Source organism: Carassius auratus, unplaced genomic scaffold (assembly GCF_003368295.1).
Source record: "Carassius auratus strain Wakin unplaced genomic scaffold, ASM336829v1 scaf_tig00007488, whole genome shotgun sequence".
Lineage (NCBI taxonomy): Eukaryota > Metazoa > Chordata > Actinopteri > Cypriniformes > Cyprinidae > Carassius > Carassius auratus.
Genome location: NW_020523855.1, coordinates 1 through 102,079, shown reverse-complemented (window position 1 = coordinate 102,079; position 102,079 = coordinate 1). Strand labels below are relative to the sequence as shown.

Genomic DNA, 102,079 nt, shown 5'->3' with positions numbered 1-102,079 from the left:
TTAAGTATGTGATCCCCTACCAACCAGCAAGAAATCTGGATCCCACAGATTGGTTATGTGGACATCCTGCCACTTTAAGAAGTTACTCCTATTATCAGCTTGTCAGGTGTATAAGACACCTGTCCACACTATCTGTATCTTCCATTCCAACCTCCCTCTAGCTTTTTCATTATTGTAAAATAAACATGTTGGGGAGGGAGAGATTTTGAAAATACATATCGGTCGACCACTAGTACGAAGTCATGTTTGCTTGGGGATCAAATACTTATTTCACTCAAATTTCTAACCTTTATATAAAATATTTTTTTCGGGATATTTTGGTTGGTATTCTGTCTCTATAGTTTAAAATAAACCTACCAGACCCTTGTTTTTTGGTAATTGGGCAAATTTACAAAATCTGCAGGGGATCAGATAAATACTTTCCCCCACTGTAGCTCTTTTTAATCAACTAAAGAAAAGCTACTGACTAACTCTAACTGATAATCCAGCAAAAATCACATTCTCACACACCGCTTCAAAAGAATCTCCTCCAGTGAGTCTCGAACACTTCGCCTGATTTGCCCAGTGGACGGTTTCTTTGAGGTCACATGTGATATTTTCACTTTCTTCATCTCATGTTTCACACTTGGTCCTGCAAAAATTTTAACTCTAAATTATGAATGTATATAATTTTGTATTTATTTAAAATGAATGCACAAAATCATTTTATTAATAAGAAAACATTTTAATAATAAACTGACAATTTAAAATATTTATATATTAAAATATTTATATATGTAACTAATACAATTGTGTAAATGGTGTATAAAATAACTGATGGAAGTATGTATACCCTTTGATGCGGAATCTTCTGATGGTCGTCGTTCTCCAACATCCTATGTAAAAAATTAAAAATGTAAAAAAAGAAAAACTACAATATAGCAGTGAAAACTGCAATCTGAGCCAACCAAATTCAAGTGACCATATCATTGGTAGTTGGAGAATGTAACACAACCTATCCATGTGAACACAGCAACACCCCTGTGAGGAACCGTCCACATACACTGTGTGTTTTACACCCATGTGTTAATAATATAGAAAAGCAGATATGTACAAACCCTTTTAAAGTAAGCTGGTGGCTACCACACAAATCAAAAGCTAAATCAGAAAGGGCAGAATAAAATATATGTAATTCTGCCATAAGCAAATCATCAAATACTTTAATGCTTCAAAGACAAACTAATTTTGTTTTGGCACTAAGTTGATATAAGACAAATCAGATCCCATGTTCTTTCCAATTAAAAGGGTCATATTGTACATTTGTATTATTTTCCCCCTTGAAGTCCAAATGTAATATTTGAAGTTTTTTGTATCAAATAGAGTTTCCATTAGTACAAAACTCTTACTTCCTTTTAAAACCCTTTGATTAATCTGATTTGAGGCAATGCCACGCTAATATTAATTTGGCAGCCTCTGGTTTTCACAACAATTTCAGGCACATTTCACATGATTAAAGTGATGTTGCGCAACGTCTATACTTTCATGCATGTCAGTTAAACAAAATAATTAAAACAACTTAAATACTTCCTTTCACTCTTGATTTTTTTCAACTATGCATGTGATCACATTATTTTGCAGTCTACTACAGGATGAATTGTTTGCTTACTTTTCGGAAGGGTCGTATTCCACCTGCGGTGACCGACTGCTGGGGTCTCGGTTTTTGCTTAGCAGATAACTTATCATCGGACTGCTCTGTGGCTTGAGCACCGGTTTTCCCATCCTCTTCCGCACAGCACTTCAAGCACACATACTCCTGGTCCTCCTTTTCCATCTGCTGAACTTTAGCCAGATCCAGACCCACACAATCCCCATGAAACCAGTCATCACAGCGGCCGCAGCCCCACCATAAACCTACTCAACAAAGCAGACAACAGCACAGGTCGGTCTTCAGCCCATCGCTTTGAGCAAATCCATTCAGATCTAACATGAGGCTTTTCTTACTACCAATTTATTAGGGTTTCTGCAGGTTTAATGTAAATGACTTAAGACAAAATAAAGAACATTTAAGCAATAAATTGAAGGTACCAATAAGTCAATTTGGTATCTAAACATAAATGTCTAAGCACCACACAAAGAGTTGTATTAGCAACACTTCAAAGTTGCAACAGATCAATGTTTAAATGTTCAGTTTGTATCTCAAGTAAATGCATCTTGATTTAAAAGTGACTGTAAAAAAGGTTTTAATTTATAAATCTCTAGACTGATGTTTTAGTGCACTTCCTGCAGTATGTTATTATAAAGATCTGAAAAAGATTTTTTGTACACATCATATTTAAGGTGTCTAGTATTAATATATAAATTCACATATATTCAGTTTGTTGAGTGTGGTCATGAGTAAACATCTTGATGGTCACAACAGTGATCAATGGGATAACCATAAACTTAAGTATACAATATAAATCCATTTGCAGTTGTTAGTGAAAATTACACTAAAATGTTGCAATGACGGTGTTGGTGTTGAAATACTGGTAGCATTAATATAAACATTTGATGATGTCTTTTGCAAGAATGTAACAATTTTGAAAAACGTAGCTTGTATTTCTTTCGTTTTTTTATCTCAGTATTCCTGTCAATGTTGTATAAGGGTTTTAATGCATAATAGTTACCCTAGAATGTGATCAAACAATAGCTGGCCTAAGAAATATAACCAATTTTATCACACATTATCCCACTGACAACCATAAAAAACTATTTCACACATTTTTACAAAAAAAACGGTTAGGGTTACTAATGACACATCTGTATATTTTCATATCTTAGAAAAAATTGTGATTAAACGGATGTATTGACCTATGTACAAAAATGTATTGACCTATGACCACTGGAATAAATGTAGAGATAAAAGTTGACATACCGGTTGTTGTGAGGTTTCTTGCATGATCCGCAGTGCTTGCTGGGATCCCACACAGTCTCGCTTTCAGGAGGAGGCTCGCCCTCGGCTTCCTTCTTCACCACAGGGGCATTGTCAGGGATAAAGAGCTGCGGCTCCTCTATCGAGATGCTCCTTGAGTTTCTACTCTTGTGTCTTTGCTGGATCTTCTCTGGCTTCTTGATCCTGACCTTCTCCTGCTCCTCTTCTCCTTGGCTGTTTGTCACAGGTGGGTTTGTTTTGTTTACAGGAGTGGGAGGATGCTGTGGCTTTTTCGAAGGGTGAGGAGACTGGACTGACTTGACACCCGGACCAGAATCAGATGACAGTTTCCTGCTGACAGTCGGGGACACCGGGACAGGTGGGTTCACCGTTTGGTTTGCATGATGTCCGTCTCGAATCTTTTGTATTTTTGAGGGTGATTTAGGAGTGACTGGCCCACCTGGACGTTTCAAGCCAACCTTGACAGGCTTTCCTTTGAGACTTTCTAGGCGGCCAGTATGTATCTTTTTGTCTCTGGGATGTCTAGAGACTTTCTGCAAGAGCCCTGGCCTGGTGAGATGAGATGGTTTATTTTTGGCAGCTGACAGAGCCTGTTTGTGTTTCAGAAGCTTTTTGACTGCAGGTTGAACTGCCGTGCCGTTCTTGTTCCCTGTTTTTTGTGCGCTTAGCTTCCGGGTCTTGATTTGGTCATTCTTTTTGGTGTCTGTTGGTGTGGTGTTTTCCACGCTGGGCTTGAGTGACTCGGTGCTGCTGTTAGTGTCTTGTACTTCATTAGGGTTCACATACGGCCCAAAATCCATAGGCATGTCGTCACTAGTTGACTGGCCGACGCTCACTTCCCCGACAACCTCTTGTTCGGAATTAACAACTTCCTGTGTGCCATCATCTTGAGTTTGTTCCAAATTGAGTGCAAGGCCATCAGCAGCAACACTGTCATCCTGGAAGCCCAGAGACTGGAGAGCGCTAGTGCTAAACGATCCAAACGCTTGCGACGGGCCAGGAAGCAGTTCGATTTTGAAGCCCCCGACAGTAACAGTTAATCGACGTAACACAACTACTGGATTCATAGAGGAGTCGACCTCATGGACTCCAAAACGACGGCTGAGCAGGGCTTCTCTTTTTGCATCAAGGCTTTTATCTCCACCTGGGTTTGTGCTGCATGTTGCCTCTTGCTTGTTACTCCCAGCTGCTTTTCGCACAGGACCTGGCCGTCTGCCTTTAACACGACCGCGGCTTGCTGAAAGAGAAAAATGGTTTCAATACTCTCAAAGTGGCAAAACAGAACAGATGAGCAGTCATACACAGCAAATGGGCAAAAATATTGGTTTAATAAGACTTTAAACCAAATCATCATTATACTTTATTAATATCCCAATACAGACATTTAAACAATATCAAAGGAGATCAAAAGGAGGGTGAACTGGGAAAAACTGTCAATTAATTTTTATTTTTTGTTCAAACAGTGCAAAAAACTACCCGTCTCAACAACATAAAGACCCTTTGTGATTTCCTACAGCATTTTTGTGACTCAGTGCAATATTTATTCTACATGCATCACTGTTTAGACAAAAAACAAATCTTGAATAAATGTCTTAATAGTTTTAAACTACTTTTTTTTGACAAGTTTACATAATTTACATTTTATCTTTTTTATTGTAAGAATTAAATGTAACTAATAAATTGCATTTAAAAAAATAAAAGCTTCACCAAAAAAAAAAAAAAAGACAGCTGCAAACAATCAGTGAACTTATTAGGGTTACTCCTGAACCTTTATTGCAAGCTGATTCATGTGTCCATGTTGTTATGTGCACCTGTTTGTCTCCTCTGTAAATGTCTTCTGCCCTGTGAGAAATTGGACTGACTGTGTTCTCCTTCGGATGGACTCTGACTAACACCTGCTGTTGTCATGTCATGATCTGCAGCTGCAAAACACAAAGTAGTTCAATGACAGACCTTCTCCTAAATTAACGCACAAGCAGACTTCAAAAGCAACTACTGTACCTGTTGAGCTCCCAAGCTTAAAACTGACATCTTCATTTTCTAAGAGATGAAACTGGGCGCTAGCAGACCCAAACATGGGATCTTTGTCACTGAGCATGTTCTTCAGTGAATCTTCGGGTTGGCCGTGACCCGCTTCAAACTCCTCACTAGCTTCACATTCCAGGTTCTGTCCGAGCAGTAAGGAATCATCCAACTGGTCACTGGGAACCAGATGATTGAATGGGCCACCAACTATATCCATGAATGCCTGCACTGTATGGTTTGCTCTGGGAGAGTAAAACAGGTAATTGTTATAAATGTATCTTGAACACTGCATTATCTTCTAATGTTGGGTATTTTGACATAAGTTGGATTGATGACATTAACTCCACGTTGTTGTTGTTGTTGTTTTGGAGCCATGACTTTAAGGTATGTTCTTAAACAAATTAAGCTTTAGAGAGTTTTAACGCATTCCGGTAACACTTCATTTTAAGGTCTCATTGTTACAGTGTAATTATACAAATAAGTACTGGGTGATATATTAATTAACTACATGTACTTACTATATGGTTATAGTTTGGATTAGGGTTACTTGCATGTAATTGATTGTGCTGCGCATTATGTATTGTTATAATAGTAGTTGTAACAAGAACACCGTGAAACCTGAAATTAACTATTTAAAGTTCCATAAAAAAGAACAACTTAAAATCAACATCAAGTTGTGTGCCTACAACAAACGCACCGCGTAATAGGGGGGAGAAAAAAAACTTTATTGGTTTCAAGTGTTAAGAGTAGACTGGTGTTTTTATTTTGGCTCCAGATCGCTTCGCGTGCACAGACAGCTAGAGCACGCGGCCCCCAGCAGCTCACACATCCATTGACTCTCCCTGAGCAGAAAATGTAGCATTTTAAAAACGGCGTTAGTGTTTGCAAAAAATGCATTCGCCGTTTAAGCAAAGCACGGCATTAAAACCGCCTCACAAAACAAACACGCCACCAAACGCTTCCGCGGGCCTTAACCAACCAGTCTGCGTGCATCTCACCCGCTCACCAGACCGAGTAAAACTCACTCGTATCAACCCCAAGCGTTCGACACCGCCTTCCAAATGTGCATATACAGTTAGCGGCACATTCGACGCGGTTTTTGCACAAACTCGACTCACGTCGCGTGCACCGCTGGAAGGCCTCGCGTTAAACGAATTGAGCGTGCACGCCCACTCCGGGCTAGATAAAACACTCACCGCGTTTGTCACTGTGATCGAAGAGCCAGTGCATAATGGAATAAGGACTTGTATTATCGCTTACGTTGTTGGGATGCCATTCGGGTTATCGTTGTCGTCAATGCCACAACCTTTTCCGCTTGGGTACTGTGGTGGGACAAGTAGTACTTCCTGTTGACCCTCCGAGCCAGTAAACGTGTGACGCGCTGGATCTGTCGACAGGGGGCAGCGTGATCTAGCACTCGTCATTGCTTTACCGGGAGAAGCGTGTGGCCAAGCATGTGCAGGATAGTATTTCAACAAATAATAATAAAATTATAGCACGTGTAATAGAAAGCTAAGCAAACAAACAACTGTATGTTTAAATAAATAATTGCATTCATTTATTTTTAAGTAATAACAATTAGGTCACAAATTTAAGCACACGTTTATGGCGTTGTCACATGGTGCTTGTTACTTTACTCAGCGCTTCTCCGTACCGCCAGTTACGCTCGAATGTGATTACTAAATAAACCATTATTGTAAGTAACTTTCTACTTATTTCTGCTTTTATAGTTGATATAAAATATTTTAAATAATGAATGTAAAAGATGAAAAGAAATTTGTGAGCATGTTTCTCCAAATAACGCCCTCAGATTTGAAGGGTTTCTGATCAGCCAAGCGCCCCCTGGTGGAATACAACTGCTCTTGCAGTGAACCGTTACTTTCCAAAAATTAATAGAACAAAGTATAATTACATTGAGAATGGGACGCACGGGATTAAATAAAATATTACATCTTAACATCCAACTGTCTTGTGATCATTGTCAGAGGAAGAATCAGTGGACCACAATATGTCGACTGCCAAAAATAGCTACATCACAGAAAGAACAAAAATTAAAGTAGTAAGTTAGGTGAAGCATATGAAAGAGAAATAATGCGATTAATAGAATAATTAAGTTTAGTAAGACTATCTCTGGAAGAAGTAGTTGCTTGCCAACAATAACAGCGATTCTAGGAAACCGAAGCGTCCTAGTTTCGTTTTGTACGTCACTGGGGCGTGGTGAAGTCTAAACGTGTCCAAGTCACGAGTCTAAAAAAATACTGAAGTGTGTGCCGTCGATGGCCGTTCTCACGTTGTGTAGTTTAATGTAAACTCTTCGAAAGCATGCCATGTGAGTACCAATTATTATTATTATTATTATTATTATTATTATAAACGACACAAAGCAAATATATCCATGTTTCTCTCGTTGTTTTTATTTAAAATATTTTATATTTCAACTTCAGCTCTATTCACCGTCATCGGTATTACAGCTGGGGCAGGTAAGTAGTAAGACCAAATGTTTTTCAAAAACAAATACCCTAATGGTTAATCCCAAAATTAAAATTTGTTGAAAATCTAAACTTACTTGCCTTTAGGACGTCCATAATGTAGATAAGTTTTATTAAACGAACAGATTTGGAGAAATTTAGTAGTAGTTCTACATTTTTTTTCTCTCTGTCTCTTTTAAGATAGTCAAAATAAGAGTTTAAACATCTCATAAAAACATCACAATAACTCATAAGTAAACAGTAAGTAATCAATTAAGATGTTTTTAACTTCTCTGAAAAAATGATCAGATCAGCAAAGTTTACAAGCTAAAACCGTTCTAAACAAATATGAATTATGGACTGGTATTTTGGCCAGAAGTTTCTTTTTCCTTTCAAACGTCACAAAGTGTATGCTAACAGATTGACTGGATGCATGTGAATTATTTTTGGATTATTGTTACATTTTTATCACTGATTTGGTCTCCTGATCTGACGGCACCCATTCACTGCAGTTAAACCATTGGTGAGCAAGTCCTGTTTCTCCAAATCTTTTCTAATGAAGCAAAACTCATGGCCAGAGAATTATTTTCATAATATTATTTTACAATTTTTTACTGAAAAATGTTATATTTGGGTGAACTATTCCATTTAAGGGTAAAATGCTAGTTATTAATTTAATAATTTAAAAGACAAGTTTTCACAGAAATATTTTGATCTATTTGTTCATTTTCATGTTGATTAGCTGGTGCTGTACTTCTGACCCCGGTGGCACTCGGGATCGCTGGTTTTACGGGCGCCGGTATCGCAGCAGGCTCTACGGCAGCTGGCATGATGTCATCAGCAGCCATTGCCAATGGGGGCGGTGTGGCTGCGGGAAGTTTGGTTGCAATCCTCCAGTCAGCAGGTATTTACCAGTTCTTTAGGAGTATAAACGAGCAAAACAATCAAACATTAATTAGCCTTATAAGCTAGAAGTGTAACTGATTTTTTAAGAATCATTAGTACCTGATTAATATGGAACGGTTTGCATTCTGTCCTTTTTTTCAGGTGCTGCTGGTTTGTCTGGAGCAGCAACAGCTGGTGTGGCATCTGTGGGTGGTGCCACAGGAGCTCTAGTAGGTGGAGCAGTTGATTTGTTCAAGCGAAAATGAGAAACGCACTGGAGTCCAAAGAGCTTCTGATCACAGCCAGCTACTATGAAAAGAGTTTAGCACCAGCTTCTCTGTGTTTAAAGTAATTGCTTGTAGCTTGATTTTAAACTTTCATTACATTTTGAAAATAAGAATGTAACCATCCGAAACACATATAGAAAAATCTGTGATTCGCCACCTTTCTTAACAAAATTACGGGGTCGTTCTAAAGCTCCAAGTCACATTAAAATGTGGTGGTAAAATGTAGATTAATGTTCTAACAGAAATTTTACATTGTATTTACATCCTGTTCATTATTATTATTCACTGTTTTGCAAAGATTCTGAAAAATAACTATTTTAAATGAATCCATGTGGTGATCTTGTGACCAGTTACATTTATAGACACTTTGCAATTCACAGTTACTTGCAAATGATGAACAGCACAAACACATGTATTTAATCAAGGAGAGAATAAAGTTTCAATACGGAGTTTTGAAGCTGACCAGAAGGGTACAATACACGCAAATATTATCTTAAAAATAAAGGTTCTTTATTGGCATCTGTGGTTCCATGAAAAAATTTGTAACATCCTAATGCACAAAAGGTTCTTTATAGTGGGAAAAAGTTTCTTACAACAATTCAATTGTTCGTCATATAATAACAATAAGGGCTTTTTAGAAACTCATTGAAAGGTTCTTTGGGGAACCAAAATCAGTTATTCCACGGCTTTGCTGCAAAAACCCACATCAGGAATCTAAATGGCTTCCAAAATTTGAATGTATTTTTTTGAATAGCTTCTAGAAAAACTTTGCTCTCAAGTGTTCTTTGATGTCATTAAAGTATTGTCTACATAGAAACTTGATGGTTGCTTCAGTACAATTAAAAAGGAACATGATATATTCAATACATTTGATACGATTGATCCTGGTAGAGTCTGGTTTTTATCTGAGCTGAATGTCTGCATTAAAAACAAAACCAGTTCACACTACCAGAACAAACACTTGTTACAGGGTTTGATAGATATATATATACAGAGGTGGGTAGAGTACCCAAAAACTTTACTCAAGTAAAAGTAAAAGTAATTCTAGAAATATTTACTCAAGTAAAAGTAAAAGTACTAGTCTTGAATAGTTACTTGAGTAAGAGTAAAAGAGTATCGGATAAAAAATCTACTCAAGTAGTTAGTTACTAGTTACTTTGGGTCATATATACTGAGCCTATTTTTATATAGATATATAGACAAAAAATGTATGTAATGTATGTGTGTGTGTATAAATGTATATATTTCATCAGCCTTTAATCCAATTTATGTAATTTATTATAAAACCCTGTCTGTTTATTTAAGTAACAAATATAGGTATCATGCCATAACATATTTTTAATACGACTGACTTTATTTTAAATGTGAATTTAACATTGAAAATTAATGTGATATAAATATTGCTACTAATCTTTCATTGTTCAGAAAGAGAGCAAATAACATTTACATTATTAAACATAATTTTCACTGACAGTCTAGATTTCATTCACTCTCAGAAACTACCATTAAAATCACTGAAACTGTTAACACTGTGAAATCAATATCTTAATTATAGATTCGTACACACATCTGCACTTTGTTGTTTCTGACGAGAGAATTCGGCAGAAAGAGGTATTCAGTCAGTGAGCGAGTGAAGGAAGCACCGGCATTTCAGCGATGACTCATCGGAACACCTCTGATTGGCCTGATTGCATTCAAAAGCTCAACAGAACCGTGTGTGATTGGTTAATGCGCAGCGCTGTAAAAACGCGTCTGTCTCTGGCTCAGCGCCAGCAAGCGATCACAGATCTGAATTTAGCAGCTGATGATATGACTTGCTGAACGTACTCGCACTGGTGTGATTGTATTAAAATTAATAAAATCTTAATCGGCTATTCTTTGTCTTTTGGAAGCTGCATTCAACCTGTTATAAGCCACACACGTACAACAAACTAATGTCACAGTGGTATCGTGTACTGTAATCGAATGTAGCCCAAGTTATTACCTGTTAAACAGTAGACAGCACACGCGTTCATCTAATAAGGATCTCCATCGCAAGCAAATAATAGCCTTTGCAGATTAGCTTTCAATTCAGTGCAGTTCCATAGCCCCGTTTTCAACGCTGCTAATATTCTTAAACGTTACAACTCTGAGTGAACCGCTTCAGAGCTCAGCGCGTGCAGCATGGAACTGAACGACTCAATCAAACTGATTCATGAACCAATTCACTCGTTTGCCAATTGGTTTGATCAAGCCTTTGAACAGAGTTGACTCAAAAGAATGAATCATTCGCGAATGGGCATCGCTCATTGTCCAGAGAAAAGTAGACGGCGCGTTTGGAATAAACTGAAGCATTTATTGCATTAAGATAAAGTAACGAGAGGGGCGTCGCCCACAGTAACGAAGTAAAAGTACAGATTTTTCCCAAAAAATGTACTCAAGTAAGAGTATAAAGTACCCATCTTTAAATATACTCCGAAAAGTATTCGTTACCCCCGAAAAATTACTCAAGTAAATGTAACGAAGTAAATGTAACTCGTTACTACCCACCTCTGTATATATATATATATATATATATATATATATATATATATATATATATATATATATATATATATATATATATAGCCCTCCGCTATACATACATATTTAATTTTTTTTTTCTACCGTACCAAACATACATACAGTGTGCTGCACTTAAATTCGTAAGGGGAAAAATGTAAACAATAAACCAACTCTGATTTCCGGCAACGGTTGAGTTTCGGTTTTGTTACGTCATTATTCTACTTGTGCACACTGCCCATTAGTGATGGGAAGTTCGGATCATTTTACCGACTCAGACTTTTGAGTAGGTGTGTTCGACATCGGCTGCGGCTGGATGCAACCGATCGGCGAGAGTAGCCGCGTGCAGGTGGGGAGGAGCTGCAAACGTATGGAAGGCCAAAAGGGTCAAATTCACGTGAATTTTAACGCGTCAACAACACGTTAAATACGTGTATTTCACGCGTAAACAACACGTATTTAACGCGTTAAGTACGTGTTGTTTACGTGTTAAAAATCAGCGCGTACTTAACGTGTATTTAACGTGTATTTCACGTGTTAAATACACGTGAAGTACACGTGAAGTACGCGTTAAAAATCAGTTTGAACGGGTCAATGTCATTGGCTGCTGAGGACTTGGGTCAAACCACTTCTGTGAGCTTAGAGGGGTGTACCATTCACAGAAAGGCAACCATCATTTAACATGCTATAGATCAGCTTATTCAGCCTTATTATTTTGTCTTTTTTTGTATAGACTATAGAAATAATATAATTTAATTGCAGTTTTATGAAATATTTATTTTTTAATAAATATTAATTAACATTTTGTGGTGATAGTATAATGTTTATAAAAGTTAAATTTTTTGTAATGAAACAGGACTTTTTGTTTAGCTCTTGACTCGCCAAAATATACTATTTAAATACTGTTGCTTTCTGAGTGCCATACACAAAAATACCAACTCATAACTCCACGAATATAGCAAGGAGAGTCAAAAGATATAGTCTGAATCTACTGTGACGATCCAAGGGGATGTAGTATTTTATTTTGCCCAGCAGGTGTCATGGGGTAACACTTTTTGTGTCTTTAGGTTAAGTGCTGTGATGCAGGTGTGGAAAATTGATTGTGATTAACCATGCTGCCTATAAGATGCTGGCTTTCTTACCCTTTGGAGGGAAGGAGATTGGGGCTTGGTCTTTGCTGGTCGGTGGTCAGGCGGACTTTCTCACGCTCTCCAGTCCAAGGCTTGATGTTTTGTTTTTGTATCTTTATATTTTTTTTATGTTTTACCTCAATGTGGTTATGGCTGTTTTCTGATTAAAACACATATTTGTGCAAATTTGATTATGTTGTATGGACTCTCTATTCATGTTGCTACTCCTTGATCCAAGGGGGTGTAACACTACGTTCTGTCAAATGTTTAATAGAGCTCTCCAACTGATTCATGGGTTTAGGTATTATTTACATATGAAAGATAGTAATGGATTGTTTTGATTTTGGACTCATTTCAATCTGGAGAATCGGCTGTAAATAATGATATGCCATTTTCACAATCAGAGCAAGTTTCATGAAGTTATAAAGGTAAAACCATGAGAATATTGTAGCATGTGCGCATTTGGAGTTTTTTTCTTGTTTTGTTATAATTCGATGACGGATATCTTCAAATCTGAATGACAGATTATTGTATAAATGGGCTCATTTTAATCGAGAGAATTTTAAATGTTCCAATATTATTAAAATAACTAAATTACTAGTAACTACTTACTGCTCAACTCTGACTTTCAGTAAATAAAAATAGATATTTGCACATTCTCCTGCTGAGAAATAACTGACAAAATGTAAGAAAAAAATATAGTGTTCAAGATAATTTATATCCATCTTATTTGATATTCAATATCTCAGGACATACATAAGTTTAGTTGAAGTATCTGTTTCAAAAGTTTTGTGATAGTATAAGACTTAAGTTAGTATCGAGCATTAACATTTGTGTGGGGAAAATAGTTACAATGGAGGTAAGCAATCAATTCAGGTTTAAGATATACAAACCATTGAAATCAATATCTGTCTTTAGAAAACAATCATCTCAGGAATCAACAGCTTTTATTGTGCTTACATTTACAGCTATCGCCAAGCAGGTGGCACTTATTGAAACCTCTTTTTTTGTTCAGCAATTCTGCACTTTTTGTTCAGCGATTATGCACTCATCAGACAATCAGTAATTAAGTACACAGGTGATGTTATAAGACATAAGCATTTAAGACTTTCAGGATTAGAATGAGAGCTTGTACTAGGGTCAGGACAACAGAAGTATTATACTGCTACCACCGTCAACCCCCCCCCCACGCATCAATATTACTAATCATATTTTTCAAACTGCTGAATTAAAATCAATAAAAAATAGAAATCATTTGAAAGCTTAGAGTCTGAGCATTACAATGCATATAGCATGTTGATCAACTCCAAAATAGTGCTGAGAAAAAAAAAATAATCATCATTTTGGATACACTCTCGGATACACATATGTCATCTGAAAGGTCTCATGAAGTAGAATAAAACAACAGGGCTCTAGGCTCATTTTTTGCACTTGTTACACTAGTGCGCCTAACTTTTTTCTTACAAGTCCACTTTTTTTTTTTTTTAAATCGCTGTCCATATAAACAATATTGACTTGTAGCCTAAAAGATTAACTAACAATCTGGTTAACATAATGTATTTGAAGTACATTTCTACATTTCTACAAGAAAGGTAACTTACTGAAAAAGTGTTGGTGCTTAAAGTGTTTCACTGAGGTGAAATTTAAACCTAAAACATCTCAAGATATATGAAATAAAAAGAACAGGTGAACAGTCCCTAAACAGCTTACACTTATTGTATCAGCTATTAAAATAGTTCAGTTTTATATGTAATAGAAAAGTGATTATATTTTGTTAATATAATATATTTTATTAAGTTAAGTTAGAAAAGCGTTTGGAGCATTTTATGTTTGTTAAATAGTTTTTTTTAAGTAACGACCAAGCTGCCAGCGGCAGACAGTGAGCCTATATGTTTGATGAATTTAGCCTTCTCAAATCATCACGACTTGCCTAAAATAAAATCTATAGATATAAAACAGTTGAAGCATATGACATTGTTTGTTAGACCCAGATAAATGGAAGCTATCCAATCATTTGTGAGGAGATGCTTCAGGACAGGGAGACGGCAGCATGATCACTTGCAATTTTTTCCTTGGATATGCCATCATTTTTGCTTATAAAAGGTAAAAGTAATACATTATTCGTAACTGTACACACAATATCAACAAAACAGTTGCTCGTTCTGCCGTGTTGTCTTTAATAGGAGTACAAAAATTAACCGAAACTCAGTGAAAACATATACATATATATACATACATACATAAATATAGCTTTAAATAACTACTTAACAAAATAAAAAAAATAAAAAACAAAATTTCATTATAATTATAACCCATAAAGATGTACTTATCTCTAAAAGCGCTTCTAATGAGGAGATGACGAGTCGGGATTGCAACTGTCATGATCCCAGTTCGGTCTCCATCTGCTGGTTCTTTCTTTTCCTTTGCGCTCACTTATCTCTACTCTCATCATCTTCAGCTGTTCCTCGTTCTCTTCCGCTCACCTGCTCTCTATCTCCTATCATTAGGCTCTCTATTTCTAGCTCTGTCTCTTTCCATTCCCTGTTAGATTATTACTAACCACTTTGGATGTTTCTGACGTTTTTGTGCTTTTTCTACAGACCATTAGTCTAGTCTAGTCTAGTCTAGTCCTGTCCTGTCCTGTCCTGTCCTGTCTAGTCAAGTCGTTTGGAGAGTTTTGTATGGACTGTTTGTTGCTTGTCTTGTTCTCCCCCAGTTATCTGCCGTGAGGAGTAACGAGGGGTCCCCTGCCTCACCTGTACCCTGTCTCGCTGATCACAGGCTTCCCAGACCAGCCACTTTAGGCTCCATTGTTTTGACCAGGAATTATCCCTGTACTCTGCCTTTGTTTTTTGGCCGTTGCGGCTTTGCCTTATTTCTACTAAAAGAGCATTAACTTGCCATTCGCCTCCTGGGTTCTCTCTCTCTCTGTTCCGTGACAGCAACTTCATTCTTGTGATACAGATTCAGAAAATGCTAGTTTATTAGTAAATTAAAATCTTCTTCTTAAGCCTATTATTTGAACGCAGAACTGTTCAGCAGTGCTGCTGCGGGACACAAAACACTGTCGAGCCACTCTTTACAGTCGTGGCATCAAGGTCTCCTGTTGTTTCCAATAGGGCAGCAAGTTTTTTTTTGACGAATGTCTAAAATATAAAAGTAAGAACCCCGGCTCGAGGGGTTCCCCTTAAATGGCTCGTTGCACCGGTGCGACCTCAGAGTTTTTTTTAGTCGCACCATTGAGAAATTGTTTGAGGCTTTGAATAAACTAGAGCGAGTTTTGTACAAGAAGTCAACCCCAGACCCATATAATAATAATAATAGCCCTATTGATGTCACCATTTTACTTGTAACTTCAAAAAACAAGATTTCAGTGTAAAATTATGCACCAGCATTTAGAGTATATTCTCCTGATTAAAAGAGCCCAAAACTATCTGTCATTTATATCTAAGGATTTTCCTCATAAATTTATAACGCACATAAAACTGCACAGAGAGCATGTAGTTTAGCCAAAAATCTATGGTAGCTGTCATGTATGCTTTCCACTGATAACTTCATGAAAAAAGCATAGGCTATATCATAAAAAAGACAGGTCACTATTTGCAGATTAAACACAGTCGAAACTCACCATAAAACATCATTTAGATCTAAATATATATTTCATAAAGATATAACACATAGAAAAAAACGTAGGTAATATATCTTACAAAAAAAAAGAAAAAAAAAATTCAGTCCCGTGCCTCTTAACTTCACCAAACATGCATAGATCCTATGATCAGATCGAAAGATTTCGTTCATAGAGCTGTGACACATGAAAGCAGACTGGCGCACTGAGGCTGCAAAGAAAAACAGCTCGATACTTCACGTTTCGTTTTCATTCATAGCTTCAAGAATCATGCATAGATCATTATTTTCAGAAAATTATCCCAATTAAAATGAGCCCAGAGATACTGTAATCCATAGATGAGATCCAAATATATTGCTATAACACATAAAACCCAACAGGCACAGCACAACAAATAACTTTAGTTTCCCTTTGCACTTTTATTAATAACTTCATGAAACATTAGATCATGCAAAATCATATGTCATTTTTTACAAAATTCTACAGATTAAAAGGAGCTCAAATTCATCATAATTTGTTCACTTGATCTAAATATATTACTTACGATATTATCACATACATGAAATCATTCAACTGAGAAAATAACATGGGTTACGTTTCCATTCATAACTTCATGAAACATGCATAGCTCGTGGAAAGAGTTAAATTATCTCGATTAAAATGAGCCCAATTATCTGTCATTCAGATTTGAAGATATTCGTAATCGAATTATAACAAAACAAAAACTTTTTTTTTAAAAGATTTTACCTTTATAACTTCATGAAACATGCTCTGATTGTGAAAATGGCATATCATTATTTACAGCCGATTCTCCAGATTGAAATGAGTCCAAAATCAAAACAATCCATTACTATCTTTCATATGTAAATAATACCTAAACCCATGAATCAGTTGGAGAGCTCTATTAAACATTTGACAGAACGTAGTGTTACACCCCCTTGGATCAAGGAGTAGCAACATGAATAGAGAGTCCATACAACATAATCAAATTTGCACAAATATGTGTTTTAATCAGAAAACAGCCATAACCACATTGAGGTAAAACATAAAAAAAATATAAAGATACAAAAACACAACATCAAGCCTTGGACTGGAGAGCGTGAGAAAGTCCGCAAGACCAGCAAAGACCAAGCCCCAATCTCCTTCCCTCCAAAGGGTAAGAAAGCCAGCATCTTATAGGCAGCATGGTTAATCACAATCAATTTTCCACACCTGCATCACAGCACTTAACCTAAAGACACAAAAAGTGTTACCCCATGACACCTGCTGGGCAAAATAAAATACTACATCCCCTTGGATCGTCACAGTAGATTCAGACTATAACTTTTGACTCTCCTTGCTATATTCGTGGAGTTATGAGTTGGTATTTTTGTGTATGGCACTCAGAAAGCAACAGTATTTAAATAGCATATTTTGGCGAGTCAAGAGCTAAACAAAAAGTCCTGTTTCATTACAAAATACTGTAACTTTTATAAACATTATACTATCACCACAAAATGTTAATTAATATTTATTAAAAAATAAATATTTCATAAAACTGCAATTAAATTATATTATTTCTATAGTCTATACAAAAAAAGACAAAATAATAAGGCTGAATAAGCTGATCTATAGCATGTTAAATGATTGTTGCCTGTCTGTGAATGGTACACCCCTCTAAGCTCACAGAAGTGGTTTGACCCAAGTCCTCAGCAGCCAATGACATTGACCCGTTCAAACTGATTTTTAACGCGTACTTCACGTGTACTTCACGTGTATTTAACACGTGAAATACACGTTAAATACACGTTAAGTACGCGCTGATTTTTAACACGTAAACAACACGTATTTAACGCGTTAAATACGTGTTGTTTACGCGTGAAATACACGTATTTAACGTGTTGTTGACGCGTTAAAATTCACGTGAATTTGACCCTTTTGGCCTTCCATACAAACGGAGATATGAAGCCGGACACGTTGTGGCTCCCGTTTGCTGCAATTACGTCAGTCATGGCAAATCACGTGGCGTTTGCTTACTTGATCGCGTTTAAGATGCGTGTATAAGTGGTGTTTTGGAAGGGTGTCTTCCAAAACAAGATAACATATTGAATATATACTTTAGCAGTATCACATGGGTGTTTCTGCTCATACAAAATGATAAAAGTAACCTAAAAAAAATCCCTGGTGGGTATGTGTTTTTTAAGAAGGTTTCAGCAACAAGATTTACAGTACACTCCAGCTGAGCTCTTTTTAACATTTTAAACATAACACCACTGATTTTCATATACAGAAAAGGACAATTCTGTTGGATTTATATTGTGATTTAGACCAACTATTTGAAAGTGAACAGAATGTTAAGTTGAAGTTACAGCAAGTTGTTAGCAGTTTGCTAACCACATGCAGGTGAAGTGTAAACACAGCAAAATAAACTAAAGAATATGAAGAAACCAAACAAATGGAGGAACATAATGTATTATGTATCATTTGTATAGGAGCATACATTTATGACCACATTAGATTTTATGCTTTTAAGATTAACATTTTAGTTCTTAAAAATGCTCATTTGAATAGGTTATGCTGCTGAATACTGTAAAAGGTCTGTATAAAAAAGAAAGTCATGCAAAATAAACATACACAAACTTTATATTAACAATAAAGTAAATACAGTAAAACAATATTTAAAAAATATGATTTATAAGATGAAGACGACATAAAAACGTATTGAACTGTTTTAAAAATCCATATGAGAATTTCTGAAACTGAAGCCGACTGGCAATAAACTTGAAACGCACGTCATCGGTGTAATCAGTGAATCCAGCCAATTGTGGATCAGTTGTGTCGTCATCAGAACCTGTGCAGCCGCTCTTCAGAAGCTGCGCTGGCTGAGTTCTCCGGCTACTCTCGAATCGCTCTCGTGGTACTTTGACGGCACACGTCACAGTCACGTGGCGTCAGCGCTGTATCAAGTCGGACAAAATTTCTAACCGGCATGCACTGCTTCAAGTCAGCCGACGATCGGTTTGCGCAAAACTGCATGAAGTCGAACAAGCCTAGTCTCGTTCAGCAAAATGAACGAATCTTTTTTCGAGTCATTTCGTTCATTTCGTTCATTTTAGCAAAATGTTATTAAAATATTAAGTGCTACCTCCCCAACACATCTAGTACTTACGCAAACGTTGATCACACTACAAACAATACAAAAATAAAATGCTATGAGATAAAGAAAAAAATACTCATTCTTTACCTGGGTCTTCCCAGCCGGCACATGACCGACCTTCAACGTTGAAATATGGTTGAAATAAGGTCAGTTGTGGTTTCAACGTTGAAACAACGTTGATTCAACGTTTAAAGCTGAATGGTTGAAAAACATCCAGCACATGACCAACTTTCAATGTTGAAATATGTTTGAAATAAGGTCAGTTGTGGTTTCAACGTTGAAACAACGTTGATTCAACGTTTAAAGCTGAATGGTTGAAAAACATCCAGCACATGACCAACTTTCAATGTTGAAATATGGTTGAAATAAGGTCAGTTGTTTTAATGAAACAACGTTAAAAATGTTTAATGCTAAATGGTAGAAAAAGGTTAACAAGCTTTTAAATTATTTATATTAAATTATTTAAATTAATTATTTTAATAGCATTTTAAAATATTTTAGTCATGATACCTATTCTAAAATCTAAAGGTATATGTTAAATATTATCATCATTAACAACAATAAAACTATATACATTTCGCTACTTTATCACACTGAAACAACTCCCATTGGTAGTTTTATTTTATTACTTCTATCATGATTGGTTAATCTGGCTGTCATTCAGGAAACTGGACAATGAATCGGTTCGCGCCTTTCTACATTTAAAAATATGACCGTTATTGTCGTCTTTCTGTTAGTGATGGGAAGTTCGATTCTTTTCCGCGAACCGGTTCTTTCGGACGGTTCGATTCAATAAACCGGTTGAAAAAACCGATTCATCGGTTCTTTCACGCTCGACGTAATGACGTCATTGGCGATGACGTAATGGCGTCACGTCTATCAAACATTCAAATATATAAAGTCAGTAATCATAACTTTAGTCAGTTAAAACCTCATAATCATGAAAAGTTTACATTTGAGTTTTGCAACAACACCTAAATACAGTAACAGCAATAATGTGCATATGAGGATTTAAGTCTTGAAGATAAAGTAAATAAATTAGGTGTCATCAGCGCAGAAACCATGATCCACTTACTAAACATAATCCATTGCAATGTATTTGTTATTAAATGAACTTACGTTTCGCCAGATTGCCCTTCATCCAAGCCCTCGAAATACCTGCGCTCATAACATTACTAGTACAGAATCAGAATCAATCACCAAAAGAATCAGTTGGCTTCAATCTGAATCGCGCATGCGCAGTATCATCAGTTCATCGGTTCTCAATTCGGACACGTCCAACAGAAACGATTCTCGGTTGAGTGTACTGATGATCCGAAAACCGATGCAACCGGTTCTTGACTCGAGAACGAAAATCGCTCTAACCGGCACTCTACTCGTGTTCATGTTCTGTTTACTACAAACTCAATTTGTGAATGTCATCATTAACTATAAATACAGTACAGATATCTCATAAATCATCCCTTATTCCTATTAAACATAAGAGTCTTTAGAGTCTTAATTATTGTCCAACTTCCCTGAAAACCCGTTTGGCCTATACATTATATACAATATACAGATTGGAAACATTAATCTAAAAAAAATAATAATAAAAAAATAAAAATAAAATATAGTAATTTTATCACACTTTCCGATGTTTAACAAAATACTTACAAAATTACACGCATGCGCAATATCATCAGTTCATCGGTTCTCAATTCGGACGCGTCCGACAGAAACGATTCTCGGTTGAGTGTACTGGTGATCCGAAAACCGAAGCAACCGGTTCTTGACTCGAGAACGAGAACTGCTCCAGCAGTGGGCGTGTTTGTTCATTATCTGGCTCGGCTCGGTGTTCATCTTCAGTTCGGTCTTCACAGCATTTCATTCAGTGTACTGTTTGAGTAAATGGATTACCCCGGGATATTGGTTTATTCTGACTCAGAGGGAGTGTCAATCACGTTAAAAAAGTTAACAGCTTAAGTAATTTGTGGATTTATGCTTATTGGAGACGTGAACCGTTTCAAACGATTCAGTTCGATTTGGTGAACTGGTTCAACCGGTTCACTAAGAAGAACCGGTTAAATTGAACGATTCGTTCACGAATCGGCCATCACTACTTTCTGTGAGTGAGGCGGCTAACTGTGAGCTGCTGCTCGTTATAACTGACTGCTCTATCGGTCCCGAATTATTTCATATTTGCCTGTACATTTTTTATTTATTTTGAGCGAATTTGAGTCGTGACATGTCAATGGAGAACAAAAACTGTGAACACAAGAAGGGTCAGGTGTTCTGCGAGGTCCTGAAAACATCCTGTCAAAATGAGGTAAGAAAATCGCTAACGTTATCTTTATTATCTTTTGAAAATAGTAAAGTATTACCAGAGTTTACAAATGGGTAGTTTAAAGGACATGTAACCTGCAGATAAATAAATACCCGTGTGTCTATTTTTGCATTGCTTTATCACAGCTGATCAAGTTAGGTGCTCACCTAATGTGTTGCTGGTAAGAGAGATTTAGAGATGGTTTAGAGATTTTCCCATATTTTCCTGATATGTATCCCATGCATTAGGTGTGTTATATATGTTTGTATTCTTATAATAGTTTCAAAGTGTTTTCTGAAACATATAAGTGCAAATGTCGGTATTTAAATAATATAATTTTAATGAATTAATGAAAATGAATAAATAAATAAAAGGATTGTTTAAAGCCATGGTTCTCAAAGTGTCAGCCCCCCTCTAGTTGTTATGCAGGTGAATCACTAAATTAAACTAATTAATGTTAATACATTTTAACTTAATCTTTGAGTAAGTTTTTTTTTTTTTGCACATTTAAGTATGTTAGAGTTAAAGTACAGTAAAGTTTTGTGACTTTTGTTAGATAATTACATTTAAAATTACATTTTAATTTAAACTTTTTTTTATTTACCTGTGTATGTAAGCACAGTTGTAGTGTTAATGTTCAAACATGGTAAAGTGTCTGACAACAATAAATATTCTTATTAGAATAAAACTGCCTAATTTTTTAACTGTAGACCTGTAGCTGAATAGTTTGGTCTACTACGCTGCTGAAATGTAATGTTGGTCATTATGGTGCAACTTAATATTTAATAACAAATATTTTCTGAAGTGGTACTTGGTATAAAAAGTTTGAGAACCAGTGGTTTAAAGAAATGGTATAATATGAAATCCTGCTTTTAAAGAACTTTTCAGTAAACCATTTCTTCTTTCCCCTTGTAGAGTCATCGAGGATCCAGCTTGTTCTTGAAACATTGGTAAGAAATTGTTCATCTGCTACATTGCACTGTCACTTCTGCTAGAGATGCTTTGACCTTTTGTGATAGGTTTTGATTGTACTTAGTTTATTAAAAATTTACTGAATTAGATTTTATTTGTTTTACTACACTGTATTACTAGTGTTTTGATTAAAACAGTGTAACTGGGGGCTCTGAAAACACTGCTTGTGAATAATTTGTTAATATTGTAAATTTGCATCTGAATACATTAAATAAGTGTTTAATGAATAGTGTTGTCCACTTTGTTTCCAACCTCACTGTTACTGAACTGTAAAGTGAAAATATTGTGTGATTTATTTTGCATTCAGTTTTCAGTTAAATATATTTCACAATATCAAAGTTATTGTCAAACATTGTGAACATACCTAAACTCACTGGTTAAATCTTATGTGCCCTCCAGAAGTTTGCCCTCTGCAAGTGAACGACGCCTTGTGGTGCCATCCCAAAGAAGTTCACAATCACTCTCACGGACCTTTTCCTGGACTGTGCCCAGCTGGTGGAATCACCTCCCAATCTCAATCCGAACTGCTGAGTCTTGACTCATTTTCAAGAAACATCTTAAGACTCATCTTTTTCACCGGAACTTAACCAACTAATGCTAGCACTTTTCCTTCTTTTCTTGTCTTTCATATAAAAAAAAAATAAAAAAAACCTGGCTATGCGTTCTGTACTAGACTAACTGAGACTTGTCATGGCACTTCTATACTGTTGTTGTTCGCTTGTACACCTGACTGCTTCTGTTCTTCTCATTCGTAAGTCGCTTTGGATAAATTCGTCTGTTAAATGATTAAATGTAAATGTTTATACAGGACGGTACAGAAAGTGCACAAGTGGGAGAGAGTGGAGGGGACGGCGTCAGAAAGGACCTAGCGCTGGGACACTTTCAAGGATCACCCGAAGCACAAGCACACTGTATACACGAGGCTGCTGGTTCTAACATTTTAGAGTGCCCTGCGGTAGAAATCTCATTCTGCATTCCCCACGGTAAAGAAGACACAGTCCGGGGGGGTTCCCATTATAAATCAACTGGTTGAAGGTTCCCTTCTCGAACTGTTCAACACATTTTCACTGCACAAATGTACACAACTCTTGTAATGAGACACATTACTAAAACATGTTTTTGACAGAAACTAGTTTTCCACCAAAATAAAAGATCCACTGGTTTCAGTCATAAAGGTACAAGGGTTTGTCTTGTAAGTGCTGAAAAAAATATGCATTTTTGTGCCGAATTATTTTACAAAAACCTTTAAATATTATTGTATTTGGATTGTTCTACTACATGTTTTTAGCATTACCTTCATGCATACTCTGCATAATAAAGTGTGGGATTATTTTCATCTGTTTTATACAGTATGTTTCCAAAATTTAACTGCTGTTTGACAATTTTGAGCATGTGGTAGTTTATTGAAGTTGTTTGTAAAGCCATTGCTGCCAGTCATTAGATTTTTAGCCTTGCATGTACATTGTTGATCTAAATGCCAACTAGGATCTAGGTGTATTTATACACGGTGCAAGGTACGACGGGAAAACAACGTCGTGTTATCAACGCTGATTAACTTTTCAAAATCAACACCTCATTCAGCTTTCATCCCAGGTCTGCAGCACGACCCTAATTCACCCATAATGCAGGTAAGACGGTGAAACAGCGTCGCGATTTCAACGGTGAATCCACGTCGTGATTTCAACGTTGATCCAATTTGCAAAATCGAAAGGTTATTCAACGTTGATTCAATGTCGGGATTTCAACAGTGAATCAGCGTTGTGATTTCAACCGTACATCAACGTCACGATTTCAACGGTGAATCAACGTCGTGATTTCAACGTTGATCCAATTTGCAAAATCGAAAGGTTTTTCAACGTTGATTCAACCATGGTACCTGACGTTGTTTCAACGTTGAATCAACGTTGAAATGCCGGCTGGGTTCAGTCTGTGATTAGCTCATCTCACCTCTTATCTGACAAGAAGTCTTCGGGTTTAAGTCATTCCTTAATCAAGTGACAGCCCCATACGCAAAACTAACGCGGTCTTGAGCCGGAAAGAGAATTGATTAGTTCTTCTCATGAGTCTTTCGGGTCGAGTTTGACTCGTTCCTTAATCACGTGACAGCCCCATGCGCTATTTCTGACATTTCTGTCACCGTGTTTTTGTTACTGTTTGTTGAGGATCTGTGGTTTGTTATTATTTTATAAATAAATAAAACCCTGTGATAAATAAAATTTTGATTAATTTGTCTTCTTGACTGTCTATCGGTAAATAAACACTAGGCTATATAATAATATAATAATCCAAGCTTACAATAAAAAGTATTTATAGACTAGTTCGTTCATTTTTAGTCCAATTTTGAGTTTGCTGGTATAATAATTGCTTTTCCTAGGCAGACTTGACATATTGGTGTAATATATGTATAAGAAGATTGCTCAAAAAAGGACATAATGACATACATTAAAAGCAAATAACATTTTGAATTTGAATTATTAATGTTAAAGACAAATGTTAAAGACGTTAAGGTTATGATAACTTCAGCTTTAACAGTTTTAACCCAGCTCAGAGTGAGGAGTTTCAGATCCTGGTTCACTGCCAGTGCAGGGGCCATGTTTTGGGAAGACTTTGACGAGAGGGTAGCAAGCTTGAGGCCTTCTGCTACCTCTTCTAAGACCTCAGATGCTATGATGGCCAACCTTGCAGAGCCACTCTTACCCCGCACATCAGACCCTCTGGCCTGGTGGAGGAGATGTTCACCAGTATACACAAGCCTTTCTGAAGTCACAAAGACAAGACTTTGCATTGTGGCCACATCCGTGCCATCTGAATTTTTTTTTTCTAAAACTGGGCAGATTATCTCAGACAGAAGAACTCACAGACTCAGCCCATCCAAGGTCAGGGAGCTTGCTTTTTTTTATTTTTATAATGCAAACATGCCTTAAAGCAAGTCCTAAAAATATAGCCACAGTGTGTTATTTATTTTAAAGCTTATTTATTTTTATTTATTTAGAAAAAGACTAGCTTGTTGTGCAATATTTTTGTTGTTGTGATTTTAAAAGGTAATTTGTTATTGTTATAAGGCTCCATAGCTTTAGTATCTCTTAATTTTCATTTATTTTTTATTCAAATGGTTTAAAATTATTTTGGGAATAGCTTGTTGTGCAATATTTAGTTTTTCTTTTTTTTGTATTGTACTTTCAAAGTTCATTTGTTAAGGTTATTAGACCCTGTGGCTTTATTATCTTTTAATTTTAATTTCATTTTTAATTATTTACATTTTTATTATTTTAATTTATTTTGGAATAGTTGTCCTCTTTGTTACAAAGCTTTTCTGTAATAAACAATAAACAACTATTCAAAAGTATGTACAGTGTTTTTAATGTTTATAAAGTGTCATATGTTACAAAAGTATGGTTTACACAGACAATCTGATTTAATAACTGCACAACTAAACAAAAACAGACAAACAGACAGAAAAAAAGATCAACATTTTAAGCATAACCAACTCTTTATTTCCACATTCAGTGTTATGGAAAAGTACCACCATGACAGAAATTAAAAACAACAATTTGAAACCAGAAATGCATCACGTTACTGTAAGAGTAAATAATACTAATAATAAATAAGTACTACGCACCCATTTTGTAAGGAAAGTTGTAAATGAACTAATTACTCTAGCCAATGTTGTCACACAGTACAAAATAACGAAAAACCCGAAGACCCGAAAGATGAACTATTCAATTATCTGCATTCTTTTACTGTCATTAGGTGTGTTCGACATCGGCTGCGGCTGGATGCAACCGATCGGCGAGAGTAGCCGCGTGCAGGTGGGGAGGAGCTGCAAACGGAGATATGAAGCCGGACACGTTGTGGCTCCCGTAGTTTGCTGCAATTACGTCAGTCATGGCAGATCACGTGGCGATTGCTTACTTGATCGCGTTTAAATGTGTGTATAAGTGGTGTTTTGAAAAAAAAAAAAAAAACATTGGTGTTTTGGAAGGGTGCCTTCCAAAACAAGATACCATATTGGATATATACTTTATCAGTATGACATGGGTGTTTCTGCTTATACAAAATGATAAAAGTAACCTATAAAAAAATTCCCTGGTGGGTATGTGTTTTTTAAGAAGGTTTCAGCAACAAGATTTACAGTGCCCTCCTGCTGAGCTTTTTAACATTTTAAACATAACACCACTGATTTTCATATACAGAAAAGCACAATTCTGTTGGATTTATATTGTGATTTAGACCAACTATTTGAAAGTGAACAGAATGTTGTCAAGTTGTTAAGTTGAAGTTACAGCAAGTTGTTAGCAGTTTGCTGACCACATGCAGGTGAAGTATAAACACAGCTAAATAAACTAGAGAATATGAAGAAACCAAACAAATGGAGGAACATAATGTATTATGTATCATTTGTATAGGAGCATACATTTATGACCACATTAGATTGTATGCTTTTTAGATTAACATTTTAGTTCTTAAAAATGCTCATTTGAATAGGTTATGCTGCTGAATACTGTAAAAGGTCTGTATAAAAAAGAAAGTCATGCAAAATAAACATACACAAACTTTATATTAACAATAAAGTAAATACAGTAAAACAATATTTAATAAATATGATTTATAAGATGAAGACGACATAAAAACGTATTGAACTGTTTTAAAAGTCCATATGAGAATTTCTGAAACTGAAGCCGACTCGCAATAAACTTGAAACGCACGTCATCGGTGTCATCAGTGAATCCAGCCAATCGTGGATCAGTTGTGTCGTCATCAGAACCTGTGCAGCCGCTCTTCAGAAGCTGCGCTGGCTGAGTTCTCCGGCTACTCTCGAATCGCTCTCGTGGTACTTTGACGGCACACGTCACAGTCACGTGGCGTCAGCGCTGTATCAAGTCGGACAAAATTTCTAACCGGCATGCACTGCTTCAAGTCAGCCGACGATCGGTTTGCGCAAAACTGCATGAAGTCGAACAAGCCTAAGGTGTGTTCGACATCGGCTGCGGCTGAATGCAACCGATCGGCGAGAGTAGCCGCGTGCAGGTGGGGAGGAGCTGAAAACGGAGATATGATGCCGGACACGTTAGGTGTGTTCGACATCGGCTGCGGCTGGATGCAACCGATCGGCGAGAGTAGCCGCGTGCAGGTGGGGAGGAGCTGAAAACGGAGATATGAAGCCGGACACGTTGTGGCTCCCGTAGTTTGCTGCAATTACGTCAGTCATGGCAGATCACGTGGCGATTGCTTACTTGATCGCGTTTAATGTGTGTATAAGTGGTGTTTTGGAAGGGTCTTGAATGTTGTTAAGTTGAAGTTACAGCAAGTTGTTAGCAGTTTGCTAACCACATGCAGGTGAAGTATAAACACAGCAAAATAAACTGGTGAATATGAAGAAACCAAACAAATGGAGGAACATAATGTATTATGTAGCCTATCATTTGTATAGGAGCATACATTTATGACCACATTAGATTGTATGCTTTTAAGATTAACATTTTAGTTCTTAAAAATGCTCATTTGAATAGGTTATGCTGCTGAATACTGTAAAAGGTCTGTATAAAAAAGAAAGTCATGCAAAATAAACATACACAAACTTTATATTAACAATAAAGTAAATACAGTAAAACAATATTTAATAAATATGATTTATAAGATGAAGACGACATAAAAACGTATTGAACTGTTTTAAAAGTCCATATGAGAATTTCTGAAACTGAAGCCGACTCGCAATAAACTTGAAACGCACGTCATCGATGTCATCAGTGAATCCAGCCAATCGTGGATCAGTTGTGTCGTCATCAGAATCTGTGCAGCCGCTCTTCAGAAGCTGCGCTGGCTGAGTTCTCAGGCTACTCTCGAATCGCTCTCGCGGTACTTTGATGGCACACGTCACAGTCACGTGGCGTCAGCGCTGTATCAAGTCGGACAAAATTTCTAACCGGCATGCACTGCTTCAAGTCAGCCGACGATCGGTTTGCGCAAAACTTCATGAAGTCGAACAAGCCTGTTGTGGCTCCCGTAGTTTGCTGCAATTACGTCAGTCATGGCAGATCACGTGGCGATTGCTTACTTGATCGCGTTTAATGTGTGTATAAGTGGTGTTTTGGAAGGGTCTTGAATGTTAAGTTGAAGTTACAGCAAGTTGTTAGCAGTTTGCTAACCACATGCAGGTGAAGTATAAACACAGCAAAATAAACTAAAGAATATGAAGAAACCAAACAAATGGAGGAACATAATGTATTATGTATCATTTGTATAGGAGCATACATTTATGACCACATTAGATTGTATGCTTTTAAGATTAACATTTTAGTTCTTAAAAATGCTCATTTGAATAGGTTATGCTGCTGAATACTGTAAAAGGTCTGTATAAAAAAGAAAGTCATGCAAAATAAACACACACAAACTTTATATTAACAATAAAGAAAATACAGTAAAACAATATTTAATAAATATGATTTATAAGATGAAGACGACATAAAAACGTATTGAACTGTTTTAAAAGTCCATATGAGAATTTCTGAAACTGAAGCCGACTCGCGATAAACTTGAAACGCACGTCATCTGTGTCATCAGTGAATCCAGCCAATCGTGGATCAGTTGTGTCGTCATCAGAATCTGTGCAGCCGCTCTTCAGAAGCTGCGCTGGCTGAGTTCTCCGGCTACTCTCGAATCGCTCTCGTGGTACTTTGACGGCACACGTCACAGTCACGTGGCGTCAGCGCTGTATCAAGTCGGACAAAATTTCTAACCGGCATGCACTGCTTCAAGTCAGCCGACGATCGGTTTGCGCAAAACTGCATGAAGTCGAACAAGCCTCTAGTGTCTATGGTTTTAGCGTATGGGTCTGTCACGTGATTAAGGAATGACTCGACCCGAAGACTCATGAGATGAACTAATCAATTCTCTTTCCGGCTCATATTGCATTGGGTTTAACGTATTGGGCTGTCACGTGATTGAGGAACGAGTCAAAAACCCGATAGACTCGAACTATGAACTAATCAATTCTCTTTCCGGCTCATGCTGCATTGGGTTTAATGTATTGGGCTGTCACGTGATTGAGGAACGAGTCAAAAACCATAGACAGTAAAAGAAATGGACACAGCGACCCCATTGGAACTCAATTGAGACAAATGAAGCCCAGTTTTAGCGTTTTTTAGCACTTCCGTTTCTGACGCGCAGACTCAAACGAAGCTTGACGACGTCAGCAACCTGTCTGACAGATGTAAATCTTCTAAGTGGCTGTGCGTGCAAACTACCATCGTTAATCTTGCAGAGACGGCGAGCTTGAGCGGGGAGTTCTTTGTCGTGAATGAGCAGAAGTAAGTATTCTGATTAATTATCTTGTATAGTATTTTAAAATGTAACGCCAGTACGCCATATTAAGTTAATTGCCTGCGAGCTTCTCCTCCTGTCTGTACGGTAATGCGACAGAGAGCCGAGTGGTTGTGACGCAATCATTAGCCTATTTTTTACAAAAACTGTTTATACGGGGCCATAATGTAACATAGAAGGTAATGGAGCCCTTTATACATTGTCGTGTATCTTTAGAAATAAATAATGGACAAACAGAGTCTTTAAACGCCTCAGATGTAAAGTTATTCGCTGTCAAAGTGACGCCAAAATGAATGGGAGTCAATGGGAATGCTAACGCAAGTGAAGTTCTGCTAAAAGATGGCAGCCCCCACCCGACTTCAACTTCCGGTCGAGCTCCTTGCCCCTTGTCAAAAACCCGATAGACTCGAACTATGAACTAATCAATTCTCTTTCCGGCTCATGCTGCATTGGGTTTAACGTATTGGGCTGTCACGTGATTGAGGAACGAGTCAAAAACCCGATAGACTCGAACTATGAACTAATCAATTCTCTAAGCTGTGTCCAAATTCAGGGTCTGCATCCTCCTTAGGATCCTTCCTACCCGGTTGAAGGAGGATGGGTCCTCCGACGACCGCAAAAACCGGAAGTCGGTGTTTGTGAATTTGGACAGCCTACCCTTCTTTCAGTTCCCTCCCTTAACCGTTGCTCATATCCTGTCTCCTAGCAACCGTGACAGCGCCAAGCAAGACGCCGGTGAAGAGCTCATCGTTCTCTCCCCGGAGCTTTATAAACACTTCTGTCTGCTCTTTCGTCATTAGAAGCGTTAAAACAGCTTCAATCACTAACAAATAAACTGTGTGTAAGGGGATATTCACACAGGCAGTAAGGAAGAAGCTAGTTTACGAAAGTAAACGTTTTTATTTTACATATACACGTACACATGTAAAAAAAATGCTTAATGCTAAAACAAAATGCCTAACTAGAAAACCACTGAAAATATATCTTTTTGAAAAGCCAGTTTTTAAAAAACATCGAAAATAATACTCCTCCCCCACTCCGCTACCGCTCGCTTCGTCCTGCCGAAAAGAATTATGGGATAGGTAGGACGCGAAAGGATCCATCACACCCATCCTTCGAATTCGGGGAAAAGGAGGACGCATTTGTGGGCCGCATTGATTTCCGGAGCCAAGATGGCGTCCGAGGCAGACGGAGTATTTTGCTGTTAGACTTTATATTCGTTTTTCACACCCACTGAACGACGTTATAAATATTGATTTGATGTGTTGAGTGAGGCATTGAACAACAGTGTAACAAATGTGTAATCGGTAACCTTTAGCCTTTATAATAATCTACAAAGTGACGGCCGAAAGCTACATACAGGTGGAAACTTTTCCCTCAGTTGTTTGATTTAATGGCGGAAAGGAGACGAGGGAGAAATACGGACAAAGGAAAATCTGTTTCTGGAAAAGATCGTTCTACTGACCGCACTGATAATCAAAAAATGGAAGTTATGGAGGTGCATTCATATGCTCGCTGCAGTAGTCCAGAGCTAACTCCAGTCCCGGATTCGGAGCCATGCACGCCAGATCCCAAGAAAAGTAAACCGGAGCCAACGCTTTCTGAGGTACAAAATAACATTGTGCAAATATTGGCAGAGAAAATGAATCAAAATACTGAAACCCTACATCAAGAGATCAAACAAAACCGAGAATGCATAAACTCTTTAAAAGAAGCCACTGAATATCTCTTCAAAGAGATGCATGATGTTAAGAAAGACATTGTGACGCTTAAGGAGTCGAACGAAGAACACCAGAAGAGAATATCAGAATTGGAAGAAAGAGTTAATGAAGCTGAGAGGTACCAAAGAAGGTGGAATTTAAGGCTGTACGGTTTAATAGAGCAGGAAGGAGAGAATGTCAAGCAACGGGTGATCGACATATGCCGCGCCGTGGTCCCGGAGTCTGGAGATAACTTTGCTCATCACATTGATGTTGTTCATCGCGTCGGAAGGAAAAGCGCAGAGAAAGTTCGACCGATCATCTTGAGGTTTACAGCGAGATCAGCCAAGGAGCTACTGTGGAAGAGCTCGAAGGGATCAGAATATCTCCAGTCCAGAAAGTTAAGATTCGGAGAAGACCTAACAACGAAAGACAAAGACACACGCAACAGACTTTGGCCTCAAATTGAAGCTGCACGCAAACAAGGGAAGAAGGCTTTTTTTGTCGGTGCCAAAGCTATAATCGATGGCAAAGAAATCCGTGGATAGATTATGTCTTATGTAAGCTGATATTTCAGTTTTTTGAGGTTAAGGGCAAAGGTTATCCTTTCTAAGAGACTTGAAAGTAAAATGTAACATTATACATTTGTCTACGAGTTATACGAGTTATAATATAACTTAAGCCTTATGTTGCTTTGAGTAACCTATCTTTATTTTGGTTTGTATATTAGGACTAAGCTAATTATCAAATTACTATTTTATTATTATTATTTATTTATATTATTATTATTATTATTATTATTATTACTTTCAATTGAAAAAGATAGGTAGACTTGGCATTATTTATGTCACATAATAAGGTGATTTACACAACTGTTCTTGGGTGATTGGAAAACACTTGACTTGTTTTTTTACACTATGTCTTTATGTTTATATTCGTTCAATGTTAAGGGCATTCGTGATTTGTTAAAGAGAAAAGCTATCTTTTTATTTCTTAAAAGATTTAAGGCGGACTTTTATTTTTTGCAGGAAACTCATGCAGTAACTTCTGATTTAGTTTTTTTGGAAAAATCAATGGGGTAGTGATATCTGGTTGGCTTATGGGAGTAATAAGTCAGCAGGGGTCGCAGTCTTGAAAGGAAATTATAAAGGAAAAATTCTCAAAAGTAAAGCTCATTCTTGCGGAAGATGGTTAATTTTGGTTGTGGAAGAAGAAAATATTTTAATTTTGGGGAATATTTATGGTGATAATTATATTCTAAAAAACAGGGTGTTATTACAAAATTTTAGAGAAGAAATTCTGGATTTCTTTAGAATATACCCAAATGCCAAGTTGATTATAGGTGGTGATTGGAATACTATTAATGATCCTTATGTGGATTGCTTTCCTCCCCGTGTTAATAGACAGTCCCAATATACTGATATATTTAATTTATGTTCCCAATTAAATTGTCGAGATGAATGGAGGCATAGGAATATTGATAAGATGGACTTTACATGGAGTAATAGGGATAGTTCTCTACAATCTAGAATTGACTTTTGGTTAACATCTGAGGAACTTGGAAATCAAGTTCAGGAGACTGACATTGTGCCTTCAGTTTTCAGCGATCATAAAATGATCCATATAGTTATTTGCCTTGGTGATACAAGAACTCGAGGATCCAAATTTAACTATTGGAAATTAAACAATTCACTTATTGAAGATATTCAGTAGATATTCAGTTTAAGGATAAGGTTAAAATTGTAATAAAGAGATGTTATAATAATGCTAGAATTTCAGGTTTATATGGAACAAATTGGGAAATTATGAAATATGAAATTAGAAAATTTGCTGTCTCGAGAAGTAAGGAAATAGCCAATGCAAAAAAAAATAGAGAAAATGTTTTAATTCAAAACATAATGGATATATATGACAAACAAGTGGAAAATGAACAAGATAAAAGTATTTTAATAAAATTACAAATGGAATTAGAACAAATTTATGAACACAAAGCTAAGGGTGCTTTTATAAGGTCAAGGAGAATATGGTTAGAAAAAGGTGAATCGAATTCTAAGTATTTTTTCAATCTTGAAAGGCAAAATGGTGATTTTTCCTCTTTAAAGAAACTTCGAATTAATGATTCTCTTACAGTGGACCCAAAAGTAATATCTAATTTTGTTGCGAAGTTTTATGAAAAATTATACTCTCAAACTAATAATATAACAGTGCTCTTTTTCTGGACTCCCTTAAAAATAATGTGAAAGTTATAGATGAGCATTCTAAATGCATATGTGATCAAGACATAACTCTAGAAGAAATTCATAAAGGTATTGAAAAGCTTAAAAATAATAAAGCACCAGGGAACGATGGGCTGACCTGTGAATTTTACAAAGAATTCAAAGAAGATATTTCAGAGTTTCTTTTATGTGTCTTTAAGGAAATATTGCAAAATGAAGTAATGTTGCCAACTATGTTACAGGGATTGATTACACTGATTCCTAAGCCAGGTAAAGACCTATTAAATATAGAAAATTGGAGACCTATAACTCTTATCAATAATGATAGTAAATTACTTTCACACATATTTGCTAGTCGTCTAAAGTTAGTTTTAAATGAAATTATAGACGATTGTCAGTCTGGCTTCTTAAGTGGTAGATATATTGGTAATAACATTAGATTAATATTAGATTTAATTGACTATAATTTTCTTTTAAATGATGATAGTTATATTTTCTTTATAGATTATTATAAAGCATTTGATACTGTAAACCACAATTTTTTATTTAAAGTTCTTGATTTCTATAATTTTGGCAAAAACTTTATCCGTGCAATTCGAACATTATATAATAATTGCAATAGTTCTGTTAAACTGCCCTTCGGAACCACTCCTAGATTTAATATAGCTAGAGGTGTTAAACAAGGAGATCCATTATCTCCTCTGTTATTTTTATTGATAATGCAAGTATTGTATCTTCATATTAAAATCAATCCATTTCAAGGTATCCAGTTGGACAGTAATGTGATTAAATGTTCCCAGTTAGCAGATGATACAGCAATTTTTCTAAAAGACATAAAAGAATTAAAAATAGCTCTTGGGTGTCTTAATGAATTCTATTTAGTATCAGGGTTAGCTATAAATCTTAAAAAGTGTGAATTATTTGCTTTAAAAGAAAGACCCAGTAACTTAACTGAATGTTGTGGGATTCCAATAAAAGACCATATTACTTATTTAGGAATTAAGATATGCAAAGACCAAAAAGAAAGAATAAATCTTAATTACATTCCATTAATTAATAAAGTTCAAAAGAAATTCAACATTTGGCTAATGAGAGACCTATCTCTAAATGGAAGAGTTTTATTATCCAAATCTGAAGGTTTATCTAGACTAGTATACATTGCAATGGCTATAGACATTCCAAAACGTATTATTAATGCAATAAATAAATCTATATATAATTTTATTTGGAAAAATAAACTTCATTATTTGAATAAAAAAACACTTTGTAATCCAATTAACCAAGGTGGGCTAAATGTACTTGATTTTGAATTGTCTAACACTATTTTTAAAATCAAGTGGATACAAAATTATATTCGTTCAAAAAATAAACTATGGTATTACATCCCTAATATTATTTTTAAAAATGTAGGTGGCATTGAATTTCTTCTTAATTGTAATTTTAATATTAGTAAGCTCCCCATAAAACTTTCCAATTTTCACAAGCAGGCATTGTTGTCATGGATGATTATATACAAACACAATTTTTCCCCTCACAAATGCTTAATTTGGAACAATAAATATATTACACACCAAAATAAATCTCTCTTTTTAGTTAATTGGTTTAGAAACGATATTTTGTTGGTTTCACAACTTTTAAATAGTAATGGTCAGGTTCTTACCTATTTAGAATTTCTAGAAAAATTTTGCTTCTATATACCTATCAAAGAGTACAAGATGGTAATAAATTCTATTTCCTCAGAGCTTAGGAAATTATTAGAAAATGATGTAGATCACAAACCAAATTTAGATTTTAGTCTTAAATTGGAAGGTAAAAATATAAAAGAAAAAAAATGTAATAATAATTTTCTTAGAATGATCTGTCGAATTTCCTGTGTCCCTTTAGCCATTGGTTTTTGGAGATCACAATTTCAAGATATTAATTGGAACGAGACTTTTAAGATCTCAAGACGGTTTTGTATAACAAATAAAGTTAGAGAGGTATCATTTAAAATTGTTCATCGTATTTATCCTGTAAAAGAGGTAATTGCAAAATTTTGTAAAGACATTGACTTGAAATGTGCTTTCTGTGATGAGAAAAATGAGAGTATTGAACATTTATTTTATGATTGTATCTATACAAAATTATTTTGGTGTGATCTGGTTTTTTTTGTTAAGCAAAGCACGAACATAGAATTAGAACTCAAACAAAAGGATGTTTTATTTTTTTATGAGTATGCTGTTGATTTCAAAATTTGGTATATTGTAAATTTGCTCATTATATATGGAAAATTCTTTATTCACAAATGTAAATGGGCGGGGAAAAAACCTAATTTTACTCACTTTAAAATAGAAATAGGTCACTATCTGTATACATTAAAAGAAACAAGAAATAACAAAGCAAAAATAACTGTAAATTATTTTAAAGCCCTAAATCTTGTTTTTGAATAATTTGTATTTATTTATGTATTTTATTGTTTCATTTATTATTGTTTATATTTTGATGTAATTGATACGTTATTGCCCTTGTATGTTCTTGTTCTAAAACTGCAATAAAAAAAAAAAAAAAAAAAATTTGTGGGCCGCATTTGAAGGATCCTACGAATTTGGACAGCCTTCGTCGCGGCGCTGTGACGTAACATCCTTCAAATGCGTCCTCCGAAGGATGTAGACCCTGAATTTGGACACAGCTTTCCGGCTCAAGACTGCATTGACTGACAGGTGAATTACTACTACTAGAACAGAACCCATAGAATAATGCGCATGCGCGACTGAACGAATCACTCCCCGAGACGACTCGTTCTTCCCGAGTCACATTAAAGATTCGTTCAAAATGAACGAATCGTTCAAGAACGACACATCACTACTGCCCATTTGCCCAAGAAGAGGAACAAGGGGCTTTTGTTGGGCAGCAGATTAAACACAAATCCGTGTGCATGAAAACGTCATTGTTCTGTACGATCTTTTAAATCATGAAACGCGGTAAGTAGCGCAAAATTTAGCTGCTGGAGCCAGATCCATAAACGTAGCCAACGTTAAGACTGTGTCTTAAGAACTAGTTTGACGAACTAGCAATTTCCAAGGGGTGATCAGTCTATATTTTTCATAACAAATAAGAATAATCTACCTTTTCATAACTGAATTTATAAAAAAGTTATGACTAGAAAAAAAGAGGTGAATTAGGACACCCAATAATAGACACCGCCTGTCTTCCTCCATTTTTGACTTATTTATCAGTAAAAAAAAAAGCTACATTTGGGTAGGAGGTAATGTATCTCTCTAATCTTTATCAATATTTTTTGTCAACAGGCAACTAATGCAATGAACTTAAAGCATTCCAATAAAATTAAGGGTTTGTGCAGTTTGTTATATTAAAAAAACTGCAGTCATTTAATCATTTTTTTTATCCATTTTCAGGACTGTTCACTATCATTGGGGTCACAGCTGGGGCAGGTAAATGTGTTCTGAGGATTGTTTTGTGTAAATGAATGCATATCAGTTGTGCACATGATAATTACTTGTGTTTGTCCATTATTTGGTGCGGTTGCATTGGCCCCTGTGGCGCTCACCATGGCTGGATTCACCTCTGCTGGTATAGCAGCAGGGTCTTTGGGTGCCAGCATGATGTCATCAGCAGCCATCGCCAACGGTGGTGGTGTGGCTGTGGGAAGTTTGGTCGCTCTCCTCCAGTCTGCAGGTATTCTTTATAAAAAGTCCATGTGCCTATGCCCATTCTCTATTTGAAGGGAAGTGTTCACAAAAACATAACAATTTTAATAATTTTGTGACTCCTTTGTCATTCCCAAAATGCCCAAGAAGATTTTTCAGATTTGTGGTGATTTAAAGATTGTATTCTCTGGTCAGGTGCTGCTGGACTGTCTGCAGGTGCGGCGGCAGCTGTGGCATCTGTGGGTGGAGCAGCAGGTGCTGTAATAGGTGGAGCTGCAGATTTGTTCTCTCATTCCAGGAGTCCACCTTCACTTGAGGAGGAAGATGATGGAAATGAAGAAGAAGAAGAGATAGAGATGCTTTTTTTGGAGTCCAAAGACCTTGTGCCAAAATAAGGCTTTTGTTAATTAATAACTCTAATAACGATGTATTTGTTTTTACTTTTATTTAATTTTTTTGTTTGAGCAATTTGTATTTGTGTGCATGTCAGTTTTATGCTTGTGCAATTAAAATGTGCATGTACAGTAAAAAGAGATAACTTTTTTTATTAATCAATTAAAAATATATATATTTTGCCAAATTCCAAAGTATCACCTTTTAGTATGAGTGCAAGAAATTGTAATTTAAACTATATGTGTCCTTGAATGTCATACTTAAATCTTTACAGCAGAATTTGGTTTTGTCAGATATTTAAACTCATTTGCTACCTGCAATTATTTCGCCTGCTGCAATCTGACGAGACCTCGCCATTTTTTGTTAGTCTTTTGTACAGCTTCTCTCAGCAATGTTTCTCATCTGATAGCAATTTTGTCCTTGTAATTTAACTAAATAGTAAGTAAGCAAATAAATAATGAGTCATAACAATATCTATTTGCCTTCCTCCAATGTTTGTCTAAAGTTCTGCCCTGCTTGTGGGTTTTGTTTCCTTTCGTGAAAAGCATCCTGTTTTTTTATTTATTTATTACTGCAGGTATATCAGTATATATATGTATTTCATATTACCATTTTGATCAGGCTTCAATGTTAAGGTTGAATAATTTAATTTTAATGGCATTAAAAAGGTTATTAGTCAGTTATTAAAATGGCTTTTTTGAGAGTTTAGCCGATAGTTTCATATATATGTATACATTTATTTTGTGTGTGTGTGTGTGTGTGTGTGTTGATGTTTATGAAATTTGCTTTGTGAATCGTTTCGTTTTCTGAAAAGGATACACCCAAAGACCTTTAAAACTCCAGCTCTCACTACTCACAAGCAGACAGTCCAAGGCTGATTCGAGATTACTCAGGATGGATCCCTGTAAGTACACGGCTACACTGTAAAAGGGTTGCTGTAAATTTTACAGTAACTTACTGGCAGCTGGATGCCAGTAACTTACTGTAAAATAGTTTACAGTATCATTACTGTAATTCCATGTACAGTAATAATAATGCATACTGTATTACTATTTACAGTATGAGTACTGTATTTTTCAATTACAGTACAAGTACTGTATTTTAATATGCAGTAATAATACTGTATATTGTATTATTATTTACAGTACAAGTACTGTATTTTTATTTACAGTACTAGAATTGATTTCATATTACTCAGACTTTTTTTGTAGATTTGGGTCTAGCTTCATTTGCTTTATTGTTACAAAATTAATAAAATTTTAATCTACATGTCACTGGTAAGGTTGCAATAAAGTTGGATGAAACTGATCTAATCGCAGCAGTCAAAGTTTTATTTAATATAGAACTGAAAATACTCAGAAAACAAAGCAACAAAACCAAACACAGAGTATAAAAAGACGAACCAATTAATGAAATTAACAACAGGTGTAACTGATGTTTAACGAATGAAAAACCACTAGCTGTAAACTATACATTTTTTAATCCCCCAAAAATGCATAAATTCTTATGAACATTTGTCATTAAAATGTGCTGTTTTATTGTTTAACTATTTCATTATTTAACATTTACTTTAAAAAGTACATTCTACAAATGTGTTTGAATTCATCCTGTGTATTTGTAACATGGCTAAAAAATTCTGAAAAACATTCTGAAAAGCAGAACAAATCAAACAGTAAAAACATGTTTTAGTCGTGTTTTCTTTCAATAATTTGGCCAATCGAATTCAACAAGCTCTCTGATGAAAGATGTCACAAGAGGATTCAGGCTGGCGATTTTTCTCTGCACCCTTTTTCCAGATGCCCGGCTGATCTGTGATTTTGATTTTGTGATTTAGGCATTTGGTGTCATCAGGGTTTATTCTCAGAATGAACCTGCAAGCACAAGAAAAGACACATTTATCAAACCACTGATTTCCCAACAGTCATAACATGGTGCTGTATGCAGTTTTATGTTAATAAAAGCAATATGTACTATATAAATAAATAAATAATTATACATTGTAGACAGATTATGAACAGATTAGACAGATTATCATGAACCTTTGTGAGGTTGCAATTAAAATGAGGGACACTTTTTAGTGATTATAAAGAGACAGCTCTTTGCGTGCTTTCTGCCATGCCAAATCAAACATAGTAGTCTATTTTTGCTTTTCTGTTTAAATTAACAGTGGTTTGGGAATTTAGATAATTTATTGGGAATGTTGATGCTGGGATGTGATGTCTCTAGGCTCTGGTTCTCAAAATTTTTAGAGTAGTACCCCCTGAGGCTTTTAACATCCATCTGCGTAACCCCTCTCTGCAGTTACACCTTTTTCACTAAGGGTCAATATTTGCTCCTAATATTTGCTTTTTTTACATTTACAAATACTTTTATAAAATAAATAATGCTTTAAATAAAAAATATAAAAAATTCAATAGAGAAATATGCAATGATGGTAAAAACAAAGTGATGCTTTAAATATTAAATTAAAACCCCCAGTACGTCGCAACAAGTCACTATCTTTATTTGTGAGGCATTCATTCATTCAGTAAGGAAGCAAATGGCTGTAATTATCAATGAATCATTGAATTATTGGCTCTCTTAATTTATTCAAAGCCGCAGATTCATTCACAAACACTACTGTGTGGTGCTGTTCTGCAGTAGCTTTCGTTGGAGCTATTTTTTGTATCGAAAAATACTGACTATTACTGTGTTTAAAATGAACATCACTTAATATTAATACCTTTTGTTTGTTGAACTGTTGTATAAATCAATGTCACATTAGCAATCAAGTGGATTTTCGTGTTAAACACAGGAACTCACACAGGGAATGTTTTTGTATTGAAGAGATTTTGAATCTTAAATCGTCAGTAGGGTTGCCACCTTCAATACAGAAAAATAAGGGTAAATCACAACTTAAAACATGTTTTCATAAAAATATTAATTGCTAATGAACTTTAGTAATTGTATAAGGTGGCGTGAACACAGATTTTGGATAAAATATTTGTCACTGTTTGCAGACAGTAACACCATCCAAACAGTGAAACCACATAATAAATAACTGATCTACAAACATTTCTAAATTCATGTAAAACACACAATTATTGTTATTTTCTTTTTATTTTTGGTAAGTTAATCTATTTTATATAGTCTATTCTTAATTGTACTGTAGCCTATTGAAGAATGCAATTGTTTAAATTAGTTAAGTTGTTTATTTGCTTCACATAGGCACTGTATTTTAATTATTAAATATATCTCTCTTATCTCTTATTAAAATAATGCTTATGTGTCTGACTGTACACCTTAACCATAATAAACAAATCGGTAAAACTTTAAAATGTGTTTAAAAAATAATCTGGAGCAGCTTCCACCATTCTTTCAAATCGACTCTCTGCCAAGAGACCCGCCCTCCACTGACTCTGATTGGCTGTGAACCTGAAACAAACCAATCAATCCAATGATGGCAGTGAGTATTACCCAATCAGGGGCAGAATCGGACGAGTCTTCACAGAATGCCGGTGGGATGATCTGCATGAGATGCTGCATTGAAGACAACTCGGAAAATACGGGACAAACCACGTCCAGTATTGATTCAAAATGGGACGCGCTATTTTATTCTCAAATGCAGGGACGATTCCGTATTTCAAGGGACGGATGGCAACCCTATAAGTCAGTCAAGTCAAAATTTATATATGAAAAGCTCTTTCCAAAACATGATGAATGCCATAAAAAATTTTTTTTTAATTTTGCAATGTTTTGTAATTTTGCTGTGTACTGACCCTATTTGCTGCTCCATCAACGTTTCTTGCCAAATCGCTATATTTCCATGTTTAGAATGTACTGCAAGATGCAGGTTCTTTCCAAACCGCGATAAGCGCTTAACCTATTTTTAGCCTAAACATGATATATCCTCAGGACTAATCAGAATTATCTTTCTCTCTTCACGCTCTCACCCTTGAATCACTCGCACATATCGCGCCAGACGCTCAGTTCGCCTCATTCGCGCGTCCGTACCGTGCTAAACGCCTCGCGCCGCAGGACCTCCAGATGCACGTAAGCGGCGTCTTTGCATTGACTTAAAGGGATAGTTCACCCAAAAATTTTAAATTATGTAATTAATAACTCACCCTCATTTTGTTCCAAACCCTTGAGACCTCAGTTTATCTTTGGAACATAGTTTAAGATATTTTAGATTAAGGCAGAGAGCTCTCAGTCTATCCATTGAAGCAGAAAGGTTAGAAAAACATCATCAAAGTAGTCCGTGTGACATCAGAGGGTCAGTTAGAATTTTTTTAAGCATCAAAAATACTTTTTGGTCCAAAAATAGCAAAAACTACGACTTTATTCAGCATTGTCTTCTCTTCAGTGTCTGTTGTGAGAGAGTTCAAAACACTGCAGTTTAGTGAAAAAAAAAAAAAGAGCATTAGACAGCTGCAGCTCATTCAAAACCTGCAAGGATTCTGAGTAGAACCAGAAAATCTGAGCATATCACACCAGTCCTCAGGTCCTTACACTGGCTTCCAGTTACATTTAGGATTGATTTTGAGTACTTTTACTCGTATATAAGTAACTAAATAACCTAGGACCAAAATATATTGCACATATGTTCACTGAATATAAGCCTAACAGACCACTCAGATCATTAGGATCAAGTCAGTTAGAAATACCAAGGGTACACACAAAACAAGGGGAGTCTGCCTTTAGTTACTATGCCGCCCGCAGTTGGAATCAGCTTCCAGAAGAGATCAGATGTGCTAAAACACTAGTCACATTTAAATATAGACTCAAAACTCATCTGTTTAGCTGTGCATTTATTGATTGAGCACTGTACAATGTCCGAACTGATTGCACTATATTTTCACAGTTTTTTTATTCTATTTTATGTAAAATCAATAAATTAATTTTAAAACATCTTCAGTTCCCTCTTCACAGCAGTTCAGTCAGTGTACTGTTTGAGTGCATGCATTACTCCGGGATTTTGGTTTGTTTGAACTCAGACGGAGTGTCAGCCACATTAAAAAAGTGAACAGCTTTAGTCATTTGTGGATTATGCATACTGGAACCATTTAAAAGATTCAGTTCGATCTGGTGAACTGGTTCAGAAAGATCTGGTTACATCGAATGATTCATTTGCGAACCGGATATCACAAACTGCTTTGTTTTAATTTCTCTCTCACAACAGACACGGAAGAGAAGACAATGCTGAATAAAGTCATAGTTTTTGCTATTTTTGGACCAAAAACCATATTCGATGCTTCAGAATATTCTAACTGACCCTCTGATGTCACATGGACTACTATGATGATGTTTTTCTTACCTTTCTGGACATGGACAGTATACACACAGCTTCAATGGAGGGACAGAGCTCTCGGACTAAATCTAAGATATCTCTGTGTTCTGAAGATAAAAGGAGGTCTCACGGGTTTGGAACGACATGAGGGTAAGTTATTAATTACATAATTTAGATTTTTGGGTGAACTATCCCTTTAACACGAAAATCACTTGCGCCAGACGCTCTTTTCGCATTTGGTGTGAACGCCACTCACTCACATACACAATGTTATGTCATGATGTGTATTTAAAGTTGAAAATGGATATTTTACTTGTTTAAAATGTGCTAGAGAAAGACATATGACTACTACACTCAAGTCTTTTGCAGTGTCTCACACGCGTCAAATTAAAATTATTGTTTTAAATTTTAATTTTAATGTTTTTTGAGCAGAAAGTCAACATATCGTCCCCTTGGAATTATAAGGTTCTATCTGCGTTCTGAGCAGTTCTGAGATATTGAGCTTTAAATTTTTGGAATCCATGTAGAAAGCACCTTTTATTTTCTAAATAAAAAGTTCCAAAATGTACATAACTTAAAAAAAAAAACTACATCATATAATGTAAAGAAGTGGCCACAGAATAAAAATATGTAAATAACTAAATTTTGACAAAAATGTCAGATAGAACCTTATAATTCCAAGGGTACGATATTACAAAGATTTCTGAAGAATCAAGTGACACTGAAGAATGGAGTAATAAAAAAAGGAATACATAACATTTTAAAATATATTTCAATACAAAACAGTTATTTTAAATTGCAATCATATTTAAAAATTTCTGATCAAATAAATGCAGCCTAAAAGCTTTAGGATAAGAGCTTGTGATGTACAGCCTGGTTGGATTGGCTGGTGCCTAAAATAATTAAACATAATTTACCACTTTATTTACAAAATATTAATCTTCAACACATGTTCACAAGAGCACCGCGATGCATGCATGTTGTGTTGACACAAGAGCAGACATTCAGTCAGCTCTCGGGTATCTGTCTGCTGGTAGATGTTGACCAACTTTAATCTCATCCATAGTATCAATTAAAAAAGCTTTTTAATAGACTTACCAAGTGCAATCAGTCTTGGGGTACTGGGCAGAGAGAGGCTTCTCTCTGCATCTGCTGGAGTTGCAGTGACCTAAAAGTAGAGCAATTAACATAAGGTTGGGAGAAATTAATTACATATATAGAGAACATACTTGCATCTTGTTTTAAAATACTTCTCAATGTGCTTTATAAGCATATGTCACTCTGTGATATCTTTGTCTGCCTATCTTGCAAAATAGAAGTTTGATCATAAATGATGATGAAAATTAAAGTGTACCTCAAATGCATGACATATGAATACAAAAACAGTAATAGTCTTTTAGAAATGTCTTAAGAAACTATAATCCTGCGATCTCTTACATCCTCCAGTAAATGTGGGTCATCTGATCTGTGTGTCTTTGCATCAGTGTACTGTGCTTTGACTGACTCAAGGGCTCAAAAGTGCTTTGAGGGTCTCATTTACTGGAACATCCTGCAAAAAGCAGTCCTTTCCTTTGGAATTTTTACCTAGATACACCTGTTCAGGTGCCACATAATTAAAATTCCTCTTGAAATATGTCTTCTGTCAAAAATGTTTCTTTAAAATGGTAAATGTACTGCATTTATATAGCGCTTTCAACAGACCACATGGCCATCCAAAGCGCTTTACAAGTTGCCTCACATTCACCCATCCACTCACTCATTCATACACCGACGGCGGTGTCTGCCATTCAAGGCGCCATCCAGCTCGTCGGATGCTCGTCTTTATCATTGCAATTATCATCAACCTCAGAATGCACAACAATGTCATCATGGATGTCATTGTCATCATGGATGTCACTGTCATGTCTACAGTTTGATGCATCAGCATCTATTATTACAGGGTTCTCCAAAGATTCTCTGTGTTTTCTGCTTATGTGAGATGTGAAAGATGATTTTACATGAAAATGTTTTTCACAGTTGGGAAAGGGGCAGGTAACGTTTTCCCCATCTCTTATATGCCAATTTAAATGGTCGCAGAAGCTAGGAAAATTTGGGGATGTACAGTATGCTCGCATCCCACAACCTGACAAATCACAGGATCCGTTTGAGCAGGTCTGCAGTTAACCTTATTTGGTTGTGTGTGCTTACGAAGCATGTGTGACTTTAGTGCAGACAGAATCTGAAAACTACAAGGACAAGTCGGCAAACCACAATTGAACCTAAAATTAGACAGGTTCCTATGCATTATGATATACGGTGGTAAAATCTGTAATGCGTTCGCACAGATAACTTGCAGTGTTCGCACACAAAACTGCGCAACCATCTTGACTGCTGCTTTTTTAAACAGTATGTTAAAGATAGAAATGACAGTTTTCAGATTATGTTAACGTTTTAATATAAGAGTCAACGTTGGTATAATAATCACCAGCTTTTCCTCATTGAATTATTGTTAGCTTACCAGTTTCTTCAGATGACGGTAACCGCCAGAAAAGAACTCCAAGCAACTCCAAACCTCCGACGTTCCGCGGTTCTAACAGCAAAAAACGAAATGAAAACGAAATATTCACTTCAAAATACTGTTATACAACCTCCGTCTTTAGTGTGGCCTCACGTTTTCTTTTTGTACTTCAAGATAGTTTGCTGTTAACGTAAAGTTTCCACAGAGTCCTCCTGCTTAGCTAATTTACATTAAAGAGGCAGAGGAGCATTTAAAAAAAGCTTATTTTGTTTCTGTGTCACTAAATATCAGTCAATGTAAACTTTATTCACCCCGTTTAAGTTGTCATAATGATAACGGCAGTAACAATTGTAACATTACCTCAGGCCTTGACAAACAGGCAGAAAAAAAGTCTTGACTACAGGAATATTGTCCTCACAACTCACTCAATTTGCAACACTGGTTCGTGTTAGGTTGCTGTTAATAAGTGACTGCATTTGAAAATATCTCGGTTTTAAATAAAATAATTACAGAAACAATACTAACCTTTTTGTTGAGTGTTTCCTCAGTTGTCCCAACCAACCGAAAAAAAAAACCGTTGAAAAGAAGTCTTGGTTGTCATTGGTCAGTTTTTCGCGGGCATTGTCGCTACTGTAAATCGATTTGCAGTAGAGAATAATTACAGTACTAAACTTATATTTTCCCATAATCCTTTGCTATTTACAGTATTATACTGTTGGCACATTTAACAGTATTATACTGTACATATTACAGTAAAATACTGTTCAAATTACAAAAATCCGTTACAGTGTAGCCTAACTGGAATTCTGCAGAATATTTCATATTTATCAATCGCAGACAGTTCCCAGATAGCATACATATCTGGGCCTCATCTGGGCCAACTATGGCACATCTGGCTCAGTTCTGGCAGCGGCAGAGGTTACATGGGCCATCTCTGGCCCACACACATCAAGCCGGTTTTAGTTTGAGTTGTGGCATTCTGTTTATGGGCCAGATCTGGCCCGCGTGCAACGAACCGGCTTTAATTTGAGTCGTGGCTTGCTGTGTGTGGGCCAGATCTGGCCCGTGTGCGACAAACCGGCTTTAATTTGAGTCGTGGCTTGCTGTGTGTGGGCCAGATCTGGCCCGTGTGCGACAAACCGGCTTTAATTTGAGTCGTGGCTTGCTGTGTGTGGGCCAGATCTGGCCCGTGTGCGACAAACCGGCTTTAATTTGAGTCGTGGCTTGCTGTGTGTCGGCCAGATCCGGCCCGTGTGTGACAAACCGGTTCTAGGTTGAGTTCTGGCTTGTTGTATGTGGGCCAGATATGGCCTATACCAGGTGACCAGATGTGCCATTTTCTGAAGACACGTCCTGGCAGATCACCTTACTTTACCAGTCAGTAGTTCTACAACTATTTTGAGTACTGGACGCCCATAATATTTCAGGACACGTAATATAAATACATACACACATTTATTTGACCTACACGGACCTGTTATGAAGTTGCAATGTTATTCGATTTTTTTACATTTTTGTACCATGTCCTCTGGTGTGACACCATGTCCTTTGAACTTTTTCGGAACCACTACACATTTTTTATGCTTTCTTGTGCATTAATATGACACCCCTAAATTATATATATTTTTTATTAAAAAGTGCATGTTAAGCTACATAATCCTAGAAAATTTTACAAATGTGTCTTGCTTGCCACTAATGACAGGTTAGCTTGGATTAGCAAGGTCATTAATTGACAGAAAAGGCTGAAACGTCCTTTGGTGTGATAAAAAAAAAAAAAAAAGTCCTCCATTGGTGTATTGTCACACCACAGGACAAAGTTTCTTTAAAAATAATTTTAAATAATATTTGTTTAACTCCTTTTTATACTTTTAAATGCAATAATTACATTCATTAAATTAAGCTCTAATCATCAAAAAAAAAAAAAAATTATGAATCTTTAGAATATATGACAATTTCACTTTTTTAATAAAAAAAGTTACAAAAAATGAACTTTTTTCATGATATTCACATTTCTTCAAGATGCACCTTATACACACACACACACACATATATATATACACGCATACATACATATATGAGTGTTTGTAAAAGCAACAATACAAAATCTTAAACTATAAAAGTGCCACTTTGTCCCACTATTATGTGCAGGCCTGGCATTTTGCACTGGGCTATAAAATTACAAAATGAATTTTAGATTAGCAATATCATGATTGAATGACATTTTGAATTATGTAGTGATCTAATTCTATCCACCAAGAAATTGTATGTGAATGTGTGAGACTTATGGTCATGGTTATAGGGAAATATCAAGAAGAACAAAGTGCAGTAAACGGTAAAACTGTTTGCACTACAAACCAGTACGTTCATAATTAAGACAATACATTAAAAATAACATGGTAAGATACAGCAGTTTGCAACAGTAAACAGCAAAACAAGCTGTTTGTACAGCTAATATAGCTGGAATGACACCGAAAGCCAGACACATTACATTTACAAATGGCCGCGCCCCCTCTTACAGAAAAAAAATAAGGGGCATATGTTTATTCATATTTTTATTTATGTAACGTAAGCGTGTGACTTTTAATTCGTGACGTGCTTTCATGGGCGTGCGCGCGGACCGGATGGAGTTGGCATGGAAACGGAGCGCAACACTGCAAATGTCACGAGGAAACACCCCGTTTCTAGCTGATTTCTCTGTTTTCAGGTGAGTTAAGTCCATAAAATCACACAAATACTACTTATAACTGTTCTTGACACTTCTCTTACTTGTATTTGACTCGCTTCTGTTGTTTATTTAGTTTATAGGAATGGTTTAATGTCTTCGAAAAAGTCCGATAGCGTTTCTACCGTTTTCAGACGACGTATCGTCAGGTATGATAACTCTATTGTGCTCTTATTTATGAAAGTTTGGGCTTTTAATCAAATCTTCATCTGTAGATGATAGCTTTTGACTGTTTTGTTGGTAATCTTTCAATGGATGATTGGAAATTGCTTAATTTATTTAACCTTAACATTTACACTTTACTCTTTATCGATGAGGTCACGTTATCAAGGAGCGCGAAAATTGGCAGAAAACTAAAGTTGTTGTGATCTTTTATGGTAAACATAAAATTGTTCTGCGATTTAAAGAGTGACAAAATAATCCTTCTACAACAGAAGTGAGTGTCCAAGATTTCAATATTTCTGAAGGGAGCTGCTGACAGAGATGTAGGAAGCGCTGAAAAGGTTATGTAACCTAATATGCATTTTTTTCACAACATATATCGCAATGAATCTGTTATTTTATTTATTTATTTTTTGCATTTCACTTGCTCTAGCTTGTTTCCATCTAATAAACCTGGAACTGCAGACTAAATATTGTTGGCTCTGTGTCAAATTGCTTGTTTTGTTCCTAGATTCTTCAGTGCTGATGGCCTGCTGCATCCAGCAGAGTCGCAGTGAACCTACTGTAAGACAGCATCTCCAAGATGCTATTGACCACAAGACTAGTACAGTAAGTCAAACCTCAAATATACAGTACACTACTGTTCAAAAGCTTGAAGTTGATACAATTTGTAATAATTATCTTCTGCTCACCTCTGTAGTAATTATTTAATTAAAATATGTAAAAAGAGTAATATTGTGAAATATTATTACAATTTAAAATAGCTGTTTTCTATGTGAATACATTATAAACTAATTTATTCCTGTGATGTGCAGCTGTATTTTCAGCATCATTCCTCCAGTCTTCAGTGTCACGTGGATCCCTCAGAAATGCTGATTTGCTGCTCAAAAACTTATTATCAGCGTTGAAACAGTTGTGCTGCTTCATTTTTTTTGTGGAAACTGTGATGCATTTTATTTTTCAGGATTCACAGATGAATACAAAGTTCAAAAGACCTGCATTTATGCATTTAGCAGAGGCTTTTATCCAAAGCGACTTACAGTGCATTCAGGCTATCAATTTTTACATATCATGTGTTCCCAGGCAATCGAACCCCCAACCTTGCGCTTGCTTGCTAGCGCAGTGCTCTACAAGTTGAGCTACAGGAACACTATTTGAAACAGATGATTTTGAATAATTTGATGCATGTAACACTAACATTCAAATGTTTGGAGTCTATGTAACAACGAATCCAACAAAAAAAAATTTCAGCACGTCTGTATTTTAACATTGATCATAATCAGAAATGTTTCTTGAGCAGTAAATCATCATATTAGAATGATTTCTGAAGATGTGACACTGAAGACTGGAGGAATGATGCTGAAAATTCAGCTTTGATCAAAGGAATAAATGACATTTTAACATAATATTCACATAGAAAAGAGTTGTTTTGAATTGTAATAGTCACAGTGTTACTATTTTACTGTAATTTGATTCAATAAATGGAGCCGTGGTGAGCATAAGAGATTTTTTTATAAAGGCATAAAATATCTTACAGACCCCAAACTCTTGAATGGTTGTGTAAATTACAATTATGATGTTCCTCACAGTTAAACTTTATTAAAATGTATTAAATGTTACTCTGGCATATGCAGTCCATTCTATAGAGACTGTGTCTGTTCCCCAAAAACAGACAACAAATAATATGTTTATTAAGGGATCTAGAAAAATTATTTCAGTTTAAAACTACTAGATTAAAAATAGTACTCAATGTACTCCATTGATGAAATAGTAAAAAGTGCACATTGCCTGAAATTATATGAACAGCAGCTATGCTAATCTTTCTCCCTTTGCCTTCCTGTTTCTGCAAATGTCCATCCCAGGGTTATTAGAAACTGCACAGCACAGGACTTGCAGGACTTGCAGGACTTCAGATGATACCAGTACTCAAAAGACCTTAGATGATGGCAACTATAGATGGACATACAAACTACCGCCACTGCAAAAAAGGTAATGTTAATTTGAAAGAGCTGTGTCACAGTATCAAGGGCTCCCTTATCAGTTCTGCTTTCAGTACTGGAGAGTAAAAGATAATTTTTTTTAATGTTTTTATTAGTACATATACGTTATCTTGCACATTTTATCTCCCCAACAGATTCTAATTTGAAAGAAGTTTATAATGCGTGTTCGCTACTCCCAATTCAGAAGACTGAATCAGGCTGTGTATCTGAATGTTCCTCATACTCACTCCTCTCTGCCGCGTCTGAATTTGGGATTTTCCTTAGCTGTCAGTTATAAACGTCAAAATTAAAAGAAATAAACATTTGAAATATATCAGTCTGTGTGTAATGAATAAATATAATATACAAGTTTCACTTTTTGAATGGAATTAGTGAAATAAATCAACTTTTTGATGATATTCTAATTATATGACCAGCACCTGTATATCATTGCTCTTTTGTTGATTTTGATTGCTTCCATTGTCCTCATTTGTAAGTTGCTTTGGATAAAAGTGTCTGCTAAATGTAAATGTAATGTTAATGTGTGTTTAACTATATTTATAAATATTTATCTGTATTTTTTATTTTGTAATAATGTAAATGTATTTGTTTTATATCTATACATGCAGTTGTATTCATGTATGTATATTTATTTGTCACATTTTTATATTTTAATAAAGCAGTTTAGACAACATGAGTGTTTTCTTTATTCTGGATGAATTACATATTCTTTTGTGTGTAGAAAGGGTAAATATGGGCCATATCTAACCCAGAAGTCAGCCACAACTGGGACGGATCTGGGCCACATCCCAGAAATGGTGTGGTTGACATCTGGGCCAGGTGTCGCCCATGCCATTTGTGAGATGCGGCATGGATCTGGTACAGTTGTGGCTGACTTCTGTCAGACAAAACTGGGCCAGATCTGGCCCAGATGTCACCCACACCATTTCTGAGATGTGGCCCACATCTGGTTCAGTTGTGGCTGACATATGTCAGCCAGACTCAGGTTGAGTCATCGCCGTCATTCCGCGCGGTATGTGGGCCAGAAGAATATGGGAGATGTGGGCCAGAACTGGGCCACATGTCACTTGCTATCTGGGTTAACATAGGACTATGTTCGTTTACTTCTTAGGTACAATGATAGCAGCTGGCGCAGGAGCAGGTAAATAAAATGCTGAATGTCTTTTCGCTAGATAGAGGCCATGATGCGTGTGCTGCTGCTCAGGATTGATCACTTGTTTGTTGCCTGGCGACTAGTTTCTCTCTGCAGCTGATTTTTTTGAGCGCAAGTTTACGTCTGATAACTTAAACACTTGCTTTACCAAGGCAACGACTGACGCATTTTTCCACAGGCTCTGTTATCAGCCACCACTTGGAAGACGAGTGAAAAGTTATAGCCTAAGTCCTCATGGTGTTCGCACCAATATTTCGCATCAATATCAGTTATAAGTCCTCATGGTGTTCACATGAATATGTTAGGTCTTAAGGTTTTCTATAAGGCAGTGTGCTCCAAATCAAAGACAATATATGCATTTAGAAGATTTTTTTTTGACGTCACAGCTCACTTCTTCTTCTGATCAAACAAATGCTATCTAGAATCCGACGTGTCTTCCTCCTTGTACGAGCTTTGTGGTTTCATCTGTTTTTATACAGTATGGGTTTCATCGATGGTAGGCTATATTAATTTGTTTTGTAATGCTTTTATGTTCATAATCATTAAATTATATGAAATACTGTGAACGAAAATTATAACACATTAAGACATGTTCATGGTTTTATGTATTTATTATTTTTAGTACATCGACACTCCCACGCGATCCAAATCTTAAAAACACCAAAGGGCAGTGCCCTTAACGCACACTAAATCCACACCCCAGAGCGGCATTCAAGGCTGACTGAGTGTGTATACCATCATGCATCATGTTGTGGAAATAAATCGCAAGACTTTTTGCCAGATTGCAAGAGGTCACGGAAACCTTTCCCATGTACAGTTAAATATTAATAATAATAATTAGATATTACATATAATTTGGTAGCAAGTGCTAAACAGTTTATTGTTGCATAGATTAGCATTTATTTTTATTACAACATTTGGAACTGCTTTTTATCACTTAATTAGAAGCACCACAAATTAAAATTCTCATGTTATAGGTGCAACTGAACAGACATTTAGAAGTTGATTTTAAAATGCTAAGTACTTAAAATTTGAAATTAAAATAAAGCTATGTAAACACTTGCATTTTTACAACACTAACTGTGTCCCATCAGGTAATGAAAAGTTTGACACACACTTGTGGTCTTCATCCTCACTTGGGACAAATACACAAAATACATCATAGTAGTCAAGTTCAAAGACTGCAAGTGTATTTGGCTTTTTATACAGTCTATGGTATTTTGACAAGGCTTACATCGGTTGTACACTCAAAGTCAGATTGAATTGTGGGTAAAAATGAAAAAAGTAGTGGATGTAGGGAATGAAGTTGTTCTCTCAGAATTCGGACAGCACTAACAAAATGGATGACACCCGATATAGTGCACTATATGGATAGGGAGCGGTTTCGAAAACAGCTAAAAAAAAAAAGAATAGAATACCCAAGACATTTCACTTATATAGTTTTAAACATAGACATATAAATAATGTATAGAATAATGCTGCTTGTTTCAAGGCACTTCAGGAGACCTTTAAACTACAAGAACGTTTTGGGCCGATGGTGGAAAAGCAGCTTACGTTTCAACGCAATGAACTGTTGCAATATGTTAGTCTAACACAGGCTAACTGTTTTAAGTGGCTTTTAAATATTTATCCATCTGAACCAGTAAGGTTTTAAAAAATATGCCCTGTTTCCACCAACAGTCGCAGCCGTCGTTGGAGCTCCTGCTGTTCTAGCAGCCGCAGGTTTCACCGGCGCAGGAATTGCTGCAGGTTCTGTTGCCTCCTATTTGATGTCAGCTACTGCTGTCGCTAACGGAGGAGGGATTGCAGCTGGATCCGTGGTGGCAGCTCTTCAAGCCGCTGGTGTGCCCATATTTAGAAACCTTTGCTATTGCATGTGATTTCCTTCTATAGGCTACTCTGTGCGATTTCAAGTTAAATGCGACAAAGCGGGCTGTTTAAGCTAGACTCTGTGTTCACACTCGGTTACAGCACACAGCTATAGTAGCCTACTTTATTAACGGGACACTATTTGGAATGACACTGGTCTGGTGACTGTGGCCACACCTAAAGATAAATGTAAACAAATATTATCAGTTTTGAATTTTACACACTGAGTTAGCTTATAAATTAATAGATTAGAATATATGTTTTGAGGTTTGTTAAATATATTGCTAAATATGTTTGTTTAATGTGATAATAAACAATGTAGGTTAATGTGGGCCCACTTTATCTGAAAAGACATTTGTTTATAGATTTATTGATTGGCCTATATTGAAATAAATAACGTGTAATTAAATAAATAAAAAATTGCTGTTAGCCTTTTTGTTAGGCTATACATAATGCTGAATACATTAATGACACCAGGTAATGTACTTCACGAAAGTCCACTCTATATTGAAATATTCAGGATCTGTGAATTCAAGAGAAGGCCCTGCATTCATGTATGAATTCTGTTATAGAAATCTCATTTGGAATGACTTTTGGTCAATGGTTTTTAAAGAATGTCATTTGTTTTTTCAGGTGCAGCTGGAATCCCTGTTGCAGCTCAGGCTGTGATAGGTGCCATAGGCGGCACTCTGGGTGCAGCTGTGGGTGGACCATTGGTATGCAGTGCAGGAGCCACAGGTGAATACATTATATACATTATTTACTTATTTGAGTACTGATTTGGTTTTGGTTTTTAGTTTTAGTTTTTTGAGTACAATTAAGATTGAATTATCTTAACTGTATAAGCGCTTTTTAACACTGGCAAAAGTTTTGGTTTTAAGTTGAACATTTGTTTATCCAGCTAATAAGAAAAATGTTTTATAGGAGCAGTCTGTTTCATATGATTTTTGTTATTTGCTATGGTAGCTCTGGAAACATGTGTGATCAAAACAGGTTCTAACTAATGTTTGTTTTCAAAAATCAGGTGCTGTCACAAGCGGAGGTATCATGGGAGCTGCTGTGAGCTCAGTTGCAAGGTTAATTGGTAACTGCACTGCGTAAATGCCCCAAAAGGCCCTTGAGAAAATGTTGGGATTTATGAAGTCAGACATAACATTAATCTAATCTACGACCACAATCACGGGCAGTTTTTCATATATAATAATAATAATAATAATTATTATTATTATCCTCTGCTGTAGATTCTGTACTAATCTAGCTTTCTATTTTAAACTTAATGTTTTACTTAACAGACTGCACACATTGTTTGCTTCTATGAAATATTGCTTGTGATGTCTGTATAAAAGCATCTGCTAAATAGGTAAATGTAATTATAACAAAATTGTCTTGGCTAACATTGTACATCAACTTTGTCTTTGAGGGGAAAACCTGTAACATTAAGAAGAATTTAGATTTGTTTTATATTTAATGAAGTTCACATCACTGATTCTGTAACTTTCCATTTTTAATATTGTTAAAATGCTTTAAAACGGTCTCAGTTTTATAAAGCACTACATAAGTAAAAATGTGACTTTATTGAAGTAGTTTGCACCACTGTCATAACGTTGGTGTTTACAACATATTAAAAACATTATAGATGCACTTTGTTCTATTTCCTGGCTTTATGCACTTTATACATTTGTTGTGTATTTCTTTGTGGATACAGTAGGCTATGTGGCAATTTTAAACTCATTTATGGGGCCTACAACCTTCCATATCACCTGACCATTACTGTGCACAAAAGTCTTTGGTAAAGCGTCTGTCAACTTTAAGATGTCCATTGGCTGAGGTTAGGGCTGCACGATAGTGGTTAAACAGATAATCACAATTATTTTGATAAAAAAATATAATCATGATCATGACCATAGCCAGCTATGAGGTCACCAAATTAAAACACCAGGCAGAAAGTGTATCCTTAAAGGAGAAAAGCTCTGTTTGGGACTTAAAGCTCTTCACATCTAGCAACCACAAGCATGAACGCTATTGAAGAATTGCTTGAGTAAAGCCGATTTAAGATGGATCCAGTTAAGTTCTAATAGAACTGTAGAATTTTAAATGTTTGTTAAATGTTGTTCACTTGTTTTTCTTTTCCTGAGTGATGCTTATTGGAGCTGGTGTAGGAGCAGGTAAAAATGAAATGGCCTACATTTTTATTTTATTTTCAATCCTATTTTATTTTGATATAAAATACATGTTTAAGTTGCATATTTCAGTGGCCTGTATACAGTAATGTGTGCCAGTATTTCCACCCGAGCTAACCTGCTTATACTGTGTGTGATTGCACCAAGTCTTAACAGTCGCTGCAGCTCCTGCTGTTCTAGCAGCCGCAGGTTTCACCGGCGCAGGAATTGCTGCAGGTTCTGTTGCCTCCTCTTTGATGTCAGCTACTGCTGTCGCTAACGGAGGAGGGATTGCAGCAGGATCCGTGGTTGCAACTCTTCAAGCTGCTGGTGAGCCATATCAGGGCAAAAATGTATGTACCCTTTTCAGTGGTGGGCGAAAAGACGAAATATTTCACCCTGTTGTCTTACGCATCGGACGATTTCGGTGACACGGAGGTGTGTGATGTCGTTAAAACTATGGATGCCAACCGAATTTCTCCTAACCGGGCTTCGGCTGGGGATTTGTGCTTTCCGAGAGACCGTCACGATGGAAGCGTCTTTGACCGGTTGGGGAGCTGTTTGTCAAGGGCGCCCAGCCCACGGAGTTTGGACAGCGGCACAACGCAGTTGGCATATAAACAGGTTGGAATTACTGGCAGTTTTTCTGGCTCTCCAGTATTTCTCGAATCTGCTGATCGGCCGTCATGTGCTGCTCAGATCAGACAACACAGCGGTTGTGTCATGCCTGAATCATCAGGAAGGATTACGCTCTCGCCCCCTGTGCAGGCTGGCGAGACATGTTCTTCTTTGGTCTCAGAACAAATTTCTGTCGATCCGAGCTGTTCATGTCCCCGGAATTTTGAACTTCGGAGCGGATTTGCTATCCAGACAGGCTCTGGAACAAGGGGAATGGAGATTACACCCCCAAAAAGTGAATCTCTTATGGCAGATTTTCGGAGAAACGAGTGTGGGTTTACTCGCGTCGAGCATGACTACGCATTGCCCACTATGGTTCTCCCTATGCCCCCATCGCCCCTGGGCTTGGATGCGTTAGCTCACAGTTGGCCCAGGACCAGTCTGTATGCTTTTTCCCCGATTCATCTGATCCCAGCGGTATAATCCTAAATACGGCTGGACAGAGTGGAACAGCTGCTGCTGGTGGCTCCGCAATGGCACACGCAGCCGTGGTTTGCGGACCTGATCCGTCTGTTAGTGGGCTCTCCATGGAGTTTCCCCTCAGACAGGATTTATTATCACAAGCACAGGGACTGATTTGGCACCCGAGGCCAGATCTGTGGAAACTGTGGGTGTGGCCTCTGAGCGGAGTGAGTTAGTATGTCCCGGTCTTTCAGTTGAAACCACTGAGACTATACTGAATTCTAGAGCAGCTTCTACGAGACGCTTATATGCTTTCAAGTGGAGACTGTTTACGACCTGGTGATAAAATCGTAATGTGGATCCAGTTTACTGCCCAGTGGCTTCAGTGCTGGAGTTCCTTCAGGATCGTTTTTCGGATAGAGTGACGCCAGCCACTCTAAGGTTTACGTGGCAGCCATTTCAGCTTACCACGAATATATAGACGGTACCTCAGTGGGCCGTCATCCACTGGTTTCTCGTTTCATACAGGGTGTGCGACGACTGAGGCCTTTTTTCGCCCCGTGCGAGTTCCTTCATGGGATTTATCCATTGTGTTGCAGGGTTATCAGGGCATCTGTTGAGCCCTTGGAAACAATACCGGATAAAATCCTGACTCTGAAGACACTTCTTCTTATGGCTTTATCCTCCCTCATGAGAGTTGGGGATTTACAGGCTCTTTCTGTTTCACCCTCGTGCATGGAATTTGCACCGGGCTCTGTGAAGGTGTTGTTGCGACCTAGGCCTAATTATTTTCCTAAGGTCGCATCTAATCCCTTTCGCTTTCAGCGAAAAGGGTCCTGGAGGCTTTATCCCCTGCTGAGGCAGGGTCAGGAGATCTAAGTCTTTGCCCTGTAGAGCTTTAAAGACTTATTTGGATCGTACAGCCCCATGGCGTGAGTCTGACCAGCTGTTAGTCTGTTTGGACATAAGAATAAAGGCCATGCGGTTACAAAACAGCACATGTCCCATTGGCTGGTGGAGGCAATATCTTTAGCCTATGAGGCGCGTGGACTCGCTTCGCCCTTAGGAGTTAAAGCTCATTCCACGAGAGCAGTGGCTTCTTCTCAAGCTTTTCTCAGTGGATTTTCTATTGATGATATCTGTGCTGCGGCAGGTTGGTCCTCACCAAGCACTTTTATCAAGTCTTACAGTCTGGATGTGAGGATGGCTCCTGGCTCCCGGGTTCTCTCCGCTTGAGCAGATGCTTCCTCGGATCCCAGCTATCAGGTACGTCAGGCGTTATGGTATAGCGTTCCCATATGTGGTGACGTCACCGCAGCATCGAAGTGACCTATGAAAGGGAACATCTCGGTTAAGTATGTAACCATGGTTCCCCTGTAGGGAACGAGATGCTGCGGTCCTGGCCGTGCCGTACCTTGATAGCATTCCTCTTCTTCAGTCATGAAATCTGAGCGAAATGGCGCACGGCACCCAGGTATATGATGCGTACGCATGCGTAGGGTGGTGCCAAGCGCTATTTGGCCAATAGGATTGGCGGGATGGTATAGGGCTTCAGACATTCGTCACACCGAATGCTCCCATACGTGGTGACATCCCAGCAGCATCTCGTTCCCTATTCAGGGAACCATGGTTACATACGTAACCGAGATGTTATCAAACTAAATATTTTTATTACCTTAATCAATGGGACTTTGAAATAAGGTAACTTTGTGGTAACCACCATTTAGACTAAAAGGTTCTTCTATGGCATTGTGAAACACCTTTATTTTTAAGAGTGAAGACATTTGAGCATCTTTCCTATTTGTGGACTTCAGTTCAGCCTTCAATACCATCATGCCTGACCTTCTCTCAGACAAACTGACCCAGCTTTCTGTGTCCACTTCGATCTGTCAGTGGATCACCAGCTTCCTGACAGACAGCCAATATCACAATCAACACTGGGGCTCCCTAGGGTTGTGTTCTCTCAATGCTCTTTTCACTGTATACAAATAACTACACTTCAAAGGACCGCTCTGTCAAGCTTCTGAAGATTATGGATGACACTACTGTCATCAGCCTCATCAAAGATGAAGATGAGTCTGCTTACAGACAGGAGGTTGAGCAGCAGGCTGTCTGATGCAGTCTTAACAACCTGGAGCTAAACACTCTCAAAAATGTATCCATATCAAAAACCTATCCTGGGCAACACCATCTCACAGAATCTGAAGTGGGACACTCACATTGATTCCATTGTGAAAAAGAGCAGAGACTGTATTTCCTCCGCCAGCTGAGGAAGTTTAACCAGCCACAGGAGCTGCTGAAATAGATCTACTCTGCCATCATTGGTCCTGTGTTCAACTATAATTGTTTGGTTTGGTTCAGCTACCAAAACAGACATCAGAAGACTACAATGGACAATCAGGACTGCTGAAAAGATGATTGGTACCCTTCTACCCAACTCCAAGAACTTTACATCTCCAGAGTAACCGGAGAGTATAGGACCCCTCACACTCAGCACATTCTCTCTTTGAACTGTTGCCCTCCGGCCGGCCGAGAATAGTTTTCCTTCCAGGCCATATCGCACCTGAACAACATTCTCTCATTTTATGTACTGTATGTCTGCACTTAGTTTGTATTTTTTGTACTGGAAGCAATAAGTAATGTTAAATGGGGCTCTAACCTTTCTACATTTTTTTTAACATAATTTCTGATTCATATTTAGTTATGAAAAACAATAGTGTGTTTTCAAGTGTCTGCAGTGGAATATGCAAATGCTTATATAAGCATGGCTTTATTCACATTACTGACAACTGAATGGATGATTTTGCATGTATTGGCTCACATGATGACGTAATGTTTAAAGATGGTAATGTTAATGTAAATGTAATGCAAATGGGAGAAAATCATACTTAACTGAGCCAAAACGCATGCAATTTACTTAAATCTGAATTTTAAATCTCAATTTCAAAACAAAACAAATTGTAAAAAAAAAAATTGAGAGAAAAAATATTGAGAATTTAGCCAAAGTGATTAAGGAAATTATGTTCAACGCTAGGTTTGTACAGTATATGTAATTGGTTAAAATCTGTACTTTAATCCAGTTTATCAAACTAAATATTTTTTATTACCTTAATCAATGGCACTTTGGCAACTAGATTTATCGCTTATTTTACTTTCAGGTACATCATTGTTGGTTCGTTGTACAAATATAGAGCTATTGTTGTTGTCTTACATGCTGAGTGAAAAACCCTGCTGCTTCAAACACTTCACCATCATTCTGGTCCCCAAAAAACCCCAAATCATTGGACTTAATGACTAAAGAACTGTCCCTCCCACATCTATGGTCATGGACTCTTAAAAATAAAGTTGCTTCAAAAGGTTCTTCACTGCGATGCCATAGAAGAATCATTTTTGGTTCCACAAAGAGTCATTCAGTCAAAAGTTTATTCAAAGAACCATCTCTTTCTTACCTTTTTATAATCTGAAGAACCTTATTTTACCAGAAAGCACCTTTTGTGAAACAGATGAACATTCTCTCATTTTATTTACTGTATGTCTGCACTTAGTTTGTATTTTCTGTACTGGAAGCTCCTAACACCAAGACAAATTCCTTGTGTTTGTGTGTGAACGCACTTGGCAATAAAGCTCTTTCTGATTCTGATTCTGACATAGAACACCTGCATCAAAGAAGGCTTGTGGATTGCTTTAGAGGTTCCTCAGAAATGTTTAGAAGTTGTGTTTAGAAATCTTTGAAGATCTTTTGAAGAAATCCACAAACCAATCTGTGGTTGGTTTTAAAAGTTAAGAGCAGTGGTAGCACTTTATTGTACAGTCCTGTTCCCCATGTACATACTATGTACTTATTATAGTAATTACAATAACTATGTAATAACTAGGTACTAACCCTGAACCTACCCCTAAACCTAACCCTACCCCATGTAGTTACCTTGTATTAGCAGAACCTTCCGAGATAAATACACTGCAAGTACACAAACTGTCAAATAAAGTGCAACCAGAGCAGTTTTAAAATTATTGAGCTCAATGGAAAACGTTTAGGTTGTATGTGTCACCAGTATGGATAATTACAGATGTGGGAAGAAAACAGAAACAATGGCGGTTGTCATTCTTGTAAGATCTAATGTTAAAATGCAAATACTAGCAGAACAATAACATCAGGTATTTAGCAATAAGGTAATAACGTCATAGTGCCTGCGTACATACCCATACCTGCCATACCCTTCACCCAGTGAAGGATGTGTCAACAGAAGTAGCCTATAGATAACACCATGTGCTGATGCAGGCACATTGTAAAATACGTCAGTGAAAATCAAATAGGTTTCTTTTTCCCTGGTAGCACATTTGTCTGCAAAAACAAATGATTTTAAATAATAGCAAGGTACACACATTGTTTAGACACCTCTGAGAAGCAAATATGCTGGGTTAGCATCCCAGCAGGTAGTTTCATGTTTGCTTGAATGTTTCTTCTGAAAACGATAGCCTCAAGCTTCTGTTACTAAGACAACTTTCTTGAGGGCGTCAGCAAGCTAATTTATCTACTTTTGAATTAGGCTAGTACAACAGATGCTGTTTTTTATTGCTCACTTTTTACAATTTCATTTTTATGAACTGCTTTTTGACAGTCATTAATGGAATCATTAGTACATATTGCATAATTACTTCAGTCTTTATCAAATTCATGTAAAAATAACCCTTACGGAAATGTGTACCAATAAACCAATAAAATAATGTGCTAGATGTTGTTTTGGCTTTGAGTTGTTTCCTAAAAAATAACTGAGAATATTTTTTGTAGGCCTAGAGAATTTACTGTACTATATCGACACAATCTTTAAAATGTGTGTATCATCATCCTCTGACTTTGACAATAGTTGGTGCCACAAGTGAAACTGCAAGTCATATTTCTATCGCTCTGTGTTTGGGACAAAATTAATGGCTGTATCAATATATTAAATTAATAGCTATATCAATATATTAAATTAATAGCTATATCAATGTAAACATGTTCAGCAGTTTGTCAGTGTGCTAGAGCAGAAATAGGCTACATCCATTTAGGGCTGCACTCTTGCAATCCCCAAGCACTCCCATCGGGTGATTCCCCGCTGTACAAAAGGTAAGCTTAAAGGGGCGTGTCAAAAGGGTGAGAGGAGTTTTACTGTGTTGGCCAATCAACTGTAAATATACTTTTACGTAACTTCCTTTAGACAAGAGAAGGTGGCGGCGATAAGACGTGAGGTAATTATTCATCATACGTTTATCTATACTTTATATATCACAAATATGTATATTAAGATACCGTAAGTTTGTTACAATACAATCATAATTATTCCTTTGCGTTATATCTTGCAGCTGAAGTAATTGGTTTATTGTAGTTGACAGACATATGTACATTGAGACAAAACGATGAACGCATCGACGCCGAATCCTTCAGAGTTGATAGTTTATTTCTGCGTTCTTTTTGTGCAATACAGTACAGAATAAATACTGTAAGTATAATAATTATTACCATCTCTGCTATTACAACTGAACTAAGATCGGTTCACAATCTAAGACGATTAGACAAAATAAAAAAAACTCTAATTTAGAGTTTGTTTCTACCTTTCTGCTAGGCATCAAACTAATGCAAGTTGCCAACACACTGGTTGTGAAGAACCCTTTCCAGAGAAACATAGAAAGAAATGACTGTATAAGTTACATTGTTTTTAATCCATTGATTTGTCTATATCAACATAATCACACACAATATTGTAGTAACAATATATTGTAATCTTTATTTGTGAGTCATTGGAGACATTGAGAAAGCACTGAAGGAATGTCTGAGGAGGATGTACTCAAAAAATACTCATACTTCAGATTGTAGTATGAGTATGATACTGACTGTATATTGTGACTCTCATACATTAGCCTTAGGCCGGGTTCACACCGCAAGCTGCAGCAGAGCAGAAGCAGCGCGTATTTTTTTCGGTGCCTATGTTAACAGATGAGAGTGTTCACACCGCACGCAGAAGCTGTGCGGCAGAGCGTTGCAGAAGCAGAGAAGAAGCAGCAGTGCCGCGATCGTTTCGGCGCTGGGTCTATTTTTGCAGCGCTGCTGACGCTCAGTTAAAGTGAAAGTACACCTTTGATGGACAAAATAAATATGATTTCACACAAAAGTGCTCTTACTGCACAAAAAAGCACATCTAGGGTGTTTTAACAAGAACTAGAGTATGTTACGAAAAGGAAATTAATATAAAAAAATATGTATAGAAGATAAAGTGACCATGGCCAAAATGATCATGGCCAAAATACACATGTACTTAAACGAAAATTTGCCCAGAATTTGCATTAATGATATCCACTGTGTTCTTAGCAAATTACATAAAAAATGTATGATATTTAAAACCACCTATTTTTCTATTTTTTATTATAATTTTATGTTTAATATATATATATATATTTTACAAAATCTGTTAAAGTACTTACAGTTCTATCCAAAAATAGACTTTTTTGCCGAAATACAAAAACAACTTTAAATAATTTATATTGCTAGCTTAGCCTTGGAGATTTATTTATTATTAGTACTTGTCCTATTCTTTCGTGCTAACAATCATAAACAACGTGGTGTCACAGGCGGTGGTCTTCAGAGTGCACCTGGAAAGACAATAATGGACGACACTCGTCTCATTGTGGAAGTTGAGAAATATCAAGTTCTTTATGATCCACACAATGTACTTTATAAAGACTTGCAGGAGAAGGAAAAAGCATGGGATTATTGCATCTTATTGCAGATGGCAGTGGTGGACGAAGTACACAAATCAAGTACTTGAGTAAAAGTACAGATACATACACTCTAAAAACTGCTGGGTTGAAAACAACCCAGTTTGGGTTATTTTGACAACCCAGCGCTGGGTCAAAAAGGGACGAACCCAGCGCTGGGTTGTTTTAACCCAACCAGTTGGGTTATCATATTTAACCCAGCCTGCTGGGTTGCCTTTTTTATGGTTTAAAATGACTATATTGCAGGGTTTAAAAAAACAGAGCGGGTGTTTTTTTATCACTTTATTTCAGAAGGAAAACTACTGTATTTAGAAAATGTTCGATATCATTTCGCATGTGCTTGATAAGGCAGCGTTTGAGAGCTCAGCACCGCTCTGCAGCCGTTACCGGAGAAACCTACCTCTCCCGCTCTTAGCGCCTCCTGCTGGCAGAAAATAAACTCGCAGAGTGCAGCCATGTGGGGAAACGATGCATTTCTACGTTAAAATTAACCCAAATTGAGCTAGGCATTAAACCTACAAATGTTGTTCATTTTAAATATCACTTTTACACACAAATAATAATTACCAAAAAGAAAATATTTATTAAAAACAAGAGAAAAGTCAAAAAGTAACATGTTAGAAGAAATGCAGAAAAGGATGGCATTAACAGCTACAGAGTTCATAAACAAAGCATTGAACATTTGATGAATATAACTTAAGATCAAATTGGACTTTGTTCAATTGTATATATTGTATAAAAATATACGAAAACACATACAATAAATTTACAATTAGTTAGTTTTTTTTTCCAACTATTCTGGCATGACAGTACACAAATAAATCACAACATTAACTTTGATATTATAACCTTTAACAGACGCGTGCGTGTGTGTGTGTGTGTGTGTGAATGTGAGCAGTTGTATGAATGACAGAGTGTAAACTTTTCTACTAAACAACACAGAAAAAGCATTTAACTTTTTTTTTTTTTTTTTACAAATTATACACTTACAGTTTGTTTCATTGTCCATGAATACAGATCATGCATCACGGTCAATTTTCATGATCTCTTTAGCATAACTGATGTAATCATGAAGAAACCCCATCAGCACAGCATCTGACATCTTCTACATCATCCAGGGCAGCGTCCTCCTTTAAAACCAGTGCTGTTTAGGGGAAAGAAGATTCTCCTCTCTGACCAGCATTCATCCCAGTCACCACCTCTCAGTAGCCTAAGAGAAACAAATTTGAAAAAATTAAACATTTAATTAAACTATCCATTTTCAGGTAGAGGTGTATTCACATCCGTAAGGATAGGTAAATAATCGGTTTTAAAGTTTCAACACTTTGTGCGGTTGTTTAATGTCTCAGTCCACCACAGCGCTCCAGAATGCTATAATGGCAGCACTAGTGTGAGGACATGCGATATTGTTTGAATAAATATTGCTTTCAGAAAGCTTCTTTACTGAAACATTAAAACAGACATGACATTCACATACCTCACAATATTCATGTACATGGAGGGCTGCTCTTCAAACCGTTAGTTCACCAAATAATTAAAATGTTCATAATTTACTCTCCCCATGTTTTTCCAGACTCATACAAACTCTGTTCATTTTTTGGAAAACATATGAATATATTTAATATTCTCTTTTTGTGTCCTCCATTGCTGGTCTGGGAGACCAATATTTTATTTTGAACATACATGTTTGCTATCATATAATTGAAGATGTATTCATATATAAATATCAGAATTTATTTCTACAATAACTCTATATTTATGAAGCTTGAAAATACTGATTATCTAAACTATAAATGGATTAACAAATATTATGAGAAAACTAAAAATATATTAATTTATGTTGTGAAGACAGACAAAAGTCTTATAGGTTTGGAATGACTTGAGGGCAAGTAAATGATTTTTTGTGTGAACTTTACCTCTAAGAGCGCAGACCAAGAATAATGACTCTCCAAATCAGACAACTCCAAAGTTGGTTTGATTTCTGCAATAAAAAACACAGACATCAATGGTCTTAATGAAATGAGCACGTAATCACACTGTTGTTGCATCAAAATGTGAAGTAAACTGGCAGGAGACAACAGAAAAATTTATTTTCTAAAAATAACTTGCATAAAATCTCAAGGGAATGATGATCTCCCATGTCTCTTGCTTTTAACATCTACAAAAACAAAAAACAAACATTATTTTACTCTTAGTAAAAAAACAACAACTGATAACATGAAATTATGAAGTTTACTTGCCTTAAACGATCTTTCCCTCTCTTCAGAAGAAGCTGAGAAAGCCACCTCCTCACACAAGCAGACTTGTGTGTCCTTAACTCCAGTTAGTTTGAGTTCTGCAAAGAAGGGGCATCAATGGTTTCAATAAAATATTAACATATACATACATACATATATAAAATCACACTGTTTTTGCATCAAAATGTGAAGTTAACAGGCAGGACACAACAGAAACATAATTTTTCTAAAAAAAAAAAAGTAATAATAATTTAACTTACATCAGTCTCAAAAGAATGAAGTTATCTTGTCTCTGGATTTCAACATCTAAAAAAAACACACACATTATTTTAGTCTTAGTAAAAATAAAGATAACTTGATGTTATTCTGAAGTTTACTCTCCTTAACCCGTCTGTCCCTCTCTTCAGAAGAACACCTCCTCATCCTCACACAGGTCTGTGACTCCTCACACAAACAGCTTCTGTGTCTTTAACTCTCAGCGCGAGGACAATGAAGACAGGAGCTGGACTAGTCTGAAACATTACATGTAAAACATACTTTTAACAGTTACCACTTCAACAGCCTCAAAATAATTATGCTAGTCTTTACTACACAATGCCGTTTCCTTTAGGAGACAAACATACATTCAGTTTAACCGCGAAAAAAAAGGCAAATTCACATGAGCGTAACCGTGACCATAACCGTCTGTTAACGCCTCAAAGAGAACAGATAATGTAAAATCTTATGTAAATATGACAAAATACATTCACAGACGTTATATTAAAAGTAAATCCTCCGTTCAGTAACGTTACATGAGGCAGTTAAGACCTCCGTGTCCGAGGCGAAAACCGCGTCCGTTTTTTTTTATATAACGTTAGATATAACGTTAAGCTCCTTTGTTTCCGCCTTTCATAAAACCTTCCGCCTTTCATACAACCGGGTAAACAATAAAAGATAACTTTACATTTTGAATATTTAACGTTACTTACCATAGTCTTTCACTCGCTTCTCGCTTCTATCACGCTGAGAAAATGGCGGCTGCTCGCACTGGAGAGACGTACGATTTTGACGTGACGTGCGTGCTCTCCTTCACGTCCGCGTCCTCAACCCACCCCCGCTGGGTTAAAAAAGATAGTTATTTTCAACCCAAACTTGGGTTAAAACATCCCAAAGTCCTATCCAACGGCCTCAACCCAGCAGTTGGGTTGAAAAAACAACCCAGCGTTTTTTAGAGTGTATGGTAAAATATTACTCCAGTAAAAGTAAAAGTACTCCTTTTTCAATTTTACTCAAGTGAAAGTACAAAAGTACTCAATTTTTTATGTACTTAAGTAAAAAAGTACTGCAAGATAGATGTTTGCAATTTTACATAGGCTACTTAATTTAATTTTATATTAGCACATTTTTTTATAATCCTACTGCTCAAAATACCTGGGATTTTTTCAAAAAATAACCACTATTTGGAGTCAAAATATATTTTTGTTGTTGATATGGACTACGCTGATGAGAGTAATGCTCACTGTGAAGCTTACACTGTGATTTACCTGAGAGAAAACAGAGATGATGACCATCTGATTTTCACCAGTAAGAACAAAGTATTTTAAAGTTTGTTGTTTTACAGAACATCAAAGTTACAGTACAGACCAAAAGTTTGGAAAACTCATACAAAGAGTTTTCTTTATTTTCATGACTATGAAGATTGTAGAGTCACACTGAAGGCATCAAGGGCTATTTGACCAAGAAGGAGAGTGATGGGGTTCTGCGCCAGATGACCTGGCCTCCACAGTCACCGGACCTGAACCCAATCCAGATGGTTTAGGGGTGAGCTGGACCGCAGACAGAAGGCAAAAGAACCAACAAGTGCTAAGAATCTCTCATGGAACTCCTTCAAGACTGTTGGAAGACCATTTCAGGTGACTACCTCTTGAAGCTCATCAAGACAATACCAAGAGTGTGCAAAGCAGTAATCAAAGCAAAAGAACCTACAATATGACATATTTTCAGTTGTTTCACAGTTTTTTGTTATGTATATAATTCCACATGTGTTAATTCATAGTTTTGATGCCTTCAGTGTGAATCTACAATTTTCATAGTCATGAAAATAAAGAAAACTCTTTGAATGAGAAGGTGTGTCAAAACTTTTGGTCTGTACTGTATATATGACATGATAATAAGGCCTGAAGTTAGGAAGAACATTTTAAGGAAAAAAATAATAAAAAAAAATTCATAATGATTTTTTTCTTTCTCAAATCTTGTCTGTGGTTTAAAAACACCCCTGGCCAAACGGGGTGCATCTCTTCCCACTTTGATAATTACTGTAGTTACCATGTTCTGAACATCACATCCTTTCTTTTCTAACCAGATGTAATCTATCTATCTATCTATATATATATGGCTGAATAAAAATATTTGGACATTTATAAAAATTACATCAACTTAGCACCAACAAGCTTGTTAGCTAGACAGTTAGCATCAGCAAACAATATTTACTTATTTTCAGTACGATGAACATTCATGTCTGTCTACTCGTCTAGTTAATCCAAACAATATACATATGTATAACGTTACTGTCGATAAACAATATAAAAACTGACGTCACATATGACATTTTAATAAAAGTGTTAACATTACGGCAGCGGTGAATTTGAACATGCATGAGTTATTGTATTTAATCTGTGTTGTTTTAAGGTTTTGTTGTTGTTGTTGTTGTTGTTTTTTTACCTAAAATTGATGTGTATGCATCGTCTGCACTCGAGCATTTCAGTGGGCTTAAATAGATCTCTCTTTACAACGGATTTAGTTCCCAAACAACTGACAGTTTTGACCTAAATATGATTTTCAGTTACAATAATTAATCCAAAATTTCGACATAACTTACTTTTAGCAACATCAGACGCACGCGCGCTCACAAGATCTCCCGGTTCTTACTTCTGGAGACTCGCACTAAACGGTTCATTTGAATCAGTGAGTGTTCGACTCCAGAACAGCTGCAATCGGATCATTCTAATTCGTAAACGAATCGTTTGGTACGATTCGCAATCCGATTTAAAAGTTTCTTTTGAAAAGACTCAGTTCGTTCATGATGAATCAGACACCGCTTCTGAGTGTCGGAGCACGTGATATATTATAGGGAGTAACGATATGTTTTATGAAATGTAGTGAAGTAAAAAGTACGATTTTATGCTTTGGAATGTAGTGAAGTAAAAGTAAAAGTTGCTCAAAATAAAACTACTCCAGTAAAGTACAGATACTTGAAAAATGTACTTAAGTACAGTAACGAAGTAAAGCTACTCCGTTACTGTCCACCACTGGCAGATGGTAATTAGTTTTATAGTGTTTTTGACGCTTTCGCTGGCACACGAGCAAACAACTCAATATTTGATTCAAAATTGATTCAATTGGAACCATTTATTTACAATTTCTAAATTACACATAAGCACACAAATAACAAAAGCAGGTGATACATGCATATATAATAAACAACTAAATGCTGATTTCAAGATGAGCAGGAAGTCAAGGCTGTGAACCATTTACAATACACATAATTTAAAACCGTTTATTAAATTGGTTTTCAGGGTGTTTTTTGGTAAATTTGATTGCAAACAAACCCAGTGACAAGATGGTAATATGCACCATGTTCTCTCCTACGTCGGTTATTGGGATGAACCCAAAGTCTAGTTCTTTTTAGTCTCCTTAATAACAAATATAGCGCGATGGCCTTTCTTCTATCAACAACTACTGCACGGAAAACAAAGACAGCAAAACAAAGATCCAACAAAAGTAGGTAACAATTAAATTATTAATTAAAAAAGCTTCTTGCCTAGTCTTTTTATTTAAATGTATTTTAAATGGGAAATAAAGCAATGCGAACGTACCCATTATAGAGCACTCTGACCAAAATCTGCTGTTCAGTTGAGCGCTGCCTCCGCTGCCGATGTGAAAGCAAAATAGGCGCGCGCTGCTTCTGCTCTGCCTACCTGCTGCTAACGCGCTGCTTCTGCTCTGCTGAAACTTGCGGTGTGAACCCGGCAGAGATGGGACCAAGTCACACATGTGCAAGTCTCAAGTAAGTCTCAAGTCTTAACCTTCAAGTCTCAAGTAAGTCCCAAGTATTTTTTTCTTGGGCAAGTCAAGTCAAGTCACAAGCTATGTCAAGTCAAGTCCAAGTCAAGTCACCTTAATATTGTTATTTTACCTGCAGAATCTGAGCTTAATAAAGTTAAAAGACAAGATATAAATAAGTAAATTAAAATAATTTGGATTTGCATTGTAAATACTCATGTTCAGGAAAATACATCATGGAATCAAACAAAATTGTAACTTTCTAAAATTATTTATTTTTCACTTCTGCCAACAGTGTTGGAAATGTTTTACAGTTTCAACATTGAGTCCATAAAACTAAACATCCAACAGACTCCTCTCTGAACACCTCTCTCTCTCTCTCTCTCTCTCTCTCTCAAACACAGTTTAAACACAACATTAACACAGTTTAAACACAACAAATGTTACATTTCTCCTCTCTCTCTCTCTCTCTCTCTCTCTCTCTCTCTCACACACACACACACACTCTCTCTCTCTCTCTCTCTCTCTCTCTCTCTCTCAGAGTATAGAATATAAATATGACGTATTTTCAGTTGTTTCATACTTTTTTGTTATGTACAGTACAGACCAAAAGTTTGGACACACCTTCTCATTCAAAGAGTTTTCTTTATTTTCATGACTATGAAAATAGTAGATTCACACTGAAGGCATCAAAACTATGAATTAACACATTTTGAATTATATATGGAATTATATACATAAAAAAGTGTGAAACAACCGAAAATATGTCATATTCTTGGTTCTTCAAATTAGCCACTTTTTGCTTTGATTACTGCTTTGCACACTCTTGGCATTCTCTTGATGAGCTTCAAGAGGTAGTCACCTGAAATGGTCTTCCAACAGTCTTGAAGGAGTTCCCTGAGAGATGCTTAGCACTTGTTGGCCCTTTTGTAATATGCACTTCTCATGATTGGGTAATCGCGGCAGCTACATTTGTTTTTCTGATTAATTGTTTTGCTCTATGAGAAAGACAAGGTAACAAAATATACGGGGCTTATGCCCCCTTAGCCCAGCCCTAGCGCCGCCCCTGGAATGCGTTTTTTTGACGGCCTGCTAGCGGATCATTAGGGGCCGTTCACATCACGTCTTTTGGGCGCGCAAGTTCGTTATTTCCAATGTAGGCGCGCGGTATGCACGCTCATAATGGAAGCAACGCGCTCACGACGCGCACCGCATCGAGTTAAAAACATCTCAACTTTTCAGAATGCCGCAAGCGCACCGCAGGTCATGTGACAATAACTAACCAATCAGCTTCATCCTTTCCCGTATCAACGTTGAAAGCTCAGCTAACATGAAGGAACAGCTGTTCATAGCTGTATATGGATTGCCATTTTGAAATGAATTTAGTAGCAGAGCTACTTAGAGCGATTTTAGTGCTGCAAATCCATTTATCCTTTGCTGAAATTTCTACGTCTTCATTGAGAGAGAGCGTGTCATGGATGCTTAGCAACGACAGATGCACCAGGAGCACTTCTGCCCGAGCGCTTTGGAAAGAAGGAGAAAGCGGCGCGACTAGCGTTTTCCACGCGTTTTTAGTCGCGAACTATTGAAGACAAAAGCGATGACCCTCGGTACCTCTCAGGCTGACATGTTGATGTGATGTGATATCTGATTTAAGTGGGCGTGGTGTGTGTAAGGTAGAGAGGGCATGACTGATAGTGTCCTGATCCAGTCACGACGCTATTCTCAGCCTGCGCTCCAGCTGAGTAATCAACTTTATTTTTAAAAATAATTTATATATTTTATATTCAAACTGAAAACATGATTTGATTAACACTCAAGTCATTCAAGTCATCGTGTCTCAAGTCAAGTCAAGTCCCGAGTCTTTAATTTCCAAGTCCGAGTCAAGTCTCAAGTCCTAAAAATAGCGACTCGAGTCGACTCGAGTCCAAGTCACCAAGTCACAAGTCCCCATGTCTGGAACCCGGCCTTAGCCTTCATTAGCCTTCTGCACTGTATGTAGCTACACTATCTGAGCCAAAGAGGACGAAACAGAATTTGAAAAGTGTTTTCTTTTTTTTACCTCATTTTTTATGTAGGGGGACCCTGCTACACCCTTTGCTTCCATACAGCTGATGTATACTGACTGTAAAATGGCAATCGTAGGAGGAGGGCTCAATGTGGTGACAGAAGATGGAATAGACGTGTGCCAGTGCACCAGCCTTGATGAAGCCTTCATAACAGCCTTCTGGATGTATTCTGCTTTTAACATTGCATATCCAACACACCTGAGAAAGACATTGACTTTCCTTCAGAGGCACATTGTCAACATTAGAAGATGGAGACAAGCACTGCCAGTAACTTTCCTCTGAATTATTAGCCTTTTGTCTTAGATCCTCATGCATCAACTGTACCATTGCCCAAAGTGCACTCCAAGAACACTCTTTTGAAGTTAATCCAACATGTTGGAGGTGAACATGCACATTAACCAAATATTAGTATAGATGAGTGCCAGTCAACGTTTTTGTGATTCCATTCTTTTAGAAAACATGCACAGGAAGCATATGTACTTTTGGTACTCAGTGAAGAGTCAGCAGTACGGTTGTATTATAATATATTGGAAAGGGTCGGGCCGCAGACTTGCACTCTCTGACTCTTGCACTTTTTATTTTAGATTTTATTCTATTTATTGATTACTTTTTGTTTGATTCTCTCAATATGATTTTTTTCTTTTGTGTAGGTATGGTTGAATGAAATATCAGTCCAGATTTGAGGAAGACATTACAGAGTTATCTACTAGCTATCTATCTATCTATCTTCTTTTTTTCTTTTTTTCTTTTTTACTTGAATTGGTGACTGAAACTGAAAGCTAAATAAATGTTTTAGTGGATAAAGCTGTGCCTGTTTGCTTAATTGGTTGATGTCACTTAAAATAAGGTTACTAAACTCTTCCTTTTGGCACGCCCCCACCTTTTGGCACGCCCATTGCCCCAGGCTGCAACTACCCCTACTTGGCAAAAGTGAGCGTTTATCACCTTGTGGTGATAATGTGGAAATAATTAGGTTTATTATCTAATTAATGCAATCTAAAGGTGCGTTCGACCAGAGGTTCGTCTTTAAGCAGCGATGCACATAATGATCACTGTATGACATCAAAGTACCGCGAGAGCAATAAGATTAATGAAGAAGAAGGAATGAAGAAGCAATAAGATTACTTTCCTGCAGAGACCTGCTGATTTCCGGCAACGGTTGAGTTTCGGTTTTGATACGTCATTATTCTACTTGTGCACAGGAAGAGGAACAAGGGGCTTTTGTTGGGCTTCAGATTAAACGCAAATCCGTGTGCATGAAAACGTCATTGTTCTGTACGATCTTTTAAATCATGAAACGCGGTAAGTAGCGCAAAATTTAGCTGCTGGAGCCAGATGCATAAACGTAGCCAACGTTAAGACTGTGTCTTAAGAACTAGTTTGACGAACTAGCAATTTCCAAGGGGTGATCAGTCTATATTTTTCATAACAAATAAGAATAATCTACCTTTTCATAACTGAATTTATAAAAAAGTTATGACTAGAAAAAAAGAGGTGAATTAGGACACCCAATAATAGACACCGCCTGTCTTCCTCCATTTTTGACTTATTTATCAGTAAAAAAAAAAATAAATAAGCTACATTTGGGTAGGAGGTAATGTATCTCTCTAATCTTTATCAATATTTTTTGTCAACAGGCAACTAATGCAATGAACTTAAAGCATTCCAATAAAATTAAGGGTTTGTGCAGTTTGTTATATTAAAAAAACTGCAGTCATTTAATCATTTTTTTTTATCCATTTTCAGGACTGTTCACTATCATTGGGGTCACAGCTGGGGCAGGTAAATGTGTTCTGAGGATTGTTTTGTGTAAATGAATGCATATCAGTTGTGCACATGATAATTACTTGTGTTTGTCCAATAGTTGGTGCGGTTGCATTGGCCCCTGTGGCGCTCACCATGGCTGGATTCACCTCTGCTGGTATAGCAGCAGGGTCTCTGGCTGCCAGCATGATGTCATCAGCAGCCATCGCCAACGGTGGTGGTGTGGCTGTGGGAAGTTTGGTCGCACTCCTCCAGTCTGCAGGTATTCTTTATAAAGTCCATGTGCCTATGCCCATTCTCTATTTTAAGGGAAGTGTTCACAAAAACATAACAATTGTAATAATTTTGTGACTCCTTTGTCATTCCCAAAAATCCCAGAGAAGATTTTTCAGATTTGTGGTGATTTAAAGATTGTATTCTCTGGTCAGGTGCTGCTGGACTGTCTGCAGGTGCGGCGGCAGCTGTGGCATCTGTGGGTGGAGCAGCAGGTGCTGTAATAGGTGGAGCTGCAGATTTGTTCTCTCATTCCAGGAGTCCACCTTCACTTGAGGAGGAAGATGATGGAAATGAAGAAGAAGAAGAGATAGAGATGCTTTTTTTGGAGTCCAAAGACCTTGTGCCAAAATAAGGACTTCTGTTAATAACAATGTATTTGTTTGAGCACTTTGTATTTGTGTTCATGTCGGTCATGATGGAAGATAACTCCTTTTATTAATCAACTAAAATTTTTTATTTTGCCAGATTTCAAAGTATTACCTTTTTAAGTATGAGTGCAAGAAATTGTAATTAAAAGGATTTGTGTCCTTGAATGTCATACTTAAATCTTTACAGCAGAATTTGGATTCGTCAGATATTTAAACTCATTTGCTACCTGCCATTTTTTTTTCGCCTGCTGCAATCTGACCAGCCCTCGACATTTCAAGTTAGTATTTTGTAAAGCTTCTCTCATCAATGTTTCTTTCACATAATTGAACTAAATAAAAATGTATAGGCTATGCAGTAAGCAAATAAATGATAATTCAGAACAATATGATATATTTGCCTTCCTCCAATGTTTGTGTAAAGTTCTGCTCCATTTGTGGTTTTGGTTTCCTTTCTTGAAAAGCATCCTCCATCTGAGCTATCAAGGTGAATAACCCAGAATTTAGAACAAATCAAGAATATACTGATTGGAGTTTTTTTTTTTTTTTTTTTTGACTATTCCTTCTGAAAAAAAAAAAAGAATATAAAGTATATCTGACATTATTTCAAATGACCATTTTTATCAGGCTTCAATGTTGAAGTTGAATAATTTCACTTAATTTACATTAAAAAGGTTATTTTTGTCAGTAATTGAAATGCCTTTTTAGGAGTTTAGCTGATATTCCTATATATGTATACATTTATCTATAAATGTGTGTGTGTGCTAGTCATGTTATTTCAACCATTTACCATTTTAGTGTTAATTATTTCTGGATATCCACTGGCTTTTGTGTGTGCGTGTGCGTGGGTGTTGAACTTAAATTTGCATTGTGATGAATCTTTCATTTTCTGAAAAAAAAAAAGGATTCACCAAGACATTTAAAATTCCAGCTCTCACTACTCACAAGCAGACAGTCCAAGGCTGATTCGAGATTACTCAGGATGGATCCCTGTAAGTACACGGCTATCCTAACTGGAATTCTGCAGAATATTTCACATTTATCAATCGCAGATAGTAAACATAGGACTATGTCCATTTACTTCGTAAGTACAATGATAGCTTCTGACGCATGAGCAGGTCAATAAAATGCTGAATGTCTTTTCACTAGATAGAAGACATGATTTTCAAGTTTTGCTGCATTTCATTAGAAACTTTTTAACCATGGTTCTCTAACCATAAAGGCTGGTGTAATTTGCCCCCTGACTAAGCATTTCAAGAATTTAGGGCAAACATTTATATAATCAAGGGCTGAGTGTTGAACATGCTGTCATAACTTGGAATGCAAATGCAGTAAGAGACTCTGAGAAAATCGCTTTGTTATTTTCATCCCACGTTACTTTTGACCTCGCTCTCCCCTACACTGCAATAAATATGCGTTTATCTGTTTCCACTAAAATATGTTTATCTGAAAGTGAAGTGACATTCAGCCAAGTATGGTGACCCATACTCAGAATTTGTGCTTTGCGTTTAACCCATGTTTGCTGCCTTCCCCAAGGGCACTTAAGTCATGTTATTGCCAGCCTAAGATTCAAACCCACAACCCTAGGGTTAGTAGTCAAACTCTCTAACCACTAGGCCACGACTTCCCACAACTTATCAGCAAAACTGCATACTTTTAATTTGAAATAATCACAATTCTATTTGGCCAGTGTAAAAGAATGAGATAATCTAAAATATCTGAGAACTATTTGAAACCATTTTGTTTTTATGGATATTTTCATGTATTTATTCTAAAACATAGCAGGGATACAATTTCCCTACTGTCTCTGTGTTAAACATTGTGTCATGTGCATGGGAATTTGCATGTAAATGATATGTAAATGAGGTTATGCATAGTAAAACAGCTCCATATACAGTGATTTCGATGAAGAGATGAGTTGGAAATGCACATACGCACAATCTTCCTGTCTTCTTTGCGCAGGTTCTGGTCTGTGCATGGTTTTATAAATCTGAAAACTTTTGGCCGTACGGACCTTTTGTAAGTGAGACCCCAGAGCGGTATTCAAGTCAGTGTATGAAATGTTTTGAAAGGGCTGTACTTGATCATCTGACTGTAGGTGTCTGTTTTCCAGGAACCCTTCAATATTCAAAGATCTGTGAATTCAAGTGAAGGCCCTGCATTCATGTATGAAATTTTTTATGGAAAGCTGCTGGTGAGTCAGATATCAGGGCGAAAAAAAAACTTTAAATGGCCAAACGACATTTATGTATGCTTGAGGGCAAATACACAAATCCATCAGTTAACAACTGAATTTATGTCATCAGGTGCTGCTGGAATCCCTTTGGTAGGTCAAGCCATCGTGGGGACTGTGGGAGCCGTGGTGGGTGCCGCTGCCAGTATGGCCAGCAACTGTACTCAGTGACCAGTTCATTTTATTGAATCAGCCTGCATTAAAGATGCTGTTTATAGCACTGACAATAGAAGAAGAAGAAAAAACATATTAGATCTTTCCATCATTTCTTTAGCTATCATAAACCAATTTTGTGTAATAAAATGTTTCATTGAGTTACTCTAACTGTCATCAGGAGAATTTTGTTGAATAATGAAAAGGGGTTTCTTCGATTTCCGCACAAGAGTAACATTCTGTAACCATAGGCACTATTTTTCATGTGGTCACCAAAATAAAAGCTTATAAATAGGGTTCTTCGAATGGGTTCTCCACCACAGGTTTCCTACAGAGGATGGCTTTCCAAAAGTTTCAAAGTCTTTTGCAAGTACCATGTATGTGTTTGCAAATCTTTTTGTTTGGACCTGCACAATATGTATGTAGAGACCTTGTTTAGTATACCTAATAAACAATTGAAATAATCTGTATAGATGTATTTTGTCTTTTTGTTAAGCTTTGTCTCTGTACATCTGTCTCACTAATTACAGGGTTCTTGTAACTATGTAACTCTATGAAGTTCTAACTTCACAATTGCAAATCAATAAGTCATGTTAAATGGGGCTCTAACCTTTCAATTATTTTTTAACCTAATTTATGACTCATAGTTTTTAACAAAAATAGTGTGTTTTCAAGTGTCTGCAATAGAATATGCACATTTTTATATAAGTATGGCTTTATTCACATTACTGACAACTTTATTTAAATTATTTTGCATGTATTGGCTCACATGATGACGGAATGTTTAAAGACTGTAATATTAATGTAAATGTAATGCAAATAGAAACTTTTACTTACATGTGCCAAAACACAAGCAATTTACTTAAATCAGAATTTTAAATTTCAAAACAAAACAAATTGTTACAAAAATGTTTAGAGAAAATTGTTTATGAATTAATGTAATTTGATAAAATCTGTTCTTTATTCCAGTTTATCAAACAAAACATTTTTCATTACCTTCTTTCAGATACATCAATGTTGGATAACCACAGATATGACATATGCCACTGCAGGACAATACATTGACAAATTATTTGCTAATGAAATCATATGCAAATAAAATCCCTCTTACTTGATAAAAAACATGATAAATGCTCAAAAGAATTGTATAAACATACAAATATAGAGCTATTGTTGTTGTCTTACATGCTGAGTGAAGATCCCTGCTGCTTCAAACACTTCACCATTATTCCGGTCCCCAAAAAAAAAACAAATCAATGGACTTAATGACTAAACATTGTGTCATGTGCATGGGAATTTGCATGTAAATGATATGTAAATGAGGTTATGCATAGTAAAACAGCTCCATATACGGTGATTTCGATGAAGAGATGAGTTGGAAATGCACATACGCACAATCTTCCTGTCTTCTTTGCGCAGGTTCTGGTCTGTGCATGGTTTTATAAATCTGAAAACTTTTGGCCGTACGGACCTTTTGTAAGTGAGACCCCAGAGCGGTATTCAAGTCAGTGTATGAAATGTTTTGAAAGGGCTGTACTTGATCATCTGACTGTAGGTGTCTGTTTTCCAGGAACCCTTGCAATATTCAAAGATCTGTGAATTCAAGGGAAGGCCCTGCATTCATGTATGAAATCTTTTATGGAAATCTAATTCGGAATGACTGTTTTTTAAAGAATGTCATTTGTTTTATCAGGTGCAGCTGGAATCCCTGTTGCAGCTCAGGCTGTGATAGGTGCCATAAGCGGCACTCTGGGTGCAGCTGTGGTGGGACCATTGGTATGCAGTGCAGGAGCCACAGGTGAATACATTATTCTTATTTGAGTACTGATTTGGTTTTTAGTTTTAAGATTGAATTTTCTTGACTGTATAGAAGCAGTCTGTTTCATATGATGTTTGTTATTTGCTATGGTAGCTCTGGAAACGTATGATCAAAACAGGTATTAACTCATTTTTGTTTTCAAAAATCAGGTGCTGTCACAAACGGAGGTATCATGGGAGCTGCTGTGAGCTCAGTTGCAAGGTTAATTGGCAACTGCACTGCGTAAATGCCCCAAAAGGCCCTTGAGAAAATGTCGGGATTTATGAAGTCAGACATAACATTAATCTAATCTACAACCACAATCGTGGACAGATTTTCATATATAATAATAATTATTATTATTATATTCTGCTGTAGATTCTCTACTTATCTAGTTTTCTATTTTACATTTAATGTAAATGTAATTTTCTTTAAATTGTCGTGGCTAGCATTGTACATCAACTTTGTCCTTGGGGGAAAAGCCTGTAACATTATGTAGAATTTAGATTTGTTTCATAGTTAATGAAGTCGACATTACTTACTCTGTATCTTTCCATTTTAAATATTGTTGAAATGTTTTAAAACAGTCTCTGTTTTGTAAAGCGCTACATAAGGAAAAATGTGACTTGATTGAAGTAGTTTGCACCACTGTCATAACGTTGGTGTTTGCAACATATTAAAAACATTATAGATGCACTTCCTGGCTTTATGCACTTTATACATTTGTTGTGTATTTCTTTTTGGATACAGTTTGTGGCAATTTTTAACTAATTTAGGGTGGCCTACAAACTGCCATGTTATTGCCTGACCATCAGATTTCACTGTGCATATTCTTAGTAAGCAAGTCTTTGGTAAAGCGTCTGTCAACTTTTAGTTGTCCAGTGGCTGAGGTTACGCAGTAAGCAAACAACAGATGAATCAGAGCAAACACAAGGTATGTGTTTGTCTTGAACGGTCCGCAGTCCTCAAATGTTCCGCTCTGTTTGTGTGTGTTTGTGTGTGTGTGTGTGTGTGTTGGGGGTCGGTTTCGGTTTCCTTTCTCAAGAAGTAGCCGCCCGCTAAGTTAATAAGGCAAGCTCTCACCAGCAAGAGCGTCAGTGCAAAGCAAGAGCATCCCGAATTGCTTGAGTAAAGTCGATTAAGATGGATCCAGGTAAGTTCTAATAGAACTGTAGAATTTTAAATGTTTGTTAAATGTTGTTCACTTGTTTTTTTCTTTTCCTTAGTGACGCTTATTGGAGCTGGTGTAGGAGCAGGTAAAAATGAAATGGCCTACATTTTTATTGTATTTTCAATCTATTTTATTTTGATATAAAATAAATGTTTTAAGTTGCATGTTTCAGTGGCCTGTAAACAGTACTAATGTGTGCCAGTATTTCCACCCGAGCTAACCTGCTTATACTGTGTGTGATTGCACCAAGTCTTAACAGTCGCTGCAGCTCCTGCTGTTCTAGCAGCCGCAGGTTTCACCGGCGCAGGAATTGCTGCAGGTTCTGTTGCCTCCTCTTTGATGTCAGCTACTGCTGTCGCTAACGGAGGAGGGATTGCAGCAGGATCCGTGGTTGCAACTCTTCAAGCTGCTGGTGAGTCAGATATCAGGGTGAAAAAAAAAACTTTAAATGGCCAAACGACATTTATTTATGCTTGAGGGCAAATACACAAATCCATCAGTTAACAACTGAATTTATGTCATCAGGTGCTGCTGGAATCCCTTTGGTAGGTCAAGCCATCGTGGGGACTGTGGGAGCCGTGGTGGGTGCCGTTGCCAGTATGGCCAGCAACTGCACTCAGTGACCAGTTCATTTTATTGAATCAGTAACTAGTGCTGTAAATGTATCTCTTTATATGTTCATTATCTCGTTGTCTGTCATGGTGATCAGAATCTCTTGAATGTTGTTCTGTATCAGTAGCCCTAGGTTTAGGTGTGTATGAGATCTTCTTTTAATACACACCTGCGTTAAAGATGCTGTTTTTAGCACTGACAATAGAAAAAGAAGAAAAAACATATTAGATCTTTCTGTCATTTCTTTAGCTATCATAAACCAATTTTGTGTTATAAAATGTTTCATTGAGTTAGACTAACTGTCATTAGGAGAATTTTGTTGAATAATGAAAAGGGGTTTCTTCGATTTCCGCACAAGAGTAACATTCTGTAACCATAGGCACTATTTTTCATGTGGTCACCAAAATAAAAGTTTATAAATAGGGTTCTTCGAATGGGTTCTCCACCACAGGTTTCCTACAGAGGATGGCTTTCCAAAAGTCTTTTGCAAGCACCATGTATGTGTTTGCAAATCGTTTTGTTTGGACCTGCACAATATGTATGTAGAGACCTTGTTTAGTAAACCTAATAAACAATTGAAATAATGTTTATAGATGTATTTTGTCTTTTTGTTAATCTTTGTCTCTATACATCTGTCTCACTAATTACAGGGTTCTTGTAACTATGTAACTCTATGAAGTTATATGTAACTTCACAATTGCAAATCAATAAGTCATGTTAAATGGGGCTCTAACCTTTCAATAATTTTTTACCTAATTTATGACTCATAGTTTTTAAAAACAATTGTGTGTTTTCAAGTGTCTGCAATAGAATATGCACATTTTTATATAAGTATGGCTTTATTCACATTACTGACAACTTTATAAATTATTTTGCATGTATTGGCTCACATGATGACGGAATGTTTAAAGACTGTAATATTAATGTAAATGTAATGCAAATAGAAACTTTTACTTACATGTGCCAAAACACAAGCAATTTACTTAAATCAGAATTTTAATTTTCAAAACAAAACAAATTGTTACAAAAATGTTTAGAGAAATCTTTTTATGAATTAATGTAATTTGATAAAATCTGTACTTTATTCCAGTTTATCAAACAAAACATTTTTCATTACCTTCTTTCAGATACATCAATGTTGGATAACCACAGATATGACATATGCCACTGCAGGACAATACATTGACAAATTATTTGCTAATGAAATCATATGCAAATAAAATCCCTCTTACTTGATAAAAAACATGATAAATGCTAAAAAGAATTGTATAAACATACAAATATAGAGCTATTGTTGTTGTATTACATGCTGAGTGAAGATCCCTGCTGCTTCAAACACTTCACCATTATTCCGGTCGCCAAAAAAAACCAAATCAATGGACTTAATGACTACAGAACTGTCACTCTTACATCTACGGTCATGAACACTCTTAAAAATAAAGTTGCTTCAAAAGGTTCTTCACTGCGATGCCAACAAAAATTGGTTCCACAAAAATTTGATTCTTCTGTCACATAAGACCTTATGTTAAAATTCACATACTAGCAGAACAATAAGATTAGGTATTCAGTAATAAGGTAATAATGTTGTAATACCTGTGTACGTTCCCATACCGGCCCTACCCTTCACCCAGTGAAGGATGTGTCAACAGAAGTAGCCTACATAGATAACACCATGTGCTGATGCAGGCACATTGTAAAATACGTCAGTGAAAATCAAATAGGTTTCTTTTTCCCTGGTAGCACATTTGTCTGCAAAAACGAATGGTTTTAAATCATAACAAGGCACGCACATCGTTTAGACACCTCTGAGAAGCAAATATGCTGGGTTAGCATCCCAGCAGGTAGTTTCATGTTTGCTTGAATGTTTCTTCTGAAAACGATAGCCTCAAGCTTCTGTTACTAAGACAACTTTCTTGAGGGTGTCAGCAAGCTAATTTATCTACTTTTGAATTAGGCTATTACAACAGATGTTGTTTTTTATTGTTCACTTTTTACAATTTCATTTTTATGAACTGCTTTTTGACAGTCATTAATGGAATCATTAGTACATATTGCATGAATACTTCAGTCTTTATCAAATTCATGTAAAAATAACCCTTATTGAAATGTGTAACTATGCTAACCAATAAAAAAATGTGCTAGATGTTGTTTTGGCTTTGAGTTGTTTCCTATAAAGTAATAACACGAATTTACTGTACTATATCGACACAATCTTTAAAATGTGTGTATCATCATCCTCTGACAATAGTTGGTGCCACAAGTGAAATTGCAAGTCATATTTCTATCGCTCTGTGTTTGGGACACGGGCACTTTTTATACATCCGAAACACTAGATGGCAGTAGAAAACTTTAAACCTTTTATCAAACAGCAGCATATGAGGAAGACGAGGATTCAGACAACAATGCTATTTTATCCATCACATTTTAAAACATAAGCAATGAAGTATTCGTGTTGATAACAAGCCAAGATGGATCATTTCAGAGGACCAGTGAAAACAGACTGTGAGGAACTACTGGGTCGTTTTCAAATGACCGAGTCAGTTCGGTACGAACAGTTTGCAGAGATCTGGAGAGACATGGACTTCAGCAGCATCTTCTAGTGAGTTTAACATCGATGCCAGTGACAGTTTCATGTGAATCCTTTTAAATTACATTAGAATCATCAAATAAGAGAAATATATAAAGAACATGTGATACTGTGGCAAAACTCATATTTCAGTTGCACACACTAAAAAGTTGTCTGCTTATCTGAAAGTATTTCTTGTTGAATGTTCGTTTTATTGTATTTTATTATTATTTTCCCCCGTCACTGCTTTTATTGTGTGTATTGATGCTTTAGTGCAAGGATTTTCCATCGTTTAGATACCATGCACAGGCCCCCAAATATGATCTGTATGAGGGGTTCCCATCCATCCCCTATTATGTTTGAATAGTCATTTCTTTCTCTCTCTTCTTCTCTGCAGTGGTAAACTGGAGCCAAATGACAGAAGGCGCTTTGCTCGTCTGGTTCTGTCTGTGGCGTCTCCGTACTTTTTCCCTCCCTACACGTTCCAGATCAGAGTCGGGGGTCTTTATCTGCTGTATGGCCTCTTCAATACACAACTTGCCATTCCCAAAGAGAAGGTGTGCTGTCACCCAGAATCTAAACATTCTGTTTACCTTAGCGTTCGTGTTTTGAATCGTTATGTTCTGTTACTAGGGCGTGGGGTTATTAACTCCCATGTCATTCCAAAACCTGTGTGACTTTTTTTTTTTTTTTTTTCGTCGGAGAACAAAAGATATTATATCTTACAAGTTTAATTTTAGACCTTGTTGGCTTTTATTGTATGGACAAAACATCAAGATATCTTCTTTATATTCCAAAAGAAAGTCATACAGGTTTCGAATGACATGGCAGCAAATGAATTAAAACTCATGTATTGCAATGTTTTTGAGCGGTTGTCTCTTTCTTTGTGAATGTGTTTTAATTTGTAGATCCGCGTTGCTCTGAAGGACTGGAAGGATGTTATGCAGTTTCAGAAGGATGCAGTGAATGCTAAACATTATGATGTGGTTTATGTCTTCAGAAAGCTCTTGTCCAATAAAGCTTTTTGCTTCACAGCCATGCCCACACCGGTAGGTTAATAATCTCAGTGCTTGTGTACCTACTACCTAAACAGGCTGCAAGACACAGTGTTACAACTTTAAAGGCTTGAATAAACCATACTTTTGCCCCGAAATTCCTTTGATTCAATTACTTTGATGAATTAGTCAGTTTAGTGTGGGTATAGTCCCACCTTACACTGAATATCCTGTTTCAATAGGATATGTCATGTAAGACAAGAAAGATGAATGATGTAACATGTTGACATTATTAAGCAGCATTTTTTCTTTGCTGTGTGTGTCCGTATTGTTGTACATCAACTGATTTAACCTGAGTTTTCTGAACTCGGGCCAAAGGTGCTCATTGTACATGTTTACAGCTCAATTTCAGGATAAAGAGGGAAGATGGAATGAAGAGGAAAATCTGTGAAGAGTTTGTTGATCCGCCATCACGTCCTCAGGAACTCGTCACCACAGATGTACTCGAGGTGAGTCAACATAACAGCTTCATTTTGTATTCAAATGCATCTCCTCCAGTATTTTTTTAAATCATCCTGTAGAGACCGCATCGAATTTGTGATTTTTAAATGCTAATCTGTTTTATTTGACAATTACAAGTGTGATTTGGAGTTGCTTGTAAATGGGAAGGCTGTTTTTGTTTTCAAGTCCATTTGTATTCTTCTGGACTGTAGGAAATTGCAAACATCCATGAGCATTATGAAGGTGTGAAGAAAGCCATTTTCACTGAACCAGACCCAAATCTGAATATCGTACAACAAAACCTGGTTTCCAAACTAAACAGCACCATCCTCACTTATTCCAGCTGGCAGATGAATCGTGCAGTAAGTGTAGTTGTGCTTATGAACCTATGTTGTATTATTGTTTGTTGTTGAGGAATGTTTTACATTACATTTAAATCTTGGTGAGTTAAAGATACTTAATATTTCCAAATATTTAAACAAATCTTAGAAACCCTAACTTTGGAACAAAAGTGCAAAACTTCTACATCAATGATTGCTTATTCCTGAATATGTTTATAAAATGTGCTGTATATGTGTTTTGTAACTGTGTAGGTAGTTAAATCATATATTTGTTTTTTTTTTCAGACATCTGAGCAGCAGGATGCTGGAGAGGGACCTTCAAATCAAGAAGTAAGACACTGAGTTCAAATTAATTTTCATATCTGTCTCTTTAATACTACATAGTGGTCCATACTGCAGTGATGTGGCTGTCTTGTGATGTTGCAGTACTTTTGTTTTACCAGAGGAGTGCATCATTCACTGTTCTCTTTTTCTATCCAAAGTGCTCCAGCAGAGCCCAGCTGTTAGCATCAATCAAATCCAAATCATATGGACAAGTTATAGAGGTAAATATAGAAAGCATAAGAGACTGGTCAGATTGCTTGTTAAATTGCTTAATTGTTTGTACATAATAAATGACATGAGCACATAAAATAAACACTTTACCAGGCCTTTACATGTAGATAGATTATTAAGCATAATAATATTAAGCAATTGCACTGTTTTGCATCATTTCCCTGTTAGGCTTCGAAGTCCCGACGTCACAGACAGGCAGAATTGGTCACAACAGCTGGACCAGACATTTCACCAGACGTTCCAAAAAAAAAGAAAAGATTCCCATCACTTAAAACGCGCACTCAGTTGCGCTTCAGAACTCAGGGTAAGTCCTGCCCACCCTCACCCTCAACCTCAGTTAGTTACAGTTTGGTGTGGATTGATTGATTGATTATAGCAATTTTATATGATAGGAAATACGAGTGAGGGCTCGAGTTTGACCCGGCTGTGGTGTTTGAGTGCAGTGAAAGAAGAGATGGAAACAGGTAAGCAAACAGATGGGATTATGTCATGTTGATTAATGTGATGATTTATATGTGCAGGTGTTTAAAAGCCTTAAATTTGATTTTAAAACCCTGCAGATACCCTTGTGTCATTAGATCATCCTAACTAATAATGACAGAAGATCTTATTTGATGCAAGAACTGCACTTTTTTTTTTAATTCCCTAGAAAAAAAGAAGAAAAAATTCAACTGGAACCCCAACAAGAGCAGTGATCCCACTTAGTAGTAAGCAGCACCATCTGGATGGAGTGTGATTGGCGGGCCGCCCAGTGTTAAAAGCTAGTGTGATTTGTGCTTTGAGCTCCAGTTTCATTTGATTTGTTTTATGTAATTTTAAACATTGCTGCTTTTGGCTTAAAAGGGAAGTGAACGTAAGTTGCTTTTAAGACCACTCTTTCTTCTTTTTTTCTTTTTTTTGTATTTTAGTATTTGGGATCAGAATATGTGATGTGTATATTTATATATATATATATATACACATTTTAGACAGTAATAGTTCATATAAAAAAAAGCTATTTTGTTTACTGTTCTTACATGTTATTAAGCAGCTATTTAAGATGGACAGTTTTTTAAGTATATTTTGATGTTTTAAATGATGGTAACGATTTTAAAATTCAGAATGTTTGGCTTTTCCTGTTTTTCTTTTGTTTTTATATCAATCCACTTTCTTTCTGTTGTATTCATGCCAACAAATACATCTCACACACGTTGAGAAACGAGAGTTGTGTGGTCTTTTTATATGCATGTGGTCCAGTTCTTTCTGACCTGAAGGTCTTATTGATGTACTCCTTCAGCTGCTTGATTTTAATCAATATCTTTTATCACTTCCAATCCTAGCATTCCTTTCCCTTGCTCATTCCTGCTTCAGCCAAAGTGTGGAGTCACCTGATAATTTAGATCTGCAGCACAGTCAAGATTGGTGTAGTTTGCACCTAATAGGCCGTAGCTTTTAAGATGAATTCAATACATCCAAATCATAGTGACTGAGATTAATTCCCCTCTATGCATGCTGGGAACATCAGACACATAAGCAGTGTAGGGTCAGAGATTCTGTTTGCTAAATTTGTGTGATTAAATATGGTGTTTTCTGACTTCTTTCTTTTTGGGAGATTGATAGAAAATAATGCTTACAATATAATTATGCTTATAAAAATGGTATATTTATTTTTAGCAACTAACTGCAGCAGATTTCCATATGCTGAGAGTAGATCTATAGGAATTTCAGTAAACTTCAGTAAACTTTAAACTATTTAAAGTGTTGCTCTACATGATTCAACTGATTCATATTTGTATGCAATGTGTAAACATTCTGCATTATTTACTTTTTCCCACAACAATATTTATACATGCATCACAGAATAATTCAGTATTTTTTGTCATTTTTCTCAATTTTTTTGCTGACACTGTTGTCTCACTGTTAGTAAACAAGTACATTAAAATTATATCGAACTTGTCGGCACAATTGTCAGTCGTTGTTATTTTTACACTATATGAATTTATTTTACTCCTTGTTTGATCATAGTCTCATAGTCAAATTTAATAATATCATTTTTGCATACATTTTCATACAAGTCCATCTGGGAAAAAAAAAAAAAATACAGCATATGGTAAAAGGATTCAGGACAGATTTGTTGTGGTTTTTATTTAACAAAAATAAAAATCAACCCCTAGTACACAAAAGTTGAAGATTCATAAATGCATACGGCCTAAATGCAGAAACTGAATATGATATACACTGAGTCAGGATGAAAGTTCTGGAGGTCATTGCTGCAGAGCGTAGCGAGCGCGCAGCGCGTTCTCGTCCAGATGCCCGTGTGCCCGTATGCGTGCACGCGACAGCAGTTTGTCCTGGTGGGCTTCTCCTCCGTCTCCATCAAGGTTTGACAGGGACAGACGGACTGATACGTGAAAGAGAACCGGTCGCCAAGCCTCTTTGTTTATACTTATGAAGATATCGATCGATATTGATCGATAGGGCGGGCGATTGGAGGCGCTGGTTCAGTGCACGCGACCATGGCATCAGATAGTAAGTATCGCGTTGCTTTAAACGATTTTACAAAGCTTTGATTTCTTTCCTGATCTAATGTCTTTATACACACTATCATTATGCTTATTAAACGTCCTTTGTTGATTTTGCGACATGGCTCAGCGATTTATTTTGCCAGCATCATTATAATCATTCATATCATCATCTCAGACGGTTCATGTTCTCTGCTATATATGACATTATAACAACTGACATTTCATCCAAACGGTTATAAACACGCCTGGGGAATTTCAAGCGATGTTTTATATAATCCATGTTCTGGCTATTGCTAGTGTTGCGGTTTATTTCATCACCTGCTGATTGTTATTGCTTTTGAACATAGCTTTAAAAACGTTCATGGTTGGATTTTTTTATTATTTGTAATCATTCTAGTATTAAAGCACACGTTATGGCTTATATGATTTTGATTGTGGTCCTTCCAGTACCTTTATTTATATGGATGTTTTTAAATAAATCACTGTCCACCAAACTGATGTCATTACCATAACAGCAGTATAGGGAACAATTTTTTTTTTTTTCCAAAAGATAAAATGGTTCAATTAAACTTTGATGAAATATACAATATATAAAGTATAGATAATAGAACTGAAATTTAGAATTTTTTTTACATTTATGAATGAAATGAATTAAATTTTATTCTTGCAAGTTCAAAGGTAAATAGCTAATTAACAATGCACAAAGAAATACACATCAGTACACTTACACTGAAATCAACTTTAAGTTTGTTCAAAGCCCTTATCTTTAATACAGAAGATGTCATAAATATTTTAACATAAAGCATAGTTTGAAGAAGCCTCATGTTTTGAAATAGATCCATTTGTGTCAGATATCTCCAGCTAACTGAAGAATCGCTGAGACAGATTGTGCAACTGTGTTCATCATAGGCTATAGAAATAAACCTTCAGAAAACATCTTTATTTATGCCCCTCCTGCTGAAAGTACTCTATTTTCTGAATCAACTTTGTTTGATATCCAATGGGAAATGTAGAAACCAAATACTAAAATAGTCCAATTAATAAATCATTAAAGAGATTTATAATGAATTGTGCTCGTTTATTTTGCATGAAGATCTTGGCTACACATAGGGAGTATTTCACAAGGGTATTTTCTCCAAACTGAAACTTTAATATCAGTATAATTTTATAATAAATCTTTGTTAAACAAGTGCACTCAATAAAACATCAGAAAAAAATGCAGGCTACAGATCTGTCACTGGGGCGGTACCCTTTCTAAAGATACTAATGTGTAGTGTACACTTTAGTTAGCCTAATATGTATTTTTAAGTAGTAATCTGTACCATTTAGGGGTAAAAAGAAAAAGTACAAAGATGTACCTCATAGGGTGCCTGTACCTCTTTGTTCTCTTTGTATTTGTACCCTTTTTCTGAAAGAGAAGAGCCAATTCTTATAACGAAGGAGCATTTTAACCTGAACTCTGATCATTTTAACCTGAAAAAATGTCTGATCAGGAAAAGTTTTAATGTATTGTATGTTTTTGTGTTTTGTAATTTTCTACAATGTATACGTTTCAGTGGTCAAAATCTTAAATCTTGTCTGGAAGCCATAAGCTTATAATGCATTTTAAATTTACGTATGTTTAAGAGGATTACTTTTTTACTTATATATATATATATATATATATATATATATATATATATATATATATATATATATATATATATATATATATATATATATATTATATGAGAATACTTTTTGTGCACAAAAAAAAACAGTTATTCACATTAATGTAATATAAACATTTATTTAATAATTTCTTCTACACACATTCACGACAATACCATGTATCTATGTGACGCTGCTGACAACAGGAGCAAGCATTTTGACTTAAAAAACCTGGATGCTCTGCACATTGTTTGCAAGCAGAGGAATGCATCATTCATTCATTCATTCATTCACTGACATGGAAGAGAAGGAATTGTTGAATAAAATCATTTTTGTTTTCTTTGTGCACAAAGGTATTCTCATAACTTCATAAAATTAACGTTGAAGCACTGATATCCCATATTTTAACGATGTCCTTAGTCCTTACTACCTTTCTGGGCCTTGAACATGTCAGTTGCATTGCTGTCTATGCAGGATTAGAAAGCTATCAGATTTCAGTGGAAATATCATAATTTGTGTGATGTGTGATGAACAGAGATCTTACAGGTTTGGATGACTTGAGGCTAGTTAATGATTTTTGGGTGAAATATCTCAAAATGAGACTGTAAAAAACATGAAATAGAGATTTGATCTCCTATATTCCATAATGGTGGAGTTCACTTATAATAAATTGCTTATCTTATTGATTTCTGCTCTATAGTTGGGGGCCTAATAAATATTTTATTGTAATTAAATATTTACCCTACTATTACTATAGGCCTATTGTTTTATAACAAGGATGAGATTGTAACTCTTTTTGCCTGCAAATGATCTAATTATTTGTATTTTTTGCATTGGTTCACTTTTATCTCTGATTCATTAGTTGATTAGTGAACTCTAGATAGCTCAGATGAAAAAATATTACCTATAACCTAATTAGTCTAATAGATTATAGACTAGAGAGACTAGAATCCTGCTTGCATTCCATGGTGTTCTTGGACTAATAATATTCTCAGACAAGAACAAGACCGTTTCTAGGAAATTGCACCATTATATGTGTTCCTGTAGCTCAATTGGTATTGCACCTCGCTATGAAGCACAAGGTTGTGGGTTCGATTCCCCGGGAACACATGATATGTAAAAATTGATAGCCTGAATGCACTGTAAGTCGCTTTGGATAAATTTTTTTTTTTTTAAATTTTTAAATTTTTAATTTAATATGGTCCGTCATGAAAATTCAGAATCACAAGCCTCTGTTATGAGCTTTTGATTTGTCCTGCAGAGAATGTGCTGGTGTGTTTGAGGTTCATCCAACCCTCCTTTATTTATAGAGTGATTCATTTACCTGTGTCTCGGCTCCCCACCTCTGCCTTTATTAGAGACAGGGTGGTTATGATCTCAGGTGGTGTGTGTTTTAAAGGAGGAGACAGAAAACATTCATCTTTACATGTAAAACCCTTCCTATCTGTATAAACACATTTCTAGATGCTCCAGTGTTAATTGAACAATACAAATCCAGGATACAAAGAATTTCGAATCTTAGTAGTGTCTCAGTGCCCTAATTTTTGACCCATCTGTGATTTAGGCTCTGGAAGTTTTTTAAGGAATTGTGTTTGTACATTATATGTTTGAGAGGGAGCTTCATGGTGCTATTTTGTCATGAATTGGTTTACGGATATGATTTTCCAGCATTGTTCTGGATAAAGAATTTTATAGGCTAGATTTTTTTTTTCATTTCAGCAGTTTCATTACCATTCAGAAATTTGGAGTCGGGAAGATTTTCTAATGCAGTTGAAAGAAGAGACTTATGCTAACCAAGGCTACATTTATTTGATCAAAATACAGTGAAAATGTATTTCAATATAAAACAACTGTTTTATGCTTGAATTTATTTTAAAATTGAATTTATTCCTGTGATGGCAAAGCTGTTTTTTTGTTTGTTTTGACAGTTCAAATACTTAATGAATATTTTTATGAATAATTTTTTTTTTTAATTATGGACTTTTTGATGAATAGTAAGTTCAGAATAACAGCATTTATGTAAAATACAAAAGTGTAAATATATTGTTGTTGTTTTTTACACCTTTGTTTAATGTGTGCTTGATGAATTAAAAAAAAAAAAAAATTTCACCATCAAGGCTTGGTCTGTGAACTGGTGTTCTGAAGCATGTTTTTCTGTCTGTGCAGCATTGTTTACTCAGGGTGACCCACTTCTGTCCAGGAATTTAGATTTTGTGGATAAGATGTAAAAGAGTGTGCCTTAGCGTGTTCAGAGGATAGTGGATTTTGAGAAGCTTTCAGTTTTCAGCTGTCAGGAAGGGTGTTAGTGCCTGACAGGAAGCTTACTGTAAAAATGGAGAAAGACGACATCCTGTACCAATTAACTAATGGCAGGCCTTTAATGTTGGCTTTCAAAATTTGTGGCATTGAAAAGAATCACTTTATTAAAAGCATATCATTTAAAGTTTGACTTAAGAAAAAATAATTTTCATTATCCAATCAGCAATTAAATATGGATTGTGTATGTTCATTTGTGTTATGTTGTCTTACATTTTAAAACAATGAAATAAAAACAACAAACATAAAATCGAGCTATTTTTAAACGATTTGCTGTTCCTCAGTCTACGCGGTTAGGCTTTAATATGATGCAGTTCAAACAAATGACCAGTAGATGGAGATGTTTTACCATTTTCAGGCATGGCAAGAAATTTATGGCGTTTTAAAAAACAATGTTTTGGATAATAGTTAGAAATTAATAATGGTATAATTATTTTAGATTATATTTAGAGCTTATATGAACTAAACCCATGGCAACATGAAATCATGTGTGTTTACGTGAACAAAGCCACTCGTCACAGAATGCTTGAGTTGTTTCCAGGGAAACCATCCTGCTCTTGCAGTACAGAAGTCCATGTGGGTGAGTGTGAATGTGTGTTTCTGTGCTTACAAGGTCAGTGTGTTCTTGCTTGCGCATCTAGAAGAGTGCAGAGAGCATGGCCAAGTGTTTGGATATGACATGTACAGCCTTGTGCAGCAGTGCATCTGTTGAATCTTGAAGGGATGAAAGTTGTAAAAATGTAATCCTGTCAACAATTTTACTCACCCTTATGATGATGATATTTCGAATAAAAAAACCAAACAAAAAAACATGAAAGAATATATTCGGCAGAATGTTCATGCTGCTCTTTTCTATGCAATGGAAGTGAGTTGAGGTTTACTCTTAAAATTTATCTTTCCTTCTGTTTTTCACATTTGTTTGTGTGAGTGGTAGTTGTGTTCATCTCAGTGACAACTGTGACTGTGCAATTGGCTTGTGTGTGTGGGTGCAGATTAGATGGTTCAGCATAATAGTGTTCAGCTTCAGCCTTTCATTCAACACACACATGTAAACACACACTAAGAGGTGCCTGCCCTCTCAGACTCAGTAAAATATTCACTCTTATGCAACTTAATGGTCCATTTTACACTTGAAGTGTTCACTTCAAAGCACCTTTGATGAATATGTGTTGAATATGAGGCCATGGTTTCTCTGTCTGCTGCAGGGCTGTTTTCCACCAGGCAGAGATCAGTCTTATAGTAGTCAACAAATTCCCTTTTAATGAAAATACATTGCAACTGTGAGCAAAAGGACTAATTGAACTTATATAAACTGGCATCCGCAAATACATTTAGTTATGAATTCTGTTCTGTTGTAGCACACATGTTTTGAGCAGTGCTGTAATAAATATCATTCAATTAGCATTTGAGATCACTTTACAACCCTTTTTGTATAGGAAATCTAGCTTAGGAAGACATCTGTGTTCTTAGACTTCTTTGTATATGTTTTGTTTCATTTTAAAATTCATTATATAATACATCAGTTATATTAGCAGCAAATGAAGTTGAGAAAACATGGTCAGTGGTACAAACATTTCAATAATTAGTATTCATTAGGACAGTTTACATATATTATATTTTTTTTTATAAAATCTATCTAGAGGTTTTATAAAAGGATGTGTAAATATGTTAAGAGTAAAGCTTCTCTATAATTGTATTATGGCGTCTGCATTCACCTGTGTGTGGGTAAGGTTTACATAAGGTTGTGAGGAGGACCAAATGTTCCCACAAGCGTTGTAAACCCTGCCATCAATATGGTGTAGACCAACCAAACGTCTCCGAAAAGGAAATGTCATTATGTCATTATTTACTCACACTCATATTGTTCCAACACCTGTATGACTTTCTGTCTTATGTAGAACGTAAAAGAAGATATTTTGAAGAATGTTGATAACCAAACGTTGTTGTTTCCCGTTGACTTCCACTGTATTATTTGTCCATACAATGGAAGTTAATAGGAACCAAAACTATTTGGTTATCAACATTCTTTATAATATTTTATTTTATGTTCAACAGAAGAAAGTCATGTAGGTTTGGAACGACACGAGGTGAGTAAATAATTAAATCATTTTCATGTTTGGATATACCATCTATTTAAGGGATGGAAAATATAATTAATACAGTATGAAATTGGAACTTCTGTACTTAAATGCTTCTGATCAATGTGTATCTGTGTGTTTGTTCCCTCACCAGTCACTCCCGAGGCGGTGGGCTTCCTGTCAGCCGTGGGCATCTTTGTCATTTTACTGGCCATACTCTTCCTCTTTATCAGTAAGAAGCTGTGTTTCGCTCGTGTCGGAGGTCTGCCATGCCTTGAGCAGTACAGTCGGCGCAAACGAAGAGACCGCGCTGGGATTCACCAGGGACTCGGTGAGTTCATTTTTCAGACAAAACATTTTTCATGACTTTCTTTTGCTCTTTTTTTGTCAAAGGTGTATTTCATTAATAAAATACATTTCTCCTATATTCAAGGTGAATATAATAGCAGTCTGTTTGATAACCATTGGCAGTCCGGGGGAGTTACTGGGATCTAATTATCTGTTTTATGCAATGAACCATGCACAGCTCTGTGTGCTCTGTGGGCTGTCCCAGTCTCTATTAATTCCTGGAAAACACACATACACACACTCACTCACCAATGAGTTAACCCTGCACCTTTGGGTTAGACAGACACACACACATATTACACAGTCAGTATATCAGCTGGGTGTTGGAGGGCGTTCTGCTGTGGTATTTCAAGCAGCTCCTTTAGTAAACATTCATTCTGTCTGTCCCATGAGATGTCCTGAGTCTACTATCTAGTCAAACTCCATACTTCAGGTGCTGCTGAACTGGTTTGGATGAAGGTTTGATATATGTAGATAGTTTCTGAGGTGCAGGGGCTCTAAATGATTGTTTTTTGGGGAAGTCTTGCTGGTAAGTGTTTGTTCTAGGGATGCACGCTATATCGGTACCTTATTAGCTATTGGCTGATATTTGAAATTCATTTTAAGTTTAATTTAAATTTAAATTTTGCATGCTAGTTTTTCATATTTTTATGTTTAGATTACCTCTACCATCATCTAATGCTCACTAAAAGTTTATCTTTAGAAACACAGATAATTTAATAACATTGTTAAATGCAATCTTTGACAAATTTTTACTATCTATTTTCATACTGTGTATTATAATGTTGTGATGACTAAATTCACTTGTAGCACTTATAATCAATTAACTTGATTTATTTTTATTTTTATACATTTAATTTCATATTTAAGTAAATATTTTAATATTATCCAGTTATCAGTTGAAGCCGTTTCCGCCACTGAATAAAAAAAGGTAATTGCGGATCCAGGACTGTTTATCTCACAATTCTGACTTTTATTTTCAGAGTTCAGAATTGCATGATACAAACTTGTAATTGACACTTTTTTTTCTCAGAGTTTTGATATATAAACTCACAATTGTGAGAACTAAATCAGAATTGTGAGATATAAACTCACAATTGTGACTTTAATTCTCAGAATTGTGAGTTTACTGTATGTATCTCCATTCTGACTTTATAAGATGCAATTGTGAGTTATTAAGTCAGAACTGTGCGATATAAACTATCATTCTGAGATAGCTGTCTTTTTTCCCCCTCAGAACTGGTCTTTATAACTCACAATTGGCAGTTTATTTCTAATATTCCTGAGAAAAAATTTCAGAATTGCGCTTCATAACTTTATTTCTCACAGTTTTGAGTACATATTACACAATTTTGAGAAAAAAATTCAGAATTATGAGATATAAACTCCCAAATGTGAGAAAAAAGGTCAGAATTGTGAGATAAATAGTCACAATAACCTTTTTTTTTTTTTTTTAGTTCTGTGGCGGAAACAGGCTTCCATAGATATTGGCCATTAAAAAAATTGAATAAACATTTTTTTTTTTTTTTTTTTTTTTTTTTTTTTTTGGACCATTTAAAACAGTTTAAACTGTATTATTTAGAACAGTTTTCATCAGATAGCTAAAGGCAGTTTTGTTTGATGTCTGTCTGCTCTACAAATTGTGGTAGTTAGTTGCACTATAGAAGTAAATATATGTACTGTATTAGTTCTGTTGATTTTGTTTTTAAAACAGTAACAACATGAGGGAATTCACTGGGTCTTCTGTGCATCTGAAAATAGACCTTCTTTTGAGCTGTTGTCCAAAGTGTTGAGAAACCCATTTTGAAATCTGATGGAATGGCAGACGTTCCTCAGGCAGGTATTCCAGGCTTCTCCTTATGGCTCGCTCAGATTTCAGATGCTTTCTCCAGTGGCTTCCGCCACCTCGGCCAAACCGGAGCTGTTGACTCTGAGGTCTCAGTGACGGATGAGAGTTCAGAGGTGGAGCAGAACTTGAGGGTTGTTCATGGATCTGGAGTGGATCCACAAGAGAAGCTGGTGCTGCGAGGTCAGGGCAGCAGGTTTGATTATGCCTTCTCTGCTGAACGTCTGACTCCCATCAGTGAAGAGACAGACGAGCTGGAGAGCAGAAGGAGTCTGCTGGCTTCACGCTGCTCTCATGCTGGTAAGATGTGGGTTAGAAGTTGGCTTGGTTCATCTTCTTGGTCTGTTTTTGTTGAGACTGCTGTTCATTTGTTTAGTTTAAACATCACAGGTGCTTCTGTTCTTGTAAACTGGTTACATGTTTGCTGTGTAAGATTTGGTTACCTGTTGTTGACTGGTAGCTTCATAATTTTAGTGTTTGTTAGAGTCTAAAATTAGTTTTTCCTCCTTGCTACAGTAAGTTTGGATCCACATAATTTTTAATGTGACAATTAGTCACAGTGTCAGATGATTATTCCATTTAAACTTTACCAAAACAGATTGTTATGCTGCTTAATATTGCAACCTGGTATGTGTTATCTTATTATTATTATTATTAGTTATCATAATAATCATATGTACACTGGCTTCTAGCACAGCTAGCTTTACTGTTTACTGTACTCTATTATTCTTCTAATTGTTTGTCTATAGTGGCTGATGAATTAGAAGTCTTGTACATTCGGTTTAGCTTATGCTTTCAGATATCTTTTTTGTTGATTATTCATATAAAATTTTCATTGTTTGCAAAAGTTTATGAGAAATTATATTGCTTGGAAAGAGACTAAATACAGACACGCAGTCAGTCATAACCAGGGTTTAAGACACAGCCTCAGGCGTGTGTGTGTGTTTCATCTTTCTGGATATTTAATATATTCAGTAAACTGAGAACGCCCTTTCAAAACAAACAGGAGAGTCATTAAATTTACACATGAATACCCTGTACACACATATACACATATCAAATACACATGCCATGTTCACTCCCACACACACGATCACACAAACACAAAAAATTCAATCATACATAGTCAATAAACACCAAATATGATACTTTTAACGTGCTTGTTTAAGGAATATTTCACTCTAAAATGAAAATTCTGTCATGAAATTTCTGACACTGACCCTTAGCTTGTTTATGAGTTTTTCTCTTTTGTGGAACATGAAAAAAAAAAACATTTGAAGGAGTGTTGGGAACCAAACAGTTGTTGGTCACCATTGACTTCCATAGTATAGAAAATATACCTATGAAAGTCAATTGACCAGCAAATATTCTTCACAATATCTCTTGTGTTTAACAGAATAATGAAATTCATACAGGTCAGGAACAGCTTGAGGGCGAGTAAATGATGACAGGATTTTAATTTTGGGGTGAACTATCCCTTTAAGATCTTGGACATTATAAATATATATATGTGTGTTTTTTGTCTTATCCTGAATTACAATGGTACCCTATAATAGTGTTTATATTCTGACTATTTTAGTCTGGTTGGGGTCGGCAACGCTGCAGAGTCTCACTGTACCTGCGTGACTTGCTATAGATGTAAACAGAGAGAAGTAGCTCCGGCTACAATGTTCTTCTGCCAGACGTGAGCGCCAAAAAGTTACCGACTGCAGCTTTAATCTTTTGAACATAATTTTATTGCAATATATAAACATACTGTTCTTTGTTAATTCATATTTATTCATAATACATTATGTTTTTATTAAATAGTTAAAATAATTATTTCTGTTTTTAGAAATATAATATCATATAATGAAATTTGTACAGATCAGAGAGGTAAAATTGGTTTAATATATGTTTTATACAAAATATCCATGAGTTGGACTCTACAAGGACATTGTTTTGAAGAGTTATTTGCTGCAGTTATTTATGAGCTGTTCTGTTTGGAATGGCACAGCTGCTATGATTGTTCTTCTTTCAGATTCAATGCGTAGGTATCATTTATGTCATGTTGAACGCACTCGGTGCGTACCGAGGAAAAGCACTTCAGTGTGAGGGATTGGTAACTATGGCAACCTCCTATGCTGCTCCTTACATAGCCACTTGGCCTAATTTGATGTGTGTGTGTGTGTGTGTGTGTGTGTATGTGATTGAATTATGTGGTGAAATGCAGTGCAATGAGTGGAAGTACAACTTAATGGATAAGAGAGAAAAAAGAGACCCAAAGACACTAATTGGCCACCCTCTTATGGTTAGGTGCATATGGTAGACATGCCTTTCTACAAACACTCTACATTACCTTTAAAAATACCAACATGTCTGAGTCACCTACCAACAACATTGTCTTTCTATCTCACTTTATGGAATATGGGGGAAAAAACAAGTCATTGTGGTCAGAGTGCCCTGCATCAGTACGAAGTGAATGTTTTTTCAGTTTTTTTGGTCTTATATTTTAATGGTGCTTGCTAAGGTGGTTACCAATAATTAATACTGCATAAACATTTGGGACCAGTAAGAAAATATAAATATGACAAGCTATGCAATATTGTGTTCATAACTGCATTCGATTCATCTGTGATTATGAACGTGTTATTGCGTAGCTTGTCAGCAAACTACGGCTCTGTCTGTTAAGTGCCGCTCCATTTGAAAGCAGCTGATGGACATTTACCGCTAATAGCAGAACCGGCTTTACTAACGAGACACACATGACAATCGCATGCGATTAGTCCTGCAGCCCTAATATATATATATATATATATATATATATATATATATATATATATATATATATATATATATATATATATATATAGAAAGAATGTAGGCTTTTTATTCAACAGTAATGCATTTAAATTGATCAAAAGTGAGAGTAAAAAACATTCATAATGTTAGAAAAAGATTTAGATTTAAAAATAAATACGCTGTTCTTTTGAATCTTTTGAATCCTGAAAAAAAGTATAAACAGGAATAAATTTACATTTAAAATATTTATTTGAAAAGAAATCAGTTATTGTACGGGGCACCAATTGTGCTCCTTTTTCAAGATGTAATATAAGTCTCAGGTTTCCCCAGAATGTGTCTGTGAAATTTCAACTTAAAGTACCCCACAGATCATTTGTTATATCATTCTGAAAATGCCTATTTTGAGTGGAAGCAGAAACACACTGTTTTCATGTATGAATCTTTAAATGCAAATGAGCTGCTGCTGCTCCCCGCCCCCTTCTCCAGAATAGGGCTGAGCCTTTACAGCTCCTACCTCAAATCTGCTAAAAAAATATATGCTTGGTTTGGTTATTCATGTCTATCGTGCTGAAATCATGTGTTTTTAAAGCCATGTAAGTTATCATTTCTGATATAAGGTTTTCTGAGTGCACACATCCGATGCTCACGCACAAAAAAGCATCTGTAACTCACTCTGCATGTGAGGAACTTACTAAACTGAGTTCTCTTTCATGTCTTATTTTCATGAACTTTCAAATACACGTTTATGTGAAAAACACACATAGGTTACAAAAACACAGTCAGTTATGTCTGTGAAGGTAAACATCTGAGAAATAAATCGCTTGTTTATATTATATCTGTGTAAGTGACAGCAGCATAACATACAGTACCTACTGCTGTTTACATTGTTAATATGACCCAAAAAATAAATTAAAAGCAGAAATCACTCACTACTGAGGAATGAATAATGCCTATAGCTTTAATAAGAATACATTTCTTACTTGAATGCTGCCATTATGACAAGAATTTCCATTAGAGTTGCAATTGAATAAGGGATCTAGAGCCATTTCTAGGGGAATCAGAATGTCTTACTCTGTTGACTTAAGCTAGTTAACAACCACCTAGTTTGGGAATTGTAGTGGCCCAGTAATTACCAGAACACCCTAGCAACCACATAGCAATGTCTTGGAATTATGGCTGGTAGGCCTGTACTGGTCTATATTCGTTCATGTAGTCTGCATTTATCTTTATTGTAACTTTTTTTGTCTGTCTCTTTTTTTGTCCATCTGTGTGTGTGTGTGTAGTGAATACTTATGGTGATGATGGAGAGATTTCCAGCTCATCAGACAGTGATGATGAGTTAGCAAAGCAGTTTGAGATCTCAGTTTCCCGCTCACAAAGCTTCCGGTTGGGTGTCACGGAGCTCAACACCCAGAATGCACCAGGGAAACATCACAAATTTAAACGGCTGCCGTCTGACCAGGAAGAAGGAAGCACGGAGCCATCTGACTGTGAAGGTACGCACCCACATTCTCCTATTCACTCAGACATTTGTTTATAAATATGTATAGCATAGCTATGATTTCCCAATATACATGACAGCCACATATATGTCAACCACACTGAATATTTCACTATGCTTTGAGACGGCTCTTTGCTGATTAATTAGAGCACAGAGCCATGGTTTATAAAGAAGGACATTCATTCATTAAGGTCATCAGCTATTTCAAAAGCGATTTCTACTTGGAGGATACGTGTGTTTGTTTTCAGTGTGTGAGTGTGGGTGATTGTGAATAAAAAAATGCCTTTTATTATGTCATCAGAATAACAAATAAATTAGCCATTAAAAAAATACATTGGCTTTTTTTAACATAAAAAAAAAAATATATATATATATATTATCTAAAATAAAAAAATCTAAAATAAAAACTAAAAAAATTAAAAATATGAATAATATAAATCTAAAATAAAAACTAAAAAAATTAAAAATATTAATAATATAATATAAATGTAAATAACACTAAAATATCACTGTGGTAAGCCAAAAATAAAGTTTGATGGAAAGATTACTGTGCTGGCTAGTGGTTTGTGGAATACATTGTTCTCCATTTTACAAGTCCTTTTTTTTATATAGGAATGAAATTTAACAAATGAGGTGTCTTTAATATTACTCCTCTAATTCTCCTCTAAGAGAGCAATAAGATTACATGGAGAACAAATGGAGACTTTTGCTGAGATTGATTCTGTTTTGAGAGTTTTAAGACCCAAAATAAAAATATAATATAATATAAATATAATATTCAGGATAAAGGTTAAAGCTAACCTATGTTTCAGAAGATGCTTATAAATCCAAACACCTTTTATAAATATGTATAAATGTGCCGCCAGTCATGCGGCAGTGTTATTTCCCCTAATGCTCGGTCAACATCCCTCATCTCTACAATGCAATTAAACATCTCTCAACTAAAAACAGCTTTCCTCTTGGTTGCTTTTGTCCACGGAATACTTGCTGTATGGAGCTGTATTTCTCAGAATGTTCATCACAGCATCAGTTGCCATGGAAAAGCGTCTTCCAGTCGACCATGGTAACAGAGTAACCGGCCCTGTCTACAGTTAATTGGTTGCTGCTGCTGAGTAGAAACAGTTTGTACCCTAAACGAGATTTAATTCAGTGAAATTCACAGAGTCACGAGTCACAAGTCACGTAGGACAAGCACTTAAAGCCGTAAATGACTATCATTATCATCTGCTCCAGAGAGCCTGATTGGTCAAAGAATCCTGTCCTGCAATTATGATCACTGTCAGAGTGTCAATAAAATTTCATTTGCTAAACGCTTAGGGAAAGTGTGGGTGAGACAGCTGTTAATTGTGTCTTTACTTCTTTATTTAAAATCTACTAGACTACTAATGTAGTCGTCTGTTTATTTGAATTAAAATGTACAAAAGAGCTCTCTTTAGTATCTCAGTTGTTTCTCCTATAACACAACGTCTCAAACTGTGCTCAGTTTTGTCAAGAAGTCTACAATAAATCTCTTTCAGTTTGAGCTCAAATAATAAAGACTAAATTGTCTGAATGATCTAAATTAGTTTTATAGCTCTTTACTCTTTAAATAGAAATGAAATATATTAACAATGTGTTTATGGTAAAATTTTGCAATAAGGTTTCATTTGCTCTAGGGATCTACACTATTGCCTCTGTGGAAATTATGAACAAATTTGTAATTTTGGTTAGTTTTGAGCAAAAACGTATTTTTTAGAACTAATAAACATTATTAAAGTTATTATTATTATATTTTTACATTGAAATCTTTAGAAATCACTAAAATAAATATCTGCTGCTATTGAAACCTTAAAATTTTATTTGTGGATTTAATATTAATGATGGTCTAACGCAGAAAACTGTAAAACCTTTGTAATAAAGTGTTAAAATTTTTATTTTTGGAGAAACATCTGAGACCAAGCAGTTTTCTGACCAACACATTAGTTCAGCCATATGAAGTAATTCAGTCTCGTTCTTTCCATGTAGAAGCTGAAAGAAACAGTGTGCAGAGTTTTGAAGATCCCCTGTCATCCAGGCGACGTGTGAGGTCTAAGCCGAGAGACCCGTTATCACAGAGTCCCCTTCCTGAGGGCCGGACCTTCACAGACCCCCTCTCTCTGATGGCGGAGCAGATCTCT

At 36.2% G+C, this 102,079-nt stretch overlaps 6 protein-coding genes, 2 long non-coding RNA genes and 1 pseudogene across 11 annotated transcripts; 7 read left to right on the top strand and 2 right to left on the bottom strand.

Moving 5' to 3' along the window:
• Positions 1-479: 479 nt before the first annotated feature.
• Positions 480-6,375, bottom strand: LOC113071546 (PHD finger protein 3-like; annotated as a pseudogene).
• A 750-nt stretch (positions 6,376-7,125) lies between these two features.
• LOC113071545 (interferon alpha-inducible protein 27-like protein 2A) lies at positions 7,126-9,393 on the top strand. The gene is made up of 4 exons (XM_026244896.1): positions 7,126-7,265; positions 7,381-7,416; positions 8,147-8,308; positions 8,452-9,393. The coding sequence occupies exons 1-4, from the start codon at positions 7,259-7,261 to the stop codon at positions 8,553-8,555; spliced, it is 309 nt and encodes a 102-aa protein (XP_026100681.1). The 5' UTR covers positions 7,126-7,258; the 3' UTR covers positions 8,556-9,393.
• Positions 9,394-36,355: 26,962 nt separating this feature from the next.
• Positions 36,356-71,945, top strand: LOC113071541 (interferon alpha-inducible protein 27-like protein 2A). Of its 2 annotated transcripts, XM_026244892.1 has the most exons (7): positions 36,365-36,478; positions 38,373-38,462; positions 51,320-51,349; positions 53,042-53,203; positions 53,864-53,968; positions 54,255-54,306; positions 71,579-71,945. In XM_026244892.1, exons 1-7 carry the CDS (start codon positions 36,469-36,471, stop codon positions 71,613-71,615), a joined length of 486 nt encoding a protein of 161 aa, XP_026100677.1. In that variant the 5' UTR covers positions 36,365-36,468; the 3' UTR covers positions 71,616-71,945. The 2 variants fall into 2 exon arrangements, with proteins under 2 accessions (XP_026100678.1, XP_026100677.1); XM_026244893.1 differs by lacking the exons at positions 38,373-38,462; positions 51,320-51,349; positions 53,042-53,203; ... (1 more) ...; positions 54,255-54,306; positions 71,579-71,945 and adding exons at positions 36,914-36,949; positions 37,032-37,193; positions 37,361-38,352 and having other exon boundaries at positions 36,356-36,478.
• On the bottom strand, positions 38,517-45,905 carry LOC113071544 (uncharacterized). 3 transcript variants are annotated; one of them, XR_003280118.1, is made up of 4 exons: positions 45,478-45,905; positions 45,325-45,396; positions 43,926-43,995; positions 38,517-39,429 (listed from the first exon to the last, which is right to left on the bottom strand). It is a non-coding gene; the product is annotated as an uncharacterized LOC113071544 (long non-coding RNA). The 3 variants fall into 3 exon arrangements; XR_003280119.1 differs by having other exon boundaries at positions 45,850-45,879; XR_003280117.1 differs by lacking the exon at positions 45,478-45,905 and having other exon boundaries at positions 45,325-45,457.
• Positions 47,889-48,521, top strand: LOC113071543 (uncharacterized). Its single transcript, XR_003280116.1, has 3 exons — positions 47,889-48,028; positions 48,130-48,195; positions 48,481-48,521. It is a non-coding gene; the product is annotated as an uncharacterized LOC113071543 (long non-coding RNA).
• Positions 71,946-72,326: 381 nt separating the features above from the next.
• On the top strand, positions 72,327-74,368 carry LOC113071542 (interferon alpha-inducible protein 27-like protein 2A). The gene is made up of 4 exons (XM_026244894.1): positions 72,327-72,871; positions 73,316-73,351; positions 73,434-73,595; positions 73,762-74,368. Exons 1-4 carry the CDS (start codon positions 72,862-72,864, stop codon positions 73,959-73,961), a joined length of 408 nt encoding a protein of 135 aa, XP_026100679.1. The 5' UTR covers positions 72,327-72,861; the 3' UTR covers positions 73,962-74,368.
• Positions 74,369-79,176: 4,808 nt separating this feature from the next.
• Positions 79,177-80,528, top strand: LOC113071539 (interferon alpha-inducible protein 27-like protein 2A). The gene is made up of 4 exons (XM_026244891.1): positions 79,177-79,311; positions 79,385-79,414; positions 79,580-79,741; positions 79,855-80,528. Exons 1-4 carry the CDS (start codon positions 79,302-79,304, stop codon positions 79,950-79,952), a joined length of 300 nt encoding a protein of 99 aa, XP_026100676.1. The 5' UTR covers positions 79,177-79,301; the 3' UTR covers positions 79,953-80,528.
• A 1,791-nt stretch (positions 80,529-82,319) lies between these two features.
• On the top strand, positions 82,320-86,091 carry LOC113071538 (snRNA-activating protein complex subunit 1-like). Its single transcript, XM_026244890.1, has 10 exons — positions 82,320-82,540; positions 82,905-83,064; positions 83,416-83,556; positions 83,904-84,011; positions 84,216-84,365; positions 84,630-84,674; positions 84,827-84,889; positions 85,068-85,203; positions 85,292-85,363; positions 85,549-86,091. Exons 1-10 carry the CDS (start codon positions 82,410-82,412, stop codon positions 85,602-85,604), a joined length of 1,062 nt encoding a protein of 353 aa, XP_026100675.1. The 5' UTR covers positions 82,320-82,409; the 3' UTR covers positions 85,605-86,091.
• Positions 86,092-87,195: 1,104 nt separating this feature from the next.
• LOC113071537 (synaptotagmin-14-like) lies at positions 87,196-102,069 on the top strand (the record flags this gene model as incomplete). Its single annotated transcript, XM_026244889.1, has 4 exons — positions 87,196-87,407; positions 93,602-93,778; positions 99,706-99,918; positions 101,928-102,069. Coding segments are annotated over exons 1-4 (545 nt in total), but the record flags the coding sequence as incomplete, so codon positions are not given.
• Positions 102,070-102,079: the final 10 nt, after the last annotated feature.

What these genes read in the sequence shown, in the direction of transcription:
- LOC113071545 (XM_026244896.1), top strand. An exon ending in CGGTATTACAGCTGGGGCAG is followed by an intron (nt 7,417 to 8,146) that starts GTAAGTAGTAAG and finishes CATGTTGATTAG; the next exon opens with CTGGTGCTGTACTTCTGACC. An exon ending in TGCAATCCTCCAGTCAGCAG is followed by an intron (nt 8,309 to 8,451) that starts GTATTTACCAGT and finishes CCTTTTTTTCAG; the next exon opens with GTGCTGCTGGTTTGTCTGGA.
- LOC113071541 (XM_026244892.1), top strand. An exon ending in AGCAGCTGGCGCAGGAGCAG is followed by an intron (nt 51,350 to 53,041) that starts GTAAATAAAATG and finishes TTCCACCAACAG; the next exon opens with TCGCAGCCGTCGTTGGAGCT. An exon ending in GCTGTGAGCTCAGTTGCAAG is followed by an intron (nt 54,307 to 71,578) that starts GTTAATTGGTAA and finishes TTTTTTATGTAG; the next exon opens with GGGGACCCTGCTACACCCTT.
- LOC113071542 (XM_026244894.1), top strand. An exon ending in TGGGGTCACAGCTGGGGCAG is followed by an intron (nt 73,352 to 73,433) that starts GTAAATGTGTTC and finishes TTTGTCCAATAG; the next exon opens with TTGGTGCGGTTGCATTGGCC. An exon ending in CGCACTCCTCCAGTCTGCAG is followed by an intron (nt 73,596 to 73,761) that starts GTATTCTTTATA and finishes TTCTCTGGTCAG; the next exon opens with GTGCTGCTGGACTGTCTGCA.
- LOC113071539 (XM_026244891.1), top strand. An exon ending in TGGAGCTGGTGTAGGAGCAG is followed by an intron (nt 79,415 to 79,579) that starts GTAAAAATGAAA and finishes GATTGCACCAAG; the next exon opens with TCTTAACAGTCGCTGCAGCT. An exon ending in TGCAACTCTTCAAGCTGCTG is followed by an intron (nt 79,742 to 79,854) that starts GTGAGTCAGATA and finishes TTATGTCATCAG; the next exon opens with GTGCTGCTGGAATCCCTTTG.
- LOC113071538 (XM_026244890.1), top strand. Translation starts at nt 82,410, where the DNA reads ATGGATCATTTCAGAGGACCAGTGAAAACAGACTGTGAGGAACTACTG. An exon ending in GACTTCAGCAGCATCTTCTA is followed by an intron (nt 82,541 to 82,904) that starts GTGAGTTTAACA and finishes TCTTCTCTGCAG; the next exon opens with TGGTAAACTGGAGCCAAATG. An exon ending in AGGGACCTTCAAATCAAGAA is followed by an intron (nt 84,675 to 84,826) that starts GTAAGACACTGA and finishes TTCTATCCAAAG; the next exon opens with TGCTCCAGCAGAGCCCAGCT.